We start from the raw sequence: 123,172 nt of genomic DNA on the forward strand, positions 1-123,172 counted from the left end.
GTCTGACCTATCACCCTCACCTTGACCTCTTTCCACCTATCACATTTCCGACACCCCTCCCCCAAGTCCCTCCTCCCTACCTTTTATCTTAGCCTGCTGGACAAACTTTCCTCATTCCTGAAGAAGGGCTTATGCCCGAAACGTCGATTCTCCTGTTCCCTGGATGCTGCCTGACCTGCTGCGCTTTTCCAGCAACACATTTTCAGCTCTGATCTCCAGAATCTGCAGACCTCACTTTCTTCTCAAATGTTAATGTTGATCTCTCTGCACCTTCTCTGTAGCTGTAACGCTGTATTCTGCACTCTGTTCTGCTATTCTGATTCATTTTGTATGATTCGATCTGTCTGTATTGCATGCAATACACCACTTTTCACTATATCTTGGTATATGTGACAATAATAGAGCAAACTCAAACAAAACTTAAATCATTCAGTATTGATCTTTTGCAGATTTTAACCGAACTTTACCTACTTCTGATCAGCAGTGCAACAAGAATCAATAAAAGTCTCTGAAACCTAACTGATCTAAGAGCAATCGACAGTGATTGAATTGCATTAATTAATAACAGCTTTTCCTCCCACATCCTTCAAAACATTTTCCGGATTCTAAACGACATCAATATGCTGCCATGCGTCAAAGGGGAGAAGCAATGTTTAACGTAACATTCTGATGAAAAGTGCAAAGTGTTTCTCTTCGCCGACGCCTGGAGATTCGCTGAACATCACTAACATTTGCTGCGGGCTGGTTTTTATTTCACATTTCAGGTCTTCCAGAATTGGTAGTATTTTATCTCTTGGGAAAAGTCGTCCTGGGTTGTCTCCGCCCCCGGAGGAGGAGGTCCTACTGTGAGTGCATCAACGTGCGCCTTGCAGATGGCGGCAGCCAGATTACCGCCGGGTGTGCTAAACCTGAGACAGGTGAGAGTTGGAGTGCCGTTCACCCGGGGTTCCAAACTCATGACATCACAATGAGAGTAGAACGTGCCCGTTCACCCGGGCTTCCAAACTCATGACATCACAACTGGAACAGAACGTGCAGGAAATCCCGATGACAGCTGAGTACCACCGCTCAGAACGCAGCAACACCCTTCCCCTGGAGATTAGGGCTCTCACAGCGCACTGGCAGAGTCTCTACCTGTGGGCAGGGGAGGTGCGCGTTCAAGTCCCTTCTGCCCCAGACGTGGTCACAATTTGTCAGAACACGTTGATTTTAAAAAAACTGCCCATTATTGGAGACACCTGCATCTGTGCCATGGTGGTAATGACCCTGAGTATAAGTGCTACCTGCCCCACGAATGTGTCATAACATCTCAGTTGAGGAGAGACTGGGATTGTATTCATTGAAATTTAGATGAATGAATGAAGGAACATCTTATAGAAACATATGAAACTATGAAGGGAATAGACAAGATAGAAGTAGAGAGGATGTTTCCACTGACATTTGAAACTAAGACAAGAGGGCATAGCCTCAAAATTATGGGAAGTAGATTTAGGACTTCTTCACCCAGAGAGTTGTGAATCTATGGAATTCCCTGCCCAGTGGAGTTGCTGAGGCTTCCTCAGTAAATATTTTTAAAGCCAAGATAATGTTTTGAAAGTAAAGGAATTAAGGGTTATCGTGAGAGAATGGGTAGTGGAGCTGAGGCCATGAAAAGATCAACCGTGGTCTTATTGAATGGCGGAACAGGCTCAGAGGGTCAAATGGCCTCCTCCTGCACCTAGTTCTTATGTTCTCATGTTATGTTATGAATAGACTCTAAAATATCTGCAGCAGATCCTCACAGAAGCACTGACCCCACCCCGAGTGTGTCCCCACCATTTTCTGCTTCCATTTAATCCTTCTGTTTTGATACTTGTATTGCTTGCACATCTGGATCCTGACTTTTGGTTTATTTTTGTTTTGATTCCTTGTTAAATCTTCACAAAAGTTCGCAGCCGCTTGTGATAAGTTTTAGATCCTTCCTCTGCAACCCCATATCACTGCAGTTGCAATTCTCATGTATTGCTGGTGTCATGTGATTTTTAACTTCAAAATAAAGGCAGAGCAATGTTAGAAATATTCAACAGAACACTTGCATTCGTGGAGAGAACAGATAGGTTTTTTTGATCGAGAGTGTGGTGCTGGAAAAGCACAGCAGGTCAGGCAGCATCCGAGGAGCAGGGGAGTTGATGTTTCGGGCATAAGCCCTTCATCAGGAATTTTTTTTGTGTGTGTGGGTCAATCTGTGTTCTGTTTTTTACCAGTGATTTTTGTTGTACTTAAGTAGTAAATTAGAAGTCCATTTGGAAATGGTGGATGTCTGCCCCCAATGTGTGCTATACTGTTTGACAGATAGGGGTGTTCACATCAATTGTAACAGTAATGTTAACATTAGGAAAGTATATTTCATTCTCTGGACTTGCTGTTATAAAACTTATTATTGGGATTTTACTTGCTTTGTGTGTGCATCTGTTAACTAATTCATAAAGGTTGATTGCTATAATAAGTGGACAACTCCAGTCTCATTTTTACTATGCCTTGGAGGGGAGATGCTGGCTTATTTGTACAGTCACTGGAATTGTAATCTCAGGCTAGTGTTCTGCAGATATGGGCTCAAATCACACTATGGCAGGTAGTGAAATTTGAATTCAAAAAAAATGTGGAATAAAAAGTAGTCTGACCAAGGATCTAATCTTCATTCTTACAGTTAGACAGGGTTATTTAGCACCTCCACAAGTACAACATGGTTCAATGTCTTTTTCTTTGTTATTAACTCTACAGGTGAGACATACTGTCTGCAGTTCATTTGAATGTGTTGACTATTGGAAGGATGTTGTGGAACTTGAAAGGGTTCAGAAAAGATTTACAAGAATGTTACCAGGGCTAGAGGGTTTGAGCTGCAGGGAAAGACTGAATAGGCTGGGGCTGTTCTCCCTGGAGCGCGGAGGCTGAGGCGTGACCTCATAGAGGTTTATAAAATCATGAGGGGCATGAATAGGGTAAATGAACAAGGTATTTTCCATGGGGGGGGGGGGGGGAGTCCAGAACTAGATGGCATAGGTTTAGGGTGAGAGGGAAAAATTTTAAAATGGACCTAAGGGGCAACTTTTTCATGTGTGTATGGAATGAGCTGCCAGAGGAAGTGGTGGAGGCTGGTACAATTATAACATTTAAAAGACATCTGGATGGGTATATGAATAGGAAGGGTTTAGAGGAATATAGGCCAAGTGCTGGCAAATGGACTAGATTAGGTTAGGATATCTGATTGGCATGGACGAGTTGGACTGAGGGGCCTTTTACTGTGCTGTACACTCCTATGACTCTTAGTGATGACCATGTAACCAATATTGATTATTCTGAAACTCCATTCGGAAAGGAAGTCTAGCCTACATGCGACACCAGACCCACAGCAATGTAGCTGACTCTAAACTTACCTTTGGGGTATTAGGCATGAGTAATAAACACTAGCCCAGTCAGTGGCATCTACATTAAATAAATTTTAAAAGTAACTACAAGATTGATAAAAGGCACAGGAGGAACTTGGGCCCTTTTCCATCTAATAATTTTTTTATCAAATTTCCAATCCCTTTCTCCCTCTCTAGATTTGCAGGACTAAGATATTTGTTCATTAAAACATACAGGTTTTCTACTTCTAAAAAAAGTCATACTGGAGTCAAAATGTTAACTCAGTTGCTTTCTTGGTGTTGAGAATAAGAGTCTTTGATCTATAATATCTGGGGTTGAGTTTAACATGGATTGATGGAGTTTTCCCCAGAAATCATGGAGCACAGTCTTTCTGGCTCCTACTGATCTACAAAGTACAGGATTGGCAAAACATTCACCTCAGTTCTCACACAAAACAGTGGTAATGAGAATTCAAGGGTACAAGAGGAGGAAATGGAGCAATTAGTTTAGGTTGTTGTAGACAAGCAAGTATTCATTAGAAAACATTTTAAAAGACACTAAGCTCTGATACTCTGCTGTTTAGAATGCAGTGGGGAATCAGAAGAAATTGCAAAGGCTTTAACAACAATCATTTAAAATTCTTTGATATGGAATTTGTGTCATATGACTGGAAGGCTGTCAATATAATACCTCTGTTCAACAAGGGATAAACCTGGTACCTAGCTGCTCTTTGAGAGTGGACACATGTTTGCAGGGCATAGCTTAGAAAGTCATGGCAGATAAGACTTAGCAGTCAATTTTTTTTCAGATGATTGATGAGGGCAGAGTGGTAGATGTGATCTATATGCACTTCAGTAAGGCGTTTGACAAGGTTCCCCATGGGAAACTGATTAGCAAGGTTAGATCTCACGGAATACAGGGAGAACTAGCCATTTGGAAACAGAACTGGCTCAAAGGTAGAAGACAGAGGGTGGTGGTGGAGGGTTGTTTTTCAGACTGGAGGCCTGTGACCAGTGGAGTGCCACAAGGATCGGTGCTGGGTCTTCTACTTTTTGTCATTTACATAAATGATTTGGATGCGAGCATAAGAGGTACAGTTAGTAAGTTTGCATAGGACACCAAAATTGGAGGTGTAGTGGACAGCGAAGAGGGTTACCTCAGATTACAACAGGATCTTGACCAGATGGGGCAGTGGGCTGAGAAGTGGCAGATAGAGTTTAATTCAGATAAATGTGAGGTGCTACATTTTGAGAAAGCAAATCTTAAAGCAAATCTTAGCAGGACTTAATGGTAAGGTCCTAGGGAGTGTTGCTGAACAAAGAGACCTTGGAGTGCAGGTTCGTAGCTCCTTGAAAGTGGAGTCACAGGTAGATAGGATAGTGAAGAAGGCAGTTGGTAGGTTTTCTTTTATTGATCAACATATTGAGTACAGAAGTTGGGAGGTCATGTTGCAGCTGTACAGGACATTGGTTAGGCCACTGTTAGAATATCACATGCAATTCTGGTCTCCATCCTATCGGAAGGATGTTGTGAAACTTGAAAGGGTTCAGAAAAGATTTACAAGGATGTTGCCAGGGCTGGAGGATTTGAGCTATAGGAAGAGGCTGAACAGGTTGGGGCTGTTTTCCCTGGAGCGTTGGAGGCTGAGGGGTGACTTTATAGAGGTTTACAAAATTATGAGGGGTATGGATAGGGTAAATAGGCAAAGTCTTTTCCCTAGGGTTGGGGAGTCCAGAACTAGAGGGCATAGGTTAAGGGTGAGAGGGGAAAGATATAAAAGAGACATACAGGGCAACATTTTCACACAGAGGATGGTACGTGTATGGATTGAGCTGCCAGAGGAAATGGTGGAGGTTGGTACAGAGGAAGTTTTATTCTGCACATAATCCATGTTATAGTTTTTGATATCTGTACCATAAATGGAAAAATGTATCTTGCAAAAGGAACATCGTGCTTTATTTAAAATGAGTACTTTTTTTTCCATATTATGAATTCTGTTGTGATTATGTGACTTGTCAATTTTCCAGTTTGTGCATCGACAGAAGGTTCTGAGTTTGTACAGGAAGATATTGAAAGTGATTCATCAGATTCCAAATGAAGGAGATAAACAATATCTTAAGAATTGGGCAAGACATGAATTCAAACAGAATAAGAATGCGACAGATGAAGTATGTTACTGCTACGTAAATATGTTTTTGCTGCTTTTAATGTATATGACTTGGAAAATGTGAGGTCACTTTCCTTACTTTTCCTGACTAGTAAAGTGTGCTGCTACAAATGTCAGTTTGGATAACAACATCTACTGGATAATAATGTAATCAGTGGCAGATCTTGTGCTGATTACTGAAGCCGGTAAATTGGAAGGTGAGAAGAAAAGCAACTGTAGTTCTGATAGAGAGAGGGGGGAGTGCAAGAGAACAGAAATTGCATGGTTATTATTCAGGGTCCCATCAACCAGTTTGGCAGAATTTCTTGCTTGAGGAAAAAGGAATCCAACTGGAAGGGATGTATCATCCAAATACACTCAGTGGAGATGGAAAAGCCTGGAGAATGGAACAGAGTCCATACAGGAGGCTGTGAGGAAGCTATGGCTTCCTGAGAGAATCAGTCGAGGATCCCCCTTCCCAGTCCATTTGGCTTTTAATGCTGAAACCTTTCATTGTTTAATCTGCCTTATACTCCACTATATCACAGTGTCCCTGTATTCTTCATTCCACCCTCCCATATGCCCCTCACCTTTTTCACCTCCTCAAATTGCATTCTAATGATAATTTTCTTAAATTTAATTTTGATGGAAGGTCAAAGAGATCTGGGTGTTCAGGTCAATTATACCCTGAAGGTGGCAATGCAGGTCGATAGAGTGGCCAAGAAGGCCTACGGAATGCGTTCCTTCATCGGATGGGGTATTGAGTACGAGTTGGCATGTCATGTTACAATTGTATAAAACTTTGGTTTGGCCCCTTTTGGAATACTGCCTTCTGGTCACCACATTACCAAAAGGATGTGGATGCCTTGGAGACGGTGCAGAGGAAGTTCACCAGGATGTTGCCTGTTCTGGAGGGTGCTAGCTATGAAAAGAGGTTGAGTAGATTAGTTTATTTTCATTAGAAAGATGGGTGTTTGGGTGGGACATAATCACGAGAGGTATAGGCATGTTGGGTAGTGAGAATCTTTCCACAGAATGGGGGACTCAGATACTAGGGGTCATGAGTTCAAGGTGAGTGGGAAAAGTTTAAGGGAGATATGCATGAAAAGTTCTTCATACAGAGGGTGGTGGGTGCCTGGATCACATTGTCAGCGGAGGAGGTAGAGGCGGGCACGACAGCGTCATTTAAAATGTAGCTAGACAGACACATAAATGGGTAGGGAGCAGAGGGATGCAGATCGTTAGAAAATAGGTGACAGGTTTAGATAGAGGATCTTTATCGATGCAGGCTTGGTGGACCAAAGGCGCTGTTCTTGTGTTGTAATTTTCTTTGTTATTTTGTTCTTTTGTTCTTTGTTCTTTGTCACAGTCCTGAAATATCAGCAAGCCAGGCAGCATCAGGAGGTGGAGAAGTCGACCTTTTGGGTGTAACTCTTCTTCAGGACAGGGGGTGGGTGCAGGGAAGCTGCAGACAACGGGGGTGGCAGGAATAGGTGAAGAGAGGAAGAGGGTATAACCTGGTTGGTCAATGGGAGGAATGAATCCGATTGGTCGCAAGGAGGAGTGGAAAGGAGGGGGATGGGCTGAGAAGGGAGTCGGGGGATGGGAAGGGAGGTGACTCATCCCCCAACTCCCTTCCCAACCCCTCCCCCTCCCTTCCACTCTTTCCTGCCACCAACAGGATTCATTTGTCCCATTGACCAACCAGGTCATACCCTCTGTCTCTCTTCACCTATCTCCACTTCACCACCCTATTCCCGCCACCCCCATTATCTGAGGCTCCCCCAGCAGCCACTCCCAGTCCTGAAGAAGGGTTGCACTCAAACCGTCGACTTCTCTACCTCCTGATGCCCACTGGCTAACTATGTTCTTCCAGCCTCCTGCCTGTCTACTTTGGATTCCAGCATCTGCAGTCTCCAGGTTTTGTGAAATTGGACCTCAGGGGGAGCCGCTGAGCACTGCATCAGAAGATTGTGCCGGTTCCGGTGCCCACTACCAGTTGGTTTCTCCAGCGTGGGAAAGGGACAGGGAGTGAACCATACACACTCCTGTTTCAAAGCTGACGCATCATATTCAAAGTGCACAGTTTAGAATTTCCAGAATTTGTGTGAGGGTGACTACAATTTGGAAGCCCTTCCAATTCATGCCAGCAGAGTAGAGCTATGAACCCACAAATTGGATTACCATCAATGGAGAATGTGACTTGTGATGACTTTGGGAGATTTAAAAGCTTTTGCAAAGGGTTTCCAAGTGCCCATGCAAGTGATGTTTATTCTGACCGATGGATGGGAGGTTTGTGAGAATGAGGGAGCCCGTCACTGACCTATAGGTTTGACTTTGTGGATGAGCCTTTGAAGAACTAGGCACATGTTTCTGGGAATGGTGCCATCTTTTAACCTGACAGCTTAGCCGTCAGCTCACCTCTGTCTCTACCTTGGGAAGGCCAGTCGTGGCACTTTCTCCAGAAGCTCTTGCCAAGTGGCACTGCTAAGGCAGTGGGGTTATTAAAGAGTGAGTAAAGATTACATCTCCAACAGAAAAAGTCAGCTTTCTAACACACTTCCGACAGATTCTGCCAAACGTGCTGTTGCTAGAATTTTCTGTTTTTTGTTTCAGATTTCCAACATCTACAGAATTTTGTTTTTCACATAATGTGGTCTGGCATTACAGGGTGTAATACTAAGCAAAATGTGTCAGACATCTCAACTTGCAGCTGTGACAGAAAGCCAAGTTCTGCCTATTCATGTCTTCATACAGTCTTTATTTCCACAAGTCGGTTCTTGCAAGTCCTGTCCAATGTTTATCCTTAACATTACCAAGTCAGATTAAACTGGTCAGTTAGCTGAGACCTTCCTATTCACACATCAGCAGCTTAACAAAGTAGTGATTGCATTTTATTGGCTTCTGTCTGTTTCAGGAGCTTGGTAGGCACTATAAAAATGCAAATTCCTTCTAGGTATCTGTAATGAGTTTTTTATTTTAAGCTCTCTATACATAACTATGTAGGATAACATTCCTATACTTCTAGTCATGTACTAAAACCTTGTTCTCTATTTCAATACAGGATGCAGTGAGAATGATGCTCACTCATGGAAATATGCAACTTAAGGAGCTAGAGAAAATGCTTCAATTAGCCAAATAAAGAAAAAAAAAGCAGAGATGGTTAAGATTTTCCAGAACACTTACATGGACCCGCTGATACCTGTTCGGAACATCTATTCTGGGCTTTGAAGAAAGTCTTCCATCAATTTGCCAGTAGTGATTCCGTCACGTCACTTACAATGAAACTGTTAGAATGAATTAAAGTTGCATTTTCCAGCAAATTGATTTTAAGATGTTTGGGTAATATTATATGATTCATGGTGTGTAAGATCAAAATGTAACATTTTGGAAAGTGAATGTAATGAAATACACTGGAATAGGCTATAGACTACTTTGTGACCCGTATAACCTCTTTACAGTTGGGTGCAGTTAATCATTGAAGATATCCAGCTTATGAAAGGCTGCTCCTTTTGTAGTATTTACATAAACAAAGTCTAAGCACTGGTTTCTTGTACTGTTTGGGAGAGTAAAGAAAGTAATTGTATAAATTGTAATTATGCAGTGAAAATTTCACTTCGTGTTAAGTGCAGTGATTTTCAGACGAATTCTCCCACTTGGATCCTTATTTGGTGTCAGTTATCACTGCCTGTTTATGAACACACTTACTTACTCGAAGTGGAACACACTGAAAGGTCACTGGAATCGAAACATTAACTTTGTTTTTCTTCCCGCAGATGCTGCCAGACCCACTGAGTTTCTCCAGCACTTCTTGTTTTTGTATCTCCAGTAGTTGCAGTTCTTTGTTATATTATACTGTTGCTGTTTTTAAAATGTTGAGGCTCTGTTTATCCACAACCATTTTTCATGGGTAGTCTGAAAGATATTTGTGATTATACGGAGGCCACTAAGAGGGTATATTATTTAAAAGAAATGCTTAAAGTAAAAATATTAGTGTTTTATTAGTGTCTATGATTTATTGCCCAAGCTGAGGCTGTGGGATTGTGACTGGTCTGGCTGCAGTGGGCTGGGGATGGAGAATGAAGTGTGAAAGGGCAGCAGTGGCAGGGGATTCATTCGCGATGGGTGTTTCTATGGCCGTAGATGTGACTACAGGATGGTACGTAGTTTCCCAGGCGACTTTACCTCTAAGCTGTGAGGTGTCATACAGGGCCAACTGGCATGCCAATATTGACTTCTTCCTTCAAAAGCTGCTGCTGAATCGTGCTCCGAAGTGCCGGTCTCAATATCGTGGATAAGCTGCAGAGAAAGCATTCTACAACACCATTTCATGGTCCATGTTGGGACTAATGAGATAGGAAGAGAGAGAAATGAGGTCCTCAAAGCAGATTTTAAGGAACTACAAAGGATTACTTCATGCCATGCAATAGTGAGGATAATAACAGGAAAAAAAGAACAGATAAACACGTGACTGGAGAAATATTACAAGAGGGAGGTCTTTAGATTCCTGAGGCATTGAGACCATTTCTGGGGGAGGTGGGACCTGTACAAGTTGGACAGGTCACACCTGAACAGGAATAGGGTCAACATCTTCGCAGGGAGGTTTGCGAATGCGGTTGGGGTGGATTTAAAATAGATTGGCTGCAGGATGGGATTCTCACAAGTAGTTCAGAGCGAAAGCAATTTGAGATGGAATTAGAAGTTGAAATGCCAGTGTATGAGTCTGGAAGGCAAAGGTAGCATAGTTAGACAAGATAGGAATGATTTTAGCAAGTCTGACTGAAATATATTTCAATGGAAGGAGCCTAAGGATTAAGATAGACAAGCTGAGGGCTTAGGTAGGCACATGGGTGTATGATATTTTGCTACAATCAAGATTTGGTAGAAAGATAGGTGGAATTAGCAGCTTAACAATTCTGGTTTTAGAATATTCAAATGGGATAAGAGTGGATATTGAGTGGGTATCAATATTGGTCCATAAATCAATATAGCAATGAGAAGGGGGGATATCTTGGAAGGATCATAAAATTAAATCATATGGGTAGAGGTAAAAATAAAAAAATAGGAATAAACATGGTTTTGGGTGTGTGCCATTAGCCCCAAAACAGCTAGTGAGTGATTGTGAATCAAATAGAGAGAGAAATTGTGAAAATAATAAGTCAGTAATAGGTTATCTTAACTGTTCAAAAATTAACTGGGATTGTTTTACTGTGCAAGATTTGGAGGGAGAAAAAATCTTAAATGGCATCCAGGTGAACTTTTTTTTTAACCAGTCCCTAGCCCCACGTGGGAGGGGGCAGATCTGAACTTAATATTTGGAACTCACCTCAGGCTGGAGAAAGGTGTTTCGGTAGGAGACTATATCCACGAGAATGGCCACAAATCAGATTTAGGATAATTATGGGAAGGGATAAGGATTGACCCAGAATAAAAATTCTAAACTGGGGCAAGGCTAATTCTACTAAGGTACAATTTGATCAGAGTTGACTGGGACATCTACTTACAGGTAATATTGAGAGTAGTAGGTGGCATTAAATGAGAAAATATTCTCATAAAGACAGGGTGGAACCAAGACTGAAGAATCCTAGTTGTTAAAGGACATAAAGATTAGGATTAAGAAAAAAAAGAGAAGCTAATGACAGATAGTAATGGCACAATACTGCAGAATCCCTTGAGGAGTACAGAAGTACTGGGGATAACAAAGAAGAATTTAGGGAAGCGAATTTCGAAATGTGAGAAACATGGATGAGGAAAATAAAAACAAAGGAAAACCTTAAGAGGTTTTTAAAATATGTGCAAGAATTTGAGGTCTTATGGTGCAGTAGTAGTGTCCATAACTCTGGAGAAGAACAGTACAGTACAGGAACAGGCTCTTTGGCCTACCATGTCTTCCATGATGCTATCGTAAACTAATTCCATCTGCCCACACAATCCATATCCCGCTACATCCTGCCTGTTCATGTGTCTGTCCAAATGTCTCTTAAACTTTGCTCTAATTTCTGTTTCTACCACCTCCTCTGGCAGCATAGACCACCCTCTGTGGAAAGAAAACTTTCCACGCATCTCTAAAAACTTACCCCCTCTCACCTTAAAACTTTGCCGTCTAGTATTTGACATTTCCACCACGGGAAAGAGACTCCAACTATCTATCCTAAGCATGCCTCTCATAATTTCATATACTTGTATCAGGTTAACCCCTCAGCCTCCAACACTCAAGCAAAACAATCCACATTTATTCAACTTCTTGGGTAGTGTTGTAGAACATCAGGACCTAGGAGTTCAGGTACACAATTCATTGAAGCTTGCATCATGTATAGACAGGATGGTTAAAAGGGCATTTGGCACACTTACCTTCATTGCTCGGTCTTTTTAATAGAGAAGTTGGGAAGTAATGTTTTGAGGTTGTACAGGACCTTGGTGAGACTTCTGGAGTACTGTGCCCAGTTTTGGTCATCCAGTTATAAGAGGGATATTACCAAGCTGGAGAGGGTACAGAAGACATTCACCAGAATGTTGCCGGGTATGGAAGATTTGAGTTACGAAGAAAGGCTTGATAAACTAGGACTTTTTTCACTGTAATATAGGAGATTGAGAGGTGACCGTATAGAAGTTTTTAAAATAACAGGAAGTATAGATAGAGTTAATGGTAACTGTCTTTTCTCTAGGATGGGGGATTTCAAGACTAGGGGGCACATTTTTAAGGTGAAAGGAGAGAGATTTTAAAAAGACATTGGGGCACTTTTTTTACACAGAGGGTGGTCCATGTGTGAAATGAATTCCCAGAGGAAGTGGTGCATGTGGATACAATTGCAATGTTTAAAAGACATTTGGATAAGTATACGAAAAGGATAGGTTAGGAGGGATGTTGGCCATGAGCAGGCAGGTGGGATTAGTTTAGTTTGGGATTATGGTTGGCAACTGGTTGGACCAAAGGGTTTGTTTCCGTGCTATATGACTCTAATACACTCCAATTCAGGCATCATTCTAGTAATTCTCTTCTGCACCCTCTCCAAACCTCCACATTCTATAGTGTAGTGACCAGAACTGCCCACAGTACTCCAAATGTGGCCTGAATAAAGTCTTAGAGTTGCAACATGACTTGCTCATTTCTATACTCAAGACCAATGAAGGCAAGCATGCCATAAGCCTTCTTTGCCAGCTTATCAACTTGTATTGCCACTTCCAGGGAGTTATGGACTAACACCCTAAGATCCCTCTGTATATCAATACTCCAAAGGGTCTGCCATTTACAGTGCATTGTATATTTCCTCTTGCATTTGACATCTCAAAATGCATCACCTCACAATTGTCCAGATTAAATTCCATCTGCCATAACTCCACCAATTTCTATGTCATCTGCAAACTTACTAATCAGATCACCAATATATCAATTGATATATAACAGAGGTCCCAGCACTGATCTTTACGGTTCACCACTGATCACAGACCTCCAGTCAGAAAAGCATTCTGCTACAACTACTCTGTCTTTTATGGCCAAATCAAGTTTGTATCCAACTTGCCAATTCACCATGGATTCCATGCAATTTAATCTTCTGGACAAGCCTACCATGACAGACCTTGTCAAATGCTTTAGTAAGTTCCATTTAGACAATATTCACTGCCCTATCCTCATCAATTATCTTTGTCACTTGCTCAAAAAACTCAATCAAGTTTGTGAGACAAGGCCACCACTGCATAAAGTCATGCCAACTAACCCTAATAAGTCTATTCTTCTCCAAATGCAAGTAAGTACTGTCCCAAAGAATCTTCTCCAACAATTGCCCTACCATTGATGTAAGGCTCAGTGGCTTATAATATCTTAGATTATCCCTATTTCCCTCTTGAACAAAGGGACAACATTGGCCATTCTCCAGTCCTCTGGGATCTCTCCTGTGGCTAAAGAGGATGCAAAGCTTCTGTCAAGGTCTCAGCAATCTCCTTCCTTGCCGCCTTCAGTATCCTGGAATAGATCCCATCAGGCCCTGGGGAATTATTTTTAAAGATACTGAACACCTCCTCCTTAATATATCAACATACTTTAGAGTATCAACAACCCCTCGTTACACTTATCATCATCCATGTCTTTCTCCTTGGGTGAATATGGATTTGAAGTACTCATTAAAGACCTCATCCACTTCCTCTAGCTGCACACATAATATGTTCATGAGTGGGCCTACAGTTTCCCTAGTTACCCTCTTGCTCCTAACATGTGTATTAAGTGCCTTGGGATTCTCCCGAATCCTAGTTTCCAAGGACATTTCATGGCCCATCCAACTTTCTTGTTTAAGTTGTTTTCTGTTTCCTAAATCTTACATGTACTCCTTTTAATGCTATATTTTTGACTAAACTTAGAACATCCCCATCACTCAAGGTTCCTCAATCTTGCCATCCTTATATTTCATCCTCACAGGAAGATGCTTGTCCTGAGCTTTAGTCATAGAGATGTACAGCACAAAAACAGACTCTTCGATCCAACTTGTCCATACCAAACAGATATCCTAACCCAATCTAGTCCCATTTGCCATCACTTGGCCTATATTCCTCTAAACCCTTCCTATTCATTTACCCATCCAGATGCCTTTTAAATGCTGCATTTGTGCCAGCCTCCACCACTTCCTCTGGCAGCTCATTCCATACATGCACCACCCTCTGTGTGAAAACGTTGCTTCTTTAGGTCCTTTTTATATCTTTCCCCTCTTACCTTAAAACCTATGCCCTCTAGTTCTGGACTCCCCAACCCCAGGGAAAAGACTTTCTCTATTTTATCCTATCCATGCCCCTCATGATTCTATAAACCTCTATAAGGTCATCCCTTAGCCTCAGCCACAGCCTATTCCATCTCTCCCTGTAGCTCAAATCCTCTAACCCTGGCAACATCCTTGGAAATCTTTTCTGAAGCCTTTCAAGTTTCACAACATCTTTCCGATTGGAAGGAGACCAGAATTGTATGCAATATTTCAAAAGTGGCCTAACCAACCTCTTGTACAGCCGCAACATGACTTTCCAACCCCTGTACTCAATACTCTGACCAATAAACACTATCCTATCTACTTGCAACTCTCCTTTCAAGGAACTATGAACTTGCACTCCAAGGTCTCTGTTCAGCAACACTCCCTAGGACCCTACCATTAAGTGTACAAGTCTTGCTAAGATTAGCTTTTCCAAAATGCTGAACCTCACATTTATCAAAACTAAACTCCTTCTGCCACTCCTCAGCCCATTGTCCCACTTGATAAAGATCCCATTGTAATCTGAGGTAACCTTCTTCGCTGTCCACTACATCTCCAATTTTGGTGTCATTTGCAAACTTGCTAACTCTACTTCCTGTGTTCACACCCAAATCATTTATATAAATGATGAAAAGTAGTGGACCCAGCACCAATCCTTGTGGCACTTCACTGGTCAAGGACTTTCACATATCAGATGTGGATTCACCTTCAAGCTGCCCCAATCCAGTTCCTGCCTCATATTGTTTTAATTAGCCTTCTCCACATTTAGCACCTTTACTCAAAGTCTAGTCATCTCCTTTTCCATATCTATCTTAAAACTTACAGAATTATGATCACTATTGCCAAATTTCTGACTGAAACTTTGATCACCTGGTCAGGCTCTATTCCCAAAATAAGGTCAACTATGGCTGCATCCCCAATTGGACAATCTACATATTTTTCAAGAAACCCTCCTGAATGTACTGAACAAATTCTGCCCATTTAAGCCTTTGGCTCTAAGGGAGACCCAGTGAATATTGGGAAATTCAAATCACCCACTACAATCCTATTGTTTTGTTTTTACATATTAACATAATCTGCTTATGTATCTGTTCCTATAATTGCCCCTCTATTGGGAGGCCTACGATATAACCCCATCATATTGATTACAACTTTCCTATTCTGGAGTTCTACCCATATTGCCTCGGTGGATGATTTCTCCAAGATGTCCTCTTTTAATACAGCTGTGATATTTTCCTTAATCACTAATGCAACTCCCACATCTTTTTTACATCATCTCTATCACTCCTGAAACATCTAAACCCCAGGGCAGCCAGTTCTTCCCTTCTTGGAATCAGGTTTCTGTCATGTCTACAACATTGTGATCCCATGTACGAATCAAGGCTCTAAGCTCATCTGCCTTATCTGTTATACGCCTTGCATTAAAACTTCAAACTGCCAGTCCTGGTGTGTTCATTAACCTGGTCCCATCTGTTGTTCCCTCTCGACTTACTTGATTTAGCCCCTCTCTTCCAGCACTCCACATGCTGGCCTACTGCTCTGCTTCCCCCACCCCCAACCCTGCTATATTTGTTTCAATCCTCCTGAGTATATTAGCAAACACTTTCAAGGCTATTTGTATTCCTCCAGTTCAGACGCAACCCTTCCTTCTTGTCCAGGGCTCACCTGCCCTGGAAGAGATCCCAATGATCCAGAATATCTGAATCACTCCCTCCCACACCAGCTCCATAACCACACAATAAACTGTATTGTCGTCCTATTTCTGGCCATACTAGCACGTGGCACAGTAGTAATCTGAAGATTGCAATTCAATAAGTTATGCTTTTCAACTTCCTGCCTAACTTGCCAGATTCTGTTTGTGAGACCCTATCATTCTTTCAGCCTATGTCATTAGTAGCAAAAAGGATCATGACCTCTGGCTGCTCACCCTCCCACTTCAGAATATCCGGTGCATGCTCAGAGGTTGGGCTCAAGTCCCACCTGCCAAAGAGCTGTATCATAATAGGCAACATGGTGTCCAGAGGTTAGCACTTGCCTCACGGTGCTAGGGACCTGAGTTCAATTCCAGCCGTGGGCAACTGTGTGGAGTTTGTACATTGTCATTGTGGGTTTCGTCTGGGTGCTCTTTTTTAAATAAGGAGACAATGTTAGCAGATGCCTAGTCCTCTGATATATCACCTGTGACCACACAGGATTTGAAGGTTATTACCAAGGGCCAGATGATATTTCCTCTTTTGCCTCCTTCAACTGGATATTATGCAACTCATCAGTGCTGCAATCCAAAAATGTGCAGGTTAGGTGAATTGGCTGTGCTAAAATTGTCCATAGTGTTAGGGATGTGTCAGTTAGATGCATATGTAGAGTAATAGGGTATGGGAATGTGTGTGGTTGGGTTACTCTTCGGACGCTCAGTGTGAACTTGTTGGGCCAAATGGAATGTTTCCGAACTATAGGGATTCTATGATAACATCTGAATGGATTGAGTAAAATAGCTATAAAGAGCAAGAAAATGAGTAGGGTCTATTAGGAACGGACCATTGAGATAATCTGTAAGTGAACACATAAGATGTGAATTCAGACTTCCATTAATAATGTGTTGGTCTTCAAAATGGAAAAGGACCAGCCAGATACAGATATTACAGTGATGGCCTGTGAAATATTAGATGAAATAAACTTGGAGAGTGAGAACTATTAATTTCTGAAATGTTTAACAAAATTTTTAAAAATTAAGAGCAAAATAAAACAAAAATTAAAATGAACAAAAATTTTGTTTGTTTTGTATTTTAGTTAAGAAATTAAAAGATTTTTAAAAATCTGGAATTAAGAGTCTAATGATGACCATGAAACCATTGTCAATTGTCAGAAAACCCCATCCGGTTGACTAACGTCCTTTAGGGAAGGAAACCACCATCTTATCTGGTCTGGTCTTCATCTGGCTCCAGATCCACAGCAAAGTGGTTGACTCTTAATTGCCCTCTGGACAATTAGGGACGGGCAATAAATGCTGGTCTAGCCAGCGATGCCCACATCCTGCAAATGACTGAAATAAAAGCCTTAAAAATGATCTGTAGGTTCAGCTGAGTTGCATGATATCCAGTTGAAGGAGGCAAAAGAGGAGATATCATGGGGCCCTTGGTAATAACCTTCAAATCCTGTCTGGGTACAGGTGAGATACCAGAGGGCTAGGCATCTGCTAACATTGTCTCCTTATTAAAAAAGAAATATAGGGTTAGATCAGAAAATGACAGGTCAGTCAGTATGACCTGAATAGTGGGAAAGATATTAGAAAGAATTGTGACAGGCAGCATAGATCTACACTTGGAAAGAGATAGATTAATCAGGGTTAGTTAGCATAGGCTTGTGAAGAGAATGTTTTGACAAATTTGGCCAAATCAGGGTAATGCACCTAATGTGGTGTACATGGATTTCAATAAAGCTTTTGATAAGGTCCCTCGTGGCAAACTGATCACAAAAGTAAGAACCTACAGATTTCAAGGTAAAGTCACATACTGGATCTAAAATTGTCTTAGAGGTAGGAAGCAGAGGTCGGTAGTCAAAGGCCATTTCTAACGGCAAGCCTGGTTCCATTAGTGTTTTGCAGGGCTCATTGCTGGGGCCTTGCTGTTTGTGGTGTACATTAATTATTTGGTCTTAAATGTCTGATCAAGAAGCTCGCGAATGAGACGAAAATTGGTAGGATGGTAAATAAGAGCATAATTGTTAACCGCAGGAAGATATTAATGGACTGGTCAGAACAATGCCAAATGGAATTCAATTCAGAACTGTGTGAGGTGATGCACTTGGGAAGACTAAAAAGGCAACTGATTACAGAGGAACTGTATCTGAACGAGATGGGCGGGCACTATTTCGTTTGGATAATTGATTATTCGGATAATCAATCTTAGCTTAAACAGGGGAAGCCATACTGATCTAATGCTGTGCTCTACCAGAGAATTTGTTTAAATCTATCATTTTAATGAGTCTGCCATTTAAACAAATTAATCTTTGCAGTCTGCAAATTACAGGTTAAAATGTGAAGAACTAAACCCTTTCCATGAAATCCCAGCATTAAACAAGGTCCCAAACAGCTTCAATGATTGCAAGACCATTGACAGTATCAGTTTCCGGGAAAGATGGAAACCCCTCCCCGCACATGCATTTACGTTCTCAGCCTTTTTTTTTAATGAACGGCTGGGTAAAGTGCCAGGATTACTGTAAAACACTTACGTTTGTGAAGGGCTATGTAACAACCCTTACCTAAAAAACATCCAGTTGGTGATGCTTCAGCTGCTTGCGTTTCTTCATTTTTGCCAACATTTTCCCATCTTCTTCAGTACAGGGAAATAGAATACACTTACCTCTTTGATGTAACGTTTTTGCAGGACCTTGAAATCTTCTTCGGATCATCCAATACTTGGATAATCGAGGTTCCTTTGTATACTGAATGGTAGGTACCTGAAAAGTACTGAAGATCAAGGACAGCCTGATGTTCATAGCCGCAAATCCCTGGAGATAGCAGGGCAGACAGATGAGCTGGTTGAGAAGGCATACGGGAATACTTGCCTTCATTAGCCAAGGTGTAGAAGACAATAGGAAGGTGGTTATGCTGGAACTGCATATATAAATCACAGCATAGGCAACAAGTGGAGTACTGCATCCAGTTCTGGACACTGCATTATAGGAAGGATGTGATTGCACAAGACAGGATGCAGAGCAAACTCACCAGAATGCTGCCTGCGCTTTGGCATTGTTTTCCGTGGAGCTGCAAAGGTTGAGAAGGGACCTGATGGATGTGTCTAAAATAATGAGGGACAGAGATAGGTTGTATATGTCAGCACTTTTTCCATTAGTGGAGGAGTCAATTAGCAGGAAATATAGATTTAAGGTAAGAGATAGAGGCTAAGAGGAGATTTGTGGAGAATTCTTTTTTCACGCAGAGGGTAGTGGGAATCTAGAACTCACTACCTGAAAGAGTGGCTGAATCAGAAACTCATTATATTTAAGTAGTATTTATACAGTCACTTGTATTGCTATTGCTTTCTGGGGGCCAAGTGCTGGTAAATGAAATTAGTGTAGTCAGATCTTTGTTGACTGGTGTTGACATGACAGACTGAAAGGCTTCCTTCTGCGCTGTTAGCATCCATGATTCTAATGACCAAGACACCTGAGGGCATGTTTGCCAATGTTGTTAAAATAAAAACTGGACAAGCAGGGGAATAGAAGTGCTAGCCTTGGATGTTTTGCCATGTTACAGATGCTAGAGAACCATAGGCAATTGTTTATATAAATGTAAGTTGTTGCAGTAATCGATCCTCAAGTCAATGTTACATTGAAATGAGAACTTTAAACAAATGTTGATTTATTTGTTTCTCTCTCTACATCCAAATTCACAGCAAAATTAAAAAAAACTTCTCCACAATTTATGTATTTTGTACAATCTGAAATTCATAGGGCTTCTTTAAAAAAATTATATTTTTAATAATACATTAAGTATACACAAGATCATGATATGGGTTGCTTCAGGGACCACGCCATGTAGACTTAAATAGGAATAAATGTAGAATGATTTCATGCAAAAACCTGGTTATGTTATTTGTTTTAAGAAAATACTGTTTTGAAGGAAGAAATTGGGAGCATTTTTTTCTCATTGCATATATAGAAATTACATAAGAAATTTATTATAGATGTTTCATCAACTTACAAGCAAGTAATAGATATGAGACAAACACTGTACAGTGTTTGAGCACAGTGGCTCAATCAGCTTTTCTGGCCTGTTTAAAATATCAACATAACGCTTGTCACAATACTGTATCTGCATGTTGCATCCAGCTGTTTACCTGACAGTGATGAGAGTTAAATTATTTGTTGATGTTGAGTGGGATGTTTGGACTGTTATAGATCCAAATAACTAACTTATCACTTGCAATATGGGTTGAAAGATATGGAAGCAAATTCAGCAAACATTGGTTTCTGGTGCAAAATGGATGGAACAAATGTCATCTGTATGAAACTGGACAGGTCTGATTGGGAATCAGATGCATATCTCCAGTGCATGCCTTAGGTATTTTGCTTGGCTCTTATGCTAAGCTGGCACACAGATCTGAGGTAGGTTTGAGTTATAAGGAGAGGCTGGATAGGCTGGAACATTTTCCCTTGTGCATCCAAGGCTGGTGGGTGACCTTATAGAGGTTTATAAAATAGTGAGGAGCATGGATAAAGTGAACAGCCAGAGTCTTTCTCCAAGGGTAGGGGAGTCCAAAGCTAGAGGGCATAGGTTTGAGGTGAAAGGGGAAAGCTTTAAAAGAGACCTGAGTGGCACATCTTTCACACAGAGGTTGGTGCATCTATGGAATGAGCTGTAGAGGAAGTGTTAGAAGTGAGTACAATTACAACATTTAAGTAGGTACATGAATAGGAAAGGTTTAGATGGATATGGGCCAAATGCAGGCAAATGGGACCAGTTTGGGATACCTAGTTGGCATCAGACCAAAGGGTCTGTTTCTGTGCTGTATGACTTTATGACTCTAAGTGGGAAACAGGGAGGTATGGTAAGTAGAGACCAAACTGGCATTCATTTGGACTATTATTTGTGATGCTTGAATTATTTCAGCTTCTTCTGGCTTCACAGAAATGCAACTAAACCAGTGTCCTACCTGTTTGTGGCACGAGTTCGAGTTTTTAGTCCACTAATTACCCAGAACATATGAGGATCAAACTCAACAGGGTTGATGACCAATTTCATGTGGGGCCTGTCAACCAGCATTGGGATCTTTACTTGCAAGGCAGTGTGTTTAATGCTTGTTATAAATGAGGGAAGCATTGACTTCCAATTTGACAGCTCTTGCGCTGAGAAATAGTGAGTTCCAGAGAATTTGCACAAGGTTGAGTTTCATCCAATGATCTCTGAAGATGATTGTTTATTCTACTCAATCTTTAAATATTATAAATGTCTCACACAAATTTAGGAAATGTCCATGTTATTATTTCAACCATGATGTTGTGCATTATGCAGAAATCACAATACTAAATTGGTATAAAGAAGAGACAGTTTTACAATGAAGTCTTGCTATCCCGGAACATCACACACTCATCATGATCAAAATTATTTCTGTACAAAATGAACAAGACCTTTCAACATCAGTACTGTGACATACATTTACTACATTCATGGAATTTATTTTCTAAACAGCATTTTGTAGCTGTTGGGAGGTCAGTACTTCTAACTACAGGTTACTTATAAATTGAAATCCTTCGCAACATTAAGTTCTTCTTATTGCAAAAGTATGAGTAACTCATTGAATCTAAACTACAATTATTTGCACCTTGAGGATGTAAATTTTACCGACCAAATAACATAATTAACCACTGCACTTGTGTGTTTTATCATTTGTAAACTAAATAAAGCAAGCAAAATATTAATATCTCCTGGTTAATGAAAAAGTTATCATTTTGAAGATTAGTATCAGACACTATATCATCAAAATATTTGCAACTTCTATCGTTATTTTAGTTCCATTTGCTGCTTGGCCACCATTTCAGTGATCAACCACAGTTGGCAAAATTATTAATTTTTGTAGCAATTGTGGCAACAAATAACTTTGACAATAATAAACAGGGCTACAAATTTAGGAAAGCACATACCTGCAATTGTTAAACCTAATGTTCTAAACAACCTGTTCAGAAATGTTATTACATACTTCTGGAGCAGGAGGAACTTGAACATGAGTCTCCCTGTCCAGGGATTTGGAAACTACCATTGCGTCACAAGTGGGCCCCCTGCTATTGCCAAATTGTGAAATATGGATATCTGGTAAGACTATTTAGTACTGCAGGTTTTCAGAATGGTGATAAAGCAATGAGTATGCTCATGATCCTGCACATTCCCTCTTTATGGTTATCAAGTAGGTCTAACTTTTATTAAGTTCCATTTATACAGTAATGTTTTGGCTGCCATAAAAGCTCAGCAGGCCCCTTAGACATTGACTTCACTCTGACCTGTTTCAGCTCCCTCCCTCTTCCTGGAATGCCACAGCACCACTCACATTGAGACCTAACCTGAATATTCTACTTCTCAATGTTGTGGGTGACAGATTCTGGCTGGTTCAACACGCGTACCATTTCTTAATCCAAAGACGGAAAGCAATAATGTGGGAAACCTAACATTTTAAAATGCACTTCATTAAACGCTCGTATTATTGATATTTTACAAAAAAAAAATTCATTTACACTATTACTAGAGTTTCTCTAATTCAATAGTAACAATGTTGAAACATTTCCTCTGATACTATCCCGATGGCTTGACATCCTTTCTTTCCCCTTCAGAAAATAAAAATATTAGAGAAATCCTATTTGGAAACTCATCATCCACAGTGCCAGGAGTGGGGAGATGGTAGTCAAGCAGTAATATCACCAGTGCAGTAATCCAGAGACTCAGGTATTCCTCTGAGGACATGGGTTCATATCTCACCGTGGCAGCTTGTGGAATTTAGTTCAATTTAACAAAATCTAGATCTAATCTCAGAAAAGATGTTCATAAAACTATCATTGGGTTTTGTCAAAATCATTTTTTAAAGTCATTCATCGCGAGCGAGGCCAGCATTTATTGCCCATTCATAATTGATAAGTCAAATCACATTTCTGTAGGTCTGAAGTCACAGACCTGTGACTGTAAACCAGACCAAGTAAGGATGGCAGATTCCTTACCTAAAGGACATTAGTGTACAGATAGGCTTTTCTGACAATCAACAATTGTTTCATGGTCATCATTGGACCCTTCATTTCAGATTTTCATTGATTTCAAATTTCAACATGGATGGATTTGTACCCCGGTCCACAGAACTTTACCTGTGTCTCTGGATTTAGCCTCCTCACCTCCCATAAATCCCCACTCTTTCAAATCATTAATATCCTTCAGAGAAGGAAATTTGCTGTGCCTTTCTGGTCTGGCCAAATATATATAAATGTGGCTGACTCTTAACTGTCCTGAAATGGTCAAGCAAGCCACTCAATTCAAAGGCAATGAGGGATGGGAAACAAATACTGGCCTTCCAACAATGTCCACATCCCACAATAGATTAAATTCTAAAAAGTTAGTGTTAGTAATTTATAGCAAAGAGACTTTGAAATCAATTGAGCCAAAGAAAAAATGTATGCAATAATCCAAATCTGTGTACAGGGCACATTTTAAAAAGTTGGTTATTTTACTGTTAAATCTTTAAATCTACTTTGAGCTGCTGCCTAATCTGTTATACATTAACCTATGGATGACTGAGATCAGATACATTGTAAATGCTGGAAAACAGAAAAACTATAATGTTATCAAATCTCAACCACTATCCCCTACCCCCACCACACAGTGGAATTTGTGGAATGAAAAATCCTCTTCTGGTTGGTTCTCAACTTGGTTGATTCACCTGTACATGAGTCACGTGAAGCAGAAATCTCCACAGAAATTTCTGGCCACTTATATCCGTGATTACATCCACTTTAAATTCACCTCATTATATTCTGTTTGTCACAGTGTGCGATGGACTTGCCAGAATCTAACAGCAGTAACCATATGTCAGTGATTATCTTGTGCATTTAGTCAATCAATTTTAAACAACTTCTAATTTATGCATATTCAAATACAAAATATTAAATGTAATTCTCTTCATTTTCAAATTATAATATTTGTCATGTGCATTTTCTTAAAATTCTCTGAGCCCATATTAAACCTGTGAATAGCACTAATGCTGACATACACAATGTGCAACATTTAATCTGCCATGGTACAATGTAAAAGGAATGTAATTAGAATATATTTGTTTGCAACACTTTCCAAGAGTAATAATTTACTAACTTTTGCTATACAAAGCTGTAAGGGTCTATCAGTGAATTTATTTCATGCTTAGTTTTGACAAACATAAAGTATAACCTATTTTCTAACGTTACAGGGAGGACCTAAAATAGAGTGTCGAAAGGTTGAATCTGTGGCTTGAGACCAACAAATGTAAAACAACAGTATGCAATTTTAAAAATACAAGTCTCCTGTACAGTGGAAGCCCACATACACTTGTTATGTTAATTTTTATGTGCTACTCTCCGGCTAAGAATATTGTGTCAGTTATTATTGCCATAGGTGATATGTTCCTTGATAGGAAGGAGTGTCTTTCACTGGAATTGCTAGCTATCTTTCTGCATTTTAGTCCTAAGTTTCTGTAATTCTTCTTCTAAGCTTTTAATCTGCTCCAGCAAAGCGACTTTATCCTGATGGGCCTTCTGATCAGCTTGACATCTTGCTTCCTCAATCTTCCTCTCATACCACTTTTCCATCTGTGTGGAAACTGCCTCAAAAAAATATTGTGTGATTTCAAGCACAGGCACGCTCTCCTTAACTACTGTGCGAGGTTGTTCCATGCATTGTCCAGTAGAAAGCAACGTACTGCTCTGTTGTTGTCTATGCCTTCCACTGAGAGATTTTTTTGTCTGGGTGCTTTTGCTTTGATTGTGTCCCCGAACTGGATGAACAGTCACTGCTTGGTCCGTTTTCACAACTGATGTTTCACTAGAAGTCTGAAACTTAACATGACCAGATTTTGGCAAAGGCTGCTCCACGGGTGATAGGTCTTGGGGTGTTTTAGAAGGGGGAGCAGAACAAATGCTCCTTTCCTTTGGTCGAACAGCTGGAAGAGAAGTTGCTTGGGCAGTGGTTGAGGAGGAATTAGGAGTAGTCAATACCAATTGTGTTGCTCCTGCAGAAACCACAATATTACAAATGACAAGCATGTTCTTTCATAAAGTGTATTTTACTAATCTAAATAAGGCATCTCTTACAGAAATTGATTATTATCATTCTACACAATTTAATGAATATATGGAGAAAACAAGAATATGCTTTTGCTTCTATCGTAATCTACTTGACATATCTCTCTAAACTGAGAGTTCTCCGAAACTAAGAAGTAATTACTGCACCAGAGAGGAAATGTCACCCTTGCACTAAACAAAATTTATTCCCTTTTCATAAGAGCTCAGCTTGTCCTTCCATATTTCTTTAAAACCAATGCAGAAGAGTTTGATCGCTTTGATGTGAAACACAATTACATGGAATCCTTAAGGATTCCTGGTGCTTTATAGAGTGGAGTCAGGCATCATGACAGCAGAGGGGGAAAAATTTGGGATGGAAGCTATTTCTGTAATTTCTTCACCCTTTTGGAAATAAGAGAAAGGAAACCCTTTTCCTAGCTGCAATGCCTCCTTCCAGATGTTAGTTGCAGGGAAAGTATGGGATGGAAGTAGGAGGTGATTGTGAGTCCCAATTAAAATTCTGACAGAAACAGTTCTTAAATGGTTAGCAGTAAATACCCTAGAAGGAAGCAAATACACATACTGCTATGATTCATTCAGACACAGGAATCACATGATTCAGAGTTTCCCAGATTAGGAACAAGTAAGAGATCCATATCTTCAATCATGTCATGACTATAGAGTATTGCTCCAATATACTATATGCTGCATTAGGCGGGCACAATCTCCAATTACGTAAATTATTGTGTTCCTGAGTTCAGATGAATATTTGACAGGATCCGACTGCTGGAAAGAAACACTCACCCACTCTATACCAAGCAATACCTCTGCTGGAACTCCTGGACCGGTTATGAAACTTTATAGTTCCTGCTATATGCTTCCATTCCTCACTGTTCAAAGAACAATTCCAACAATGGCACATTCTAGTCGTTACCCAGTCCTCCAGTTTCATCCATTGAGATATGATTGCGTCTTATAAAGATCATCTGCCTTTACGATTGAATTGTAAAAGACCAAGATATACAGACTGGGGCTGTTTTCTCTGGAGCGTCAGAGGCTGAGGGGTGACCTTATAGAGGTTTACAAAATTATGAGGGGCATGGATAGGGTAAATAGGCAAAGTCTTTTCCTTGGGGGAGGGGAGTCCAGAACTAGAGGGCATAGGTTTAGGGTGAGAGGGGAAAGATATAAAAGAGACCTAAGGGGCAACTTTTTCACACAGAGGGTAGTATGTGCATGGAATGAGCTGCCAGAGGAAGTGGTAGAGGCTGGTACAATTCCAACATTTAAGAGGCATTTGGATGGGTATATCAATAAGAAGGGTTTGGAGGGATATGGGCTGGGTGCTGGCAGGTGGGACTAGATTGGGTTGGGATATCTGGTCAGCATGGATGGGTTGGACTGGAGGATCTATTTCCATGCTGTACATCTCTATGACTCTATGGTTTGATTACACTATGATGGCCTATTTTAACAACCATTTGAAATATTTACTCTGAATGATTTGATGAATCTATCAGATGGTCCAAAAGGAACTATCAAAGTTATCACTTCTGAGAACATTTTCTTTTCAACAAAAGCCTGATATTTGTCCACAAATCGCAACTAAGTGGCGTTAGAAACCAAATTTTAGAAGAGAAGGAAACAATTAATTCAGATATTCACTGATTGCTTCCGATTACTAAAGGCAGAATTCATAGACTTTGTAGAATCCTTACAGTGTGGGAGCAGGCCATTCATCCCATTGAGTCCATATCAATCCTCCGAAGAGCATCCCACCCAGACCCACTTCCCTACCCTATCCTTGTAATCATGCATTTCCTACCCAACCTGCATATCCCTGAACACATATCAGCAATTTAGCATGGCCAATTCACCTCACCTGCACATTTGTAATAATTGTGCCAAGCTGCACCACTCCATGATTTTACTTACAATCCTCATTTTATCAGTAAAGGATGAAGATTTGTTTAAGCTGCTTCTGAAAAAAAGTTTTGCAAGATGTAACTCCATACCTTGCGGAATATCCTGTTGTCTGCCTAATACCTCATCTGGGGATTGGACTTTGGCATCTTCTGATCCGTCTAACAGACTATAAGGCTGTTGCGATTGTTCTTCTGCTTGCTGTGTAACAGGATATGTCTGGACAGTTCCGTGGTCCCTGCTGCTTAGAATGGTATCAGGATCTAGACTTTCTGACACATTTTCACTGGAGGGGGTTGCAGATTTTGATCGCAGTTCTCCTGATAACTTGAGCTCAAGATTTTGGAGCTTTGACATACACCAAGATTTCATATCATCCACCATTGAAGACTGCAAAGAAGATGGGAACAATTAAGCAGACTAAATTTGAGATCTGTTTTGTCAATTGAAGAAAGAGCACATCACAGAAACTAAGTAACAAATTATGGATAACCATCAGTTTCAATGCATAGTTTAACTGAAAACGAAAACCCTTCCACAACCATTTCCTCAGCTTTTCTGCGAAGGTTATAGAGGCAAGCAGTAACCCTCAAGAATTTACCAATCCCAATGTTTGACCACAATAATCACAGTCAGCGTAGTTTTCATTCTTTATGTTTAAATATAGTGATTTTAACATGGAGTAAGAATAATGAATGAAATATCCCTAAATGGTCACCTTGTCAATGTGGGAGAACAGGAAGACAACTATTCGGGATAATGCTAGAACAGTGAATAGGTTTAAGTGGATATTAAACACTGAAAAAGTAAATGCAACTTGGGTTTCCTGGAATGAAGGCAGGCTTGAGGCAATAACACTATTATCTCTCAAACAAGGAAGAAGGAAGGAAGACTTGACAAGATAATCCAAAATAGTAAAACAAGTGGACAAGGTAAATATCAGCCTTCTCAAATAAAAGGTGCAAAGGTGGCCTTTAGTAGAGCGATATGCTCTTCATGTTGGATATGGGGGATTAGGGAGAGTTTCATGTTACTGATGATTATGTCTGTAGGAGGTGTGTTTGGCTGTGAATCCTATCGTATTGCATGGATTAGATGGACTGGCAGTTAGAGGCAATGAGGAATTCACAGGAGCTAGGAAGTGGATGGCAGTTGCAGGGAAGGAGATAAACTGAAGATACAGTGGGCAGGCGAGTGACCTCCAGGAAAGGTTGGGGGGGGGGGGGTAGAGGCAAGTAGTGCAGGTATCTCCTGTGGCTATCTTCATCTTAAACATGAATTCTGTTTCGGAAAATGTATGGGGTGATGGACTGTCAGGGGAATGTAGAATGGACAGCCAGGTTTCTGGTACCAAGATTGGCTCTAATGAAATGAGAGTAATGCCAGGTTCCAAGCAATCGATTGGAAGGGGACTCTCTAGTGAGGCACAGACAGACAGTTCTGCAGCTGACATGAGATATTAGGATGGTGTGTTGCCTCCCTGGTGCCAGGATCAGGATATCTCAGAGAGGAAGCAGAATTTTCTCAAATGGGAGAGATACCAGCAGGAGGCACTTGTACCCTTTGGAACTAATGACATAGGAAGGGAAAAAGACGAGAGTCTGAGGAGAGAATATAGGAAGTTAGGCAGGAATTTAACAAGTAGGTCCTAGAGGGTATTCATATCCGGATTACTCCTGGTACCATCAGCTAGTGAGGGTAGGAATAGAAGGATAGAGCAGATGAATGCGTGGCTGAGGTGCTGGTGAAGGGGAGAAGTCACATTTTTTGGATTATTGGAATCTCTTAGAGTCATAGAGATACAGTAAACAGACCCTTCAGTCCAACTCATCCATGCCGACCAGGTTATCCTAAATAAATCTCGTCCCATCTGCCATATTTGGCCCATATACCCCTGAATCCTTCACATTCATATAACCATCCAGATGCCTTTTAAATGTTGTCATTGTACCAGCTTTCACCACTTCCTCTGGCAGCTCACTCCATACATGTACCACCCTCTGTGTGAAAAAGTTGCCCCTTAAATCCTTTTTAATTCTTTCTGCCCTCACCATAAACCTATGCCCTCTAGTTTTGGACTCTCCCACTCCGGGGATAGATCTTGTCTACTGACTATATCCATGCCCCTCATAATTTTATAAACTTCTAGAAGGTCACCCCTCAGCCTCGGACGGTCCAGATAAAACAGCCCCAGCCTATTCAGCCTCTCCCTGTAGCTCAAATCCTCCAACCTCAGCAACATCCTTGTAAATCTCTTCTCAATCCTTTCAAGTTTCGCAACATCCTTCCTATTGCAGGGAGACCAGAATTGCATGCAGTATTCCAATAATGGCCTAAATAATGTCTTGTACAGCTACAACATGGCCTCCCAACTCTGATACTCAATGCACTGACCAATAAAGGCAATCATAATAAACACCTTCTCCACTATCCTGTCAACCTGTGACTCCATTTTCAAGGAACTATGAACCTACACTCTAATGTCTCTTTGCTCAGCAGCACTTCCCAGGACCTTAACATTAAGTGTGTAAATCTTGCCCTGATTTGCTTTTCCAAAATGCAGCACCTCACATTTATCTAAATTAAACTTCATCTGCCACTCATTGGCTCATAGGCCCATCTGATCAAGATCCCATTATACTCTAAGGTAACCTTCTTCTCTGCCCACTACACCTCCAATTCTGGTGCCATCTGCAAACTTACTAACCATACCAACTATGTTCACACCCAAGTTATTTATATAAATGATAAAAAGCAGTGGACCCAACACCAATCCTTATGGTACACTGCTGAGCACAGGCCTCCAGTCTGAAAAACAACCCTCCAGCACCACACACTGTCTTCTACCATCGAGCCACCTCTGTATTCATAGGACTAGTTCTCCCTCTATTCCGTGTGATCTAACCTTGCTAACCAGTCTACCATGTGGAACCTTACTGAAGTCCAGACAGATCACGTCCACTGCTTGGCCCTCATCAATCCTCATTGTTACTTCTTCAAAAAAATTCAACCAAGCTTGTGAGGCACAATTTCCCATGCACAAAGCCATGTTGACTATCTCTAATCAGTCCTTGGCTTTCCAAACACATGTAAATCCTGTCCCTCAGCATTGTTTCCAACAACTTGCCCACCACCAATGTCAGGCTCACTAGTCTATAGTTCCCTGGCTTTTCCTTACCACCTTTCTTCACTAATGGCACTATGTTAGATTACTTCCAGTCTTCTGACATCTCACTATGGCTATTGATGATACAAATATCTCGGCAAGGGGACCAGCAAACCCTTCCCCAGCTTTCCACAGAATTCTAGGATACACCTGAATAGGTCCTGGGGATTTATCCATGCATCTTAAGATATCTAGCACCTCCTCCTCTGCAACATGGATATTTTTCAACATGTCACTATTTATTTCCCATGTTCTCTATTTTCCATGTCCACAGTAAACACAGATGCAAAATACTTGTTTAGTATCTCCCCCATCTCCTGTGGTTCCACACATAGGTGGCTTTGCTGATCTTTAAGGGACCCTATTCTGTCCCCCTAGTTACCCTTTTGACTTAATGTATTTGTAGAGTTTCTCTGGATTCTCCTGAACCCAATTTGCCAAAACTATCTCATGTCCCCTTTTTGCCCTCCTGATTTCCCTCTTAAGTATACTCATACTGCTTTTACACTCCTCTAGGGAATCACTCAATTTCTGCTGTCTATACCCTGCCATATACTCCCTTTTTATTCCTGACCAAAATTTCAATTTCTCTAATCATTCAGCATTCCCTACACCTACCAGCCTTGCCCTTCACCCGAACGGGAACACACTGTCTGAACTCTTGTTATCTCACAAATGGGAAAACATCACATTTTCTAGCCGTCCCTTCAGCTGCGAACATCTGCCCCCAATCAGCTTTTGAAAGTTCTTGCCTAATGCTGTCAAAATTGGCTTTCCTCCAATTTTGAAATTTAACTTTTAGATCTGGTTTATTCTTTTCCATCACTATTTTAAAACTAATTGAATTATGGTCACTGGCTCCAAAGTGCTCTCTCACTGACCCTGCATTATTTCCGAAGAGTAGGTCACGTTTTGCACCTTTTCTAGTAGATACATCCACATACTAAATCAGAAAAGTTGCTTGTACACAACTTAACAAATTCCACTCCATTCAAGCCCTTAACATTATGTTTGGAAAGTTAAAATCTCCTACCATAACCACCTTATTATTCTTATATATAATTGAGATCTCCTTACAAATGTTTTTTCTCAATTTCCCACTGACTACTGGGGAGTTTATAGTACAGTTCCAATAAGGTGATCATCCCTTTTTTACTTCTTAGTTCCACCCAAATTCTACCCATATTCCCAGGAATATCCTCCTTAAGTACAGCCATAATGTTATCCCTTTTCAAAAACACTCCCCCTCCTCTCTTGCCCCTCTTTTGTTCCTTTCCATAGCATCTATGCCCTGGAACATTAAGCTACTAGTCCTGCCCATCCCTGAGCCACGTCTCTGTAATTGCTATGATATCCCAGTCCCATATTTCTAACCATGCCCTGAGTTCACCTGCCTTACCTGTTAGGCTTCTTGCATTAAAATAAATGCAGTTAAATTTATCAGTCCTACCTTGTTCTCTACTTTGTTCCTGCCTGCCCTGTCTGTTTGACTTACTCTTTTTCCCAACTGTACTAGTCTCTGATTGATTTCTTTCCTTACTATCTCCCTGGTCAGCATGGACAAGTTGGACCGAAGGGGTCTGTTTCTGTGCTGTGTATCTCTATGTCTCTAAATGCTGATAATAAAGGCAGGGCAAGAGCAAGAAGGAAAATGAGAGACTTTCACAGAAAACACAAAAAGGAGAATAAAACCAAATGTGAGATGCTCTTTCACCAGAGTTCACATACCACTCTGCTTCCATAGTGTCACAGAAAATCAACAGACAGAGGCAGAGCTCCACACAGGAAACACACACGGAATTCTGCTCCTTTGAGCAAACATCTTCAAACAAACAGAACTCTGGACCTAATAAGACAAAGTGACTAATTATGAAAATACACTATTTACAATGTGTTTCCAATCATGCCTGCTTGTTGTGTTCTTAAATGGACTCTGGTATCATCTCCGCACTGCATCAGAGAGCCAGGGAGCCCAGTGGTGTTTGAGTGTGCTATATTACCTTGAGCTTATTGGTACTGAAATGGGTAGTGAATTTTTCTGCGTACTCTGCTGCCATGACAGGTGGATGGTGCAACATGGGCCTGTTTTCTGACACTTATGTAAGCAGATATTCATGGTGGCTGGTTATAAAGCTCATATAAGTTGCCACACCATGAGTGCGACAAATCGGAGTTGACTGCATATTTATTAGTGCTCACTATACTGCTCATAGCATCAGTTAGATGCTACAGACCTTGACAGATAGCAGCTAATATACTTCACATGGGGGGAGCTATGAAGAATACCCATAGGTCAGGGGTTAAATCTTGTTAGATACGGTGATTGGCTTGAAGGCCTCTCAATCAGACAGGAAAGTGGATCAAAGGCTACAACCAGATCAGCCATGACCTTATGGAATGGTGAAGCTGGCTCAGACAGCCTAATGGCCTAGTCCTACTCCTAAGTACTTTGTTGCTAATGAGGGCAGATGTTCTTCCCCCCTAACTGCAATGAAATATTATACTGTGTACGATTGTGTAGTTTGCGTTGTCCATGTAGCACCCTCGGTCCTGGAGGAACGCTGTCTTGTTTGTATTTATCAGTTGTACATGGTAGAAATGACAAATAAAAACTACTCTACTCTACATTTCCTCCAAATTACATAGCTGAAGTTTTAAACTCCCAGTGTAGGTCATCTCAGCCATGAGCCACAATCTAACCATCCATTGTACCTTGTTAATGTACAAGTTGCATATAAATTGCACAATTTATGGATGAGGTGACCTAGTAGTTCTTATTTATTTACAGGATGAGGGTGTCACTAGCTAGGTCAGCATTTAATGCTGAGAGGGCAGGTACAAGTCAACCATAATGCTGTGGGTTGGAATCATATTTATACCAGACCAGGTAAGGATGGCAGTTTCCTTCCCTAAAGGACATTAGTGATTCAGATTGGTTTCTCCATGGTTTAATTGTTATCACTGGATTCTTACTTCCAGTTTATTATTGAATTCAAATTCTAACATCTGCCATGGCTGGATTCAAACCAGGTGCACAGAACATTATCTGGGTCTCTAGATTTATAGTTAAAAAATGTGGTGCTGGAAAAAGGGCTTATGACCGAAACGTCGATTCTCCTGCTCCTTGGATGCTGCCTGGCCTGCTGTGTTTTCCAGCACCACATTTTTCAATTCTGGTCTCCAGCATCTGCAGTCCTCACTTTCTCCTCTCTAGATTAATAGTCCAGCAATAATACCACAAGGCCATCATGTACAATATTACTCGACTAATATCCAGAGACCCATGCTAATGCTCTGGATACAAAGGTTCAAATCCAACCACTGTAGCTGGTGGAATCTAAATTCAAGTAATAAAATCTGGAATTGAAAACCAGTATCAGTATGGTGAACATGAAACTACGGTCAATTGCTGCAAAAACCTCATGTCCTAATGTCACTAATGTTCTTACATGTCACCCCAGACCTAAATAATGTGGGTGACTCTAACTGTGGCCTGCAATGACCCAGCAAGCCTTCAGTTCAAAGGGCAATTTGGGATGGCAACAAATCCTGGCATTGCTAGCAGTTTGCATCCCATGTAAGAAAATATGAAAGTTATTACTGCTGGAATTTCCTTTTTAATTCCTTCACCCTCAGGTAGGAGCACAATCTTTACATAACTGGGCCTTGGTTGTGCCCTAGGTACCATTGTATCAGTGAATGCAATGGGTAATGCCTTTACTTTCTCATTCTCTTGCTACACACAGTCTATGGAGCCCGATTTGATTTACAATCCTCATATTGCTATTGATTGAATAATCCAGTTTCAAAGGTCTAACACACATATCTGTACCACCAAAGCAGGTCAGATTCGCTTAATTTCTGATTTTATCTGTTTGTGTATTCTCTGAGCCTTATCAACATGCTGATGTGTCAGTACCAGTGCCTAGCTGAAACAAGGAAAGAATAATGGCTATGGCACCAGCTATCTTGCTTAGGATTCAATGTGCTCTTGCTTGCTCCAGCCTGTATCTGCTGTTCTAGATTTTACCTGTACATCTCATAGTAGCAGGTTACTTGTTTTTTGCACTCTGCTGGATTTCTGCTAAGGTTTACTTTTTGATCAAATGTTTCCCTGCAACATTTTCAGGGCCAATAAAGGCCTAAACTACAATTTCTCATCAAATCACCTTACAGCCACATTTTACCATAGCATATCCCAAGGAGGAATAAAGATATGCTTGAGTAAAAGTAACATTATGTTACATCTCATGAGAGATCTAATGTGTTGTCTACTGCTCCCTAAACTTTTCCCTCCGTGACCTCAACTCAAGGCTTGAAAATCGCCATGACCCCTCAGAGAGGAATGTTAGGGCTGTACAGCAGTTACAACTTGGTCAGAGCTCCCCAGTAACCTTTGCTACCTCAGAGTTCACGACCCCAAAATTTGAATTCTTGATCCCACTCATTAACAAGGAAATGCAAGGTCATGATTCCCCAGAATTCTTACACCAAATAAAGCAACAGGAAAAGAAAAGCATTTTTCGATTTTGTCATCAGGAAACAGATGGGGTTTTACCTGGCGTTTCTCTCCTTCCAGTCTCTCAAGTACTGCACGCTGGTCAATACGATGGAGGCATTCTGTCCGCTCAGCTGAGATCCTCTCATATGTTAGCTTATCTAGGACTCTGATCTGAGTTTTAACAGGAAAACATTTGTGTTGAGTTAAATTCTTGTAAATTGTATACAATTTACTCAATGCTAATACCTCTTTATTTTTCAGGAATACCATATAATCATCTTAAACATGGTGCCAGATCTCACTGTTCCTTTCAATGTAAATAAATACATTTAAAAGAGCAGAATAGAAAATATTTTGAAACTATTAAACAACTAGCCACCTCATTTAAAACAAAAAACAAAGAAAGATATACATTGTTACAGTGTTTTTCACTATCTCAGGAAGTTTCCCAACCACCTTACAGTAATCATTGCTGTAAGGTAGGTAATATGACAATAGTAATATGATAATGACCAGATGACGTGTTTTCAATATGTTGATTTAAGAGATGAATATTGGACATGGCGCCAGGGATAACTCATTTGCACCATTTTAAGGATAATGGCATTGAATCTTTTACATTCATCTCAGGCAGTAGATGGAGCCTGGGTTTAACATCTCATCTGAAAGACGGCATTTCCAACAGTGCAGCACTGCCTCATTACTGTACTGAATTGTCAGCCTAGATTTTTGTCCTCATAACACTCAAGTGGGACTTGAATATTCTGACTCAGGGGTGCCCACAAATTGAGAAGTAGCTGACACAGTACACGTTCATTTGTTCAGGTAATGTTGATATTCATTTAGTGCTGCTAGAGAGAAATGTTAGCTTAGAATGGGATGATAACGTTATTTATTTGGTTAAGTGTAAATGTGCAACAGGCCAAATGGTGACTGTGGCCATTCAGGTCAAACCACTGCCAGGAAAAAGATTCTGACTTTCAACCCTATCTATGCATCACATAATTTTACAGACTTCTATCAAGTTTTCCCTCAGGCTCCTTATAGCTCATACCCTCTGATCCAAGCAGCATCTTGGTAAACCTCGTCTGCACCCTCTCCAAAGCATTGTATCTCAATATCTTTCTTCACTTTTACATTAAGAAAACACCTCACATGAGATGTATGTGACTTTATACAGAAAATAAGTCAGGCAGTAATACAATCCCTGGCACCGTCAGGAATGCTAATTCCTTGTGTTCTCACCGTTGGGTGTCCAAGCAGCAGTTGTTAATTTGAAGCTGGAGTCATAATTAATTAATCATTCTGCCAGGGCCTTGAAACCCCCACTTCAAACATGCGTGAACCTCATTATTTAAAACATCCAACTAAAACATTGTTGATTAAAAACACTTTAAATTAGCAGGTTTACAAACTATCGATGGACCACAGGGTCAGGAAATATTGCGCTTTTACCTCATGCTTATTTCTTCCTTCCAGTTCTCCAAGTTTTGCATTCAACTTTCCTTGCACAATATCAAGTTCAGCTTTTATTTCCTCCTTTGTGGCTTCAAGACGGTTCTCAAGTTTATTGATCAGGGGCTCACAACGGCAACCATTTATTGGGGCCTGAACAAAGGGAAAAAAAAGTCTACTGAAAGACTGTTGTTAGTCAGCAAGCAATTAAGGCACTCTTCATCACATGAGTATTTAATCACATGAGTATTTAATCACAGGAGTGAAGAACACTTACTGCAATTATATACAGCCTTGTTTGGATTCTTGTGGCACAATGGCAGTACCTTTGAACCAGAAGGCCAGAGTTCAAGTCACACCTGCTCCACAGACGTAACATAACACATGATAATTAAAAGTGTCTTTGCAGGACTAGGCGTATTGTGTGCCATTTCCAATTACTTACCCTTGCCATAAAAGGGGTACAACAAAGGGTCACCAAATAATTTTCTGGGATGGAGAGAGTATCCTATGAGGAAAGATTAAATAAATTGGACAAATAGTCTCTGAAAATGAGAAGACTGAGTGGTTATCTCAATCAGACATACAAAATTCTTACAGGGATTAACATGGCAAATATAGGAAGGATGTTTCCCGTGCCAGGGGAGGTCCTAAATCAGCTAACAGTCTCAGAATAAAAGGGTAAAGCAGTTAGAGCTGAGAAGAGAAGGAATTTCTTCCTTTGGCAGTTGGTACATCCCTGGATTTCTTTGCCCCAGGAGATTTCTTTGGCTATGGTGGCTAAACCATTGAATATGTTCAAGATGGAGAGATTTCTACTTATTAAAAATGTCAAAAAATATGGGGATATGAAGGAGAATGGCACTGAAGTAGATCAAACATAATCCCTATGAATGGCAGAGAGGATTCATAGTGCTGTAATGTCTACTCCTGCTCTTATTTCTCACATTCTTATATAATGTTCAACCACGATAAACTTTAACAAAAGCATTTCTTCAAAATCAAAAATCTTCCAATGCAAATATATTCACCCGTAGAAGCATTTTCAACAGAATATCCCATGAACCCTGCTTACATCATCAAATTGGAGGAGAAAGGGCTTATTCCTGAAGAAGGGCTTATGCCCGAAACGTCGATTCTCCTGTTCCTTGGATGCTGCCTGACCTGCTGCGGTTTTCCAGCAACACATTTTCAGCTCTACATCATCAAATTATCAACCATCTTTCGTCCATGTAACTCAATTATTGATCCATACCACCGTTACTTCCAATTTGGACATTTAAGAGTCATACAGTCATGGAAACAGACCCTTCGGTCCAACCCGTCCATGCCGACCAGATATCCCAACCCAATCTAGTCCCACCTGCCAGCACCCGGTCCATATCCCTCCAGACCCTTCCTATTCATATACCCATCCAAATGCCTCTTAAATGTTGCAATTGTACCAGCCTCCACCACATCCTCTGGCAGCTCATTCCATACACATACCACCCTCTGCGTGAAAAAGTTGCCCCTTAGGTCTCTTTTATATCTTTCCCCTCTCACCCTAAACCTATGCCCTCTAGTTCTGGACTCCCCGACTCCAGGGAAAAGACTTTGTCTATTTATCAAAAACTTTCCAAAACAAAACACAAACTTTTTACCCCTTAATTAACTAAGTGGTCATTTTGGCTAATGCAATGTTGTAATTAGTGCAGTTAGTACCCCTCCTATTTTGTTTGGAATTTTAAGGAAGCCTTCCCCACCCTAGAATGATGGTTTTTACTGTGGTGATCAATTCTGTATTAAACACTAAGATATGAACCTCCAGGAAACCTTGACCCAGTGGTCAGTTCACAGTACAGAAGGTCTTTGGGTACTCCATCATCATCAAATGAGGTGTCAACCCAGTGAAGCTCCCAAACAGGACAATTGTGTGTCAAACAGCTAATCTAAACTAATTTGATCTTAATCAAATCTAATGTAATCTAACCTATCCCACAACCAATGGATTAGATCTCAGATCTGCAGTCCAGCCGCCTCCAGTCGTGAATGGTGGTGGATAATTCAACAATTCACTGAAGGAGGTGGCTCTTCTGGAGTATCCCCATCCTCAAACATAGAAGAGCCCAACACATCAAAAGATAAGACTGAAGCATTCGCAGGAATCCTCAGCCAGAAGTGCCGAATGGATGATCCATCTCGGCCTCTTTCAAAGTTCCCTGGTGTCACAGATGCCTGTCTTCAACCAAGTTGACTCACTCCACATGATATCAAGAAATGGTTAGACACACTGGATACTGCAACACGGCGACGGGCCCTGACAACATTCTGGCAATAGTCCTGGTGACTTATGCTCCAGAACTTGCCACTCTCCTAGCCAAGCTGTTCCAGTACAGCTGTAACAGTGGTGTCTACTGACAATGTGGAAAATTACCCAGGTATGTCCTGGATACAAAATGCAGGACAAATCTAATCTGGACATTTACTGCCCCATTAGTCTATTCTTGATCATCTGTAAAGTGATGGAGGGACATCAATGGTTCTAACAAACGCACCTGCTCGGCAACAACCTGCTCACTGACTCCCAGTTTGGGTTACACTGGCAGCCTTGGTTCAATAATGGACAAAACAGCTGAATTCCAGAGCATCTCGCATTTATCTTCCAATACCTTTCTGCCAATCTCCTGAACTCTACCCGATACAAGATTCAATTCATGAAAACCCCAAGGCTTATTTAGTCTTGTCTACCAACCCACTCTTCACCTAGTTGTGCTAATTCACATAGAAGGCACAGCCAGGCTCAGCCTTGTCCCATTTCAGCCATAGCAGTATGCCAGCAATATCCATTCCCCTGCGACATTTGTGCAGTACGTCTATTTCTTTCACTAATAACATTCTCTTGGATTTTAGAAGCCTATCATTTTGACTGCATCTTGTTCAACTTACCTTACTTTTTCTTTCTGAATGTTTAGGCCCAAACTCCACCATAGGACAATACAGCGCAGTACAGGCCCTTCGGCCCTCGATCTTGCACCGACCTGTGATACCGATCTGAAGCCCATCTAACCTCCATCATTCCAATAAAACCTTTAGGATGTTATACAGTCATAGAGATGTACAGCATGGAAATAGACCATTCAATCCAACTCATTCATGCCGACCAGATATTCTAAATTAATCTAGTCACATTTGACAGCATTTGACGCATATCCCTCAAAACACTTCCTATTCGTTTCCCCATCCAGATGCCTATTAATTGTTGTCATTGTACCAGCCTTCATTACCTCCTCTCGTAGCTCTTCCCTACCTGCACCACCCTCTGCGTGAAAAAGTTGCTCTTTCCCCCTCTCACTTTAAACCTATTCCCTCTATTTCTGGACTCCCTTATCCTGGGGAAAAGACCTTGACTATTCACCTTATCCATATCCCTGATGATTTTACAAACTTCTTTAAGGTTACTCCTCAGTGTCCAACGCTCCAGGGAAAATAGCCCCAGCCTATTCAGCCTCTCCCTGTAGCTCAAATCCTCCAACCCTGGCAACATCCGTGTAAATCTTTTTTGAACCCTTTCAAGTTTCATAACTTATTAGTTTAGTTTATAATTGCAGTGATGTATATTAATATTAATAATGTATATATTAGTAAGGTTTATTTATCAAATACAACATGATGAAGAAATAAATCAAAGCCAGCCTCAAGTTATTGATGATGAGTAATTTAGATCACAAATTATTTTGAAATAAGTATTTCCATTACACAGTAAGAAAGTTTTGTGAACAATTTTATTTTTTTAATGTCATATACATGGACTTTAGTAAGGCGTTTGATAAGGTTCCCAGTGTAGACTAATGGAGAAAGTGAAGTCATATGGTGTGCAGGGTATTCTAGCCAGGTGGGTAAAGAACTGGTTGAGCAACAGGAGACAGAGAGTAGTAGTTGAAGGGAGTTTCTTGAAATGGAGAAAGGTGACCAGTGGTGTTCCACAGGGTCAGTTTTGGGGCCACTGTTGTTTGTAATATACATAAATGATCTGGAAGACGGCACTGTTGGTATGATCAGCAAGTTTGCAGATGACACAAAGATTGGTGGAGTAGCAGAAAGCATAAGGGACTGGCAGAGAATACAGGAGGTTATAGATAGACTGGAGAGTTGGGCGGAAAAGTGGCAGGTGGCTTTCAATCCAGACAAATGTGAGGTATATTAATAGGCAAGTCTAATTCTAGAGTGAATTATACAATGAATGGAAGAGCCTTGGGAAAGGTTGATGGGCAGAGAGATCTGGGAGTGCAGGTCCATTGTACCCTGAAGGTTGCTGCACAGGTGGATAGAGTGGTCAAGAAGGCATATAGTATGCTTGCCTTCATTGGACTGGGTATTGAGTATAAGAGCTGGCAAGTCATGTTACAATTGTACAAGACATTGGTTCAGCCACATTTAGAATACTGTGCACAGTTCTGTTGGCCACATTAGCAAAAGGATGTGGACGCTTTGGAGAGAGTGCAGAGAAGGTTTACGAGGATGTTGCCTGGTATGGAAGGTGCTAGCTATGAAGAGAGGTTGAGTAAGTTAGGTTTATTTTCGCTAGAAAAAAGGAGATTGAGGGTGGACCTGATTGAGGTTTACAAAATCATGAAGGGATAGAGACAAGCTTTTTCCCAGGGTGAAGGATTCAATAATGAGAGGTCATGCTTTCAAGGTGAGAGGTGGAAAGTTTAAGGGGGATACACGTGGCAAGTACTTCACACAGAGGGTGGTGGGTGTTTGGAATGTGTTACAAACAGAGGTGTTAGAGGCAGGCACGCTAGATTCATTTAAGATGCGTCTGGACAGATGCATGAGTAGGTGGGGAGCAGAGGGATAGAAATGCTTAGCAATTGACCGACAGGTTTAGACAGTAAATTTGGATCGGCTCAGGCTTGGAGGGCCGAAGGGCCTGTTCCTGGGCTGTAAATTTTCTTTGTTCTTTGTGCAATTAGCTAGGTGTTTGACCCATCATGTTTAAAAGTCTTCAAATCAAGCTGCTAGGACGTTCACACACAGCAGTGCTTGCTGATACAGAGTACACACTCTCCTTTCAAAACACAGCCCGCTGATCCAGGTTTGGTATGTTTGCCTATAGACCAGGCTTGGGGAGCCTCAATTATGTGTAATACCAAAGCAGAAGAGTATTCACTCTACAATGGATGCACAGTAGCAGCAGTTTGTACCATTACAAAATGCACTGCAGAAATTCACTAAGGCTCATTAGACAGCACTTTCCAAACCCAGAACAACTACTACCTACAAGGACAAGGACAGCAGATAAATTGGAACACATCACAGCACATTCCCCTCCAAGATACACACAATCCCGACTTGGAAATATATCACTATTCCTTCAGTTTTGCTCAGTAAGCATTCTGAAAATCCTGCCTTAATAGCACTAACTACCTCTACACACTGAAGTGGTTCAAGAAGGCCACCACCTTTAAGCAGCCATGACTGAATTAATAAAGTTAGACAGTCAACCAACCACCTTAACAACCTGTATGAGGGGGCTACAATCTTGTGCAGTACTGGAGTAACAGCAATAGGATAATCGGAAGTAGACAGAAGACTGGCAGGAAAACAAGAAGACAAGAGGACAGTGGAACAAGATACAAGTTAGCTTTTCCTGCAACATTTTAAATTAATTCATGAATCTTTAAGGGACATCATTAAGCACAGTTCTATATTAACAACCAACTTTATTATAAAAGCTTTACTTTATGTGACCTCATTCAAAGATTTTGTATCTTCTCTTGTACCAGCTCTCTAAACTGTGCTTGCCTCAGCTGGATTTTTGTTGGGTTGTTCCTAGAAGTAAGTGCACGCAGTGAAACTAGTCTGTAAACATTTAAAATACTTACACGCACTAGTTCGTCAATATCCCATGTCTTTAGATATAGACAATGGAAATAATTAACTGCACATCTACTGTTGAAGATATCTTTTTGACAGGCACACAGATTGGAACCCAGCCTCCTTGGCTGACATGTGATTGAGCACCCCATCACATTAGTACAGAGGTGGCAGGCTATCCTGACCTGGTAGTTGCTTTCTATTGAGAGACTAGCCACAGTTAGGAATTACTCAATTGAAGTAAGTAACAAGCAATCTGAAGTTTACTAGTGATATCAAACAGTTCAATTGGGTGATCCAAGATGGCGGCGACCTAGCAAGTCTGAGTCTACAGTGCTCCTCCCAAGACTTGGGTAAAGTGGGTCACCCACCCCCACCACACTCACCAAATCATTTATAATAGCTGTTTAATTTAATTAGTTGTTTAATATTAAACTTAAACAATCTAATCCTTAGTAAAAATGACTAAAGGGAAGGGAGCCCGCAGCTCTCAACAAGCTGGAACCCCTCCCCCACCCTCTCCAGCTGCAGCTGAGGCGTCCACAGTCGCCCCGGGGGACTTACCTACGGTGACAAGCCTTGTAGAAATGATCTCCAAGCTGGACACGAAGATCGACGCTTTCATTGAAGAATCCCGAAATCGATGGGACTCACTCTCGGCCGCGCTGCAGAAGGACAACCGAGACATCCAGGAAATCGAGCGCCGAGTCGGAGGGGCGGAGTTAAAGGCCGCAACCTCCAAAACTACAGCACAATCAGCCGTGGATCAGGTCCAGACTCTCGAACAGCGAGTCCGGACCTTAGAGAATTACATTGACGACCTCGATAATCGAGGTCGTCGAAAAAATATTCGTTTGCTGGGCCTTCCCGAACGGGAAGAGGAAGGCCAGCTTACAGCATTCCTCCAGCAGTGGCTGCCACAGCTTTTAAATCTGGAAGCTGGATCAGACCAGGTAAGGGTAGAATGGGTCTACCGGGTTGCAATACGCCCGGTCCTGTTCCGGCTGCAGAGCTATAGGGAGAGGCAGATACTCCTAGAAGCCTCTAGAAATCTCGGAAAAGACCCCCAAGCCATGATCTACAAAGGATCCAAGATCATGCTATTTCAGGACTTTTCCCCGGCTCTGGTTCGAAAGAGGAAGACATTTGACGAGGCGAAGAAGCGTTTAAGGGACTTAAATATTTAGTACTCCTTACGCTACCCAGCGATAGAACATAGAAGAACATAGAAGAATACAGCGCAGTACAGGCCCTTTGGCCCTCGATGTTGCGCCGATCCAAGCCCACCTAACCTATACTAACCCACTATCCTCCATATACCTATCCAATGCCCGCTTAAATGCCCATAAAGAGGGAGAGTCCACCACTGCAACTGGCAGGGCATTCCATGAACTTACAACTCGCTGAGTGAAAAACCTACCCCTAACTTCAGTCCTATATAGTGAGAAGGCTCATCGGGGAATGTGCAGAGTTAATTCAACTTTTCAGAAAACAAGACCCACAAAACCTTTCAAATGCACATCATTTCCATCTGGTTTCCAAGAATTTGCATTGCAAAGTATTGTGGTGTAGAACCCCACATGTACACCCTGCAGTTTTGGAATTATCCACCCAAAATTATTGCAAAAAAAAACAACAGTTCAATTGGAAAGAAATGGTCACCAGATGTTAGGATTTGTAGTGCCCCACTCTGAAGTCCAGCTTATACGACGTAATTGATGAACCTCATAAAAGAGGGAGCATCATAGACACAAGAATTTCCAATACCTTTGGAATGTATCATGTCACACAGCAATAAGCCATTAGGGTAAGAAAGGCTGCATTTATTTAAAGAAAACAACGGATGAATGTAAATTCAACATCAACCTGAATAATTAATAATAAAGTAAAAACTGGAGATGATGTAAGAATACAATTGATATCAGGGACTGATTTTCAGACCAAAGACTAATTTTGACATTGGGATAATTGAAATAAATTGCCTAAGTTTAGGTCTACAAATTTATGATGTTTTTTCCTTGAGTATAGAAGCATAATGCAGTCAATGCTCCATGAATTATATTCCAATTTATGTGTGTGATAAAGTGGGAAACAATCAAGCAATGTAGTATTGTGCATTTACCTGCATGATTTTGCCATCCTTGTTTCTGTATAATGTATAGAGCTGGTAGGCACGGAAATTATGAGGGAGAACAGCTTGCTGTGGACTTGGGGAACAGCAGCAATGTTTGCTTCTCCTCTTCCTGATATTTGCATTGTCTTGTTGAGGCTGCTGGTCTGTCAGTGGAGGGGGATCAGAAAGAGCGGAACTCTGTGGGAAAACAGACGTTCAGTAAGTTTGCATTAACTAGCTTCTGGTACAAATTAAACCATGGAACAGCATATTATTTAAGCAATAAAACTCATTGCTTGGTGTTTTAAGGTACAGCTCACTTGTCCTCAAACATCTGCTACACTCTGAAGAACCACCATCTGCAAACTTAAAAAGAACAAAGTTCTAACTAGGAAAAGAAATGCTTGGCAATGTTGTGAAGAAGTGCTCCTTCACACAGAGTGATTCATAATTGTAATGCACTTCTGAATAGGGGAGAGGTGAAGTAAAAATGGAGCCATTCACAAGGCAGTGGAATGCAGTGATGTGAAAGAAGTATGTATATCCCATTTGTGATTGTCCTAGAGCATCAGGAATCAGCCAAGGAATATAAGACTCCAATCATACAAGCCCAGACCAGACAAGGGAAGGATGAGAAATGGTCTTTTCTCGAGGAATGAAAGACTTGGCTTCTGTTTAACAATGAACTGTCATACTTCTGGGCCACAACACTTATTACCAGATTTACTTCTTACCATGTGGGATCTAAACTCAACCTATGGGTTGCCCATTATCACTAGGCTCCTATACCTGCCATGGAAGGATGAGCCAGATGACTTGAGTTGCCTTACACATTAATATTGTTGTAAATATAAAGGCAGCTTGCACATTTCATGACTCAAAGATGAATCAAAGCTCTTCAACAGCTCACCAAGTGCTTTTGAAGTGCAGTGCCTCTCATAATGCATAGAAAGCAGAAGCCAATTTATGCACAATAAGATCCCACAAATAAAACTAAAACATTGATCAAATGACCTGCTTTAGTGATGCCCACTGAAAAATAAACGTTGGTCGTGAAATTGAGAAAAATTCTCTGATTTTCTTCAAACACCATACAAGATTCTTTGCAGTAACTTTTTAAAGTGTAAATTAGACTGCCAATTGAAACAGTAAAGAAAATCATGATTTTTAAAATGCTGATTGCTAAAGAGGGATGCAAATTGTTTTCAGAGTGAAGGCATTATCCAGCAGGAATTTTGAGTGCTTTATTTTGATTGACACAAATTTACTGATTTTGTCTGCGACAAACGTGACCAGGAGAATAAACCTAGAAAGCAACTTTTTTTATATATGAGTATCAATGAAATTGAACATAAATGCATGAGGGGTTTACCAGACTCATTAGTAATACTGTATTTACGCAATCCAGTTATTTTACAACCCCTTGCTCAAATTATCTTGCTTTTTTCAAATAATGCTGATAAGATAAAAGCTAAAATTATCTTTACCTTCTGTTTTTTCTTTCTCTCCCACTTTTTCTTCTGTTCTGGTGTAGCTACTCTGATTAAATCATCCCCATTTTTTTTCTTCTGGTGTCCTTGCTCACTGCTGTGGCCATCATCCACTGAGACACTTCCCTGTTACATAACAGAAACTACTAAGTGACTAAGGCACTGAGAACTCCAGATTTTACTATCTGATGAAAGGTTTAATTGTCTCTTAGATAAAAGACGAAGTTTGGCAGGTACTCTTTGAGAGGGAAATGAAAAATTATCTCCTCAAATGACTATACCACAGAACAGGAAATACACATCACTGATGACTATTTTAATAACTTTACATACAATGAAATAGATTAGATTAGATTCCCTACAGTGTGGAAACAGGCCTTTTGGCTCAACAAGTCCACACCCACCCTTCGAAGAGCAACCCACCTGGACCCATTCCCCCCCGACTAATGCACCTAACACTACAGGCAATTTAGCATGGCCAATTCACCTGACCTGCACATCTTTGGAAGGAAACCGGAGCACCCAGAGGAAACCCACGCAGACATGGGGAGAATGTGCAAACTCCACACAGACTGTTGCCCGAGGTAGGAATTGAACCCGGGTCCCTGGTGCTGTGAGGCAGCAGTACTAACCACCGAGCCACGCAAAAAGACCCAAAGCACTTCACATGGTAAAACTAGATATTGAGCAACAAAAAGGAAAGCTAACAATGATGTAGGTATGATCAGACCAGACAGTATTTTGGAAGGCCTTTGACCCAAACTTCCTTGAAGCCTGCTTTCCCAGCTCCAATTCCCTTTTCTCTCTGACATCTTTGAACATGTTGTCGCTCCTGCTAAATCTATTTGCATCTTTCCTGAATTCCACATCTGAATCCCTTCATTCAGGTTTCATCCCCTGCCACATTCTGAAACAGTTCTAATCCAAGGGACAAATGACAGCTATGTGGGTGTTACAAAGATAAAATTTCTATTGTCATCCTTCCTGACCAGTCTGCAGTCTTTGAGATGGCTGACCACACCATCCTCCTCCACACCTCTCCATTGTGTCCACCTGGGTGAAATCGCTTGCACTTGGAGTCTGCTATTTTCTGTCCAATTGTACCCAAAGCATCACTTGAATGATTTCTCCTCCATTTTTTTCCAAAAATCTAACCTTGGCGCCTTCTTATTTTTTCACATGAATGTTCCTGCTCAGCCACATCATCCAAAAGCACATCCATTTTCGCATGTATGCTGGTGCCTCCCAGATTTATCTCACCATGATCTCTTGACTCCCCCAGTGTTGTTAAATTACCTGATGGTTTATCCAATATTCAGTAATAGACAAGGAGAAATTTGCTCCAATAAAAATTTTGGAGGCTGAAGAATTTATTTTTCCACCCAGCATTCAACACAGCTCCCTCAGTACTTCCTCTCCCTGGCGATAGTCTGTGATTAGACCAGTCTGTTCGCAATCTTCGTGTCTCATTTGACACAGGATAAACTTTAGACCTCACATTTTCACAATCATTAGCTCCTACCCTCACCTCTGTAATATCACTCAACTTCACCCCTATCTGAGCTCACCCATGCCAAACCCTCCTTGGTGCATGCCAAACCTTCCTGAAGAAGGGCTTATGCCCGAAACGTCGATTCTCCTATTCCTTGGATGCTGCCTGACCTGCTGCGCTTTTCCAGCTCTGATCTCCAGCATCTGCAGACCTCACTTTCTCCTCAAACCCTCCTTGGTGCCTACTAATTCTATATTTGACTATTCCAACACAACTCTGACTGATCTTCCTCATTCTATTCTCCATAAATTTGAGGTTATTCAAAATTCTGCTGCATTTTCTTAACTGACACCAAGTTTTGTTCACCCTTTTATTCACTGATCTGTATTAGCTTCTGGTCAAGCAAGACCAGATTTTAACATTCTCTTCTTGGTTCAAACTTTCCATGGTCTTTCCATGATCTCAGGAACCTATTCCAACCCTCCAACTCTCCCAAGATATCTGCGTTCTACTAATTCTGGCATCTTGAGATTTCCCTGATTTTACCTGCACATTAGTAGCAACCTCTTAAAGTTACCTGAACCCTAACGTCTAGAATATCTTTTAAGACATTCCTTAAAAGCTCCATTTTGACCATGCTTTTAGCCTGGTGTCTCTCTAAGTGTGATATTTTATTTAATAATGCTTCCTTGAAGTCTTTGGTACTTTTTATTCTATTCAGTTCTGTTACACATATTTCATATTGATATATGTTACTATTGGCTTTTGAAGGAGAGGAATCTAGGAGGAAGATGCAGCAGCTTATACAAAGCATTGCAATGTGTGAGCCCAAGATGACTGTATGCTCTGTGACTAAGGAATGGAAACAATATTTGGGGAAAAAAAAGGGAAGGAACCGGTACATGGTGTTGCAAAACTTCAAATAAAGATGTAAAGGAGCACCAGGTCATGAAAGGACTTATGGATGCAGGCTTTGAATTCTGTATGCTTTAGGCTAGACAGCAAATAGATCAAGAAAGGGTTGGAAGAGCATCAAGCTATTCAAGCGATGGGATGCAGGTTAGCAGAGCTTTGGAATGAGTTACAATGGGGATGCTATTAGAAAGGTAGAGGCAAAAGGTAATGATTAAATTCCCTACAATATGGAAACAGGCCACTCAGCCCAACAAGTCCACACTGATCTTCCGAAGAGTAACCCACCCCCCTCCATTTACCCCTGACTAATGCACCTAACACCACAGGAAATTTCACAAGGCCAATTCACCTAACCTGCACATCTTTGGACTGTGGGACAATCCCGGAGCAAACCACGCATACATGGGGAGAATGTCTGTGTGGAGTTTGCACAGTCGCCTAAGGTTAGAATTAAACCTGGGCCCCTGGCACTGTGAGGCAGTAGTGCTAACCACTGAGCCACCATGCCACCCATGCTGTAATGAAGTCAGGAATAAGGATTTTATCTGCAGGAAGAGGAAGAAAAATTACAGTTTGACAAATAGGTGGTCCTCATGAAGGCAGGAATGTGAATTTTGAAGTTGAGCTCAGAATTAAACTGAATTCAACATCTCGATCTCTTGCTAGCTATTTGTAAACAGGGACTCAGGACAATGGTTTCTGTCAGAATTTGAGCATTATAGATTTAGAATTGCTGACATGACATTAGAGAAAGTCCATTATGACTTGACATTGGAAAATTAAGTCAGACAAATAAAGTGGTGGATGTGGAAACAAGGGTAGTAGGAACCTAATAGAAATAGATGCTGTTAGCATGCAAATAAAATTGGAACCCATGCTTATGAATACATGTTTCTAAAAGACAGGATTTGGGCAATGTAAGAAAAGGCCCAAGGATGAAATGTTCCTCTGATGATCAGCCATGATCATATTGATTGGTGGTGCAGGCTCGAAGGGCAGAATGGCCTACTCCTGCACCTATTGTCTATTGTCTGGTCTTTTGGAGGCAGAAGCAACTGGAGGACATAAACTATGATGGGTAGGAGTGGAAGAAGTGCAATAGATATAGAACGGAGTGAGTATTACCAAATTAAATCATCAAATTCTCAACATTTCAATCTTTGTTTAAGTCATGTACTGCAGTGCTATTAACTCAATACAAATTTATTGAGTGACACATTCAGACAGCACAACGTGATATGAAAATTTCATTCAATTATTTTTGTTGATGCAATAATCCATATGTTGGGATATCAACTGACAAGTTGAAACAAAATTACTACCATTTATGAAGTCTCCTTTCAGTCAATCTTAAAGAAAATGGAATGAAAAATGCTCTGGTTTCAGAGAACAAATAATTAACCTAACAGTTTCAAGTTTGAAAACAGTCCAAAACAAGCTATTTGACGGCAAATCACATTGATTAGCATTACAGTGTACAATAGTTTTTGAGTTGAATATGTAGATTTGATTGCAGAGAATTACCATATTAAAAATTCTGTAGTCATCAAAATTTAATTAAGGTCAAAGTCAAACTTAAGTTCCCTACAATTACTGTACTCTCACCTTCCAAATTAAACTTTAATGATCAATGGGTTGCATTCACTAGACCTACTGTATGAAGCATCTTGCTCAGTCGCTCCTTCTCATGCACTTGTAAGCTCCAGGATGCTTCTTCAAAATAGGAACATTAGAGTTCAAATCCTACACTAACCTTGGATCACTGGACAGTGATAAGTGAGAACTCTGACTGATTTTCCCTCTTTCAGCTGAGGGCCAACTCCACAGATGTTTGGAGCATCTATGTACCTTACTCTGGATCAATTCATCACGAGGCACCGATTGGGCTCTTCGTTCTTGCTTGAGTTTTTCCCTCCTCTTCCTCAGGCTTCTCCCACGACAAAAACTGAGAACCTGGCAATATTACAAAAATATTTATCTAAAGCCTTCATCACAAAAGTTAAAACCTTGAAGGTGATTTATTCATGCCAATTTTTAAAAGTACCTACTGCCCTGCTAAAAATGTTGTGACCCAGCAGCTACAAACGATGAATGCTATTTATATACTTGTATTGGATTAAGTGCTCTTTAAGCAATGAATTACTTAAAAATTGAATTTAGTCTACTCACTTAAAGCAGATTAAAGAAACTTCTACATAGATATTTCCTAGCTGCAAAAAATAACGAAGGAAAATGGCAGAATATTAATCCATCTTCACTATTTAACCTTGGCATTCCTAAGTAATCACAGATCTGACCACAAGACCTTACCTGTGGTGCTTTGGTGAGGAGAAGGGCTACTTCTGGACTGTTATTCTCTCTAGCTGCTTCCAGAGGGCTCAGCCCTGCCTACAGGAAGAATCAAGGAAGTAGTTCGTTTTGGATCTTATCACATTCAATCTGACAGCTAGATGTTCCATTAATGTGTTGCATTAGAAAAACAATGTGGATTATTATAAACACAATGAAATGTTGTATTTTATGTCAGACTGGGCACAAAATGTAGGAAGATCAGAGTGGTGCTGGAAAAGCACAGCAGGCCAGGCAGCATCCAAGGAGCAGGATGCTGCCTGACCTGCTGTGCTTTTCCAGCACCACTCTGATCTAAACTCTGGTTTCAGCATCTGCAGTCCTCACTTTTGCCTACAAAATGTATGAAATATAGTCAACTGATTTAACCTCAAATTGAAACCCTTGTGTTGTAAAATAAACTTTAGCATTCATTATGAAAATTTCTAAGTACGCTAAGTACACCTAACTGACTCCTTAATTCCTATTTTTATCATGTACAATACATACTGTCACAGAGTCAATAAAGTAGCCAAAATCACTAACAGGGCGAAAGTGAGTACAGCAGATGCTGGAGGTTAGAGTCAAGACTGTGGTGCTGGAAGAGCACCCAGGGCAGGTCAGGCATCATCCAAGGAGCATTAAATCTAATGACATTTTAATAACCTAAAATAATTGTGCCAATAGGGTTATAATGGTAACTGCGACTTAGTCTAAATAAAATCTTAACACCAAAGCTCAAAGGGTAGATAAGCAGGAATAAAAATCAAAATTCTGCAGGGGTCAAAAATTTGAAGTAAAAACAGAAAGTGCCCAAAATGCTCAGCAGGTCTGGCAGCATCTGTGAAGGCACAAACAGAGGGTAGAATATTCCCAGCCCCTAAATAATGTGGGCAATGTTAAAGTGCGGCAAGGTTGGAAAAATTAGATGCTGTTTTGCCTTGCCTTTTAGTACAGACAAAAACAGGCAGCGAATCATGGTTTCCAGCAGTAATCAATCAAAACATTCAACATGTTGCTGTATAACATCACACTATATCAACGTCACACCTACTACATGTGCTAGCAGCTTGAAAACAAACACATTTAAAGTGCTTCAACCAAATGGCCATGTTTCAAAGTCCAAGGAGATACCAGTCCTCAATCAAGTCAAAGAGGACTGCAGTCATTCAGGGGCACTCACTGATGTCAACCTAGGGGTTGAACATGGTTAGTCAACTGCTAGGGATCGTCTGGGGCTTCATATCATTACAGTCTAGGGAATGGGCCATGTTTCATCCATTGAATACAGATTTCTCCAGCTTCCTCATTTCCCCTCCCCCCACCTTTTCTCAGTCCCAACCCTCAACGTCGATTCTCCTTCTCCTTTGATGCTGCCTGACCTGCTGCGCTTTTCCAGCAACACATTTTTAAGCTCTGATCCCCAGCATCTGCAGTCCTCACTTTCTCCCACTGCTATAGTAAGCACAATTTGGGGAAGTCGATTGTGGGATTACAGGCAGAATGTTGGGATGGAATAATTGTGATATGGGCAACTCAGAAGGCAACAAGGCATTGGGGCAAATGGGTTACTGCAGGAACAGGACAGTTCACCAACAGTCACCAGCACCCCGGCTTTGATGGGGAATATGTCATTGACTCATGATGGTTGGTGTGACAAAGCTGTGTGAGGGCTGGGTTCAGGGGTATTGTTCAGAGATGAAGACTTAAATAAAGGAGCTTAGAGCTGATAGGTCAACAGGAAGTGCAAGGAAGCAAGTAACATACAGGTATGGCAATTAGGGGTGGGTCACCAAGATTAATAGGCTGAGCTTGTAGCTCACTCGGAGAAGAGTCTTACATTCCATCCTCATAAGAACTTCAAATGCACAAGCTGAATTGGAAATGACTACAACTAGACTGGGAGTTGGTGGAGTAGAATAAGTTTTGTTTTCTGTATTAGTGTGTGAGATTTAACGCAAGGAATGTGAGACCTTTCAAAGAGCAATAGGTGTTTGCACTGTACAGGTTTAAGATATCTATAATTATAGAATTTCACATGTCAAATACACACATTGACCAACTAGGTGGGATATAAATCCTGGCCTAAACAATCTCGACTATATCAATGGTCATTATAAATTAATCATAGCCATTTCCATGAAGCAGAAATAATCACAGGTGACCTTTTCATAGTCTCACCTGCAGGCCACAGTTCACAAAGAGAATCCAAGATCCCACAGGCTGCAGATGGACGTGGATCTGATTTCCTCCCACCTTGAACTGTATGTACTTGACAATATGCACCTATAAGCACTGCTGCCTTACTTGGATAAGGCGATTTTGTGGGCTGATGGAGGTTGGAGAGACAGTTACAATTCCAGACTGTACTTGCACAGCTACTGATGACATTGTGCTTATTTGGTTAGGATTTCAGGCCTGGGATGGCAACATGAGGGAACACCATCATAACACAGAAACTAGGAGGAGTGGGCCATTCAGCACTTCAAACCTGCTCTGACATTCAAAGTAATCATGGTGGATCCTCTATCTTAATGTCATATTCCCACTTTCGTCCCATGCCCCTTAATGCATTTAATATCTAAAAGTGTATGTATCTCCAGGCAGAGTTATAATGATAATCTAAGATAGAGATGGGGAGAAAAGGAACAAAGAAATAAAGGTCCAAGTGGGAAGGAACAGAAAAAAGGGGAGACAGAAATAATCAAGAAGCAAATGAACACAGAGGGGATTTGGGTCACATTGTTACGTGGGTGAGAAGAGACATTCCTGTATATGGCATGCAGAAAGTTAAAGAAAGACATTTCTAAGAGTTTGTAGGAAAATATCTCAAGCTTGAATCTGAAGCTTAACTCATTTGATTTCATTTGCATAATTTTAAAAAGAGACGTAATATTTTGATCTCAAAGTCTCAGATGAACTCATGCAGAAATGCTATTTTCCTCACTGCCAAATTGCATGGAGTACTGAAAAACATTACTATCAATAACACAAATCCTACTTACATTATTGACAATGTTGCTGTCAGCCCCAGCTTCCAATAGAAGTCTTGCTATTTTCTTGTGGTTGAGAGCTGCAGCAATATGGAGTGGTGAGTCACCTGCCTGTGAGGACCAATCAGATCAAAAATGTTTATGGAACTTTATAACATCTTCTATCAGTTATAATATTCAGTTGATAAGGGTACATTTCTATGGATTGTCAGCTCAGGGCCAGCTTAAGGAATTCCAAACAATTTTCAGGCAGTAGGTTAAAGCAGCAGGGATTAAACTGTTATCGGGTTTTTGACAGCGTTTTGTAAAAAGCAGATCTGGAAGGGGGGTTAGAGAAATTCAACAAGTAGTACCCGCGCAACTCTGTGTTATTTAATATACCAGATAAATATGCATCTAATGGGTGATTTCATGATCCAATGATTGGAGAGGGAAGGGGAACTCCTAGGAAATGCAGTCTTGGAAGTCACAGGTATTGATTCAGTTTAGTGATCAGAAAGAGACATACTGACGTCCAAGACATACTTCATATGGACACTAGATCTACTTGGAGTGCCAAGTTGTTCGTCACGTGACACACTCAGTATGGGGTAATGGAAAGGGTACAAGGTAAGGAATCTTGTCGCTTTGAAGGTGACTTTTAGATCAGTTTTTCAAATATGTGATATATTTTCCCATTCCCTTTTCTTTACAGAACACAGAAGCTTAGATTGCCTGATTTACGTTATTTTAATACCACTATTTAAACTCTTTAAAATATGTGATTTTAAGTTGATTAAATTAACAGCACAAAATCAATGCAACAATGCATGAGCATTTGGGAGAAGAATGCAGATGTGTTTTGCACTTAATTATTTTTATCATCTCACATTTCAACTCAGGGAATCCTGAGGGACAGGATATACATGCATTTGGAAAGGCAAGGACTGATGAGGGATAGTCAACATGACTTTGTGGGGAAGTCATGTCTTACAAACTTGACTGAGTTTTTTGAAGAAGTAACAAAGAGGATTGATGAGGTCAGACCGGTGGACGTGATCCTTATGGACTTCAGTAAGGGGTTTGACAAGGTACCCCATGGAAACTGTTTAGCAAGATTAGATCTCATGGAATACAGGGAGAACTAGCCATTTGGATATAGAACTGCCTTGAAGGTAGAAGAAAGAGGGTGGTGGTGGAGGGTTGTTTTTCAAATTGGAGGCCTGTGACCAGTGGAGTGCCACAAGGATCAGTGCTGGGTCCACTACTTTTCTTCATTTCTATGAATGATTTGGATGTGAACATAGGAGGTATAGTTAATAAGTTTGCAGATAACATCAAAATTGGAGGTGTAGTGGACAGCGAAGAAGGTTACCTCAATTACAACAGGATCTTGATCAGATGGGCCAATGGGCTGAGGAGTGGCAGATGGAGTTTAATTCAGCATTTTGGGAAAACAAATCTTAGCAAGACTTAGACACTTAATGGTAAGGTCCTAGGGAGTGTTGCTGAACAAAGGGAGTGCAGGTTCATAGCTCCTTAAAAGTAGAGTCGTAGGTAGATAGGATAGTGAAGAAGGCGTTTGGTATGCTTTCCGTTATTTGTTAGAGTATTGAGTACAGGAGTTGGGAGGTCATTTTGCAGCTGTACAGGACGTTGGTTAGGCCACTTTTGGAATATTGCATGCAATTTTGGTCTCCTTCCTATCAGAAAGATGTGAAACTTGAAAGAGTTCAGAAAAGATTTACAAGGATGTTGCCAGGGTTGGTGGATTTGAGCCATAGGGAGAGGCTGAATAGGCTGGGGCTGTTTTCCCTGGAGCATCGGAGGCTGAGGGGTGATTTTATAGAGGTTTACAAAATCATGCGGGGCATGGATAGGATAAGTAGACAAAGTGTTTTCCCTGAGGTGGTGGAGTCCAGAACTAGAGGCCATAGGTTTAGGGTGAGAGGGGAAAGCTATAAAAGAGACCTAAAGGGCAACTTTTTCACGCAGAAGATGGTGCATGTATGGAATGAGCTGCCAGAGGAAGTGGTGGAGGCTAGTACAATTGCAACATTTAAAAGGTATTTGGATGGGTATATGAATAGGAAGGGTTTAGAAGGATATGGGCCAAGTGCTGGCAAATGGAACTAGATTAGGTTGGGATATTTGGTTGGTGTGGACAAATTGGAGCGAAGGGTCTGTTTCCATGCTGTACATTTCTATGACTATGACTGTCACCAGCATACAATTTTAAATGAGATTAATTTGAAATGAAAATCAGTCACTTTCGGAAACAAGTAAATTGTACTCACTATTGGAATTGACAATTTAAAGCATTTTTAGACACAACACGCATAATATTAAATTCAATTGTGTATTTGAACAGTAATTCATCACAATTAAGCTTATTTTAATCTTTTTTTGTGTTTGTGCTGCTTTTTGTCCATACCTACAATGAGCTGTCAATGTAATTTACAAAACTTATCATTGTAATGTTGAAGCCTATTAATATGTTTAACTTTTCACTTGTAATAAATGATAAATTTGAATAATGCACTCCACAGGTTGGGTTTTCCTTGCAGGCATCAGGACATCACTGCTAGGCTCAAATGAGGATCACTCACTTGTGACTTCCCCTGAATTGGCCCAGTTAGTAGCCACAGGATCGGTGTGCCATCCAGTTAAAGATGGACTCTCTCAGCTGAACAGCCAATAGTAGCAAAGAACAAAAGTAGCAGCTGGATAACTAAATGGTGTAGACAACTCAGCATGGAGGTTCCCACTCTTCACCCTTTCTGAACTTAAAATATAGGAACGGCTCAGCATCTGGGTCAGTGCTGTTGAGGATGGGATTGGATGGGAATGGGACAGTGGGAAACTGCACAGGGTAGCTGCAGTTGAGACCAGACTGCAGGCAGGTCTTTTGGTTCCAGCAGGAATGCTAACCTTGGATGTGGCACAGAGAGGCCACTTCCAGGCAGCTGCACTTCCCAGGCACCTTGAGACAGACTTGAAAATTCTTCCAAATAAAATGCCTTCATTAGTCCTTAACTGGTAAATCCACCCTGTGCAATTGTGCCTCCTAATCCCAGGAAAATGATCCAGAATCGGGATGGAACCGGGGAACTGACACATTAGCTGGCAACGTAGTTTGAGTGAGACTAAACATTCTCCCACACAGGAAAGAGTGCAGGGACAGAGTTTGATGTTACTGACCTGGTTCCTCTCACTAACAGAACAGAAAGCACTCAGGAGGATTCTAATAATAGTCACGTGATTGTAACGAGTAGCAATGTGTAAACACGTGTCACCCATCTGCAAAACAAAAACATTTCAACTCCAAGTCAGGCTGAACATAAACCATTAAAAATGCTGAAGGCAAGCAAGATCCTTTTTTTTTAAAAAGTAAAATATTCTCAATATCAAAAAATGTAGAAAAGAGCAGACCCTCACTTACACTGTTCTTAATGTCAGGTCTGGACCCTCCTAGCAATAGTACACGGGAACTCTGGGAATGGCCATTCTGACAGGCCAAGTGGAGGGCTAAGTTACCTGCCTTAAGGGAGACACAAGCGGCAACACTGAAAAGTTACTAAACAATGTCATTGTGTATAAAGAAGATTATCAGTCTGTTTAAATTCAAGAGGCTTTCATGCTAATTCCCTATGTATTAATTTCAGCCAAGCAGTTATTAGATAGCACTTAATAGATGTCAGACACTTCCCTTCAGACAGCTCGAGGGAGCTGTACTGTATTCCAACCTACTCCTGCATATTTCACCAGCACCAGTTAGGAAATAGGACAGACAGAACTATGTGAACCAATTCATACGCCCTGTTAGCTCTAGGTGTTTGTGGTTAGATCACTAACATAAAAACGTTCTTGCCTTCCACTCCAAATCATTATGATATATATCAAAACTTGAAAACATCAATTTCGGAAAACAGACTGGAGACAATATTTTAAGAGCAAAAACAGAATAAAAGAAGTAAATCTTCATAAGAACAGAAAGAGGCTCCACCTTAGCCAAAACTATATTGAAGTCCGGATTCAGAAAGTACTGCCCTGAATGCAGCACTCACCATTTTTGCTCGGGGTGAATAGGCATGGATTGCAATTTTCACATCTGGGGTCAATGGAGGTGTAGCTGCCCATGTTAAAAATGCAGCTGCTAAAGGGTGATCCAACTTTCACCACTAGGATGTCCCAAGTAAGACTTGTGGTTTTTACACTTTTTAGCAGAAGACCTAAAGCTGAGAGACTTATCTGACCAAGTGAGGGTAGCCTTTAAACTTTTGCAAACAAATTCAGCATAAAACCTGAGGGCTATCATTATACAATTTGTGCTGCATGACTGATTTTACAATCACTCAGTCAGATTGACAACTTCAAGTGGGGACAAAGTCTTTGTGGGGCTGTGCGTACAAGTACCTTTTTTCATGAGGAATTAGCTTATTGAGGAATATAAATTTATTGATTTTTGTTTAAACACATTGAAGTCACCAATAGATAGTTTAAACTTCATTTTCGCTCAACTCAACATGGGTCAGGTAAAGGATGAAGATGGTAAGATGGGGTCTGGGTAGAGGAACATAGGTTTGATTGTGGATATGAAGTGTTATTGAGGGTGGTAAGAGGGCCAGAGCTTGATGGAGCATATGAAAGGCTGGGTGGGTGGGGGTGGGGGGAGGTGTTTAAGAGGGATGTGACTTTGCAAGAAGGGTGTGGGGAGCATAGTTTGGCTTGGCTGGATAAGGGGACTTGGAGTTGGAAAGAGGAGGATAGTTTAGCATCAAGGGTATGAGGAACCATTGGGGGTTGGAGAGAAGGAACGAGATGATATGAGTTAGGGTGGAAAGTGTGTGAGAAGGGTGGGGGCATGTGAGAGATGGAGAGCTATTTTCTCATTATTTTACTTAGTGGGTTAAAATCCTGGATCAGAAAGGGGTGGGTTTCACCAACCCATCTTCACAGTAGGCAGCTCTTGCTACTGTGTCCACAATAATTCCAGGTATAACGGCTCAGACTCCTGCTAACATCTACTCTCCTGGAATCAAAATTTAACAATCTGGGGCACTTGCACCTCAGTCAGGTTTGTGGAAGCAGGTATTTTATTAACTCTTTGGTCACAGCTCAGGAATAATCAGAATATACAGAAATATTGGAAGACATGATATTGAAATGGCCGTTTCTCACGGTGAATTTAGTTGAAAGAACAAATAGACCTGCATGTTCTGTGTTCACAAAACCTTTGTAAATAGCAAGATATGGTGAGCAGATTGTTAAAAAGACATCACAAGCTTTATTACTAGAGGTTTAAAGTACAAAATAAGGAAGCTACATTAAATCTTTCTGAATCTGGCACCACATTTCCAGAGGATTTTAGGACTTTAAAGTGTGTGGGTGGAGATTTATTAGAATACTACCAGGAATGAAGACCTTCAGTGAAGTGGAATGCCCAAAGAAAGCTGGATTATCCTCCTTAGAACACAGAAGGTTAAGGCAAGTTCCAATACATGTTCAAGTTCACAAAGAATTTTGATGGGGAAGAAATGAGAAATTGTTTCCAGTGTAAGGGTCAGTAAGCAGATTGGTAAACTGAACCAAAGACAACACCAAGGGGGAAATGTTACTCTGAATTCTGAATTGGGTGGGACGGTGAACTGTGAGCAGAATGTAGAGATGCTTCAATGTAATTTGGACAAGTTGCATGAGTGGGCAAATGCATGGAAGATGAAGAATCGTGTGGATTAATGAGAGGTTATCCAATTTGGTAGAAAAAAATAAGATGATAATTATGGCAACAGATAGGGAAAGGAGGAGGCGCAACAAGACCGAGTTGATGTACACCAGTCACTGAAAATAAGCATGCAGGTGCAACAGGCGGTAAATAAGATAAATGGAATGTTGGCCTCCATAGCCAGAGGATTTAAGTAAAGGAGGATTTAAGTAAAGGAGGATGTCTTTCTGCACTTGTACAGGGATTTGGTGAGACCACACCTGGTGTTAAAAGGATATTCTGGCTATGGAGGGTGTGTAATGACGGTTTACTAGGCTGATTACTGGGGTGCAGGACATATTTACTAAGACTGGATTGGTACAGACCGTATTCATGGGAGTTTAGAACAATGAGAATGGAATCACATAAACATATAAAATTCTAACAGGACTAACCAGAATAAATGTTCCCAATGATCAGGGAACCAGCAGTCGTACTGTAAGGATACAGGGTAGGCCATTTAGCACAGAGACAAGGAGAAATCTCTTCATCCAGAGAGTCATGATTTGGAGATGTCAGTGTTGGACTGGGGTGTATAAAGTTAAAAATCACACAACACCAGGTTATAGTCCAACAGGTTTAATTGGAAGCACACTAGCTTTCAGAGCGACACTCCTTCATCAGGTGGTAGTGGAGGGCTCAATCCTAACACACAGAATTTATAGCAAAAATTTACAGTGTGATGTAATTGAATTATACATTGAAAAACTGATTGTCTGTTAAGCCTTTCATCTGTTAGAATACCATGACAGTTTCACTTCTTTCATGTGTAAATCACAAAACCATTTTTTAAAATAGTTGCATTCTCAGGTTAGCTGTTAACAATGGTGTTAGCTAGACAATATGTTGAAGGTGTTAGCCCCCTGTGTTCTCTGTCTATGTCATGATGTTTAGATTGATTTTAATCTAAAAAGTGAGATAATGGAGTTTTACATGAATTCATGCAGTTTTTGAGCAAAGTACAATGTAACGCTGCAAGTACAAATTCACCCCACAAAATATATGTGTGCATGTGGGTCTTTATCTGCCTGTGTGTGTGTGTATGTCTGTCTGGGTTGGGGGTTGTGAGTGTGAGAAAGTGTATGTGTGTGTGTAGTGAGTGCAGAGCGTCTTAAGTCTGTGAGGGGGTGCATGTGTGAGTGTGGGAGTGTGTGTGTGTCTGTAAGGGTGTGTGTGACTGTGTGCGCATCTGTGTATATGTGTCCGTGTGTATGTGTGTATAGGAGTGCCTGTGTGTGTGTGAAGGAGTATCTGTGTGTGTATATAGTGCAATGGTGGTCACCTGTAATGTGACATGAACCCAAGGTCCCGGTTGAGGCCTTCCCTATGGGTACCGAACTGAGCTATCAGCCTCTGCTTGGCCACTTTTCGCTGCTGCCTGTCCCGAAGGATGGTCACCCGAAGGTCCAAGGTCGAATGACCTGGACCACTGAAGTGTTCCCCAACTGGGAGGGAACACTCCTGTTTGTTGACTTAAGACACTCTGCACTCACTATACACACACACACACTCTCACACTCTCAACCTCCAATCCAGACAGACACACACAGACAAAGACCCACATGCACACATATATTTTGTGGGGTGAATTTGTACTTGCAGGGTTACATTGTACTTTGCTCAAAAACTGCATGAATTCATGTCAAACTCTGTTATCTCACTTTTTAGATTAGAATCAATCTAAACATCATGGCATAGACAGAGAACACAAGGGGCTAACACCTTAAACATATTGTCTAGCTAACACCAATTGTTACAGTTAACCTGAGAATGCAACTTTTTTAAAAAGTGTTTTGTGATTTACACATGAAAGAAGTGAAACTATCATGGTATTCGAACAGATGAAAGACTCAACAGACAATCAAGGTATTTTTCAATGTATAATTTCAGTTACATCGTACTGTAAATTTTTGCTATAAATTCTGTGCCTCACAATTGTGTCCTCCACAACCACCTGATGAAGGAGCCATGCTCCAAAAGCTAGTGCTTCCAATTAAACTTGTTGAACTATAACCTGGTGTTGTGTGATTTTTAACAGTTCAGCCAAGTATGGGGTCCTTGCAATATTGTTCAAATAATCTGAAATTCGGATAATTGATGTTCGGATAATCAAGGTTTCTCTGTAACAGTCGAATTTTTTGGACTACTTTCTAAGGTTAAATTTATAGGGTCGACTATTATATGGATACTACTTTTGAGGGCCTGAAAATGCATGCACATCAAATTCAAACCATATCATTAGCAGAAGCTCAACTGATCTCTAAATGAATAAAGAAAAATAAACAATGAATTATGGTAATTCTGAAAACCCGGAGTAAAACACAACAGCCAGTGGACTGGAAGACTGGGAGCAAAGTGGAACAAACGGCAGACTGGAAATGCTGGAGCGGAACGCCACAGTTGGCACACTGACTCATAAACGTTGTTCTGTTATCCACGAAGAACTAGGGTTGACCTTTCCATGAGATATATGGAAAATTCCGGATTATTTGGCCAAAAATAGGGGATTGACTTTTACATGAGATTGACTATTACTCCAGTATATATGGTATTTGAAAACTTTTTAAACAGTCAAACACCTAATCACCCTTCATGACAAATGAACTCAGTTTATCCTGTTTAAATTCAGGATCATTCATAACTTCGGGTTCTTTTCCCTGATCTACATTTCTTTTCCTTAATTTTCAAACGAAAATTTTTTTCTGTCGAGTCGCTTCAAGAACTTTGTTAATGTTATGTTGGTGTCGGCTAAGAAAGCTCGATATTCCTTTTGATTCAGTTCATTAACTTTCTTGCTTTCAACCAAACAGTGACACTCCAGTTCACAGTTTGAGCACCTTTGGCAAAACACCCAACTCTTTGACGTCTCTGATCTATGCATTCACTTCCAGGTTTGGGACTCTTTTAATCTTATTCAGTACCTTCAAGGACTCAATGTCTTTTTCTGTTAAACACAAATAACTGAAAAACTGACATCTTCCTGGGAGCAATTTGCTTCTTCTCCTCACCAGTTCTCATTGTATCTGCATCTGACACTGATTGCCTTCGCCCTCTGATTCTCTGCCCGAAGAACCCCTCTGATTCCTTGCAGATTTTCTCTCTACCTGCCAGGCACTTGGCCTCTTTTGTAACATTCTTTCAAGGTCAAGAATTGCTAGGTCACTTGGATCAGGACTACTTATTATTCAACAATAATCACATTTGATCTCTCTTAAAGTCCTTTCCAAATATTCTTGATTACAATTAAAAATTCTACATATGTTTCAAGAAAACTAGAAATTTTAATTATTAAAAAAAGAACTGCAGATGCTGGAAATGTAAAACAAAACAGAAACTGTTGAAGAAACTCAGCCTATCTGGCAGCATCCATTGAGAGAAAACTAGTGGCCCTTCTCCAGAACGATTCTGATGAAGGGTCGCTGGATTCCAAATGTTAATCCTGCTTTTCTCTCTATAGAAATTTAGTTTACTGTACTGCTTATAGCCCAAAGGTCATCACATTAGTTGGGGAACTCTTTCATTTATTCAGTACAGGCACAGTGGGCTGAATGGCCTCCTTCTGCATGATATCATTCTATGATGCTTTTTAACCATTATGTAACATGCTTCTAAATGTTATTTTGTAAATTATCACTTTCATTTTATCCAGGGGGTTTATGGTGAACCAGCTGGGCTTGTGTTTACAGTTTACTGGATGGCTGTCAAAGGGAAGATAATAAGCAGAAAACAATCATTTTAAATAAGAAAGAGAAGTATGAAACAGCTTAGGTTCTGATGGACTGCAGTCTGTCCAAGAGCTGCATTTGTAGAGACTTGCACAGACATAGTCCAGCTTCAAAATTTAGTGCCTCAAATCAGCTCAACAATGAGTTCAAAACAATATGACAAATACTGTTACAGTCAGTAGAAAATCTTTATTTCCATAGCAACTTTAAGTTAGTGAAATATCATTAGCACCGAAAACAGAGCTACAGAGACATCCAAAATATCAAAAAAAGCTTGATCAAAGAGATATGTTGTAGAGTATTTTAAAAGATACAGAACAATGAAGCCTGAACATTTACCAATGGAAATTCTAGCCCTGAAGGCTTCAGCAACTGAAAGCACATGTAGCAGTGGTAGAGAGAGAAAAAAGGTACACTTGAGGTCAGATTTGAAGGAACACAGCGGCCTCACAGTCTTGCAGAGCTTCAGGAAGTTACAGAGATATGGAGTGGTGAGACCATGTAAGGAACTGAAAGCAAGGACGAGCATTTCAAAATTGAGGTGCTGTCAGATTGTGAGCCAGTGTAGGTCAGGAAGCATGCAGGATATGGATGAATGAGACTTGAGCGACTCAATACTTTATAATTTACAAACAAATTGGATGGTGCATCAAAAAAATGTCCTGGATACTGTAATGATTTTTTGAATAAATTAAGTCATTCATTATAAAGGAACATTATAAATCCTCAGTAACAGCTATTACAAAGTATATATTTTTTCGACAACAGGAGTAATTTTCTTGAAAATGTACCTACAAGGTGGAAAATGTCCTATATGTCCAGAGCTTTCTGCAAATGCAGAAACCTGCACATTCCTGAAAATGAGCCCTTTTGTGAAAGCATGACTGTTGGGATCAGGCTGAGAACGTGCAGCTTCTTTTTGTTCAAGGTTATAAAGGGAAAACTTTGCTGCAAGAGCCATGAGAAACTGCAGTTTAATAATGTATATCCAAATTGTTAAAATGAAATGTTCATGAAATTAATTCCTGTAACACATTCAGGCTATAATACTGACTTTGAGCAATAATGTAAAATGGGTAATCTCAGATTTGCAATCCATTACACGTCTCTTCCAATTTGCATTTCTGTTAAAATCAAATGGCTAACCAATTGCCTGCTTTACACTATTGCCCAAAGTATCATACACAACCTATTACACTGATCAATCGATCTTTGAGTCAAATAAAAATAACAGAAACCCCAATCCTTCTTTCTAACCTGATTCTTTGCATGGACATTTGCTCCTGCCTTGACCAGGAGTTTGACAGATTGACTGAAACCATGCCAGCAAGCTTCATGCAGAGCAGTGTTACCATCCTATAATTCAAAGAAAATTGAAAGAAAATGCTTCAGCAATAGCTTCTCTGAGAAGGCACTGAACAATTACAGAAATACAAGCTACAGTTTGTTGGCAAGCATAAGCATAGCCAAAGCGAATCTCATATACTTAAAACAATGCAGATGAAAAATTTTACTTTTTAACGGACCAGATCAGACCCCCTCAAAATATTTCATGAAGGAAGCCTAGTCCTTTATTTTAAAGGCAAATGTAAAGTGTTGTGTTCCAGATGTAGTTCAACAGGTCAAACTACTCAACGTTAAGCAAAACACAAGTTATTCAAACATTATAGTTAAAATACAACAAAAGAAAGAAGAACTTAGAATAACGTAACTGTACTGGAAAACTTAACAGAGTAAAAGATACAGTAACTATTACTAATTAATTGTTCCAATGTCGTAGGATCTCATAAATACACCCCTTGGCAAAAAGGCAAATTCAGAAAACAGATTTTCTCACATGCAACGACAACAGTGTAAACAGAAAGCCCAGCTTCTAGCTGTAACCAAGAAATATTGCTTAGGCTTCTCTGAGACTCCAGCAGCTAAATAAAAAAATCCTGGTCTGTGAGAGCTGGCCACACCATCTAGGCCGCTTCTATTGTTCCAACTTTAAAATAAAATCCCAAGGCCTCGCAAGTTGTTTATGTTACCACAGCTTGCTCCGTACCCCTCGTTTCTCTTAAAAAAAACTAGGTCAGAATACATCTTTTAAAGCCACAGCATTGTCACATACTTAAAAAAAAGGTCATTCATGGTATGCGAGTATTGCTGGCAAGATTGGCCAATCCTTTGTTGCCCTGCAAGGTGGTAAGTCAACCTTCTGTGAGGAAGATATTCCCACAATGCCAGTAAATTGCAATTTCTAGGTTTTGATCCAAACATGATGAGGTGATAGTTAAACTCTCTCTTGCTGAATGTGGTCATTGTCTGGAATTTGTGTGTTATAAATTTTACACTATCTGGAAAGAAATCTGCACCATCTATTTTGTGAATATCAAATACTTTTTTCACTGTGTCAACATTACATACTCCCAGCTCAGATGCAAAGTGATGCTTCCTCTTCTCTTATCTATTTCAGAATGGAATTTTCCACTGTGATGCATCTATTTCCCACAATGTCTACGCTCGGCATATCATTCCTGAGGGAAACTCAATTTCGTCTCAATTACTGGTAATCTGTGTGATTTATATTCAATACAATTCGGGGTTACATAGGCTAATCTCCTGTCACACAGAACAACCTCAAGCTTTCAGATACAAAGAGGATGAAATTTGTTTTGGTCATATTGTGGAAAATTTGAAAGAACAGAAAATGGACTATCAACTCACTACCACTTATTTAACACTACTGTCCAAAAATAATTTCATAGCTAAAAAAGTCAACAAGACTCTGAACTTATCCGGATGAGCACAATTGAATTTCAGATCTGAGAGATGAATTGTCACTGAGAACATTTCTGCCATTCACATATCTTTTGTGAAATAAGAGTATGTCTTTCTCACCTTGTCCTGCCGGTCTAGAGCACATCCCTCAAGAATGAGTGCTGAGATGACCTCGGTATTACCCACAACAGCTGCTCGATGCAAGGCTGTTTGTTCACTCTGTTATGGTGAAGCAGAAAAAGAAAACAAGGAAACAATTGTGGCAAGTAAGAGAACAGATCAAAGTTTATATCCTTAACTGACATTTATGAAATTGTATAAATCCCATGTTGTGCCTAGATTACTGAACAGGCAATCAAATAGAAATTTTTTTTAAGATTACTTACAGTGTGGAAACAGGCCCTTCGGCCCAACAAGTTCACACCGACCCGCCGAAGCGCAACCCACCCAGACCCATTCCCTTACATTTACCTCTGCCCCTAAACTTGCTAAAGTTCACTTCTATACAATCATTTGGAAGCATCCCCGTGCTGTTTACCTAATATGAATGTCTAAAAACACAATTGCTCCTCCAGACTCAAAGAACCCTTGAAAAAAAGTTACAATTCTACATCTCTTCTGACAAAGCCTGACACTAAGTTGCGCTGGCAGGTTGGACAAAATATGTAAATATTCTATTGACCAGATTACATCAGGGTCTAATTAAACACATTAAATCTCAAGTTTAAATATTTAGGATATCTCCACCTGTCTCGGATGAATCCTATTTTAATGCTGCTGCAAACTCTGAAGTTGGGATGAGTGGAACCCATCAGAATGCATTAATAACCTGACCATTATTTAACTCTCTGGTTGCTAAAGACTACTACTGTGTAGACAGAACTAGAAGTTAACCTTAAGATTTGTGAATGTCTCATTTAAAATACTTCTGGATTTGTTTATTATTAAATTCTAAAACTTACAACTGGACTTAATGATCCAATCATCAAGATCTAAAACTTGTAAAATGATTGCTCTATTGGTTGTATTGTATGTAAAATGGTGACAAGATTCAAGAGAGCTGCAGCAAACATCTCAGATCCATGTCAAATGACTAAGAGGAACAAAAATTGAGATTACTGACAAAATATTCACAAAGAAAATGAGACATGATCCAGAAGGTGTTTTGGAGAGAAACTTTCCATAGAACAATTAAAATTTCATAACATCTACCTCAATATACTCAACTCAGCACCACTTTTAAATGCATTCAACATCCTGTGATTTTGAGTGAGAATTCCTTCCAAGAGTTTTCATGCAGTGATGAAGAAAGACTGAAACTGTGTGGCATCTACGACTTCAGTGAGACAGCAGTTCACTCTGGCACCTACCTGCCTTTACATTAATGAGTTTGTACTATGAAACAGCATTATTGATGTTCACGTTTTCTTGCTTTATATCATTTAAACTGCAAGCCCAATCATGAAGGCAGATTCACACGTCTTTAACTATAGGAGTGTTTAAATGTAAAAGCATTTTGTATCCTGAAGGTTCAATCTTCATTTGCAAACTAGTAATTTGGATTGCATTATTTCACAAATGCACAGGAAAATGCAGACTTTTCACAAAGACATTGTAAAAAGATGTTCTGTGTAAATCGATTATATAATCACTGTAACATTATATCATAAATTGGAAACATACAGAGTCATTGATTTATCCCATTAATGATGTACTAGGACAAGGCTGTTATGCAATACACTGAATGCTTAAAGTTAGGTTGTACCTCAGAGAAATTTTATTTTGCTCCAGCAAAGCATCTAATATCATTCTCTATTAAATCTGTCTTTGCATGTTCATGTCTCTAAATAGTTCAACTAAAATTTGTTGAAAGTAAGAGCTGGCAATATTGCACTGAAGCTCTGAGTTAATAGGAAAAGCCATTACATATCTCCTTACACTAATCAGGTGAAGTTAAAATCAAACAACACCAGGTTATAGACCAACAGGCTTATTTGGAAATACTAGCTTTCAGAGTGCTGCTCCTTCATCAGGTAGCTTTGGAGCAGGATCATAAGGCACAGAATTTATAGAAAAAGATTACAGTGTCATGCAACTGAAACAATATATTGAACAAACCTAGATTGCTGTTAAGTCTTTCATCTTTTAGTACGGGTTGCAGATTTCGGTTCATTAATACGTAAACCCCAGGACTTCTTTTAAGTCACATTCTCAAGATAACTTAAGGTTTTATAAAAAAAAAGGTGACATCTCAGCTCAGACAATGCATTAAAGGTGTGAGGTTAGAGTCTGTCTGTATCCCAATCTTGAGTCAGGCTGGTTCTATTTCCAAAGTAGGAATTTATATGGATTGACTGCCTGCAGATTGGGTGCTTTTTGAGCAAATTAAATATATCTGTGTATGTGTGTCTGTGTGTGCACGCACGCGCATGAGAGTGTGTGTTTGTCTGTATATGTGCTTGGTAGAGTGTGTGCATGAATGTGACAGAGTAGAAGCCTGTGACAGGGTGCGTGCATGGGTGTGTGTGGGGAGTGTATGTGTGCGTGTGTGTCTGACAGAGAACATGTGTATGAGGGTCTGCGTGAGTGTATGAGTATGTAAGAGTGTGTGCGTGTGCGAGAGAGAGTGTGTATCGTGTAGTAGAGTCACCTGTGGTGTGACATGAACCCAAGATCCCGGTTGAGGCCATCCACGTGAGTTCCAAACTTGGGTATCAGCCTCTGCTTGGCTACTCTGTGTTGTTGCATATCCCGAAGTCCGCCTTGGAGGATGGTCACCCGAAGATCCGAGGCCAACTGTCCCCGATCGCTGAAGTATTCCCCAACTGGGAGGGAACATCCCAGTCTGGTGATTATTGCACAATGTCCATTCATTCGTTGTTGTAGTGTCTGCTCGGTCTTGCCAATGTACCATGCCTCGGAGCATCCTTGCCTGAGGCGTATGAGATAGACAATGTTGGCAGAGTCACATGAATACCTGCCGCATGCATGGTGGATGGGGTCCCCAAGTGTATTAGTGATATCCATGTCAACACTCTGACACGTCTTGTTATGGTTGCCATGACAGGGTTGTACGGTGTTGTGATTGAAGTTGTCCTGAAGGCTGGGCAGTTTGCTACGAGCAATGGTCTGTTTAAGGTTTGGCAGTTGTTTAAATGGAAGAAGTGGAGGTGTAGGGAAGATCTTGGTGAGGTGCTCATCCTCATCGATAATGTGCTGCAGGCTGCGAAGAACATGACATAGTTTCTCCACTCACAGGATGTACTGGACAACAAAGGCTACGCTATCAGTTGCATCTCGTGCCTGTCTCCTGAGGAGGTCATTACAGATTCTCACTGTGGCACATCAGAACTGTCAAACGATCCACTTCTCACCTTTAAACAATCACCAAGATCATTGTTCAAGCAAACACATCAACCACAACACTGTACAATCCCGTCATGGCAACCACTGCAAGATATGTCAGAATGTCAGCATGGATACCACCATTACACATGAGGACACCACCCACCATGTACATAGCAGGTCTTCATGTGACTCGGCCAATGTTGTCTATCTCAAACACTGCAGACAAGGATGCTCCGAGGCATGGTACATTGGCAAGACCGAGCAGACGCTACAACGGATGAAAGGACACTGCACAACCATCACCAAACAGGGATATTCCCTCCAGTTGGGGAACATTTCAGTGGTTGGTGACATTCGGCCTCAGATCTTCAAGTAATGGTCCTCCCAGGTGGACTTCGGGATACGCAACAACACACAGTGGTCGTGCAGAGGCTGATAGCTAAGTTCGGTACCCATGAGGATGGCCTCAACTGGGACCCTGGGTTCATGTCACACTACAGGTGACCCACTATACTACACACTCTCTCACACACAGACACGCATATATACATACACACACTCTCTCACACTCATGAGACCCTCTCATATACACACACTCACGCACATGCCATCTCACAGGTGTATACTCCGTCACATTCATGCACACACTCTACCAAGCATGCATAGACACAAACACACCCACACTTTCGCATGCACACTCACTCTCTCTCATGCACACTGACACACATACAAGTATATGGGGTGAATTTGAATTTACAGAATTGTGATTGCAGATATATTCTATTTTGCTCAAAAAACACACAATCTGCTAGCAGTCAAACCATATAACATTTTGTAAATTCTTACTTTGGAAACAGAACCAGTCTGACTCAAATTGGGATACAGACAGACTCTAACCTCATATCTATAATGCATTGTCTGAGCTGAGGTATCACTTTTTTTTGAAAACTTTAAGTTAAGATTAGATTTAGATTACTTACAGTGTGGAAACAGACCCTCCGGCCCAACAAATTCACACCGACCCGCCGAAGTGCAACCCACCCAGACCCATTCCCCTATATTTACCCCTTCACCTAACACTCCAGGCAATTTAGCATGGCCAATTTACCTAACCCACACATGTTTGGACTGGTGGAAGGAAACCGGAGCACCCGGAGGAAACCCACGCAGACACGTGCAGAATGTGCAAACTCCACACAGACAGTCGCCTGAGACAGTAATTGAACCCGGGTCTCTGGCGCTGTGAGGCAGCAGTATTAACCACTGTGCCACCGAGCCGTCCACAGCTTGAGAATGTGACTTAAAAGACGTTCTAGGATTTACATATTAATGAACCAAAATCTGCTATCCATTCTAAAAGATGAAAGAACTTAACAGCAATCTAAGTTTGTTCAATATATTGTTCCAGTTGCATGACACTATAATCTTTCGTTATAAATTCCATGTCTTATGATACTGCTCCACAGCTACCTGATGAAGGAGCAGTGCTCCAAAAGCTAGTACTTCCAAATAAGCCTGTTGGACTATAACCTGGAGTTGTGCGATTTTTAACTTTGTCCACACCAGTCCACCTGCTCCTCCACATCAATGCTACAATCAGATGAAAGCATTATGAAATAAAGACTGCAAGAATTGAAAAAGACATGTAAATTAGACTGAGAGAATGCAATGCCCAACAAGACTCTAAAAGATTAACAGAGCATAGAAAGGAAAAAAGCTGTTTGTAAAGTTGGTATCATTAGAATCGCCAACAATAATTCGTATCTGAAGGGATGAGGGGTTAACTTTGTAATGATTCATTTTCAATGCCAGAGAGCTTGACTGGCATAACCTCATCAAGAAAAGAGTACTTACACTTTTGTGCGAGTTTAGTTTACATCTCCTGTGCAAGTACAGCAACATCGTGCCACTCAATAATGAACCAGAAAGCAAAATGCCATTTTCATGAACCGAACAACTCCTTGGTCAGCAACATTTGGGAAATGGTATTTTACTGCATATCCGCTCTTACTTGAAATTGCTGTAATTTTTATGGGAGGTGATGGCTTTGTGGCATTATCGCTAGACTGTCAATCCAGAGACCTGATAAGGTTCTATGGACCCAGGTTCAAATACTGCCATGGCACATGATGGAATTTGAATTCAACAAGTATCTAGAATTAGGAGTCTAATGGTGACCATCAAATTATAGCCAATTGTTGGAAAAATCTATCTGTTTCCCTAATTTCCTCTAGGGAAGGAAACTGCCGTCCTTACCTGGTCTGGCTTATATGAGACTCCAGACCCACAACAATGTCATTGACACTTAACTGTCCTCTGGGGTATTAGGGATGGCTAATAAATACTGGCCTGGCCAGTGATAGCCAGATCCTATGAATGAATTTTTAAAAAGAACCTTTGTCTCACTGTTATTTTGACAGACATTTCTGGCTCAATATTTTCTCACTATTCTTAAGACACTGTAGTTTGGAAGTCACATTGTATTGATGAAAATTCTGAATTTGTAGAAATTACAGAGTCTCAGTGGATATGTTTACCTTGTCAGAAAAAAAACGATCAATTGCTGCACTGTAATTTATTCTTTGTGTGGATGAACTGATAGATATATTACAAACCCTTGCATTTCTGGCCTAAAGTCATTGTTCTCCTTGGGTGAGACATGCTGTGCATTATTGTCAAGTGAACCACTCCTTTATAAGAAACTTTTAGAATAATGCGTGCAATTCTGGTCTCCCTGCTACAGGAAAGATGCTGCAATACTTGAAAGGGTTCAGAAAAGATTTACAAGGATGTTGCTGGAGTTGGAGGGTTTGAGCTATAAGGAGAGGCTGAACAGGCTGGGGCTATTATCCCTGGAGCATTGGGACGCTGAGGGGTGACGTTATAGAGGTTTATAAAATCATGAGTGGCATGGATAGTCAAGTTCCTTCCCCAAGGTACGTGAGTTCAACACTGGAGGGCACAGAATTAAGGTAAGAGGGAAAAGATTTAAAAGGCACCTGAGGGGCAACTTTTTCACACAGAGGGTGGTGCGTGTATGGAATGAGCTTCCAGAGGAGATGGTGGAAACTGGTAAAATTATAACACATAAAAGACATTTGGATGAGTTAATGAATGGGAAGGGTTCAGAGGGATATGGGCTGAATGTTGGCAAATGGGACTAGATTAGTTTAGGATATCTGGTCGGCATGGACAAATTGGACTGAAGGGTCTGTTTCCATGCTCTATGACTCTATGACATTCACTTAAATATCAGTATACTTCATTCATCCATAACATCAGCATCAGAACTCAGCTGCCTGCATCTTGTCGCACACTAAGACCTGTTTTCCTGACTTGGTTGATTTTCATAGATGCCTTAGGTTGGGTTTTCAATGCGGCATTGGGAACCTGATCCCTGGATGAATTCCAGGTCCCGTCCCCACCCTCCCCCCCAAACTGCATTGCTACTGCAATGTGATTTTTAGATATAAATGGTTTAAATGGCCAGGAGACAAGCTTGGCACCTCAGTGTCTCCAGGAGGTGGGCGCTGCCTGCCAAGGCAGTGGCAATCCTGTTGGGAAATACCAATGCCTTGCTGACTAGAACAGGCAGCTCCTCAGAAGTCAATAGAGACAGACGGAGTCAGATGACCACTGCTCTCAGTGACACTCTGTGGAGGTGCTGGTGTTGGACTGGGGTGGACGAAGTTAAAAATAAATCACACAACACCAGCTTTATTTGGAAGTACAAGCTTTCAGAGCACAAGCTTCATCAGGTAGCTTGTGGGGCAGAATCTATAAATTCTGGGTCCTATGATCCTGCCCTACTAGCTACCTGATGAAGGAGCAGCACTCCAAAAGCTTGTACTTCCAAATAGACCTGCTGGACTATAACCTGGTGTTGTGTGATCTTTAATTTTGTCTACACTAACACTGGTTAACTCCCGAAATTTGTTAAAAGCATGATTCCAAATTTAAATTATTTTGGCCTTATAGTGAAGTTGGGAGCACTAGCCAGCATGAAACTTTTGAAAATTCAATTCTGGTCTTTGCGGGCACATGCAGCTATAGGGAGAGGCTGAATAGGCTGGGGCTATTTTCTATGGACCGTTGAAGGCCGAGGGGTGACCTTCTTGAGGTTTATAAAATATGAGGGCATGAATAGGGTAAATAGATAAGAACTTTTTCCCACAGTTGGAGGAGTCCAAAACAATAGGGCATAGGTTTAAGGTGAGGGGAAAAGATTTAAAAGTGACCTAAGGGGCAATTTTTTCCATGCAGAGGGTGGTGCATGTGTCAAATGAGCTGCCACAGGAAATAGTGGAGGCTGGTACAATTACAACATTTAAAAGGCATCAGAATGGATATATGAATAATAGGGTTTAGAGGGATATGGCCCAAATGCTGGCAAATGGGACTAGATTTATTTACGATAACTTGTCAGCATGGGCAAATTGGACCGAAGGGTCTGTTTCTATGCTGTACATCTCTATGACTCTATGATTAACAGCCCCCTAAGGAGCGTAAGGGCTCATTAATTAGTATCAGGCTCCTACCCCAATCACTGCCTGTCACCATTCCTTTGAAAATCCGAGATTGTGCCTAACTTTAAACGTTTACCCACAATGGGTCCCTGTACCTACTGAAAATAATCCTTGTTTCATCAGACATTAAAGTGTTTTCCTATCACCAAATCCAAGCAAACTCTCCCAGCCCTACTTTCCGTCCCCCAACCTTGTTATACAACTTCTTCCACCCTCAGCTCTGGCAGCAGAGTCCTCAGCCATTGACATTTCATAAAAACATCTTTAATAGCAACCACAAACAAAAACAGAAGTTGCTGGAAAAGTCAGTAAGGGTCTGGCAGCATCTGTGAAGAGAAATCAGAATTAACATTTCGGGTCCAGTGACCTTTCCTCAGAACCAACCACCTCTCTGTTGCTTTTCCCAACCTGATTAGCCTTTTGAGACACCCATCTTTTCAACAAAGCTTTCCCCCTTAATTTCTCCCACCTAGGCTCACTGTCTTTTTCTCAGTGTATGTGTGATGCTTCATAAATGTTGGTTGTTTAAATGTGGGATCTACAGGATGGTCCCCTGGCAATGCAGCATTGCTCATTGAGCAGGGCTGAGTATTAGTGACCCAATCTAGATGGTGTGTTCAAACCCAGGAGGAATTCTGACATCCTACTAAATCCCAAAATGGAGCACCAGCAGCCACGCTGAATGGGTCTGAAAGGGATCATTCTCAAATGTAGAAATGCCAAATATCAGTCTTCAATTAGTCTCCTCAAATTTATTGAAAGTGTAGGTGCCATTGTCAAGGTGCAATTGTGCATATGTTAATATGTTCCTGAACTAGGAATTCAGAGGCCTGGAGTAATGTTCTGGAGTTGAGTTGTTAATTTTAATTTGCCTTGGTTGCTAGTACAGTTATCCTCTGGTCAAATTCTGAAAGCTGTATAGTGGAATAATTAGTCCAGGGCTTGAGCATATAATATTAACTGATACACTAGTCCTGAGCAGGAGCTGCAGTGTCAGAGTTGCCTTTCTGTAGGGCCCACATTTAGTCTTATCTACTGTTTCAGGTTGGCCATCAAACTAAAAGAGGTAGACATAGAACTGCAGGCTCTCAAATTAGACTAAAAATGAGCCAGAAAGCTTTTGTCAATCAAATGCCTCTCATCTGTAAAAATCTTCATGAGGTGCATGAAGATTTATGAAATGGGCAGCACATTAATACCAATATGCTATATACATTTATGTAGTCTTTAATTTTAACTACTAAGTGACAACTTCTAATTATACAAAGGAAAGTTTCAGTTTAGTAATGGAATAACTTGATTCATAATGCTGCAACAATCAGGCCTAACATAAATCAGAAGTTAATGCATGGTAGGTGTATTTGCAGAATATAAATTGTCAGCCTCCTGATTTTTCAGTTTCTTGTATGTCTTTTTGTCATCAGAGCAATAGTAACCTTGATGACAAGCAAAATTTTGAACTGTGAATGCCTTTCAGCCAATCAAAATTCTGATTAGAGATCCAATAAGGTCTTAGAGGATTGGTTACCAGAGGTAAAGCATTAGTATCAGAGGTTGTGGGTTTGACGGAACTGGATCCAAATGGTTCAAAATAAGAAATCCCAATTTTGGCCACTGGAGGGCATTCTGCAACTAAAGATGATATGTCTCACTCATCCTGAAAGAAACATAGGAATGTCAAATCTTAGTCTTCAGTTAACTACCTCAGATTTAATGGTTCTGGTGCAGTACACGCTATCGTAGAGGTGCATTTGTATATATGATATTATAGAAGTTATGTTCTTAGTAGAGAAATCCAGAGCCTGGACGAATGCACTGAAGATATTACTTCAAATCCAAACTTGTCAACTGGGGCATTGAATCAATTTAAATAAAATTTGAATACGAAGCTAGTGAATGTTAAATATATGATATTTGTAAAAACCCGTTAAGTTCATCTGAGTCCCAAGACATCCCTGTAGGAGTTCCTCAGGATAATGTCCTAGACCTAACCATCATCGGCTGCTTCATCAATGACCTTCCTCCCATCATAAGGTCTGAAGTGGGTAATGTTCACCAATGACTGCACATTGTTCAGTAACATTTGTGATGCCTCAGGTACTGAAGTAGTTAGAATCTAAATGCACCTGGACTTGGGCTGAAAACAGAGTTATGGAGTCATACAGAATGGAAACAGAGCCTTCAGTCCAATTAACCCACGCTGACCAGGCTTCCCAAACTAAACTAGCCCCACTTGCCTGCTCCTGGCCCATATCCCTTCAAACCTTTCCTATTCATATACTTGTCTAAACGTCTTTTAAATGTTATAACTGTACCTGCATCCACCATTTCCTCTGGCAGTTCATTCCACACATGAACCACCCTCTCAAAAGGTGTGAGCAACTAAGGCAAGTGTGCTAAATGTGTTTTTAACCACGCTGTCTACCTGTGATGCAAATTTTGAAGAATTATGTACGTGAACTCCTCGGTCTCTGTGCTACAACACCAACCAGGGTCCTATCATTAATTGTATAATATGCCCTCGTTTGTTTTACTAAAATGCAATACCTCATATTTATCCAAATTAAACCCCATCTGCCACTTCTCGGCCCATTGACCCATTGATCAAGATCTCTGTAATCTTAGATAACCTTCTTCACTGTCCACTATACCACAAATTTTGGAGTAATCCACAAATTTACTAACCATGCCTCCTACATTCTCATCCAAATAGTTTATATAAATGACAAACAAAAGTGGACCCTGTACCGATTCTTGTGGAACACCACTGGTCACAGGTCTCCTGTCTGAAAAACAATCCTCCACCACCACCCTCTGTTTCCAACCGTCAATTGGCAAGCTCACTCTAAATCCTATGTGATCTAACTTTACTATCAGTACACCATGCGGAGCCTTGTCACAGGCTTTACTGAAATCCATGTAACAATGTCTACTGCTCTGCCCTCATCAATCTTTTTGGTTACTGCCTCAAAAACCTCAATCAAGTTAGTGAGACACGATTTCCCTTGCACAAGCTGACTATCCCTAACCAGTCCTTGCCTCTCCAAATGCATGTAAATCCTATCTTTCAGAATCACCTCCAACAACTTACCAACCACCAATGTCAGGCCCACGAGTCTATAGTTCCCAGGCTTCTCCTTACAGCCTTTCTTAAATTAAGGCACAACATTAGCCACCCTCCAGTCCTCCTGCATCTCAGCCACAATTATATATGATATAAATATTTCTGCTAGGGGGCCCGCAATTTCTCCCCTAACTTACTACATCTTCCTGGGACACGCTTGATCACGTCCCAGAAATTTATCCAACTTTATGTTTTCTAAGCCCTCCAGCACTTCCTCTACTGTTCTGTGAACTATTTTCAAAGCATCAATATTTATCCCCACAAATTCTCTAGCCTCTGTTTCTTTCTCCATAATAAAATGTTACGTGAAATATTCATTTAGTATCTCTCCCATCTCCTCAGGTTGAACATATAGACAACCTCACTGATCTTCAAGGGACCCTAATCTCTCTCTAGATGCTCTTTTGCTCTTAATATAAATGTAGAATCTTTTTGGATTATCCTTAACCTTGCCTGCTAGGGCTATCTCATATGCCCTCTTTGCTTTCCTGATTTCCTTCTTAAGAACGCCCCTAAACTCTTTATACTGTTCAAGAGATTCATTTGATCCCACTTGTGTCCATCTAATAAATGAGTCTTTCTTATTCTTGACTAGAACCTCAATATCTTTCAACATCCATTGCTCCCTACTCTTACCAGCCTTACCCTTTACTCTAACAGGTACATAATGCCTCTGAATTTTCATTATCACACTTTTGAATCCCCCCACCCCCACTTGTCAATCATCACTTTACCTGCGAACAATCTACTCCAATCATCTTTTGAAAGTTCTTGTCTCACACCACTAAAATTTGTCTTACTCCAATTCAGAACTTTAACCTTTATGGAAGAGTTATCCTTTACCATAAATATTTAAAAACAAATAGAATTATGATCACTAGTCCCAAAGTGTTCCCCTCCTAACACTTCAGTCACTTGCTCTGCCTTATTTTCCAAGAGAAGGTCAAGTTTTGCTCCTTCTCTAGTTGGTACATTTACATATTGATAAAGCAAATTTTCTTGAACGCATTTAGCAAATTTCTCACTATCAAGTCTTTAAAACTATGGCAATCCCAGTTAATATTTGGAAAATTAAAATCCCCTACTATTACAACCCAATTATTCTCACAGGTTTCTGAGACCTCTCTACGTATTTGTTCCTCAATTTCCCTCTAACTATTAGGGTCCTATAACATAATCCTAACAAAGTGATCATTCCCTTCTTATTTCTAATTTCTACTCATACAGTTTCACAGGATGATCCCTCAGATATATCTTTTCTAATTACAGTAGTAATGTTTTCCTTAATAAAAAACACCACTCCCCCTCTTCTCTTGCCTCCCTTTATATCCTTCCTATAGCATTTAAAACCTGGAACATTGAGCTGCCCGTCCTGTCCTTCCCCCAGCCAAGTTTCTGTAATAGTTAGGATGTCCCAGTTCCATTTCCCAACCAGGCCCTAAGTTCATCAGCCTTACCTGTAAGACCCCTTGCACTGAAATAAATGCAGTTTAATTCTTCAGAGCTACCACGATCCCCGACTTGCTCCTGGCTGCCTTTTCTAATTAACTTGCTCTTTTCTGATTCAGAACCATCCTCATCTGTCTTTCTGCTTTTACTGCTACTTAGCAACCTCTCACCCCCTCCACTAGTTTAAAGGGTCCCAAAAAGGAACTAGCAAACCTCCCCGCCAGAATATTGGCCCCTTTCAAGTTCAGGTGAAACCTATGCCTTTTGAACAGGTCTTTTCTGTCAGCAAGTAATATTTACATCTGACAATTTACTTGCATTCCCACCATAGATTCCTGTACCGTCAACATCCTGGCAGTTACCATTGACCAGAAATTACTAAAAATGTTATAAAGCCTGGAGTCAATAGTAAGGATTCCCTGGGCTAACTCTCCCATTTTCATGCCATTGTGCTGCCAATGGGACAGGACACACTTGGGCATGACCTTAGAGGAATGCAAATATGGCAGGCTATTTTTTGGCTAATTTGTGGGACAGATCGCCCAATTTTGGCATAAGTGCATAAATGTTGGAGAGATGGACTTTGCAGGGTTGATATCTGAATGCTGTGCTCCAGATAATGTCAAAAGCTACCGATTCCATATGAGGAGGGATGACCACATGAAGTAGGCAATAGTACGCTCCAAATTCAATTTACTATGTATATGGGAAGAGACCAGAAAGTATTGAAGGTAAAATTACTCAAGTAGAGAAGACAATTTCAGAGATTTAAAAACAGATTAATCACAGATTTCAGGATAAATGGAAGGCATTCAGGAAAGGGATATTTTGGGAGACATTGTATAGTGGTAATGTTACAGGACCAGTGATCCAGAGGCCAGGATAATTTACAGGGGACATGGAATGGGATACAGCACCAATTAACCAGGCTGGTACCACATCTTACAAAGTGTAAAAATATGGGAACCAGTTCCATAAACATTGCTCATACTTCCATTGTACTGCAGAAGATGAGGGATAATCTAGCAAAGATATGACAAACAATAGAGATTCAATAAGGTAATTAAAATAACCTATTCTCACTGGTGGGGGAGATCCAGAACAGGGAATATATAATTTTCAAGTTAGAACTAGACTATTTAAGAATGAAAGAGATAGAGGTTAAATCGTAAACCTATTCATAGAAAGGCTGCAGAACATTCAAGGGATGTGACTTTTCAAAAGAACAGGCAGAAAAGGAAGGCTAGTGGAGTAGTTTTATTAGTATAAGGCGCAATCAGTATGATAGCAAGAAATGATGCTGGATTGTAGCATATAGATTCCATATGGGTAGAAATAAGAAAGAACGAGGGGAAGAAGATAATGGTAGGAGTAGCCAAAAGGCTCCCCCAATGGTCGCTATACTGTAGGATGGAGAATAAATCAGCAAAACGGTGACAAACAAAGTCAACAGACAAGAAGTAATCCAATCACTTTTTACTTACATCATCCTGGATGTCCAGATCACAACTGGCTTTCAGCAGAATTCGTACAACGTCAATGTGGCCCTTGTACGCAGCCAAATGCAGTGCAGTACGTCCATGCTACAAATGGCAAGCAGCAACAATGAGAAGTTATTTAATTCATAAAGGCTTCACTCAGTCTCAAAAACAAGAAAATTCTTTTGAAACCTGTACAATTACCAACCCTCCCCTGCACAAACAGCATTGGTATTCCTTCAGAGTTTGACTCTGAATTTCGTTTTCCTCTTCCTTATCCACCTGCTCCGTATTTGAATTTTGAATAACATCCCTTAAGAATCACATTAATCACAGAGATTTGCAGCTGGAAGACATTCAGATCATTGCAGCTGTGCTAGGTCTCTGAAGGAATTATCACCTGTGTCTCATTTCCGTATCTCATCTCTAATTCCTTTCAAAATGTTTATTTTTCAATTTCCCCTTTTAAAAGGTCCCTGAATATTACTTCTTTGAGTATGTTTGCTGGGATATTCTAACAACCTCTACATATAAAAGACAAAACTAATTTACTCTTTTGTGTTCTTTGGCCTTTAATGTATCGTCTTTAATGTATAAATTTTAGCTACTATTAATCAAAGAAAATTATTTTCCTGAATTACCTCCAAAAATTCCTTCCTAATTTCTGCCATTTTGATTTGATCTCTATTTAAATTTTTTCTACTGCTGAATAGCCAATTTCTCTAATCTCTTCTCATAAATAAGGACTTTCATATCCCCTTAATTACTCAAGAAAAGTCCTAAAAGTTTGTTATAATTTTTGTAAGTTTAGTCCATTTTCATTTTGTACTTTATTCTCCTATTCATTGAAAAAAAATCCCATGTAGAAGTTGTTAGGTATAGGTTATCATTTAAAAATATTCTTTGATAAGTCTTCAGATCAACTGACACAGTCATAGTATGGCTGAGTTATAATGGTCTGAACTGCAGAATTCAGACCCGCATCTATTACCTGGGGCGGCACAGTAGCTAGCACTGCTGCCTCATAACACTACAGACCTGAGTTCAATTCTAGCCTTGGGTGAGGATCTATATGGAGTTTGCATGTTCTCCCCATGTCTGCATGGGATTCCTCCTACAATCCAAAAATGTGCAGGGTGAGTAGATTGATCATAGAAAATGCAGGGTTACAGGGATGGGATAGGTCAGGATGGGATCCTCTTTGGAGGGTTGTTATGGGCTGAATGGCTTGCTATTAGGGTGTAGGGATTCCATAACCATTTTCATAAGGATGTAAGTACACAATTCAATCCCTCAAGTGTCCTCCACCAATTATGGCTTAATTTCGCAAGCATTACTGTGGCCACTTAAGTTTATATTGACTGAAGCTTCAATGCACATATTTTGTTTATACATGTGAGGTAAGAAACTATGTGAAAAAGGAGCAAATGTAAATATTCAAGGAACAAGTTTAATTATCCATGTCTACAACTAGTATTTCAGTCATTATTGTTTGTTCTATCACTAACAATTTATCTAGTGCACAATTGCCAGATTCAACTCTATCATGTTGTGCATTCCTCTCTAACAAAAAGTTTGTAACTGTATAGTGCTTTTAATATAATAAAATGCTTCATGGTGTGTTACTAATGCCTTACAACTCTCCTCTACGCATTCCAACCACTCTCACAGATACCTCCATCCATCTCTCATAGTCACTTCCCCCTACACCATACATGGGCATCTCCTCCTCCTCCTCCTCCAACTCCACCCTGCTCTCAAACGTCTGTTGGCAGCTTTCAAGCACCAAAACTGGGTTACAATCAGAAAAGGTTTGGGTCCAATAACATACAGGCAACTGAAGGCATGGCTACTAACTGTGGAGTAATAAATACTGGAAATGTTCAAGAGATCCGAATTAAATGAGTGCAAATATCTTGAAGGGTTATGGGGCCAGTGGAGATTACAGAATTAGAGAAGGGAAAGGTCAAGGATTTGAAAGCAAGAATGAGAATTTGCATCAGGAGCAAAGTTAATCATTAAGCAAAGAGGTGAGTGGGAGTTTATGCAAGTAAGTGCATGGAGAACAGAGCTTTCTATGAACTCAAGTGTTTGCACTGATGTGGTGAAGTTAGATTCATTCAGGTTTTCACGAGGGAGTTGGATATTACCCGAACTGCGGAGGGGAATGGGGAAAAAGGACCAGATGAGCAGCCCCAATAGAGAATCAACCCGTACACAACACAGCAAATGGACTGCTCTGTGCTGTAAACAAATTATGTCTCTTTAAGGGAAATTCCCTCCTCCTTAGAAATGATGAAGAATGTGGCAAAAAAGGCAAATAATTGAGCAATTAGGCCCTGGAGAGATACTTGGCCTCTTTTTCCTACCATGGCAACTCATTGCTGGGTGGAGGCTCATTGGGGATTTTCTCAATTTGCTAGAAATTAAAGCCCTTAAGTGGTCAATCAACAACCACTTAAGGGCCTCAACTCACCATTTGCCCAATTATGTGCCTACTGGCAGTTGGGAATAACAGCTGAAAAACCAGGACAACCTTTCTGCCGGGTTTGAGTGCTGTCCATTTGCTCCAATCAGGGGCCAATGGCAGGTGACTGGGTTATTGCTGAATGCCAATCTACTGCAGTTGCCTCTGAATCCTCCTGATACATCTCCCTTCATCCTAATCCTTACCCCTTGAGACTCAACAGTGAAACACATCTTTATGATGGATCCCTGAAAAGGTAGGCCTGCAGTGATGATCTCTAGGCCACTGATTTGCCAGCAGTGTTTTTTAGTGGAGTGCTCTTGAGAGTTGAAACTTGTGATTTGCTGAGAAGCTCATCAGAAAATAAATCTACTAAAAAAACTCCCACAATAAAATTTAAGTTGGGGGGGGGGGGGTTACAATACTTCTATCTATGTGACTTACACATAATGATTAGTTCTAGCTAACCAAAAATTAGACAGCTTTGATAAGTGTAGAAACCTTTTTAAGGAACAGTTTGTTGTTAGAAAGTGTTTGTTAAATATTTATTTTGTGTTTGCCAACCAATACAAACTCTTAAAACTCATCAGCTCATTGTCTAAACCATAACCTCAGTCTGGTCTGATGTATGCCTGACAGCATTAATGGAAGGAAAGTAGATATCAAGCTAACACTGTTACCTCCAGATAACTGAGATTCACCTGGTACTGCCTGACCATGAGCAATGACATTTATGTAACACAGTACAATCTTATGTCTCAGCTCTGTTTTGTAAACAGAAAACCATCCTACAATCACCAATGACCCCACCCTGCATCTTTCCACTTTTAGAATTCTCTTTCTTCCTTTAAGACGTTCCTTAAAAGCTACCTTTTTGACCAATAATATCTCTTAATGTGGCTGAGTGTCATATTTTGTTGTGTAATCCTTCAGTGATAACATAAAAGGAAATATGATGGTCTTTTTTTAGCAAATGACAAACAAAAGAATATGCTAATTAAAGCAAATTAATGACATGCCGCAGGATTAAGTGGAGAGTGTCAAATTGCAGACAGCAAAGATACATTGTAAACCATTTTTATACAAGAGAGAATGGTGATCACATTGTAGATGCTGGAGAAAGTCAAAGATCAATTATTTTGCTCAACATTAGAAAAGCAGTTGGTTGCAGCTGAATAAAAGTAACTGAGCGTGATTTCCTGTAGCCTAAGCTGTAAAAAGGCCAGAGAAGAACTAGGAGAAATTCTGATCACAATTATTCAGTACCCTTTAAATATGCAAATTATGCAGTTGGAATAGGGTGTATGAAAGTGACAGCTTTGTTACTCTCTCAGCTAACTCTTAGTTACCTCTCTTAGGTTTCATCTTTGATCTTGATGCCTGAAATGGCTGCAAGACTCCAACTGGCACCTCACTGGAGAAATACCAACAGTAATATCTTTTTTGCTCCTCCAAATCCAATGGTAAGAAGGTCAATACAACAGCAGCATCCTCTGCAAACGTCCAAGCTGCCCAACATTGAGGCACTCATCACTCAAAACCAGCTCTGATGACTAAGGATTGTTGTTTATATGCCTGTCTTCCAAAGCAATTGCTCTATTTTGAGTTCAGTTACAGCAGAAGACAGTCAAAAGAATAATGGAAATGCTTTGGAGATATCCTGAAAGCATTCCATTGAATCATAGAATCTCTACAGTGTGGAAGCAGACCAAATGGCCCATCAAATCCACACTGACCCTCCAAAGAGCATCCCACCCCTTTCCCTTTAACCTTGCATTTCCGATGGCTAATCCACCTATCCTGTATATCCCTGGTCACAATGGACAACTCACCTAATCTGCATATGTTTGGACTGTGGAAGGAAACCAGAGCACTCGGAGGAAACCCATGCAGACATGGGGAGAATGTGCAAACTCCATATAGACAGTCGTCCAATGGTGGAACTGGATACAGGTCCGTGGCACTGTGAGGCAGCAGTGCTAACCACTGTACTGCCCTTTCTGAAGAGGTTGAACCTACCTATCAACTCACAGGAGACCCTGACTTGCGACTGTCCAATATGGAGAAGGTTAATCTGGGAAAGCACTGAACACATTCAAAGACTTAATTGAGAACATGCAAAGGTTAAGGATGAGGCATTAGAGAAAGCACAGAAACCTGCTACCCAACCTTCAAGCATCACCTTCCCAATGGGTGGGACAGTCTGTAGCTTGTGTACTGGAACCGGCTCAGGCCCCATTGAACCAGAGTGGTTGCAAGTCATCTGTGCTCTGATGGAACTGCTTAAATAGGAGGAAATTCAAGGTTCAGAAAGTCATTTTTTTATGATTTGTTTTTACTTGTCTTTCTACTCCAGATTTATCTACTTCTGCATTCTGTTTAGAATCTAACTGCATAGATCATGCTTCTACATGTAACTTCTCTCTCCAAAATAGTTTATTTCACAGTTTCTCTGATAACCAGGCTAAGAACATTACAGAGCAGGTTAAAATCTAAGTAGTAACTTGTCAAAACTCACTAGTGCCACTGTACATCAGCTAAATTGCCAAATGATTACTGATGTTACTGTCCTATCTGACTGTAAGAGTTAAACTGGAGGCTGACATATCATCAAGGGCTGCAGAGCTCAATAATATTTCAGCTTTCCACAACCTATTAATTTTATTTAACTTAAAATTGAAGTATGAAGCAAAACACATTTCTGTAATCTCTTCACAGATATTTAATTATACTCCAAGAAACATCCAGGACTATTTTCTGAAAATCTGAATTCCAGCGATAACCTTTAGATTCTGTACATAGATGGTTCAATAATATTATATACTTTTATATTTACTACACTCATTACAGACAGGAAACAACTTGCTTAGACCTGGTATTTATGTGGGATTATACACAGTACAATCACAGTACAATGAAGATAGCTAACCTTAATTTTCAGAAAGTTTATGACCTTTTCTGCTGCAATTTTTAAGGCAAGATACTAGACAAGGTTTAAATATCCTGAGAACTGTTGGAGCAACTGACCAGAAATCATAGGAATATAAAAGTAGATCATTCAGCTCAATCTGTGCTGCCATTTAAATTGTTTTTAATTAACCTGTTGCAACATTTTATGACACACCTCCAGGGACACCACTGCACTGTAAGACCCTTGTTCTGCCATTTAATGAGCGCACGGCTGTTTTGTAGCTTATTCAATCACCTGCCTTGCCTCCATATCTTTCCCAAAATGCCAGGAAATGTTACTTAGCAATAATGGAGAGAAGGAAGTAGAAAGCAAGCATTGAGAAAGGCAGTGGGGGTGGCCAGGACTACTGGAAGTGGAGTAAAATAGATACCTTTTAATTGCACTCAAAATAATTATACAGCAAGTTCTCCTGCTGGTGGTCTTTCATCATCCTTTCAGTTATTCAAAATAAGGGAACCTTGCAAAGGGACTTTGGAATAATCATTTTTAGCTCATTATTTGTGAACTTTATTTACAATATAGTGGGTCAGTGGTTAGCACTGCTGCCTCACAGCACCAGGAACCGGGTTCGATTCCTGTCTCGGGCAACTGTCTGTGTGGAGTTATGCACATTCTCCCCGTGTCTGCGTGGGTTTTCTCCGGGTCCCCCGGTTTTCTCCCACAGTCCAAAGATATGCAAGTTGGGTGAATTGGCAACGCTAAATTGCCCGTTGTGTTAGGTGCATTAGTCAGGAGTAAATCTAGAGTAGGGGAATGGGTCTGGTGGGTTACTCTTTGGAGGGTCAGTGTGGGCTTGTTGGGCTGAAGGGCCTTTTCCACACTATAGGGAAACTAATCTAATCTAATCATAAATATGATTCATTCTATTCTGATAAATCATGTTCCAGGCTGGGTTTGCCAAGCATCCTGGATTATCCAGGGATCTCCTCGGACTGAACTAAACAATGAAACAAAGCAAAAGAGACATGAGGAAAAACATTTCCAAGCAGAGTTGTTCAGGTCTGGCATGCGCTGCCTGAGAGTCTGGAGGAGGAGCCAGATTCAATTGAGGTATTAAAGAGGGCATTAGACTGAAAAGGATGCACGTTTAGGATTATGGGGAGATGAATGGGGAAACAGAATTTGGTGAATTGCTTGCAGAGCTGGTGCACATACGAAGGGCAGAATGGCTTCGTTCTGTGTTCATACAGTCTTGTAACTTCTTACACCTTTCTTTTCATTTTAGAGCAGGGATAACTGAAAAGTTGAAGAAAGAGTTACTTGCAAAACATTCTCCTGTTTTCAATCCTCATTCTCTTTTATAAGATAATAGCCCTGAACCTGAATTAAGACCCAGACAGTAGCATAAATGTTCTGTTAATATATATGCATATATAGTAACAATGACATCACACCATTTAATTGAGATGTCTTGTTAGCATTCTATGTTAAAAGTCGAATTTGCACCAAATCTCCGATTCCTGATGTTAACTTCAACCTGATTTGAGAACAGATTAGGTTTTTATAAAAGAATGAACATACGTGACTGGGGGATTTGTACTCTTACATTCAGCACCAACAAAGCTATACACAGAATCTATATCTATATTGTGAGTTGCCTAATGAGGACTCTACTCTGAAGCTTAAAGAAACAGATTGTTACAGCATCAGTGAACAGAGGTTCTTTTATAACTGCTTGGAGACAAGCCAATGTTCTGTTTCGGGTACCCTACGAAAAGAATGTCTGGTATCCAAGCAACAAAATGAAGTGTCGGCTGAATTCAGATTTAGTTATAAAGCTTTCCAGGCCTCCACTGTTCCAAGTCGAGCTTTGGTATTCGCGGAAGTTTTAATGGTGAGTACAACTTATTTAAGGATGGAGTTCTAAAAACTTTCCAAAACAAAACACAAACTTTTTACCCCTTAATTAACTAAGTGGTCATTTTGGCTAATGCAATGTTGTAATTAGTGCAGTTAGTACCCCTCCTATTTTGTTTGGAATTTTAAGGAAGCCTTCCCCACCCTAGAATGATGGTTTTTACTGTGGTGATCAATTCTGTATTAAACATTAAGATATGAACCTCCAGGAAACCTTGACCCAGTGGTCAGTTCACAGTACAGAAGGTCTTTGGGTACTCCATCATCATCAAATGAGGTGTCAACCCAGTGAAGCTCCCAAACAGGACAATTGTGTGCCAAACAGCTAATCTAAGCTAATTCAATCTTAATCAAATCTAATGTAATCTAATCCATCCCACAACCAATGGATTAGATCTCAGATCTGCAGTCCAGCCGCCTCCAGTCGTGAATGGTGGTGGATAATTCAACAATTCACTGAAGGAGGTGGCTCTTCTGGAGTATCCCCATCCTCAAACATAGAAGAGCCCAACACATCAAAAGATAAGACTGAAGCATTCGCAGGAATCCTCAGCCAGAAGTGCCGAATGGATGATCCATCTCGGCCTCTTTCAAAGTTCCCTGGTGTCACAGATGCCTGTCTTCAACCAAGTTGACTCGCTCCACATGATATCAAGAAATGGTTAGACACACTGGATACTGCAACACGGTCAAGAAATGGTTAGACACACTGGATACTGCAACACGGCTACGGGCCCTGACAACATTCTGGCAATAGTCCTGGTGACTTATGCTCCAGAACTTGCCACTCTCCTAGCCAAGCTGTTCCAGTACAGCTGTAACAGTGGTGTCTACTGACAATGTGGAAAATTACCCAGGTATGTCCTGGATACAAAACGCAGGACAAATCTAATCTGGACATTTACTGCCCCATTAGTCTATTCTTGATCATCTGTAAAGTGATGGAGGGACATCAATGGTTCTAACAAACGCACCTGCTCGGCAACAACCTGCTCACTGACTCCCAGTTTGGGTTACACTGGCAGCCTTGGTTCAAAAATGGACAAAACAGCTGAATTCCAGAGCAGAGTTGAGTGTAACAACTCTTGACATCAAGGCTGCACTTGACAGAGTGTGGCATCAAGGAACCCCAGCAAAACTGGAATCTATGGGAATCAGGAGCAAATTGTCTGTTATTTGATCTCATATCTGGCACATAGGAAGATAGGCATGGTTAGCCATTTCAGCTCCAAGACATCTCTGCAATTCTCAGTCCTTGGCCCATCTTCAGCTGCTTTAGCAATAACCTTCTCTCCATGAGAAGTGGGTAATTTTGCCAATTTTGCAACCCCTTGGATACTGAAGCAGTCCATGTGCAAATGCAACAATATCTGGACAATATTCAGGCTTGTGCTGGCAAGTGGCGAGCAACATTTGTGCCAAACAAATGCCAGGCAATGGCCATCTCCATTTAGATCCATCCTCAACAGATCCAGCCACTGAAACTGTGGTCATCCCTGTCACTACTGTACTAAAGCCTGCAAAACTAATGAATGAGTAACACAAGCTCAGCACCACCATCAACATCAGCTGATGTGGAGCCAACTTCTACTGTCGAACTTGAAGCAGTAATTGCCCTCATGATATAGTAAGTGTATAGGAGTGCCACAATTTCTCATCTGCCGTAGAATGTCAAGCAAATGGGAGTGTGATAACAGCACTATACCTCTTGTAGTGCAGTGGTATAGTCCCTATCTCTGGACCCATGAGGCCCAGGCTCAAATCCCATCTGCTTCAGAGGTGTATGATAGCAACTCTGAACAGGCTGATAAAAATACCTTTTCTCTGTCTGGAGGTGGAGGCTGGAATGCCATCATGCTGTCCATGAATCTGTAATACACCTGATTTTTGGGGATTGCCAATGACCATGGAATGTCCCTTTAACATAAGGTTTACATGCAGATTATGTCTTTGTACCAGTACTGTCCCGACAGGACACTGCCCAATCCTGGGAATTTCAGCTCCAGACTACTGGAGGATGACCCAAAGCTGTGTGATTGATGGCGAGGATGGGAGCTACAGCATTGTGCTGAGTAAGACCACAAGGACCTTCTTCAAACGGAACAGCACCTGCAGCATCCTACCGAACAGCAATCAAAGCAATACAAAAAAAAACTTACTTGTGAATGTTGTCCAATGGATCAGAGTTGCACCAAGTTATCTTTCACTGACTGCGGATGTTTCAATACTGTTAAGACCACCTTTCCCTGTATAATCTCAACTGCTTTGATTTTTCTATTTGGCTCCTGTTGCTTGCTATAAAGTAATATTTACAAATGGATGGAATATTTCACAACATCCAATTATCTATCATCCAATCTGGATAAAGTTTTGTGTTCGTATGGGTATTATGGAATGGGAATCCACCACTCAGATAGAATTAGAACATTGAGAAGCACTAAGGATGTCTAGCCTATCTACCTTCATTCATGTTGCAGCTAAAATGACATTCAGTCACACATTGATCAAGCAATGTGAAGCTACAATATGAAACATGATGACATTTACAATAAAATGTCACCTATGCCACTGATATGTCCTCAGAAGATCTTGCTTTCCGTCCCACCATGTCTAGGCAGAATCCTGGGTCCACAGAGGACAGTATCTGCCAGCCTTGGAGTTTTGCTTAGAGACCCCAGGGGAGTTTGTGGCTAAAGGTCCCGATATGCTGATAGCCTCCTTCCCCGATGTGGGTTCATCTTCCATAGTCTGACCTCCCAGGGGTCTGAGGGCCATAGGCAGCATGGAGATGGAAGGCATGGCCACCTTTGAAGTGTCCTGAGAGGAGATGACTGGGCAGTCTGTATGTGGTCAGTCCTTCAGCTGGGTGCCTACTGGCACCAGCCTATCTCTTAGTGAGGAAGGGGCATCTGGATTCAGGTAAGGGTCCCTCAACCCCTGTCACCTTGCTGTGGAGCACCAATGGTCAGAGTGGTGAAGTGCAGGTTTATGCGTACATCCAGCCAAATAGACCTGGTTCTCCAAGGTAAACAACAACTCTTGTACAACCAGTCTGAGTGAAGACCTTCAAGCTTTGAGTCAGTTTGCTCAGTGCCTCTGACAAAGCTACCTGCTGTTACTGTGTCTGCTTATGTGTTTCACTGAAGTCACGAATGGCTGACACTATGGGGGTCCTCTTCTGCCCAAGGTTGAGCAGACACTAGAGCTCTGCAAGTCCAGCAGCTTACAGCACTTTTTTCTTCCACCAGCAAGTGCTTCAACTCCAACCAAGCTAAGTTATCCACCAGGTATCAGGATCTAAGCTGGTGGAAGAGACAGGAGGCAGGCTTGCTGGTGTATTCTTTGGGGAATCTGTGATTCTTTCCTCATGGTTGGACGAGAGATATCTGCAGAGCTGCTCACTTGATGGTGAAGACTTTGCAGACATCATTAGTATGTGAATCCTGAGAGGTCAGCCCCAATTACATCAGCCATTGGGAGAGGGAAGAGAATATGAGTGGGTACCAGAAAGGTATAATTCATAGCTGATGAGATGAGCTGCAGAGAATAGGGGTGAGAAAACTTACTAGGGTTCACAAAAAGAAATTCTTGTTGAAACGCGTCGAATTGATATTTATCTGAGTTATGGTAAAATTCAGCCAATTCATTTGTTTTATTCGGAGAACATGGTTGCTGTCTAGGTCACCAATTCTTGCCAATGTCTAGAGAAAGTGGTGATGAGCTGTCTTCTTCAACAGTGACAGTCCATGTGTGGTAGGGACACTGTCACTGATGTTTAGCAATAAATTCCAGGATTTTGAATCAGCAACAATGCAGCAATGGTGATATATTTCTCAATCAAAGTGGTGTGTGGCTTGGAAGGGAGCTTACAGCTGGCGGTGTTCCCATGAATCTGCTGCCCTTGTCCTTATAGGTGGTTGAGGTCATAGGTTTGGAAAGTGGTGCCCAAGGGGCCTTGGTGAGTTATTGCAATGCATTTTGTTGATGGTATACTCTGCTGCTACCGTGGGTTGAAATTGGAGGAAGGGAATTTTTAAAGTGCTGTATGGAATGTCAATGAAGTGGGCTGCTTTTCCCTGGATACTTTAAGCTCAAATAAGACTGGAGCTAAACTTATCCAGGCGAGAGAAGAGTTTTCTATTACACTCTGACTTGTGCGTTAAATATCAAGTACAGTTATTTAATGTCATGAATTGTCAAGTGAAGATGGTTGGATTCTCTTTTGCCAAATATTGTAATTGCTTGGCACTGGTGGGGCACAAATACAATATTCGTTTAAAAATCACTCAGGGATGTGGCCTTCACTAGCTGGGCCAGCATATATTGCCCATCCCCAGTTGCAGCTGAGGTGGTGATAGTGAGCTGCCTCTTGCCCTGCTGTAGTCCAATTTGTGTGGGTACATCCACAATGCTGTTGGAAGTTCATTCAGGGATATGACCCAGCTATACTGAGGAACAGCAAATATATTTCTAAGTCAGGTTGATGAATGACTTGGAGGGAAATTTCAAGTAGTTGTGATCCTATGTGTCTGCTGCTCTTGTCGTTTTAAATTGTAGTGATTGAGTTTGAAAGTTAGAGACTGAGAAATCTTGGTGAATCGCTGCAGTTTATTTGTTAATGGTATAAAAGTTTCTGCTGTCTGTTGGTGATTGAGGGAGTGAATGCTTGTGGATGTCGTACCAGTCAAATGGACTGTTTTGTCCTGGATGGTGTCAAGCATCTTGTGCGTATTGGAGCTGCACTTATCCAGGCAAGTGAGGCGCATTGGCACTTATTAGCCCAAGCTTGAGTGTTGTCCAGGTCTTGATGCACATGAAAATAGACTGCTTGAGTATGAGCAGTCATGAATGGTGCTGAGTATTGTACAATCATCAACAAATATCCCTACTTCTGACCTTATGATTGAGAGAAATCAGCTGAAGATGGTTGGGCCTAAGGATACTACCCTGAAGAATTTCGGCAGAGATATCCTACAGCTAGGATGTCTGACCCCCAACAACCACAACCATCATTTTTTGTGTCAGGTATGACTCCAACCAAGGAAGATAATTTAATCCATTGGCTAGGAAGTTGTTGTTGCGATAACCTTTGACTAGTTTGGACCTATGACACTTCCCTGAGCCTGAGATGATTGGCCTGTAACAAGAAGCATCTTCCTTTGGGCTAGGTTTAATTCCAACCAGCTGAGTGATTCCCCCCCCCCACCGATTCCCATTGACTAGTTTTGTCAGGGCTCCTTGATATCACACTTAGCCAAATACTGCTTTGATGTCAAAGCATCATTCTTACCTCACCACTGGAGTTTATGTTTAAACCAAGGACGTAACAAAGTCAAGAGTGAAGTGGGCCTTGTGGAACCCAAACCAAGTTTCAGTGCATAGATTATTTATCAATTGTCCCTTGGCAGCAATATCAATGGCCTCTTACATTACTTTGCAGATGATCAAGAGCAGACTAATGAGACAATAATTTTCTTGGTAGGACGGTTCCTGCTTTTTGAGGACAGGACATACCTGGACGATTTTTCACATTGAGATGACAACATTGTACCTGTAGAGGAACAGCTTTGCTCGGAGTGTGGTTAGCTCTGGAGCACTAGCTTCAATACTATTAGCAGAATGTTGTCAGGGCCCATGGCCTTGGAAGTGTCCAGAGTCTTTAGCCGTTTCTTGATATCATGTGAAGAGTAAACCAAGCTGGCTTAAGACTGGCGCCGGTGGTACTAAGATCTGTGGAGGAGGCCAAGATAGATCAATTTGCCTTTTCTAGCTGAAGATGGTTACAAGTGCACTAGAACTGTCCTTTGATGTATTGCTTCCCTCATCATTGAGGATTAGGCATTTGTAGACCCTCCTTCTCCTGTTAGTTGTTTAATTGTCCACTACCATCTAGACTGGATGTGGCAGGACTGCAGAGCTTAGATATTATCTATTAATTGTGGATTTCTTATTATATGCTACTTCTGCTATCTGACCAGCACAAGTCCTGAGCTGCAGCCTGATATTGTCTCGTGTATCCTCTTGCACTCTTCATTGAACCAGGTTCATCCTCTAGCTTGGTGGTAACAGCAGAGTCAGTCATAGCCATGGCTAAAGGTTACAGATTGTGGTTGAATACAAATCTGCTGTTGATGGCACACAGCACCTCAAGGGTGACCTGATCGGAGTTGTTAGATATGTTCTAAGTCTATCCAATTTAGCATGGTTGTCATGCCACACAATACAATGGAGGGTATCTTCAAGATAGACTTTGCCTTCACAAGGGCTGTGCTGTGATTACTCGGTCATGGCTAGTGTGTCTGCCACATGTAGACTGGTGTGAATGAGAACAAATATATATTTCCCTCTTGTCAGTTCCCTTGCCATCTGTTGCAGGCACAGTCTGGCAGCTATCTACTTTAGGACTTGGCCAGCTCAATCAGTAAAGATACTGCTGAGACACTCTTGGTGATCAGAACTGAAACCCCCACATCCAGAGTACATTCTGTAATCTTATTACTCTCAACTTGGAAGAGCACTAATTCATTGGCTAAGGGCAGTGGACCATAGGATGTAATCAGCAGGATACTTCCTTAGGTGAATGTGAGGACTGCAGATGCTGGAGATTAGAGTCAAGGTTAGAGTGGTGCTGGAAAAACACAGCAGGTCAGTCAGCATCCGAGGAGCAGGAAAATCGACTTTTCGGGCAGGAGCCCTTCATAAGGATATTTCTTTCCCCTTCTCTGACCTGATGCCAAAATTTCATGCGGTCCAGAATCAATGTTGAGGCACCTCCCTCACAACTGCTAACCACTTTGCAACTCTGGTGTCTGTGTCCTGTCAGTGGTACAGGAGATACCAGAGAGGGCAATAGTATGTATAAACCATCAGATATTTTGTGAGCCTGCCAAAGATGCTATCTCCTTTCTCTGTATTAAATTCTGCATTAAAGGATAGATTGTTTGTTATCATGGACCTGGAGTAGCTGAATTTGCAAACCACATCCAGCGGCGTGATTGTGAAATCAGATTTCCTGACTGTCTCCTGTGACCAGAGTTTTCTTGATGCTTATAGTCTGGGAGAACAATTTACAGGCTTGGAAGAGACAGGTTATACATCTTTGTAGCTGAATTTTAGATTAGAATCCCTACAGTGCGGAAGCAGGCTCTTTGGCCCAACAAGTTCATACTGGCCCTTTGAAAAGTAACCCACCCAGAACCTTTCCCCTACCCTGTATTTACCCTTAACTAATGCACCTAACACTATGGGCAATTTAGCATGGCCAATTCACCTGACCTGCACATCTTTGGATTGTGGGAGGAAACCGGAGCACCCGGAGGAAACTCATTCAGGCATGGGGAGAACGAGCAAACTCCACACAGACAGTCACTTGAGGCGGAAATCGAACCTGGATCTCTGGCACTGTGAGGCAGCAGTGCTAACTACCGTGCCACCCATGTGATGAGCACAGCATCATCAACTTAAAGGAGTTCTCTGATCAGGGAACCATGTGTTTTGACTTCAGTTTCCACCTGGCAAGTGGACTCCTTCCATGTCTGCAGTGAAGGTAAAGGTCAGGTCAACGGAAAAGAAGATGCTAAACAGGGTGAGGGCCATGTCTCGTTCCATTAATCATTCAAATTGTGGGAAGTGCAACCATCAAACTCTGCAGTGCAGTGCATGTTGAAGGAATGAGTGAGACTGAGGAACTTTGACGCACAGATGGTAAGAAATAAGGTAATAGAGGAGTTTCAAAATAATTGAGAATTTTGAAATCAAGACGTTATGTGCCCGGGAGACTGAACATTTTTCCTCTGTGATGGAGCTCTGTTGGTCTCTATTTGATGTGCTCCTGTAATTGCCTGTCATAGATGAAGAATCCTCATCACTTGAGCTTCTTTTTAACTAATGCACAGGACGGGGACCTTGCTGGGTAGGACAACATTTATTGCTCACCCCTAGTGCCCAGAAGACAGTTAAGAATCAAACACATTGCTGTGGGTCTGGAGTCACACATGAGCATGGCAGTTTCCTTCCCTCAAGGACATTAGTGAACCACTTGGGGTTTTCCCAAGAATTGTCAATGGTTTTATCATCCTCATTAGGCTCCTTATTCCAAATTTTTATTGAATTCAAATTTAATGTTTTGCTGTGGTAGGACTTGAGTCTGGGTCCCTAGAACATTACCTTAGTTTCTGGATTAATAGTCTCTAGCAATAACGTCTCTCGGTCATTGCCTCCCCACCTCAAGAAGGTAGAGACTGCTTCTTTCGAGCTTTTATAGAAGCTAATTTTCTCTAAAATCTTGAAAACTCCCACTCTGCTGTTGATGTTGAATGCCTTAGTGGGATCTATTTAAGTAAAAGAAAGGGATATATTTTGTTCACCTGCATATGGAGAATATCATGTTCTGCCCGAACAGAAACCTGGAACACTTGGTCTGAAAGTATATACAGTTTTCTTTTTAAGTAAGGCCTTATCAAAAGCTTTCCCCTGAAGCTGAAGAGCTCACTGCCTCTGTGGTTGTGGCAATTCCTTTTGTTGCTTTGGCATGAAATGATTTTTACAGGATGCTTCTCCTGTGGACAACTTTCCAATAGAGAAGGTGAAGGTCATAAAGATGTGGCCATCAATGGGACTTTGTATGCTTCAGCAGTTGGATTGGGATCCCATCTGTACCTGGCACCTTTCTGTTTGGCCTCTCTAAGCTGAAGTGATGAGGGTTCTTCATCTGTGGAAGGCAACTGCAGGAAATCATCAATTAGAGAGTGGGATATCTGCACCTCAGAGGAGTAATGTTTGGGCATTACAGTATTGTTTCAAAGCTTTTCTATTCCTTCACTCCTCCCATCTCCTCCAATTCTTCAACACTCTGAGACATCTGCATTCATCTGATTCTGGCCTCAAAAGCATCCTATTTTTATCTGTTCCATCACTGCAGATTGTGCCTTCATTTGCCTATGTCTCAAAATCTGCAATTTGCTCCCATAATGCTTCACCACTCGACTTCCCTTTCCTACCTTAAGACATACCTTAAAACCTAACTCTTTAACCAAACCTTCGATCACCGGACCTAACATCACGTTATATAACTCAGTGTTCTATTTTGTTCCATAATCTTCCTCAGAAGCACCTGAGGATGCTTTATTTTGTTAAAGGAGTTATATACATTTAGGCTGTTGTTGTAATTTTCATCATGCAGGGCAGTCTGCTACCTCTGCACAGACTGAACTCCATGTCCATTTCTAAATACTATGGAAATTGTCTTCCAGTTTGAATTTCCGTATGTTGACAAGCAAATACAGAATGAAGAGGCCCTGGTACACAACTTGTGAAGGTATTTCATAATGCAGTGCCATGTTGTTGGGTTTTTCTGCCAGGCATTTTCAGGGTTAGGTTATTATTACTTGCCACTTGTGCTTCGGTTCAGTCTTGCTCCTTGTAAGCTGCAGTGATGTTCATAAATCAGAGCAGGAAATCCTCATGCTACACACTATCTAATGCTCTGTACTTGCACTGCTGCATTATTTATTTTTAGAAAGTATACTTTAATTTGGACTTTCACCAGACTGAGATTTGGGTCTGAATCAACTAGTGATTATATATACAAAAGACAGATTAAAAAAATACATTTTTTTCAACTCTCCTTACTACATGAAATAAAAAGACACTGCTCACTTTCTCCTCTGCTGCAGATTTCGGGCAGGAGTTTACCTGCTGTTGTCACAATCTAACTTGGCTCCAGTTTGGAGATAGTAGGACTGCAGATGCTGGAGATCAGCGCCAGTTTGCAAACATTTGAACAACACAGTTCTCAGGCTGCTGGCTGTAAGAATGAAACACTGACTTGTAGATTGTAAGATTATGTAATTGGAAATCTGTGGACACTGAACTATCAAAGAGGACACCAATCCATCATTGACACAGCCTCTCAATCAAAGATCTCAGAAATAGCAGTTAAATCAAAGGCACTGCCCCAGGCTAATATCTGATGCTTTGCTTTGTAAAGGTGACACTTACAGTCATATAGAAACAACAGGTAGAGTATAAAGACATGATAATAGTTACGCAACATCTTACATAGTTGTTTTGATCAAAAGAGACATTCATCAATATTTAATTAAAAATCACACAACACCAGGTTATAGTCCAACAGGTTTCTTTAAAAGTACAAGATTTCGGAGTCCAGCTCCTTCATCAGGCAGCTAGCTACCTACCTGAGCTTGTCCTTCCAAATAAACCTGTTGCTCTATAACTTGGTGTTGTACGATTTTTAACTTTGACCACCCCAGTGCAACACTGACATACCCACAGCATCAATATTTAATGAGTGTCCAACATTTAACTATGGCAAAGAAGTTTGTAAGAATGTGACAGGCAATTAGCATTTAAGAAGGTGTTTTAATTTGCCCACACCTCAAACCAAAATTTGCATTTTGTAGTATTTTTCACAACCATCAAAGTACTTTAGAGCTAATTAAGTACTTTTGAAGTGTAATCACTGTTGTAATGTGGGGAATGCGCCAATTTATTTCTTTAGTCTTTCATGGGATGTGGCCACATTGTTGACAAGACCAACATATATTATCCATTCCTATCTGCCCTTTGACTGTGTGATTTACTAGGCCATTTTCAAAGGCACTTAAGAGTCAACCATATTGCTGTGGGTCTAGAGTGATATGTAGGCCAGACCAGGTAAGTATGGCCAATCTCCTTCCCTGAAGGTCAGTAATGAAGTAGAGGGGATTTTTTATGACAATCACCATTACTGAAAGTAGCTGCCAATTTGTACACAGTCCTTGTTTTTATCATCTCCGTAGCAGCTGAATCATCCTCAAAACCAAGGTGATTTTGTGAAAGCATTCAAATTTTATTGTAAACTTGCAATTCAATAAGTTATTTGCCATATCATCAATAGCATCTTTTAGTTTGAAGTGTTATTTTTGTCAGCCCCTCACTCCCTATGCCTGAATAGAATTCCAAATCATATGCAGCTGACTGTCCTTAACTGGTTCCCATATGTGATATTAAATAAAAAGGTTAATTCTGCACAATTTGTTAACAATATGGTACTGAGTCCACTAGACCAGATTTACGATAGTGTGAGCTCTGTTGAGAGCAGTGGGGCATTAGATATGACATACTAGCGTTAGTGTTCCAGCTTGAGGAACATGAAAGCTGTCAACTTAGATCCCTGATCCAACTGTACATTAGTACGTGCCAGATCACAGGTTTAGAATAAACTTTCATGGGTCCAATTTATCGTCTGGATTGACAAATGAAGAACAGCCAATCTGCAGAAAGCTGAACACAAAGGCTTGGGGGTACTTGTGCACCAAACACAGAAAGCTAACACACAGGTACGCGAGCTAACCAGGAAGGCTGATGGAATGTTGTTCCTTATTTCAAAGGGGTTGGAGTATAAGATTAAGGAAGTCTTATTGCAAATGTGCAAAGTGCTGGTGAAATCATATCTGGAGTTGTGAAAGCAGTTTTGATACCCTTTAAGAAAAAACTTCATTTCATTGAAGACTTCAAGAAGGTTCACTAAGATGATCCCCAGTATGAAGGGATTGTCTTATAAGCAAAGACTAAACTTGTTGGGACTCTACTCCCTGGAATTTGGAAGCACGAGAGGTGATCCCATTGAAACATGTAGGATTCTTAAGGGGCTTGACAGGACAAATGCTGAGAAGATGCTTCCCTTCATGGGCCAGTCTAGGGCAAGAAGGCATAGTCTCAGAATAAAGGGGTGCCAATTTAAAACTTAAATGTGGAGGAATTTCTTCTCTCAGAGAGTTGAGTCTCTATGGAACTCTTTGCCACAGAGAACAGTGAGGGCTGAGTCATTGTGTGTATTTAAGGCTGAGATAGATAGATAGATAGATTATTGATCAGCAGGAATGTTGAGAGATTTGGGGAAAAGGCAGGAAAGTGAGCATGAGGAATGTTGCCAGATCAACCATGATACTAATGAATGGCAGAGCAAGCTCGAGAGGCCAGCAGCCCACTTCTATTCCTGTTTCCCATGGTCTTATGGCGAGATGTGATGTGGCACAACATGAGGCACTGTTTTAGGAAAGTCAAGTTTGCATCATCCTGATGGCTGCTACACAGCACCGTGTGGTTCTAATGGACAGTGCAAACTTTTCAATTCTATCAAAATAAAACATTAAACTGAGGCCTTATTTGCCTATTTGGAGGAATCTAAAGGACCCCATAACAATATTTAAAAATAGAATTCTGCTTGTACTCCTGTCTAACATTTATCCCTCAATCCACAAAATGCTCAATAAACTGATTTTCTGACATTTACTACTATGGTGTCTTGTTATGTGCAAATTGCCGGTCAGCTTACCTACAATCACAGCAGTGACCACACATCATTAGCAATTTTTTGGGTGAGAGTCGCTTTGGCAATAAATTGTGCCATGTAAATGCAAGCCTGTTCCCCTTCTTTTCATAAAGGTGTAGTTAATACTTGCCGCATGGTGGTTGTTAGAAATGACATTAAATACATGCAAATGCATAATAGGAAGACAGACATTACAATTTTTCTTCTGATTAGGATTTGAACATAAGGACATAAGAACATAAAAAATAGGAGCAGGAGTAGGCCATCCGGCCCTTCAAGCCTGCTCCACCATTCAATAAAATCATGGCTGATCTTTTTGTGGCCTCACCTCCACTTTCTTCCCTCTCACCATATCTCTTAATTCCTTTACTGTTCAAAAAATCATCTATTTTAGCTTTAAAAATATTCAATGACGAAGCCTCAACGACTTCACTGGGCAGGGAATTCCACAGATTCACAATGCTCTGGGTGAAGAAGTTCCTTCTCAATTCAGTCCTAAATCTGCTCCCCCTAATTTTGAGACTATGCCCTCTTGAAACTTTATTGCTGGAACAGCACAGCAGGTCAGGCAGCATCCAGGGAACAGGAGATTCGACGTTTCGGGCACAGGCCCTTCCTCAGGAATCCTGAGGAAGGGCCTGTGCCCGAAACGTCGAATCTCCTGTTCCCTGGATGCTGCCTGACCTGCTGTGCTGTTCCAGCAATAAAGTTTCAACTTTGATCTCCAGCATCTGCAGACCTCACTTTCTCCACTATGCCCTCTTGTCCTAGTTTCATTTGCTGGTGGAAACATCCTCCCTACTTCTATCTTATCCATTCCCTTCATAATTTTATGTTTCTGTAACATCCCCTCTTATTCTTCTAAATTCCAATGAATATAATCCTACTCAGTCTACTCAGTCTCTCCTCATAAGCCAACCCTCTCCATTTCGGAATCAACCTAGTGAATCTCCTCTGCATCCCCTCTAGCGCCAGTATATCTTTGCTCAAGTAAGGAGACCAAAACTGCACACGGTACTTCAGGTGTGACCTCACAAGCACTCTGTACAGCTGCAACATAATCTCCCTGCTTTTAAACTCAATCCCTTTAGCAATGAAGGACAAACTTCCACTGGTTTTCTTAATTACCTGTTGCATCTACAGACAACCTTCTGTGATTCATGCATAAGGACACCCAGGTCCCTCTGCACAGCAGCATGCTGCAACTTTTTAAATCATTCAAGTAATAGTCCTATTTATTGTAATTCCTACCAAAATAGATGACTTATTAACATTGTACTCCATTACCCACTCACTTAAACTATCAATATTGCTTTCAAAGTTTCACAGTCCTCTGCACAGTCCTTTCCTCTACTGCTTATCTTAGTGTCACCTGCAAACTTTGATACACTACATGTGGTCTCCAACTCCAAATCATCTATGTTCATTGTGAATAATTGCGGTCCCAACACTGATCCCTGAGGCAAAGCACTAGTCACTGATTGCCAACCAGAAAAGCACTCATTTACCCCAACTCATTGCTTCCTCTTAGTCGACTAATCCTCTATCCATGCTAATATATCACCTGTAATGCCATGCATCTTTATCTTACACAGCAGCCTTTTGTGCGGCACCTTGTCGAATACTTTTTGGAAATCTACTAGGTCCCTGTTGTGCTCATAATGTCTTCATAGAATTCCAGTAGATTAGTTAAGCATTACCTGCCTTTCATGAGCGCATGCTGCATCTGTCCAACTGGACAATTTCTATCTAGATGACTTGCTATTTTTTCCTTGATAATAGAATCAAGCATTTTCCCCACTACAGAAACTAAGCAGACCAGTCAATTATTCCCCATCTTTTATCTACCTCCTTGTTTAAACAGTGGTGTCACATTTGCTGTTTTCCAATCTACTGGAACTGCCCTACAGTCCAGCAGATTTTGTAAAATTACCACAAGTCAATTTGCTATTTCTCCCGCCATCTCTTTTAGTACCCAGGGATACATTCAGTCAGAGCCAGGAGACTGGTCTACCTTTAGCTCCATTAGCTTGCCTAACACTATCTCTTTCATGATAATGATTGTTTCCAAGTCCTCACCTACCTTCATCTCCTTGCCAATTACTGGCATGTTTTAGGTGTCCTCCATAGAGTCACAGAGTCATAGAGATGAACAGCACAGTAACAGACCCTTCGGTCCTACTTGTCCATGCCAACCAGATATCCCAACCTAATCGAGTCCCACCTACCAGCACCCGGCCCATATCCCTCCAAACCCTTCCTATTCATATACCCATCCCGATGCCTTTTAAATGTTGCGATCATACCAATCTCCACCACTTCCTCTGGCAGCTCATTCCACACATGCACCACCCTCTGCTTAAAAGTGTTGCCCCTTAGGCCGCTTTTATATCTTTCCTGTCTTACCCTATACCTATGCCCTCTAGTTTTTGACTCCCCCACCCCAGGGACGATACTTTGTCTATTTATCATACCCATGCCCCTCATGATTTTATAAACCTCATAAGGTCACTCCTCAACCTCCAGGGAAAACAGCCCTAGCCTATTCAACCTCTCCCTATTCAACCCTGGCAACATCATTGTAAATCTTTTCTGAACCCTTTCAAGTATCACAACATCCTTCTGATAGGAAGGAGACCAGAATTGCACGCAATATTCCAAAAGTTGCCTTACCAATGTCCTGTACAGCCGCAACATGACCTCCCAACTCCTGTATTCAATAATCTGACCAATAAAAGAAAGCATATCAAACACCTTCTTCACTATCCTGTCTACCTGTGACTCCACTTTCAAGGAGCTATGAACTTGCACTATACACCCCTAGGACCTAGTGTATAAGTCCTGCTAAGATTTGCTTTCCCAAAATGCAGCACCTCGCATTCCACTGTGAAGACTGACACAAAATACCTGTTCAATGCCTTGGTCATTTCCTCATATCCCATTACTAAATCCCCCTTCGCATCCTGGAAAGGACCAATGTTTACCTTAGCCACTCTTTCTCGTTTTATATATTTAAAGAAACTTTTGCTATATGTCTTTATATTCTGAGCTAGGTTACTCTCATAATCAATATTACTTTTCTTTATAGCTTTTTTTGTGGCTTTCTGTTGTCTTTTAACATTTTCCCAATCTTCTAGTTTCCCGCTGGTCTTTGCCTCTTTGTATGCCTTCTCTTTTAATTTGATAGCCTCCCTTATTTCCTTAGACACCTATGGGAGATTACCCCTTTTCCTACAGTCCTTTCTTTTCACTGGTATATATTGGTTGAGCACTTTAAAAAATGCTTTGAAAGATTTCCACTGTTCATCAATAATCCCAACATAAAGTCTTTGCTTCCAGTCTACTTTAGCCAACTCCTCCCTCATCCTATTGAAATTCAATTTGACATCATCCATAGCTGATAAGTGAGTTTTGGTGGTGATGTAATTCCATATATAAGCAAAGATGCCCTGAGACAATGCACAGATATAACACTTCTTACAATGGTCAGATCATAGACTTCAGTGTTGCACTGCACTTACAGGGCACCTCATACCTTAAATGCATTATCTGGGCCAACAGATAAAGTTCATTTGAGAATGTAACTTAAAAAAGTTCTACGATTTCCATATGAAAGAACTGAAACCAACATGTTCGTTCAAAAAGATGAGAGACTTAGCAAACAATCCAGGTCTTTTTCAATATATAATTTCAATTACATTACACTGTAAACTTTTGCTATAAATTCTGTGTCTTACGATTTTATACTCCACAACCACCTGATGAAGGAGCAGCACTCCGAAAGCTAGTGCTTCCAAATAAACCTGTTGGACTATAACTTGGTGGTGTGTGATTTTTAACTTTGCACACCCCAGTCCAACTCCAGCATCTCCTAATCATGACTGAAATCTAAGATACTCATGAGATGGGTTTGGAGATGCCGGTGTTGGACTGGTGTGTTCAAAGTTAAAAATCACACAACACCAGGTTATAGTCCAACAGGTTTAATTGGAAGCACACTAGCTTTCGGAGCAACCTGATGAAGGAGCGTCGCTCCGAAAACTAGTGTGCTTCCAATTAAACCTGTTGGACTATAACCTGGTGTTGTGTGATTTTTAACTCATGAGATGGGAGTCTGCTCAAACTTGAGAATAAAATGTATGAGAGGTCAGTTCAAATGCCATTTCAAGATATGTGGAAATAGGTAATTAGGTTTGCAGTATTAAAATTTAAAAAAACATATAACCTAAAACAACTTGATGTGGTTACCTTAGTGACAGCTATTTTGGCCCCCTTGTTGATGAGCTGCACCACATTCTCTGTCTGGCCTTTGTGTGCAGCTATGAGAAGCCTTTCTGAAAGCTGAGCACCTGCATTCCTCTGGCTCATGAATTAGAAAATGAGGTGCTCAGGGCAACCAATGGACAGGTTCTTTCAGTAAAATAAAATGTCAAACTGTAATGCCTGGATACTGGTCTCCAGGATCTGTCTTTTTAGGATAATAAGGCACTTTTTAATTGATCGTGCTTTCTTGCAGGTGGTTTCATAACATGTGGATACATAATGTCTTCAGCGACCTGGAATTTAACTTGCTCCATAGGTTACATAATTTCTTCCATGTGGTCATTATTATCTTCTCAACCTGTAAAGCAGAACATTAACCAATTATTGAGTTGTCTTAGAGGGGACAGTTTATAACATCTGTATCACATTATATGGCTGTTTCTCAGCTCTATATTACATATACACCAACCGGAACATTTAATTTATTTCCAGGGGAGTTTAAGCAGTTGAATATTTCTTTGAAAAATGCAGATTACTGAATACTCAAAAATAATTCCAGTGGTGTAATGGCTTGGTTTCAGGTGGCACTGCAATAAGAAACAAATGATGACAATATGTTATAGTGTAAGGTTTGGAGAGATAAAATGTGAGTGACCCACTGAGATAATATAAGAGATCACAAGGTAAGGACGTCTTGCCTAGCCTTCAATGGAGACAGACACATTTCAAGTACAGTACCTTATGTAAACAGTTCACAGTTAATAATACAATAATTACTGTTCAGAATATAAAACCTCAGCATCTTTGCTTGAATTACAAAGTCGAAAGAGTGTATGGTCACTTTAAGACAGAATGGAAGACCGGAAGGAAGACAGCATAAGAGACTGCATGGATTTTAAGAAATTAAGTTGATTTAATGTTTAATCATTGTTATTGGAGCAGCATTTTATAAAGTTGGGGTCAGGTGGTAATTAGTTAAGAAAAAAGGAGATTTGGATTTGTTAATAGCTTTGCTTAGTATTCATTGTTAGAGTTAGGAAAATAAATTGTTATTTTTTTCTTTAAACAGTGGAAATCAGGGGTTTTCTTTCACTCAAGGTGAGCTTTTCTGGGTGTTTTAGTTTTAATTAGCAGAGGGGTTTGACCTCCGTGTCATAACACTAGTTAAGGGACCTATCCTAGGTCCAAACTTTAATATATATTAGCATAAATACAAATGACGGAATCATTATTCAGGTGATTCACGGCACAATTCTGTTCACCACTGTCAATTGTAAGAGGCAAGTTTCCAATAAATGGTTGCAGGGTTCATATTGCCACTATTCCAAGCAGAAGAACAGTCCAACTCATTAGTCATTCTTCACATGCACATTATATGGGCCTAGGCCCAGAGATTTGTTCTCATGTTGAATGCGTAGAACTGGAAGAATTCGCTGCTCCTCAAAGATAGTGACCTGCATTCCCCATTTTCGGGTCGGGGGGGGGAGGCTGCATTGGGAATTAGGATGGGTGACCCACCAAAGGCTGAAGATGCTGCCAACTCTCAAATAGAATTGGGCAGAAAGCCTGCAAAGCTCTAGCAATTGAGTCAAAAATTAAAATAAAAAAGCAAAATATAAAATATTCCTCCAGCCCTCGCCCTTGCCTCACTTCCCCTCACCCAACCCATATTTTCTCTCTATTTCTTGATTTAGCTTACCACTTTCTTTACTCATTGCAATTTTTACAATATTTTGCACTCTATACTTGATTGCTCATCCAATCTACACAATTTTAAAAAGAGAATCAAAGCTAGAATCACTGGTAGCATTGTGAATATGCCACTATAAACCAATAATAACATTGATGTACGAATGAAATTTTTAGTTGTAATTACTACAACTGTATTGCAGGCTTTTAGCTGTTGTTATGTGGGATCTTGGAACCAAAAGTGGAGGAAAAATAGATGCATTTTCAATTCTGTGAAAGTGACGTTTTTAAAACAATGTTCAGAAAGTCATTTTGGGCAGTGGTCGAAAAATAGTTTTTCCAATAAAGCGTCTGACTTAAGTTAAATGAATCAATCAGCAACATGGGAGTTCACTGCTGAATTTTTATGAAGCTGAGCTTTCTGAAACAGAAACAGATGGTCTGGTGCCACTGTACATTTAGTTCAGAAGAAAGGTCATGTTGGCAGATGGGCAGCTTTTTCTGGTAATTTTAACAAAACCCTAGACTGAGAGAGTTGGTAGAAATGTCCAGACTGTCAAAACTGGAAAATAGTAACCAGGCTGTTAGAGCTGAAAAGAAGTCTTAAGCTACTTCAGTCATTTCAAAAAGAAATTAAAGAGTTAAGATAGCAGTAATGCCTCACTGCAAAAGATATTACCAGAAAAGTGTTGAATTTTTATTTTTGCTGCATACGTGAAGATATTCCTACATGGTGACTTTGTAAACTTGTTCATGGGATGTGGGCATCACAGTCTATGGCAGCATTTATTTCTCAATCAACCACATGCTGAGAGTCTTGAGTCACATGTGGGCAAATTTCCTTCATAAAAGAACATTCGTGAACATGATCATTATATTTAAAATAATAACAGGCTGTGGTTATATGATTGCCATAAGACTAGCTTTTTATTCCATATTTTTATTGAATTTAAGTTTCACAATCTGCCCTAGTAGGATTCAAACCTATGTTCCTGAGAACATTATAGCCTGGTGTTCTTGGTTAGTATTACACTATGCTATCGCTTCCCTGTGAATATGTACAGCTTTTGTTATGTTCTCTGTTGTGTAATTTGCTAAAATAACATTGGCAACTTGATGTGAATATACTTAATAACCAATCACCATGGTAATCCAACTGCAAAAATATAGCTTTCACTCGGAGATCTGACATTTCCAGTATTATCATCAGCTGGGATTATAACACCACACTGTCAGATATTCAAACATATATTGTAATGAAAGAGGTAATATGCTACAAAATGACTAGATTTTGTTTTAAAACATTAAAAATTGAACTAAAAAGTGCAGCACAGAAAATCCAAATCCTTATTTTATGCTGTGCTTTCTGTTGTTAGGAGTGGTACACAAAGATACGTTAATTAGTCCAAAGATGATAGAATGGAAAAAGCTGACTAAGGTTCCCGCCTTGATGGGTGGTTGTATTTTAAAAGTCAAAATAGTTCACCTATAAAATAAAATTGAAGAGTCCCACAAAGGCTTGGATCAGCACAGGCTGAATGTTGTATGCTATTTGCTATCATGAAAGAATCTCCAGTAGCGGAAGGAGAAATAACATAAAGAGAGACCCTTCCAATATATTGACTGAGAGTCATAGAATCATAGAGATGTACAGCATGGAAACAGATCCTTCGGTCCAACTCATCCATGCTGACCAGATATCGCAACCCAATCTAGTCCCACCTGCCAGCACCCAGCCCATATCCCTCTAAACCTTCCTATTCATATACTCATCCAAATGCCTTTTAAATATTTCAATTGTACTAGCCTCCATCACTTGATTAAGTTATCTACATTATATTCAACTGCACAAAATGTATCAACATCACTTTGTGTACATTCCCACAAAAGACAAGTGTGTACAATTTTATTATAATTAACAGTACTATACATTGCTCATTTACCAAGAAGACTTTGGAAGGATTTTCAAATGTTGAGTTAATTTCCATGGACAACTATTTTGTATGCCATCTGATGAAGTCGAACTTGTAAAGGTAGCTAATACAGTTTCAAAGAAATCTGAAGCAATGAAACTGCGCATCACGTATTTCAAGAAGAAAGATGATTTCAGTTATTGACAGACTGTGGTTAGTTAATGAAAGCATTAAAACCACAACATTACTCATTTTGAATTGCAGGATATAGTTACAATCTTAATCATCAGAAGTGTTGTCACTAATAGGTATTAGACAACTTTGTGGTGAAATCAGTGTCAACATTTGTTGAATAATCTTACATTGGCAATCTTGAAAGCTAAATGGATTGTCATTCAGCCTCTTCAGCTGGCTCGATCATTCTTGCTCCCCCCCCCCCAATCTTGGTAAATAGTACATATTTCAGGAGTGATAAGTTTTGAATTATATTGCAAGCCTGAGACAGAATTACTTGAGGATAATACAGGAATAATTATGGCCAACATTAGAATATTCAAGACTGGAGGTGACATTTGTGAGTGAAGGTTTCAGCAGTTACATGGATTATGGTACAGAATAATATTACAAAGTCTGATGTAAGAGACTCTGTGGTGAAATGAATATGTGGTCAGAAGCTTATCTCCATGAAAAATGGAATGCCCAAGCTGCTAACAGTCTAGTCACCTGAGGCAGTGGTATGGAGAAAGATGATGGCGAGGGTTCCTGGCCGGCTAAACAGATGATGACTCCAATCTTTCTAACACTTAGTTGGAAGAAACTGCATTAGATATTGGACAAGCAATCTGATGAAGGCAGATCAAGTTAGGTGGTAGAGAGGTAAAGTTAGGGGTTATCAGCATTCTTATGTAAGATATGACTTTGGGACAACAAGTAGATGATGAACAGGAGGGTGTCTTCAGAACTGTAGAATTAACAGTATGTCATCAGGAAGTGGCCCAATAAGTGCACACTGACCCTCTAAAGAGTAACCCATCCAGACCCATTCCCCTACCCTATTACACTACATTTACCCTTGACTAATGCAACTTATCTACCCAATGGGCAATTCTAGCATGGCCAATTCACCAGACCTGCACATCTTTGGATTATGGGAGAAAACCAGCGCACTCGAAGGAAACCCGCGCAGACATGGGGAGAATGTGCAAACTCCACGCAGACTGTTGCCCGAGGCTGGAATAGAACCAGAGTCCCTGGCGCTGTGAGGCAGCAGTGCTCTGGGAGAGAGAGAGCCCCCTCTTCCCCGTCCCTGTCCCGTAGAACCAGTAAAGGAAATCCCAGTGAAGAGAGGTTGAGAAGTAATGTATGCTTAACTACACCAAAAGATGATTGGGAGAGTAATGCACCATAGTCACTGTCAAAAACAATGTAATTTGTAACTTTAATTATTGTCACAGTGGCAGAGATGGAAACTTAATTAAAGAGATTCAAGCAGAAAACATGGGCATAGATTTGGGAGATAATTAGAGTTGGAAGGGAAGTTGGATATGAGGAGTAATCTGGAAAGACACAGAAGCCAAGAATATTTTATTTCATTTCAAGGATGTGGTGGCCACAGAAGTTTTACAAAATAAGCAGAATGCGCCGTTTCCAACAATTTTCCAACAATTGACACAGGTTTTGTGGTCATCATAGGACTCTTAATTTCTGATTTTCAAAATTGAATTCAAATTCCATCATATATCATTTGGAGCAGGGGACAATGGGTGGTGATGGCGTTGGTAAGCAGGCAAGCATTCAAACTCAGATTCCCAGAACATTGCCTGAGTTTCCACATTAATAGTCTATCAATAAGGCCAATGAGCCACCGCCTCCCCTTATTCTAGAGGTCTAGAGTCACAATTTTTAAAACAATTGATAATGATTAGTTACAGTCATCATTAGGCTGGCTTTTAATCTCCACATTTTAGGGAAAATCTTTCATGGTGGAATTCAAACCCTTGTTCCTCGAACATTAGTCCGACACACTGGATTATTAGTTCGGTGGCATTACCACCATATTCACCATCTCCTCCTGACTGCAGAGAAATAAACTTGTATTTCTATACTGCCTTTGCAAACTCAAGAAATCTTAACATTCTTTACAGCTAACAAATATTTTTTGCGGGGCAGTCACTCATGTCACATAAGAAATATAGCAGACAATTTCATCAATGATAAGGAATTTGCCCTAGCTCCATTGAACACCAAATATAATTGTTGTATATAGAAATCAAATTTAAAACTAATAAACTGCAACAATGAAGGATAAAAATTATCACTCAGCAATGAGGTCTGAAAAATATTCAGCAGTAAAATGTGGAAACTCAAGACTAAAATTAAATTATTGCTTGTCGCAAAGATTTCATTATGGTCCATTGCTTAATGTGCTCCATTACAAAGTGATGAGACACAGGCATCTGGAAATCTTATACAGAGGAACCTCAATTATCCGAACGAAATTGGTGGGCACTATTTCGTTCAGATAATCAATTATTCAGTTAATCAATTAACTGCCTTTCCACTAGGGCTCAGAGATTTTTTTTTAAGTCTTCTCCCGATTCGAGAGACTAGGCAGCAGCTCACTGCGCGCAAGCCCCTGCTCACCAATCCCATTCAACANNGTCCCCCCATCCCAATCCGACACCGCCCCCACCCATCCTCAACTCCCCCAACCCTATCCAACACTTCACTGAAACCATTCAAATTAATCTCTTCTGTGCCCTTTCCAAAGCCTTCATGTCCTTGCTAAAATGTGTCGAAAATCAAACACAATGGTCTGATTTTCAAATAGAACCAGCATGGATAGAATGTCAAGTTAGTGATCCCAGAAGTCATCTCATATACCCAATGCCCGTGGACTGTTTAAGATTTCAAAGGGCCAGTAGGCTAAACGGGAAATTCACGTGCCTCCCACGAACAGCCCAGTAAGCTCAGTTGGAGCTTGTTGATGGACCAAGGAAAACAAGGATGGGATTTTCAAAGCTGACAAACCCAATCCTCATCAGACTAATTCCTGGGATGGCAGAACTGACATTTGGAGAGAGACTGGATCGGTTAGTACTTTAGTCACTGGAGTTTAGAAGAATGAGGGGGGATTCCCACAGAAACCTATAAAATTCTCACAGGTTTGAACAGGATTAACACAGGAAGATGTTTCTGATGACTGTCCAGTCGAAGGATAAAGGTAGGCCATCTAGGACAGTGATAAGGAATAATTTCCTCACCCAGAGAATTCCACAGAAAGTAGTTGAGACCAAAACATTGAATGTTTAAGAGGAGTTAGATATAGCTGTTAGGGCTAGAGGGATCAAGGTGGCTGGGGAGAAAACAGGAACAGGTTATTGAGTTTGATGATCTGCCACGATGAATGTTGGAGCAATCTCAAAGGGTTGAACGGCCTACTCCTGCTCTTATTTTGTCTGGCGTCTGTTTGTAGTATACTGAAGTGTAATAGGTCATTCTGCACCAGATCAAGCACAGTTCTTTCAACATGCAAGGAAGGCCACTTCTCTCAGTATTACAACATCAGGCCCTCTAAGTAACTGCCTGTTCTCTTTAGCATGGCAGTGGCAGGCCCAATTTGACTGCTGCCTGCCTTTGCACTTGGCACTAGGATGGTGGCTCCCATTTCTGGAAGCTATTTAGTGCTACTGTTGGAAATCCAAGCTCACCTCCTGCCCAGTTACAGTATTGACATTTAAAAACAGCATCACAAAGGCAACATAATTGAGGAAGTATAAGCTCAGGACTCAGAATAGACCCAGGTCATCCCAACCCAACTTTAAAAATCTGACCCCAAACTCTGCTCATGCCAAACCAATACTTGATATAACATTGTTGCTTTTGTACTCTACAGCGTTTTTTTTAGAAATTTCAGGAAGCAAGGTGCTTTAACATGTGCAATTTTAACCTGCAACCATCAAAGATTTATGCATAAATATCACACTGTCCACCTCCAGATTGTCCACCCTTTCAAATTATATCATTTAACATGTGTTAACTTATCTCAAACTTTCTACTCAATGTTATTCGTTATGACTTGCCCATTCCATCAGCCTGATCTGTTCTATCAAAGTCTTATTACTATTCTCTTCTTGACTGTATTCACTTCCATAATTAATATTATCTGCCAATTTTGAAACTGTATCCTGTACCCATATGGTGGCTCAGTGGTTAGCACTGCTGCCTCACAGCCCCAGGGACCTAGGTTTGATTTCAGCCTCAGGTGACTATATGACGTTTACACATTCTCACCATGTCTGCGTCGGTTTCCTCCCATAGTCCAAGGATGTGCAGGCTAGGTGAATTAGCCATGGGAAATGAAGGGGTAGATGGGGCGAGTCTGGGTGGAATGCTCTTTGGAGAGGCAGTGTGGTCTTGATGGGCCGAATGGCCTGTTTCCAGGGCCAAGTCATTTATGCTTATCAAAAACAGGTGTTTTGTCTTTAAAATGGAATCACTGTACTGTGTAAATCTGTTTGAATAATGTCAGTTTTCACTAGAAGCTAAAGAGTTCAGATTGACCTCTGTAGCTTGCTGTGGGGTGACGTGGAAGCAAGCCAGCCAGGCTCAAAACAACAAAAGACGAGCTTCACAGCAAGCTTGGTGTCAAACCATACAAGTAGCAGTGCTCCACAAAAGCAGCTTTCAGGACAGGTTGAATAATGCTGTCTGTAGAGCAAAAATACAGGCACTTTGACATTGAATAGCACTGCATGGTTGCTGTCTCCAGCAATTACAAAGATATTGTGGAGAACCTCTACAACACTAACAGCAATTTTGAAATAAGATTGTTCTGGCTTTCCCCACCTTGAATTTGTGAAGCCAGATTACCTGGTTTTAATGACCAATTATAGTTCTTCAAACTCAAATGTGACTCATTTTGGAGTCGACACGGATGAATAATAATTGGGAAATAGTAATATTCATCAAATACTTCTTGCAAGCCAATGTACAAAATATGAACTCTCATTTCCTTGGAGGAGACCTTTAAATTTATCAAGCACAGCTTGCCTTTTGAAAATAAGTAGGCTTTCCTTAGTTAGGACAAACATGGTGCAATTAATTATTTATTCTATCCTATCTAATATTTATTCTCCAATCACCATCACAAAATATTGGATTATCTGGTCTTCACCATGTTGCAGTATGGGGGAACTTGCTGTGCGTCAATTGGCAGTCACAATTCCTCGATTACATTTTCCCCTCCATGATCTTTCATGGCACAAGTACTTCATTGGCTGTGAATTTTTTTGGGATGTTCTGTGATATGAAAGGTGCCATAAAAATATAAATCAGCGAAGTCCAGAACATCATTCAAGGCAATATTATATTGCTTAATCCAACCAGAAATGCCTTCTTCTTTCCTCCAGTTTTGAACAAAGTGCTACGTTAGCAGCTCTCCATTCCTCTGGTACAACTTACAGAGCCAAAGAGATTTACGAGAATGTGGTCAGTGCCTCTTCCTTCTCCCCTGGCTAGGTTTGAGGAACTGTGGTGGCACAGTGGCTAGCACTGTTGCCTCACAGCACCAGAGACCCAGGTTCAATTCCCACCTCAGGCAACTGTCTGTGTGGAGTTTGCACATTCTCCCCGTGTCTGCGTGGGTTTCCTCCGGGTGCTCCCACAGTCCAAAAATGTGCAGGTTAGGTGAATTGGCCATGCTAAATTGCCCATAGTGAAGGGGAAATGAGTCTGGGTGGGTTACTCTTCGGAGGGTCGGTGTTGGCCGAAGGGCCTGTTTCCATACTGTACGTAATCCAATCTAAACTGAGGTTGCATGTCTTCCAGTCTGCAAAGCTATTCTTTATAGTACAGACAACTATGCTTCAGCCTCAGGGCAACACATTCTATTGTACTCAAAAACTGCAATCAAATCAATTGAAGTCTGCTAAACAATAGATGGAGAAGACATCTGAGATTAGTTTGGATCAATCACAATCACAGAAAATTGTAATTTTTTCATAACTAATTGCTACACCACTAAAGGAATGTGTTGAATCAATTTCTTCTACTTGTAGCTCTGAATCATTTATCTGGATAAATTCATAGTCAAATGCAAGAATACATCTTGGATAGCGTGAGTAACGATAAGACATAGGAGGAGACGTGGGCCATTCAGCCCATTGAGTCTGCTCCATCAATGACATCATGGCTGATCTGATAAACTTCAACTCCAATTTCCTGCTTTTTCCCTACAATCCTTAATTCCCTTATTGTTATTTCAGCCTTGAATATACTTGATGACCCAGCCTCAACAACTTGCTGCATCAAAAAAAAATTCACAGATCGACTGCCATCTGAGGCAAGAAATTCCTTCTCACCTCGGTCTTAAATGGTTGACCCCTTATTCTGAGATTATGCCTTCTGGTCCTTATCCCACAACCCTTGGCAAGTGATATTGGGTTCCTGATATTTTCAAACAACATAATAAAATGAAGAACTAACGCATTACAGCAGTTGATTGAAATCTAAAATGGTGCAAAACATTTTTCAGGAAACACTCAGCATCTGTGCAGATAGAGACACATTAATGTTTGGGGTGGACTCTTTATTAGAACTGAAAGACATTAACTGTAAGCAATACATAAAATGGAACAGCAGGGGTACAGAAATGCTATTACAGTTCTTCAAATAATTAAAATTTTGGCCCAAAATCTCCAGGACACTCATGTCAATGTGAAAGCCCATCTTTTGATTTGATTTGATTTACTATTGTCACGTGTACCGAGATACAGTGAAAAGTTTTGTTTTGCTTGCAGCACAGGCAGATCATACCACGTAAGGTGCATTACGGTAACAGAACAGAGTGGAGAATACAGTGTCACGCCTGCAGAGAAGATGCACAAAGATGACGATCAACATTAATTTTAAAACTTGAGAGATCCATTCAGAAGTCTGATAACAGAGGGGAAGAAGCTGTTCTTGAATCTGTTGGCAAGTGTGTTTAAGCTTTTGTATCTTCTGCTCAATGGAAGAAATTATAATCAGGGTGGGAGAGATCTTTGATTATGTTCTACATCAAGTCCTTATCTAAACACTGAAAACTACGACATTCAGTGAAACAACATTAAGCAAATCATATTTGCCTATTACAATCAACTTAAAGGCTGTAGTTAGGCTTTGTATAGCCTCTCCTCAAAAAAAAATGTTAAATTCTGTAAAATTAAATACTTCATATTGCTAAATTTCTATAGTCATGAATGCAATAGCTTTTAAAATAAACGTAAAGGTATAAAAGTAGTGTGCTAACTCTTTTTAGTTAACATTTGCTTGACAACTTTCTTTTGCAGTGTTCCAACATATTCCTGTCTGATGCCTGGTAATAGTGGAAAGATTTTGAGGAAGCACTGAATGAGTCACAACCTGCGTACTCTGACCTGTATTAACTTTGGCAATGGTAACATCAGGATGTTGAGGATGGAGGAAGTTTTGTTGAATGTCAGAGGGAAATGTTTGGACTCTAATTCAAGATGGTCATTGCCTGGCACTTATATGACACCAACATCAATTGCCCCTTATCAGCCCAAGCATGAATGTTGTCCAAGTCTCGCTGGGACTGACAGCTTCATTATTTGAGGAATATAGAGGTCAGCATTGTGCAAATGTTAGCCCCATGTTGATCTTAGAGCAAAAGGTATCGATGAACCAGATGAAGATGGTTGGGCCTAGGACACCAGCCTGAGGAGCGATACTCTACGTCCTGAAGCTGAGCTAATTGACCTCAGAAACCTTTGTTGCTGCCTAGTCTGACTGCAGCCACTGGAGAATTTTCTTCTAATTCTCATTACTTTCAATTTGGTGACACCTAGTGAAATGTTGCCATATGTCAACAGCAGTTGCACAGTCCTCACCTCTGGAATTCAGGTCATTGCTCATCTTTATATTATGGCTGTAATGAGGTCAGGAGTCAAGTGGTTCTGGCAGAACTCAAGCAGAATTGATGATTAGTTTTCTGCTGTATAAGTGCCTCTTCACAGTATGATCAATGATACCTTGCATCATTTTGCTGATGATTAAGAGTAGGATCCTGGAGTTAAAGTTAAACAGCTTTTTGTGGACAGGCCATACTAAAGCAATTTTCCACATTGCCAGATAGATGGCAATATTGTTGCTGTGCTTTTGGCTTGGTTGGAGGCACAGCTAGTTCTGGAGCACCAGTCTTCAGTACTATTGCCAGGGTACTGTCAGGGTCCACAAGTATCTGCTGCCTTCAGCCATTTCTTGATATCGAATGGAGAGAATCAAATTGGCTGAAGCCATCAGCCAATCACTATCTCACCTTTCCAGTGGCAAAAAGAACTGCAACACTTCTAGGTTTTACTTAATTTTATTGCAATGGTCTTTCATGGATCAATAAGTAACGGTATATTATGATAGTTCTTAAATATATGTTGAACAAATGCACAGTATGGTTTATTTAAAAGAATTTTCTCAAAATGTGATAATTAACTGCATAAATTTGAAGATTCCTGAGTACTTCTCCATGTTAATAGGATCAGACATAGTACTATATACATTTGATGTGATGTATCTTTTTTTTAAAACACACTTTTCACTTCTACAAATGCAAGACATCCCATGGTTCTTTTTCACTGAAATAAAAACCACCAACTAAAAAATTAAGGACGGTCAGGAATGACAAATATGTGCTGGGCCTGCCACTGATAACAGACTTGTGTGTACTTGATGTTTTGGCTGAAAACCAATATGCAACTGCAAATGATCTGCTGTACACCCTCATCCACTACTCTTTTCATAATCTGATTTAATACCATTAATCTTTCTACTTTCATTCCACTTATGGGGAAAATCTCTCACAAAATAGTCTAAACTAGACGACTGATTTGCAATTCAACTTATTTAGCAATTTTAAGAGAAATGGCCAGAATTTCATGCATAAAGTTCCTTTCAAGTAATATTAACTTAACGCTTAAAAATATTAAAAACAGAAGTTGCATACGGGATAAATAGATTCACAAAATACCTTCATGAGTTTAAGAGAACTATAACTTGCTTAGTTCCATTGATAAGGAAATGTCAACACTGAATTTGCAAAGGGCTTCAGTGACAGCAACATATAGTGCATACTGATTGGAAGATGAAGTACTTTGTGGTCTGGGCTGAATGGGAAAGAGAACTTCGAAATATATAGGAAGGGGTGCTAAAGGAAGAAGCTGAGGCAGCTCAGTATATATCCTGAGTTTTGGATTCAAGGAAATATATAGGTTTCTCATAGCCTTTTATTAAAGGTAAATGGAAGAAAACTCAAAGGAGGCAGGTTCTAATGGACAGAAGTTTGGTGACGCTGAAGGAAAATACGAGATGGTAAAACCTAAGGTGAGCTAACTGGATTTGTACCACATGGACTCAGATTTGAAGACAAATAGCTTGGTTAAAAAATGAATAGTGAGAGGCATCAAAGTTTGCAAATGGATATGAGCAGGTTTATTTTTACGAATTCACCCTTCCTATCAATAGTAATGGATGGATCACTGATTTCAATCTCTGTTTGATTTTTTTTAAAATTAGAAAGTAGTTTTGCATTTGTCTTGCATCTTCCATGAACTTATCCAATGAAATACTTATGGAGTGTAGTCACTTTTGTAATGTAGGCGATATGACAGCCAATTTGTGTACAGCAAGCTCGCACACATAGTAATGTGACAATAACCATATAATTTATATTCATAATGTTGATGGAGAGATAAACCTTAGCCAGTTTTTATCACCTCTAATGATTATCCTGTGTTATATATATGTTATGTATATGGGGAAATGAAAATTGACCTGCAAATCTATACTTTCTGAATGTTGATGATTTGTTTACATCGCTTTTAGTTTAGGATTGATTAAATAACAATGTGCAGTTCACTCTATTAAATGAATACGCATTACTATTAATGAGATTCAAATTCAGACCTTCAACATTCAAAAAGATTTTTTTCACACAGATGACCATAATCCAATGACTTTGGACTGGTGGCTCGTTACCTCATCACATGGATGCTACTAACATTTCAGTAAGTCAAATGGATGAAAGAAGATCTGGATGACAGTTTTAAACACAAAATCATTCTATTATGCCATATTTAGAATTACAACGAAAAACTGTTTGGAAAAACACAGAGTGTCGTTGGAGTTTGAACTATCAGAAGCTCTGTCCTTGGACAAAGGCAATCTGATTGATAACTTTAATTTTCACTACCAAAATCATTGTGAGGTTAATTGGCAAATATAACTTCTTCAAGAAAGTGGATTTATACAACATGTATGTTGCAATAGAAATATGACAGACTGAACCAATTGTCTTAAAGTTCAATTCCTTTGGGTTCATGGGATACAGCACTATAACAGATGTTTAAACTCAGACTACAAATTAAATACTGAACATGCCAGGCAGAGGTGAGAAAAGATCACTAGACCCATGGAAACTCATCATTCTAGCATGTTAATTCTCCAATCAATCATATCATTGTATTTCAAAGGAATACCTATGTTTAGTTTTTATCACCTCTAATGATTATATCACTTGCTAATTAATTATGCACTACATAAATAATCTCCTTATAATCAGCAAAACGATCTTTTCACATATTGAATTCATGATTTGAAATCTGATCTTATCTCACCATGACTTGGAGGTCCCGGTGTTGGATTGAGGTGGACAAAGTTAAAAATCACACAATACCAGGTTATCGTCCAACAGGTTTATTTGGAAGCACTAGCCTTCAGAGCGCTGCTCCTTCATCAGGTGGCTGTGACTATAACCTGGTGTTGTGTGATTATTAACTTTGACCTTATGTCAACATGGTTAGTTCTCACTTTCAACATTGATCTGCGTTGGAATACTGAAGATATCAAAAACTGACTATTTTCAATGATCAAACCTTCAGTAGAAGTATGATTTGCTGCACGTATCTGCACATATACACTGAACAACAAAATGCCACATGTAAGCAAGTACAGAAAAAAGGAAAATAATACAGATGAATGTATGGCTGTAAAGATGATACAGGAGTTGGGGGATGAGTACAAGCTGGATGGGTTACATGTGATTAGAGCTGAGGCTGAGTTCCTTGCAGGGTGTTTTGCTATTGCGACTGGGGAAAGCTTAAATGAATTCAACCTGGGTACAGGAACTAGGACATAAGGTGAAAAAGTAATACCAGGGCGCACAAAATGATAGAAGCAGATAACACTAAAATAGAGAATACTAAGTTAATAGGTGGAGTTGGAGGAAAGGAGAATGTGATGAAGTTTAAATTAGAGTCACATTGCCCTATAAAACCATCAGATACAGGAGCTGAGTTAGGCCATGAGGCCTTTCAGTCTGCCCTGCCATTTGATCATGGCTGATAAGTTTCTCAACTCCCTACTCCTGCCTCTACACATAACCTTTGACCCCCTTACTAATCAAGAACCTATCTATCTGCCTTTACTACATTCAATGACTTGGTGCCTGTGGCAATGAGTCCCCTCTGGCTGAAGAAATTCCTCTTCCTCTCAGTTCTAAAGAGTCGCTACTTCAATCTGAGGCTCTGTCCTCAGGTCTTAGTCTCTCCTACTAGTTACTACTATCTTCTCCCCCTCCACTCTATCCAGGTCTCTCAGTATCCTGAAAGTTTCAAAGGTACCCCCACTCACCCTTCTAAGCTCCACCACGTACAGACCCAGAGTCTTGAACCGTTCCACATATGCCAAGCTCTTCATTCCCAGGATCTTTCTTGCAAATCTCCTCTACACCTTCTTCATGGAACATCCTTCCTTAGATACAGGGCCCAAAACTACTCTCAATATTCCAAATCTGGTCTGACCAGCACCTTAGACAGCCTCAGCAGCACATCCCTGCTTTTGTATTCTAGCCTTCTTAAAAGTAATGCTGACACTGCATTTGTCTTCCTACCTGTCAACTGAATCTGCATGTAAACCTCAGGATAATCCTGAAATAGGATCCCAAGTCACTTTGCGCTTCAGATTTCCAAAGTCTTTCCACACTTAGAAAATCCTCCGCATTTCTATTTTTCCAACCAAAATGTATAATCTCACACAATTTGATTGAGTTTTTTTGAAAAAGTAACAAAGACGATTGATAAGGGCAGAGCGGTGGACATGATCTATGTGGACTTCAGTAAGGGAGGTCGACAAGGTTCGCTATGGGAGACTGGTTAGCAAGGTTGGGTCTCATGGAATACAGGGAGAACTCGCCATTTGGATACAGAACTGGCTCAAAGGTAGAAGACAATGGGTGGTGGTGGAGGGTTGTTTTTCAGACAGGAGGCCTGTGGCCAGTGGAGTGCCACAAGGGTCGGTGCTGGATCTACTACTTCTTGTCATTTACATAAATGATTTGGATGTGAACCTAGGAGGTATAGTTAATAAGTTTGCAGATGACACCAAAATTGGAGATGTAGTGGACAGCAAAGAGGGTTACCTCAGATTACAACAGGATCTTGATCAGATAGGGCAATGGGCTGAGGAGTGGCAGATGGAGTTTAATTTACATAAATGCGAGGTGCTGCATTTTGGGAAAGCAAACCTTAGCAGGACTTATACAGTTAATGGTAAGGTGCTAAGGAGTGTTGCTGAACAAAGAGACCTTGGAGTGCAGGTTCATAGCTCCTTGAAAGTAGAGTCGCAGGTAGATAGGATAGTGAAGAAGGCGTTTGGTATGCTTTCCTTTATTGGTCAGAGCATTGAGTTTAGGGGTTGGGAGGTCATGGTGCAGCTGTACAGGACATTGGTTAGGCCACTGTTGGAATATTGCATGCAATTCTGGTCTCCTTCCTATTGGAAGAATGTTGTGAAACTTGAAAGAGTTCAGAAAAGATTTACAAGGATGTTCCCTGGGTTGGAGGATTTGAACTATAGGGAGAGTTTGAATAGGCTAGGGCTATTTTCCCTGGAGTGCTGAAGGCTGAGGGGTGACCTCATAGAGGTTTATAAAATCATGAGGGGCACAGATATAATAAATAGACAAAGTCCAGAACTTGATGGCACTGCTTTAGGGTGAGAGGGGAAGGATATAAAAGGGACCTAAGGGACAACCTTTTCCACACAGAGAGTGATGCATGTGTGGAATGGGCTGCCAAAGGAAATGATGGAGGCTGGTACAATTATAACATTTAAAAGGCATCTGAATGGGTACATGAATAGGAAGGGTTTAGAGGGATATGGGCCAAGTGCTGGCAGGTGGGACTAGATTAGGTTGGGATATCTAGTCGGCACAGACAAGTTGGACCGAAGGGTCGGTTTCCATGCTGTACATCCCTATGACTTACCCAGATTGTATTCCATTTGCCATTTCAGGTGGGACTAGATTAGGTTGGGATATCTAGTCGGCATAGACAAGTTGGACAGAAGGGTCGGTTTCCATGCTGTACATCCCTATGACTTACCCAGATTGTATTCCATTTGCCATTTCCCTTTGTCCACTCTCCTAGCCTGTCCAAGTCCTCAGGCAGCCTCCCATCTCATCCACATTTCCTGCCCCTCCATCTATCTTTGTGTTATTTGCAAACTTAGTTACAGTGCCCTTCAATTTCTTCATCCAGATTGTTAATAACAATGTGAATAGTTATAGTCACAACACTGACCCCTGCTACACTCCATTAGTCACTGGCTGCCATCCTGCCAAAGACCCCTTTATCCCTCCTCTCTGCCTTCTTTCATTCAGCCAATCCTCTATCCATGCCAGTAGCCTGCCCTTAACAGAATGGGCTCCTCATTTCCCCTCCCCCCACTTTATCCCAGTTCCAACCTGCCAGCTCAGCACCATCCTCATGAACTGTCCCACCTGTCAATCTTCCTTCCCAACTATCCGCTCCACCCTCCTCTCTGACCAATCACCTTCATCCCCACCCCCATTCACCTATTGTACTCTTAGCTACCTTCTCCCCAGCCCCACCCCCTCCCATTTATCTCTCCACCCCGGAGGCTCCCTGCCTCATTGCTGATGAAGGGCTTTTGCCCAAAATGTTGATTTTCCTGCTCCTCGGATGCTGCCTGAACTGCTGTGCTTTTCCAGCACTACTCTAATCTTGACTTTTATGTAGCAGCATCTTTGAGGCAATGTGTTAAAGGCCTTTTGGAAATCCAAATAGATCATGTACACTGGCTCTCCTGTATGTAATTTCAGAGAGTATTGTTAACAATACAGGAAATTATAGGCACTTATTGTTTTGTACGATGACAATGTTGTAGCGATAACAGATCTGGCTTAAGGAAGGTCTCCATTTATGAGACAGGTGCTGCTCAGGCTATGATGACAGAGGAGGAATCTTAATCATGAGAAAGGCTTGAAACTGACAAGATAGAGATAATGGAAATGCTGCAAATACTTCAAGGATATTGGAGGAAGTGAGGATGGAAATTGCAGCAGCATTGGCAATTTTCTTTCAGTTGTCCCTGGGTGGTGCCTGAAGACCAGAGAATTTAGTAAGGGTTGTAAATATGATCCATTTTACCTTCAGTGGTGAGGAAATTATGAGAAACAATTATTCAGAATTAAGTTAATAGTCACATGGGAAAAATGTGGATTGATTCAGAAGGGTCACTTCAGATTTAGAGATTTTTTTAAAAATGAGGTAACAAAAAGAGATGATGAGGGGAAAGTTGTTCCAAAATACAACAGACGTATGAGGAAAGTTGTGGGTCATGGACTAAAAAGAGCAATGTTTATTCAAAATTGATTGACAGATAGGGAACAGAGAGTAAAAGTTAATGAATATTTTTCAGTGGAGTTTCCCAGAGATCAGTATTACAATATTGGGAGTCTTACTGTTCCTGATATATATCAATGATCTAGACCTTCATGTGTGGGGGACAACTTCAAAGTTTGTTGGTGACACAAAACTTGGGAGATGGCAAACTTTGAGGAGGATAGTGTAGAACTTGGAAAGGACATTGACACATTGATGCAATGGGTGGATTGGTGGCAGATGAAGTTTAATACAGAGACGTGTTTTGGTACATTAAAGGTTACTATTCTGAAGGGTGTGCAGGAGCAAAAAGATCTGGATGTATTTGTACATCAATTATTAAAGGTGGCAGGACAGATAGGGAGCGTGCTCATAAACTGGGTCATATTTACAACTTTATTAAATTCTCTGGTCTTCTGACACCACCAAGGGACATGAAAAATAATTGCCAGTACTGCTGCAATTTCCACCCTCGCTTCCTCCAATATCTTCAAAGTATCTACAGTGTTTCCAATATCTCTTCCTTGTCAGTTTAAAATGTTTGTAATGATTAAGATTCATCCTGTGTCACTATGGCTTCATAAATAGGGGCATAGCATGTCAGAGCAGAGAAGTAATGATTAACTTATACAAAACATTGATTAAACTTCTGCTAGTGGAATGTGTACAGCTCTGGCAGCCAGACTATAGGGATGATGTGAACGGACTGGGGGAGTCCAGAAGAGGTTTAAGATAATGATTCCAGGGATGAGACACTTAGTTGTGTGTGAAGATTGAAAATGTTGGAATTGTTTTCCTTGGAGAGGAGAAGGATAAGGAATGAGATAGTAGTTTTCAAAATGAGGGGGGATGTGGACAGATGAATAGGGAGAGACTGTTCTATTTATTAATGGATCAAGAGCCAGAGAACATATTTGAAGCTGCCATGCAAAAGAAGCAAATGCATGGTGAAGAAAAAAATTTACTGATGCAGTCAGTGGTTTGGGTCTGGAATCCACTCCCTGAATGTGTGGTGGAGGGAGTTTCAATTGAGGCATTCAACAAGTCATTAGATGATTATTTAAACAGGAACAATATGCAGGTTATCGACAAAGGCATGAAACTGACACAAAGTTAAAATGCTCCGAAAGCTAATGCAGACTCAATTGACCAAATTATCCTCTTCTGCATTATAACAATTCTGTGATTGGGTTAAAACAAATCTCTACTCTGAGCGATATTTAACAGGTTTTAGTAATAAAGATAGAACATTATTCGCTGTTTTAGTACTTCTTTAAGAAGAAAAGTAAAATGGTATTAGGCTCCGGAAGTTGGGACTTAAGAATGTCACCTTACAGTCGTAGAAATTGCCTATTTTATCCAGTGATATTCAAGAAGATATATCCAACACAATACAACATTCAAAAGAGATGAAGTTGAAGTTTTTCATCCTGCATTTCAGTCCTGCTGATTGCAAGGAGAAAAGCTTTAACTTCATCTCTCTTTATTAACTGGGTTGAAGG

The 123,172-nt window shown here is 40.6% G+C and overlaps 2 protein-coding genes across 4 annotated transcripts; one reads left to right on the forward strand and one right to left on the reverse strand.

Annotated features, from left to right (window-relative positions):
* Positions 1–810: 810 nt before the first annotated feature.
* On the forward strand, positions 811–9,531 carry lyrm2 (LYR motif containing 2). The gene is made up of 3 exons (XM_043687497.1): positions 811–917; positions 5,412–5,552; positions 8,595–9,531. Exons 1-3 carry the CDS (start codon positions 873–875, stop codon positions 8,670–8,672), a joined length of 264 nt encoding a protein of 87 aa, XP_043543432.1. The 5' UTR covers positions 811–872; the 3' UTR covers positions 8,673–9,531.
* Positions 9,532–22,992: 13,461 nt separating this feature from the next.
* On the reverse strand, positions 22,993–103,684 carry ankrd6b (ankyrin repeat domain 6b). 3 transcript variants are annotated; one of them, XM_043686713.1, is made up of 15 exons: positions 103,316–103,684; positions 79,445–79,543; positions 65,634–65,732; positions 64,008–64,106; positions 56,704–56,802; positions 56,463–56,561; positions 53,295–53,393; positions 50,272–50,349; positions 49,810–49,914; positions 45,552–45,680; positions 44,074–44,262; positions 36,090–36,242; positions 34,692–34,805; positions 27,060–27,357; positions 22,993–24,992 (listed from the first exon to the last, which is right to left on the reverse strand). In XM_043686713.1, exons 1-15 carry the CDS (start codon positions 103,433–103,435, stop codon positions 24,424–24,426), a joined length of 2,349 nt encoding a protein of 782 aa, XP_043542648.1. In that variant the 5' UTR covers positions 103,436–103,684; the 3' UTR covers positions 22,993–24,423. The 3 variants fall into 3 exon arrangements, with proteins under 3 accessions (XP_043542648.1, XP_043542651.1, XP_043542655.1); XM_043686716.1 differs by lacking the exon at positions 56,704–56,802; XM_043686720.1 differs by lacking the exon at positions 45,552–45,680.
* Between the last annotated feature and the right edge of the window lie 19,488 nt (positions 103,685–123,172).

The sequence above is a fragment of the Chiloscyllium plagiosum genome, chromosome 3, assembly GCF_004010195.1.
Source record: "Chiloscyllium plagiosum isolate BGI_BamShark_2017 chromosome 3, ASM401019v2, whole genome shotgun sequence".
NCBI lineage: Eukaryota > Metazoa > Chordata > Chondrichthyes > Orectolobiformes > Hemiscylliidae > Chiloscyllium > Chiloscyllium plagiosum.

Coding starts and splice junctions, on each gene's coding strand:
- lyrm2 (XM_043687497.1), top strand. CDS start 873: ATGGCGGCAGCCAGATTACCGCCGGGTGTGCTAAACCTGAGACAG. Junction 918..5,411: donor GTGTGCTAAACCTGAGACAG/GTGAGAGTTGGA, acceptor TCAATTTTCCAG/TTTGTGCATCGACAGAAGGT. Junction 5,553..8,594: donor ATAAGAATGCGACAGATGAA/GTATGTTACTGC, acceptor ATTTCAATACAG/GATGCAGTGAGAATGATGCT.
- ankrd6b (XM_043686713.1), bottom strand. CDS start 103,435: ATGAGCCAGAGGAATGCAGGTGCTCAGCTTTCAGAAAGGCTTCTCATA. Junction 79,544..103,315: donor CCAAAATAGCTGTCACTAAG/GTAACCACATCA, acceptor TGCCATTTGTAG/CATGGACGTACTGCACTGCA. Junction 50,350..53,294: donor ACAGCAACATTGTCAATAAT/GTAAGTAGGATT, acceptor TTCTTCCTGTAG/GCAGGGCTGAGCCCTCTGGA.